Here is a 144,179-nt window from a genome sequence, read left to right on the forward strand (position 1 = left end):
ACAGAGTTACCAACCTGCCTGATCAGTTCCCTGTGCTTTGCGTTTCATAATGTAGTATTTAAAATATGTGATTTAGAGCTGCTTTTGAGTGACCATTCCTCACTATGTAATTATGAAGGTACACTATGTTTTGGACCAGGCCCTTTTTATAATTGATTGTTTACTACACAATGTGCCATCATATAATAGACATTATCTGATTTTAGGGCAGTGCCTCTTTTATCTCCAGCTCTCAGAGAAGTTTGTTTAAAGTACAGTGTGAAAATTTGATCTAAAAATATAATGCTGCACTGTTCTCTTTTTTTAATTGCGCTTCCACGTTGTTACGTATTTCGCAAATCCTGTTCAGTTGTTGGGACGCATTCTGTCATCGGGCAGTGAAACAAGATTTAATCCCAAAGACAGACTTACCAGACTGAACAATAACAAAATCATTAGACAACATAAAAATGGTTGGAACACCTACAGTTTATGAATACATAAATATATGAATATATACATGTCCATTTCACCTCCTACTTCAAAACAGTTAATATTAGCATCATCAGTAGACATGTCAAGCAGTACTTGTTCTGGAATATGAATTCAATTATAAAAGCTCATCACATGAAGGTGAAAGGGAATAAGGGGCAGCCGATTTTAGATCTAGCCAGCTAGAAAATTGTCAACAAAGAGATTTTTTCTAGCGGAGGATCTAGGATCTAGCGCAGCCAACTGAAACTGTACATTTGCCAATATTGTTTCTTGTTTGATATGAATCTCTTGTTAATAGAACTGTTGAATTAAAAACATTATCACACAAGGAACAGCGTGATTAAACTTAATATTAGATTAGTTACAGTATGTCTCTTTGGGTTCATGGCTAAATCTCAGCCAGTAACAAATGGAACACAATTGCAACTGACTGGAATTTCATAGCAATCACTTATGAAGGCTGTAGCTACTAACTGGGTTGGGATGGCAACCACCTTGAATATCATAGCAACACCATAGCAACAAACTAGCAACCAACAGATTTAGCATATCAACGCTCCAGCAACCACCTGGGATAACATTGCATTTAGCTATCAAACAGTTTGAATATTATAGCAACCACCTACCAGCACCCCAACAACCAAAATGATTACGGGTTGCAAAACTCCAATAATCACCTGGGGTAGCATAGCAATCACCTAACAATATACACTAGCAGTCAGCTTGAATAATTATTAAACCCCCCATTGAATTTTGGGTCAAGCCTAGCAACTATCTAGCAACAACCCACCAATCAGATGGAATATCCAAAACACTTGTTGGTATTCATCTGTAGTATCACAGCAACCTGCAATGCCTGTGCAACCAGTTGGGTTTGCTAACAACTACCCGATGATCAGGTGAAAATTTTTAGAAATGACTTAGCAACACCTAAAACGGCTTAACAACTATTTAGCAACACTCTAGCTGCCAGTTGCTATGTTTTAACCTGTGAAAACACATTGTACTGGTAGTTACCATATTTTATTGTGTTTTTGGTGTTTCTAAGCCCGATTTTAGCTTTTTGTCTCTCTCCTTTTTATCGGCGTCACCAGACACAGTAACAGTAACTTCGCACTCCACTCACGGACCACGGCTCATTTACGCGCCCGCTGCCACATACATATATATTGTAAAGTTTATACATTCCGATAATGTAAATTGCTCTGTTCTGCTTAATTATATACGGTAATTCGTTATTAACGAATTACAGTATACCACCCCAATCATTGATCAGCAAGAGTCCTGGGTACGCTGGGCCATGTCTCGACTAACAATATTTTCAAGTTACGATGGGGTCAAGTCGAGGACTACCTGTAATAATAAATAAAATAATTATATGAATAAATAAATTAATGACTTTTGCCATCTATACATTTGTGCTCAACCCTCAGTAGTATAAAATATTTACTTTTATTGAGTTTTTCTTTCACAAGCATGAAAAGTACCTAGAAGACATTTCTTAGACACCACCCTCACATATTCGAGCTCTGGCTGCAGAAATTCCTCACTGGCCCTTTTTTTTTTGCTATAGCTGTGATTAGATAGATAGATAGATAGATAGATAGATAGATAGATAGATAGATAGATAGATAGATAGATAGATAGATAGATAGATAGATAGATAGATAGATAGATAGATAGATAGATAGATAGATAAATAGATAGATCGATAGATAGATCGATCAGACCAAGTGAAAAAAAAAAATCATGCACACTTGTGGATTGAACTGCATGAGTCGAAGTGAGAATTGTTTCAGAAATCAAAAGGTCGAGTCCAAAAATCAATACCACAGTACGAGTGAGGTTATACATATTAGTGAATCAAATACCATCTTAGTTAGTGCAGTGTTTACGCATTTCATTTCATATTTGTGAGTCGTTTATTGTTTATTTGTAGAACTTGTGTTATTTATTCGTTATTATATAAGTTGTGTTGAAAAATTATGCACATAATTTCAGATCAATAGTGCTCGAATGGCACTCTCAATGGGACATCAAAGGAGAGACGACTGAGTCGGAGCTAGCAGGACATTTTGTTCATATTCACATGAATTATACAGTCGAAGTACTGCAAAAAAAAAAAAAAAAAAAACAGCTACTGCCCACGGCGGCAAATTGATTAGTTGAATTTTTCAGTTGCAAGAGATTCATGCATGTGGTTAGAACAGTAGCTTTAAATATATTGTAAAAGAGCAACCAGATTTTACAACAATGTCCAGTTGGGCTTATTTAGCCACATATTTATAATGAACATGTAATGGATTTTGAAATAATTATAATTATGAATAATTAATACTGCTAGAGAAATTGCAAAATGGAAATCAGACGGGATTATGTATGAGAGTGGCTGAAATTGTTATCATGCTAGATAAAATTTTATGGTTGGAGAAGGGATTCTTGTCATGGTATATGTATAGGTCTTCTAAGATGGGTAAAGTGCGGGGGTGCGGCACTGTTAATCTGCCCCTGCAAAGGGCCTTAGCTGAATATACAGGACTTTATCATGAATCTATGGACATATGCTTTGTGAGTGTATGTGTGTGTGTGTGTGTGTGTGTGTGTGTGTGTGTATACAGTGGTACCTTGACCTACGAGTTTAATTCGTTCCATGGACTAGCTCATATCTCAATTTGCTCACACATCGAATCAATTTTCCCCATTGAAAATACTTAAAATGGCATTAATCCGTTCCAACCCTCAAAATGACACCCTGTTTTTATGTTTCATGTTTCTTCTTTGCTTATCTTAATTTTCGTCACAGTCTTCGCTTTCTTGCTTCGCTTCGCCATCTAGCAGCGGCGTCTAGAGCTTGTACCTCAATTTTTTGCTCGTATACCAAAGCAAAAAAAACACCCAGTGACCGCTCGTACCTCGTAAAACTCGTACATTAATGCACTCGTAGGTCAAGGTACCACTGTATATATATATATATATATATATATATATATATATATATATATATATATATATATATATATATATATATATATATATTATCAAAACAATTTGTGAATGAATTTTGCCTTCTGTAAATTTGTGCTCAACCCTCCGTAGTATAAAATATTTACTTTTCCTATCATGGGTTTGACTTTCACAAGCATAAAAAGTCCTCTACACTTATCTGAGACATCAGACTTAAATTTTTTTAGCTCTGAGCTCCAGCTGCAGAAATCCCTAACTGGCCCTTGAGCTGCTGAAATTCAGTGCTTGAATTTCTTATAGGAAAAGGCAAGGCAGAAATGCCACTGACTTCTCATTAGATATTATGAATAGACGTATGTCACGAGGTTGTCTTCCATTCTTTGTGTCCTCAGGTTCTAATAAATTATATTAGCAGGAATGAGTTAGTACACTTGTACTAGGGCTCAGTAAAGAAAGTACATGGGCTCTCTGAAAGTATATAAGGTTAGTCTCAATAAAGGAGAAATATTTTATACTACAGAGGGTTGAGGTCTTGGTTTGGGGATAATATTAGCTAGCTATCAGCTGCTTTGTGATTGAATGGGCCCAGGTAGATCCCTTACATATAAGTCTTCTTGAGTGTAAACCAAAACACACCTTGATTGCCATGAAACATTTTGCTGAAAAGTATCTCACCTTTACAGAGAACTTGAAAACCCAATTGTTAGCCACTTATCATTCACTTGAGAAGGAGTGCAGTGTACATGCCCTTCTCATTGCCCCAGGATTTGATTCCACACATTGTGTGACCAAAGGAAAAGTGTGTGTGAGAGTGTGTACAGTTTTTCTTTTCTTTTTAATATTTTGTTTGAGTTCAGGTACTAAATTTAGATGAGGTGTGGGGTTGGGGTTGAGGTCAGGACTGTGCAGGAGACTCGAGTTTGTTTACTTTGGAGCTAAGAAGCCCAAACGTGTTCCAACCTGTTCCTGTATACAATGTGACCTTCATAAAGACAGTCGAGGGAAATTGTGATTGTACAAAATACAAAGACAATCTGTTGCAACCATTGTGGCAACAATTTGGGGAATAGTGTGATAGTCAGGTGTCGACATACTTTTTTTGTCCATGTAGCATGATTATCACTAGACCATTATTCTGCTCTAATTTGAGAGTAGACAAAATCTACAATCAAATATTTGTAGGTGCTGATAATATATCCCAATACCTTACATTACAATAACGGAATTAAACTTAAACAATAGACTATATACTATAACTTAAACTAAATTACAGCTCATTTAAAAATTATTTTCGTAAGTGCAGTTGGACTTTGAACTGGAAAGTCTTAAGCTGAATTCCCAACACCACCAAGCTGCCACAGTTCAGTTTTTATTTTTTGCTGCAAAAATCCCGACATGTGTACACATGCATAAAAGAAGATTTTGGGGGTTAAGGTTAAGGTTAACCCCAACACTAACCCTTTGCAGCAGAGCCACATGATGACCATAGAGCACTATATAATGGCCTTATCAGTGTCTATCTTTCACTTTGAAACTTACTTGATGAATTTGTCAGAGTTCGAGAAGACTGGTTCTGATCCAAAGTTCAGATAAAAGGGTTAAATACAAAACACAACATTATATTTCATAATATAAGTTAATAAGCAATTGGATTCTTTTGGCAAAATATGTCTAGTGTGCGCCTGCATTAGGTTTGCATTTTCAATTGATTAAAATATTAACCATTATAAAAATACATTTATGTTAGAAAATATGTTTTTTCTTTATTGTCATTATATGAGTACAGTGAGATATCATATGGAGTACGTTTAGTGATAAATGAAAAAAAGCATTCAATAGAAATACAAATATTTAAGTATACGAAACAAAAATAAATGACAAATGTATAAAATATAAATAGAACATGCTACGACCGCATCCCTATTAAACTTATTAATGACACTGTGTTTGCTAACTGTTCCATTAGGTAAAAAGCTTTCCACAGAGGTCCACAAAGGGCATCTGGGTGAGACCAATTCTGAACTTTAGGTATGCACTCTCCTGAGAAATAAGTACTGTACAAGTTTTTTCAAGAACGCCCTCGGAGACAGCTCATGCATGTGGCCCATGAAGCGTAAAAACCTCCTCAAAGAATCTTGTCTAGTTACTCTAATTTCATATCTGTACTATATCAACATGCCAAAAATTGATTGAACCTTTGACTGTTGTGCACAGATCCCTTGGGACATTGTGGAAGATAAGTGTTGCCTTCATTAGCTTATCCAAATCCAGATCACCTGGAGTCTGCAATAACTCTGTGCTACTCCATTATCAGTCTGGCTTGTGACAGCTGATAATTAAAAACATGTTACACTTGTAAAAGCCTTGTGACAAAGTCTATCTGCAAAGGAAAAGTGTCACCCCCCTGCAACAAACATGTGGCATGTTGCTGAATCCTATTCAGGGGGATTGAAGAGGAAAAGGGTCCTCTGGGAAGTCCACCAGGCTGAAGAGACTTTCTGAAAAATGACAGTGCCCCATCATTGTTGTTTCTAAAGGCATCTGCGTCAACCATACAAAACCAATATTTTGCATTAATGATAACCATTAGGACAATGGAGAAAGTTGCAGGGTCCTAAATTACATGCTTGTCGTCTATTGTGCCTGCACTGTTGAAGAAGCACCATGTCTCTTCAGTGTCAGGGACAATATCCTCTACTCTCTTTATTAGGAGCTGGATTGTATTCCCTAAGAAGCTCTTCCGAATTGGCAAAGTGGCAACACTGGGTACAGTTTCAGCCACTGCAGAAACAGCAGCCCTGTATCTTAGAGCAGTTTGAGAGTCTGAGGAAAAATAATATAGCGCAGAATCCAACACATAATGTTTAATAATGCAAACAGTAGACTACATTCAATAATAATGTTTATATACCAGGTGTTTAACTACACTACCACTTCCACAAATGCCTGGTATCTCACTTGCAAAGTATCGATCAGGAGACCTTGCAAAACATTAGACATTAGACGCAGTACGGCAACATTAAAGGAGCTGTGGGAATATCTGGCGAGTACTGATTACTCTCTGCATGTGTCAACAGTCTCTTAAATTTCTTGAATTTCTTAAATTCTAAATGTCTTGGCTGCAAGGTGAGGTGGCTAAATATAAGACACCCCAAAAAAAAAAAAAAAACCCATAAAATCTTAAATACATCACCCCAAACCTTTTGGTAAAATATGTTTTGGTCAAATCCAATATTCCAGATTAACTCTAAAAGGTATAATTCTATTCTGAAAAAACAAACACACGACCAAAAGAACACCATGGCCAGTGTGCAAAATGGTAGTTCTGGCATCATGCTTTAAGGTTGTTTGCTTCAGCTTGAACTGGGGTTTTTTGCAATGCAGAAGAAATCATTAGGAGCTACAACTATCCGTTGATTTTGTTGTGGACAATAAGGTATCTATGAATTTATTACAGTCAGTTCATGATGAAAAGAAGGTCCCTGGTGGTCTAATGGTTAGGATGCAGCGCTCTCACTGCTACGGCCCGGGTTCGATCCCCGGTCAGGGAACCAACCCCAGCCACTTTTAGTGCCGGTCCCATGCCCGGATAAATGGGGAGGGTTGCGTTAGGAAGGGCATCCAGCGTAAAAACATGTGCCACATCAAACATGCGGATGATCTGCTGTGGCGACCCCTAATAGGAGAAGCCGAAAGAAAGTTCATGATGAAAAGAAAATTCCACATTTCAACAGGATAGTGACCCAAACTAGACATCAACAAAAGGAATAATTTAACCAAAAGAGAATTAATATATTAAATAAAGATGTTGGATGACCTTGCCAGAGCGCAGACTGAAATCCAACTAAAAGTCTTTAGGGCTGACCCGAAGGCAGACTGTGCAATGCAATTTGATGTATCAAGAATGTTTCTGCAGGAAAGAGTGGAAATTTATTGAAAGTCATGGTGTGCCACACTGATAGACTCTAAGATGGAGTAGATGTAATAAAATGTAAAGGTGCTTCAACACTTGTGTGTTGCAGATGTATGCAGCTAGGTTATTATACGTTTATTTTTTTCTTTCCCTCTTGGAAATTTTTTGATTCTTTTCTACTTCATTGTAAATTTCACATTAAAGATGTGAAAAAGTTCTGACATTTTTTGTCTTGGTTTTATTTTTTATACAGGACAAAAATCTGCCATTTTAAAAAGCGTATATAAATTTTTTTTATTCATTGTCTATACATAAAGAAGGACCACAATATGGTTTGGTTCCTCCAAACATTCAGACAGATTCTGACAGACGTTCCTCCAAACGTTCATCTGGAGATGTGTAATTATAAGATTCGGGGTATCATCCTCTCTAAGAGGACATCAAACTTGTTTTGTCTGATCTTAAATAGCCCTGAAATTGGTTGTCATGGCTCCGTAGCTTTTAGATGAGATAGAACTCGACATAGGTTTGTCGACACAATAGATTCTCTTGCCCTCTGGGCTTTAGCTCGTTGTCTCCAAAGGATAACCAAAGCTAAACAGTTTTCTGGTGAAACGTTCAGAAAGTGCTAGCTCTGGAATTGATCTGTGCTTTCAAACGTCATGATAAAGTAGCACTGTTTCAACTTGGTGGTTCAATTCTTAAAGAAAGTAGCACTTATGATTGTATAGCATGCCTACCTTTGTATTGAGTGAAGCACAAATGCTGCTCATCTGAAGGCAAGCCAGAGGCAACTGTAGCAAAGCAAAAGTGAACCATAAGAAAGAAACCTTGAGAGGAACATGTTCTTCTGCAGTTTGATCATAACACACAGCATTACATGCTTAATAATACGGTCAATAGTAATCCTGGGGTAAAGATAAGACTTTTTGTTTTACATCAAGAGTTTTTAGTTTAAATCAATGATATTATGTACATATCACCAGGTAGACAGTACAGATCAGATATGACAGGAGCCTAGAGTGGCTTATAATGATGTATATGTATATAGTTTTGTGCAAGTGGGGTCTTTTACAACAGTATAACTGAAAGAGAGCATCAGAAGGTAACACATGAATGTGGGCACCCTCAGTAAACCAAATGGGTTGGGGAGGGGTGACACTTTAACCACTGATGTCCAAACAAAATGGTTCCTGCATCAGCAGTTGCTACATGAAACGATTCTTATTGACTTTGGAGCACAGGTTCCAAAACCTGGTCCTGGAATACCTTTAGTCCTGTTTATAGATTTGTATGAATATTTTTTCCCCTCAGACATCAATTTCAAATCAAGAAGGCCAGTGGATTGGTTGTAACATTGCAAGTCACAAAGTAACTCATACACGACATTTTAATAATTCTGGATACAAATAAAACACTCGTCTGTGGAAATTTGTAGCTTGACTAGAATTTTATTTTAATAAATTGTAATTATATAAGAAAGATTGTCCATCATATTAATATACCATGTTATGTAAGGGCTATACACAAATTGTATGAATCAGTTCATTTACAATGTATTTTTCAAAGGAAACTATGTTTTATACAATAATACTTAATAATCTTCATAATTGCACACTTGTGCATGACAATTACAGAAGATAAACAAGTCTCTGATCTGAAACCAACCCTTCTGGCACCAACAACCATACCAGAAGGGTCACTCATCCGAAAATCAGTTTGACCTAAATATTAACTGAAAGCTTTTGACCTGTAGCTGCATGTTTTCATGCATTCTGCAGCTGCCACATGATTGACTGATTGGATAAATGCATAAATAAACAAGATTATAAGTGCTATTATTAAAATGACTGATAAGTGTATGACTTATATGGTGAAACATATGATCCTTGTATACAATTTCTGCTATACTGTTAAAGTTATTTTTTTTAGTGAGTCACCTTTAGCAGTCTTCCTAATCACAGGCAACTACACCAGTGATGATAACAGTACACCATTTCTGTACTTGAATAGAAATGCAAGCCCCCTGCTTTAATATAATTCCAGTAAAATGTCATAATCATTAACAATAAAATTACAGAGTACATGGTTTTTACTGTAAAATATGTATCTACTAATTTATGCAAATCAGTGTTCCATTCCATTGTTCTGTGGCCTTGTGACAGTTTGTCATTTAATGCACTTCTTGTGCACAGACTCCATCTTTGTGTCAGTTTGCGGTAAATGAAAAAGTCACTGATGTGTGAAACATTTAACATAAAAACCTTATTATGTTAAATGTTCCTTAAACAGTGTTTTCGAGTTACTTATATACAAGCAATATATTGCAAACTATCCAAACCTTAATTTCTGACTGACTGTCACTAAGACCACCTACAACTAGCCGAAACCTTTTCATTCAAATAATAGAATGACCTTGATATTTATATTTTCATGTTTTTGCAACGCAGTTTGTGTAACATTACATTTGATGGAAGCTGCAGCAAGAAATATTTTTAGTAGCAATATGCAATGATTATTTTTTATTATTTGTGTGTCTAAATGAGTCAGTTTAGTCAATTGGATAAAGATTAACCAATACATGTTGTCTACCTTAAACATATTTAAGTAAAATGCACCCATATAGCAGCCCAAATGCTCTACATTAATTCTCACCCTCAAAACCATAGTCTTATTATCAATATATGACCTAATTTATTAAACCAAATGTTTTTCTAGAGGACACTAGACACCTTGAGAATAAATATCTCAAAGTTGTTTCCTATACTGTGAACACATGACTATTTGTGATCATTAGTAGTTTGCTATACAACACTAAACACAACTGCAGTCACCCTGGAACTTTCATACAGAGCAAGACTCCCCACTGAGTCAGTGATGGATCTGACAGACAGGAAAATATATTTGTAACTAGTGTTCCATTTTACCCCTCATAAGTGCCAGGTGCAGCATTTTAACACCTTTATAACCTATAAAAAATGTCTTGTGGAACTGACTTACCCCAAGATTGACTGAAAGGGTGTCTTATATGGCTGTCATTTAAAACCCTGGGAGGATTGATTTACAATAGCGTTACACAATAACTTTGTTCTTTGTTATTTACATTTACATTTACATTTGCGGCATTTAGCAGACGCCCTTGTCCAGAGCGACGTACAAAAGTGCTTTGAGTCTCTAGCAATGAATAAATCTACACTGGTACGCTAGATTACAAACTTAATATAAATATAGCTCTTGAATTCTACAAAGCAAACTTGAAAGTGCTAATTTAAATGTTTCAGGAAGAGGTAGGTCTTCAACCGTCGCTTGAAGATAGCTAGGGACTCCGCTGTACGGACATCTAAGGAAAGTTCTTTCCACCACCTCAGTGCCAGAACAGAGAAGTATACTTACCTCTCATTCTGAGAGAACGTGGTACTGTACCAGTCGAGCAGTGCTGGAGGATCTCAGACAGTGCGCAGGTGCAGTGCGAGGTGTGATGAGGTCTCTAAGGTAAGATGGTGCTGGTCCATTTTTGGCCTTGTAGGCAAGCATCAGTGTTTTTAATCTGATACGTGCAGCTACTGGAAGCCAGTAAAGGGAGCATGTCAGGGGTGGTGTGGGAGAACTTGGGCAGATTGAACACAAGTCAGTGCAGCTGAGTTTTGGATCATTTGCAGTGGATGCAGTGATGTTATTAATATGGATAGGAACTTCTGTTTTCTTCTCAGTCAAAGAGGAAGTCATTTTTACATTTTGATACACAGTAAAATTGGACACACACCCTACAGGGGGTAGCACAGTTTTGTAATATTAGATATCCTAGAGCAGCCCACTTCAGTATTGTTCATGAGAATGAAACAGTCCTTGTGGAATAGTAGGACATTGCTTCTCGGGTGTGATAATATCTGTTGACCGAATTCTTTATAGACAGAATAGCACCCAAATAACTGCTATGTTGCTAAATTAGAACTACAAGCCATGCACTAGACATGTTCTGCAAAGTAACTTTGGTAGAGCTCTGTGATGTCAGTAGGCATATTCACAAATTTTAAATACCATTAGGTAGCTTTCCAAGGTTCAGCTACACGTTCTGGTTACTAGAATGTTCAGGGAAAAAAACATACTACCTTTTGCCATGGTGATCAGCAATTCAGTGACTATGTCTATTCCAAATAAATATCCTCTATACAATGGGCGATCCCAGAGTGGATTCTTGGAGAGCATGATGGATGGATAGTGGTTAAGCACTTTCACAAGCTCTGCCATGAGCTTAGGGTTCCCATTGAACAGGGATTTTATTAGAGGGTTCTATTTTAAGATCATTCCTTGAACTACCATGATATGCCTACCCTCTGTACCAAAAAGCAAAACCCATGGCTAAGATAGCATAGTTTTGGGGGCCACACTACCTTGTTTGTTTGTGACAAAGACCACGTAGGAGGAGTTTCCCAAGTAGTGGCAACTAGTACCAATAAAAAACAGCAGGACCCAAAATCTTAATTTTTAAGTACAAGTTACCCGTCAAAAAATTTACTTAAATGAAAATGTAAAAAGAAGCGAATTTAAAATATAAATATAAGTTACATTTCAGAATTCAGACAGTGAGCGCATGCATTTCTGCAGTAACAAATCTAAACACTTTGATTGGACACTGCATTCTTAACAAAAGTGTGTGATTGGTTATGCAGTAATGCTGAAATCTAATCGAAATTTAACAGGTCTACTCCAAAATATAACACTTTTTGTTAATATCATATGACACTTAAATCATGACACTGGTACTAGAGCTAGCTTCATTTCGCCCCAATGTTGTTGACATTGCTAATGTTGGTTAGCACCAGGGCTGGAAACTTGGGGCAAAATTGTCAGTTCACACTTACTTTTGACACTGATGCAACGTAACTGTACAGTAGTTATATAAATTAAATAAGTGTTATTAACTGACCTTTACATGCTCGCACAGGTCCGATGTCGAGTTTTTATAAGCTGCCAGTTCAGTCACCTCGGGCAAACACAGCTTACACTGCATAATAAAGCTGTTGCCTTTCTTGCATTTGAAGTCAAAGTGGTTGCTTAAATATGGCCAGGGGTTTGTTTCATAAGAATTCAATGGCATTTTGCTTTCAGCTGGGTCTGCATCAATGGTGTCTGTCTTGTCCGTCTCTATCTTTCTTTCTTGTGAGTTTAGCGTTTGTTCTCCACCCATCAGTCAATCAGTGCAGTAGTTTTTTTTCCCCGTTACATACATTTTATTTGATTTACAATGTAGTTAAGTACAATTCTTCAAATAAAAAATACTTATGTAAAAGCAAAATTACAGATTTTAAAAACTACTTTAAAAAGTATAAGCACACAAAAAAACCCAACAACTACTCACTTACAGTTTCAAGAGTAAATGTAATTCGTTACCGTCCACCTCTGAGTGTGTGGTATTGTGTAGCATGGGCAGAATCAGTGAAGGAAATGTGAATGTATATGGAAGTCCAAAAAGTCAGTGGTTTGGCTGCAATAAGAAGAACCACACACACAGAGCACATTTATATTTTCCGCATTTGGCAGACGTCCTTATTCAAAAAAAACCTTACAAATTATATATTATATACCTTATAATCAATAAATACAGTACATCCTGTTTATTAGGACAGACTAAGAATACCACCAGAAATATATTTTTTAATTATGAAAGAAGTGCTAATTTGAGTATTACTGAAAAAGGTTGGTCTTTAGACATTGTTTATTGTCTATTTCAACACCAGTGGGAAAATTAATTCCACAACCTATGTGCCAGAACAAAAAAAAGTCTCAACATGTCCTCTTTGTACTTAGAGATGGTGGTACCAGTTGAGCAGTTGTTGAGGATAGGAGGGTGTGTGGTACAGTGTGGGGTGAGATAAGTGCTATAAAGTAGAGGGGTCAGTTTTTGGCTTTGCAGCTGGCAGGCAGGTATATAGGAAACCAGTGGAGAGAATGCAGCAACAGCTTGGTGTGGGAGAACTTCGGAAGGTTAAACACAAGTCGTGCATTGCATTTTGTATCACTTGCAGTGTTTCAATGTCCTTCAGGGACAGACAAATTGCAAGTTGCAGTAGTCCAGCCTTGAGGTGACAAGGAACTGAACAAGCACCTGAGTGACCTGTGTTGGTGGAAATTGACAAATTCTGCTGATGGTGCACAGGAAAAAATAACAAAAGCATATTAGCAATGGGAGAAGAAAATGACTATTGAGTGACAGTTGTCCATGGTTGCCTCAAGGTTGCATGCAGTGACCGAAGCTGAGATGACAATGATGATGGCATAGAGCTGTCGGTGCCTGGCTGAATTCCTTCTAACTCTTATGCCACCTATGGGTACCAATGTTACTTTTATGGAGGAGTGCTGCCTTCTTTGTAAGGCATGGTGAATTCTTCTAGCCTTATGCCACCATATTGATCTCTTCCTGACTGTCATCATGTTGCCAGAATACATTCTGACAGGTTGATGGATCCTTTCCCATTTATTTGTTGAGAAAACCTTGTGCCTCCAGGGAGTTGAAGCTTGTGCAACTCTCATTAAAATACGAATGCATCCCTGTCCAAGGGCTGCGCCACTCATAGTGGTGCTATGGCCATTAGACAATGAGGCAACAGGGTGGCTCGGATCACAGCATCAACAGGTCACCCCCTGGTTGGCTATGAATGGCCTAGCTCCCACCTTTCCTGGAAATTAAAGCTTGTTCTCAGCAGACTTTTACCTGTACATGTGTGTTAATGGAATCCAGTAGCTTAACAAGCTCTGAGTGTGCAGTATAATGAAGGGAAACCAACTCGACCAGGCCAGTGGTGAATATTACAGGTAACACCTCGGCCAGACAGCTGAGGTGTGTCAGTCAGTCATTGGGCGATATGTAAAAAGCCTCAGAACACCAAGGGACACACAGAATTTGATGATAAATCAATGGTACTCCTATAACAGTTAGTAGACATAAGTCTTGCATCTAGAATTGTAGTCACAAGCTGTTATGCAGAAAGTACTAAGGAAATCCAGAATGGGGTCCTGATGGCCTATAAATTCCAATTAGTGACACTGACTGTGTAGATGAATTTCATGTGGCTAAATCCCATATGTTAGTAGAAAGAATAACGTTATTTTTATTTTTATTGTGCAAATAGCATTCAAAAGCAAATGTTCATTTTGCAAATGCTGCAGCAAGAATCAATATAATTTTCAACAAATTTCAGGAGCAGGAGAAAAAATTGAATATAGAAAGAATCCATTTCCAAAAGGATTAAAAAAAATTGGTTTGAAATATTGCTGTTAAAATATAAGAATTGTCTTTATAAGCAAAGAAATGTATTAAAAAACATAATAATATTGGATCTATTCTGGTTACAGGTAGCCAAATTTTATGTTTGCGGTATATCTGATTTTCTCAGAAGCCTTTCTTGAGAAAAAATGCATTAAATGCATTCAGATGTTTTTTAATGAACACAAGTTTGACTGCATTTATTTATTTGTTTATCTCTTCTCACTTTACCGCTTCATTCTGGTCATGGCAGATCAATTCCCATGATGCTCTTGAAAGATAGACACATTGGTTTGACCCTCGCAGCAAACAATGGATTTGGATTTTTGATCCAACTTCTTGTCAATGTGGCATAGCAGTACTTCTGCAAGGTTGGTTTCAGCTCGACAGGAAGTCAATGGCTCAATGAAGCCCTGGTATCTTCATTTGGGCACCTTCAACTGCACTCAGCTTTTGTATACAGTCAGTGTCACTAAGCTGAATTGCAGCATGTGCCCCATTTCTCCCTGATTCAGAATTTATTTAGAATATTGATATTGATATTTTTATATTTACTATATATATATATATATATATATATATATATATATATATATATATATATATATATATATAAATGGTGCAGTGCTAGAAAAAGCACTCCCTTTCAAATTCAAATTCGGTGTTAATAAAGGTACACTGAGGGATAACATGCCCTAGTTTTCCAGCGTTGTTTGATTTTTCAAGAAAAAATGTGCATATACTGTAAGAACACATAACAACCAGCAGAAGCCACAACCGAAGCAGTGACTGTCTTATGTGCTTGTATTTTACTTTAAAGCTCTCTCTCATCTTGTAATGGGAATTTTTGTGGTCTTGTGCTAGTCTGGCTAACCGCCAGCATCACTCATCACTCCTGTGTCCACTATTGCTTTCTTCTCCCTCCAGCCCTCTGGAGAAATATGACATCTTATTCTGTGTAACTGCACTGAAATCTCAGTTGATGTTACTTCTCTTTCAATCTCGACATCCCTTTTTGCTTATTATCTACATTATTAAACACCATACATAAATGCTTTGTCCAATCCTATATAGGTTTTCATACATAATATTCCTAAATGCCAGTTCCTTTGTTCCAGTGAAATCATTGACTGCATTTGGTTTAGTAGTAGTGAATGAGGGTGAACCTTCCATTAAGGTAGTATTGAAGATTTTTTCAGGTTTTTAGCAGTTTCCTTCTCCTTCCATCTCTGGCCATTTGTTGTAAATCCAAGTGTAAACTTACATTTTATTTGCACACGTGTTCATTGATGAAGTTAATACTTGGACCAGTTCCATTCCTGAGTCTATCTGCAATGCAAATTAAAATGTTAAGTTTGGCCTTGGGAAATATGTAATATACTGTATATATAGTTCTGGGAAGTTGGGAGCAGGAGTATGTGCAGAGGAGAGAGAGAACAACCAGGGAATAGCCCAGTACTGCAGGCCAGAGTAAATTAAAATACAGTGCAAATTAAAAATGCAATAATATAATCGCATATAGGAATAAAATAGCAATAAAAGGATTGAAACGGGTTTTCTGCTTTTTAAGCACATGCCGTCTTTTTTTTTGTCTTTTTGAATTAAATGGGAAAATCAACTTAAGTCATATTTAAACTACAAAGTCCAAAAAAAAAATTGGACATAAATTGAGATGTTTTTGTTTTGGCCATTTAGCCTAAATTACATTTTTTTCAAATTGAGTTACAATATATAGAACAGAGACAAACAGACGGTCAGTCAGACAGACAGATAGAAAAAAGATAGATAGATAGATAGATAGATAGATAGATAGATAGATAGATAGATAGATAGATAGATAGATAAAATAATTTAGAAAATCTGATTATTTCCTTATAGTGTTTCTTGAGCACAGTCCTCATTTGCTGGATGTTATATCAGCATCTCGAATCCCTTGAAATATCCCGAAATGTAATTCTGCATAATTTTTTTTTCCTTGTAATTATGTAAGTACTCTAATCATCACTGCAGGATTGTTAGTATTTCACTCATTGTTATATTTGTCATGTTGGGATTCAGACAGAAGCTGATTAAATGAAATGATTCATTTCCTCTGCGTTTTTTTCTTTAAAACAGAATAAAAAGATGTAAATTTATAATTTCAGGAATTGCAAGCTGGAAGGCTGTTTAGGTGCTTGGTTTTCTTAATTTAATTTATTGGTTAGTAGTGAAGTTTAACTAATGTGCGTATATGAAATCAGACTCCACAATAAAGAAATAAAATTGAAGCCCAGGTCCCAGGTTATTGACCTTGTGAATAGCAATTAATAGCTTTAGACTTAACTTGAACATCTGACCTGTGGTAAAAAAAACCTTGAAATAGTAAATACAGCTCCAGTTTGCAGCGAGAGTATATAATATGATTGCGGTCCAAAAATACCCTGACCGAGTGTGTGTTGAAGTGGACCCTAGAGCTTGCGGCCAGCCTTTTTTCCCCCAACAGCAGCACTTGATAAGAAGCTATCCCTCAGCCAGGCTATAGCAGCAACAAAATTTATTTTTTTTCATTTTCTCTCTTTTTTGACTCTTGAGCCTACAGTGCAAAGTCCTTGCATCATTGTGTCTTCTTATTTTTACTTATTTACTTTCCTTTTTCAGAAGCTTGCACTGCCTCTCGGTGTGTACACAATACCTCTTTGAATCAGATTCGGGTCTACCCATCTGCACTTTCCTGACAATCGTGAATTTTGACTGAACTTTGGACTTGTTTTTTTTTTTGCCATGCTTCTTTATAAATCTAACTTTTGTTGTGATTATATTATAAGCAACGTCAAAGTAACACCTGTTATTAGATGTTGTTTAACACAACCACTAGAAGACAAAGACAGTCACTGTGAGCAACTGTAAGCAGTATTGTTATAGATACAATAAAATCCATAAGGTGCTATTTTAAATGATCCTTTCTGTGCACTGCCCTGTTGCAGTATTCCTACTAATGTGCCTTTATCGACTTGCCCTTGTCATTTCCCCATGGGGGAAATTTCTATTAGTTATCCATATTAGTGTATTAGAATCAGTCGTGCGCTTTGCATTTTATACCTTTGCCTTCAGTAGTGTCCTACCTGAGTCAATCCATCTCTTAATACATCATTATGATGGCATGGCTATAAAAGCCATCAATATTATACAGAAATTAGTATAACAGAGCACTGCATCACAGACAGGCATCTTATGTAGTGTGAATGAATGGCATTACTAAATCAAGAAACCCAATGAACACAATTCCCAATTAACACAAGTCTCCTTTCACTGCAGCCACAGCTGCCCTACCCGTCATCTCTAACCGAAACATCAATGTTAACCTCATAAAACGATTTCGGGTTCTCCGTGCATTTTTGTGCATTTTTACTGTGCATCATGGTTTTCCTGGGGATTTAAACTTAAGGCAAATTGCGTGTTTTTTCTGCAAATACTACAGTAAAGAAAAGGCAAAATTTTAAATGGATCATGTACTATTATTGTGAACTATTTTGTCCAACCTTTCCTCATAATGTGCAGCTTTTCTTAAAAAGTCCACCTTTTAAATGTCCTTGTAAGTATATCTGCTACCAAATAACATTTTTTTCCTCTGTAAGCCAATGTCGAATGAAAAAATCAGCCTTTAAATCCACACAAATATATTTGACTAGTGCGCCATCAGATCGTCCAATCAAAGGATGTGAAAATGTGTTTAGATGCTTTCGAGGGGGCTTTGGAGCAAGCAAGTTGCAACCTGATTGGTTATAGCAAAAGCTTCAAGCAACATTGCCCTTACAGCAATTCTCTTTTACACTGGCAATGCATGGCTGACTGGATGGTCAAGTCAAGTCAAGTTTATTTCTACAGCGCTTTTCACAACGGACATTGTCTCAAAGCAGCTTTACAGAAGAGTTATGGTGAACGATGTGTATTTATCCCTGATGAGCAGCCATGGTGACTGTGGCAAGGAAAAACTCCCTTAGATGTCTTCTTAGGTAGAACATCAAACCAAAATTTACACTGGCTGTTGAATGAAGAAAAAAAAAGACTACTGGGTATAATTGTATACATACTCATGGACAAAAAAATATTAAAATGTAAGTCAGGGATTCTGAGTCTGAGTTTAGGCCTGCGGAGAAGCCTTGCTGGACCAGATGGCCCACCACTAAATGTTATCATACGATTAGCTCAAGCAGTGGCAAGGAGTCAACATACAGTAAATGTAGATTTTAGAAGTTGAACTTTAAAAAGGCTTACAGCAATAAACAAAAAAGCTCTCTGTAAATATGAGCCTGAGCACTGAATGCGAATATAAAATGATGTTCACAAGCCTAGTACTGGTTAGATTCCAAATTTCAAAGTTACTGAAAAACGTATTTGTATCCCAATCATTGTTTTAAAACTAATTTCCTTGGTGATGGTGTTTAAATAATATAACACTTAGACTCTGTATTTGATTAGGTAGGTGTAGGTGTTAAACATTTTTTAGCTGTGGGGGGAAAGTTAACAAGGGAATAGTGATTCAACTCAATTCAATTAAATTCAATTCACAATGGACATTGTCCCAAAGCTGCTTTACAAAACAGATTACGACCAAATTTTAAATTCTTCATCATAAGTGAAGATTTAATGTCCTGCTTTGCAGAGAGAATATATTAGCTGGACCGACATCTCAGGGTGCACACATTTTTGACCTTTGTGATTTGGCTGACAAGCACAGAGTATTTATCCAACCTTGAACAAGTCTGTGGGGCAACATACACAGATTGTTTTGCCAACCAGATACAGAAAATCTCTCAGTTTTATAGGTGCATCTGTAGTGGGATTACTCTATCTTACCCCAACAAGGGCCTTGATGACATGCAGGTTGAGCCTAATGATATTGGTCTGTCAGTAGAGGAGTTAAGTGACTCATTTCATTATTGACTTCGGTCCAAGCACTTACACATGCAAGCTCAGCAAGTGTCTAGCTTAAACCTGTGGTTTTAGACTGTCCATTTAGGTCTATTGTCCACATGAACAAGCATTCACTGACCTTGGTTTTAAACACCCTGGGTGTCAAAGCTAATGAAGGGAAAGGGGTTCTGAGTTCCACAGAAGCTGAAATGTTGGAAAAAACTGAGCAAAAATAAATTATAGTGGCTTATACATAATATCTTGAATCCACTTGCAAAACTTCTTGACAAGATGAGAGTGTGAATAAAGGCCATGGTGACTGGCACTCAAACAAGTTTATTAGTATGTGCCATGTAATAGAGATACAAGTGCAGATACACTTGGTATGTGGTATGTGCTTTTGAACATCCCATTCCACATTTATTCCCTATTTGCTGTTATTATTAACCTTCACTCTTCTGCAAAGATGTTCCAATAGATTTTTGGGTGTAAATATGGAGATTTGTGCGGTAAAGTAAAGTTAGATACTGATGTAGGGTGAGGAAGCCCGGGGTTCAGTTCCATTTCATCCCAAGGGTTTTCATTAGGGTTGAGTTCAGAGCTTTATTACAGGTCCCTCAAGATTTTCCTTTTCGATTCATCAAACCATATCTTTGTGGAGTGGCTTTGTGCAGAGGCATTGCCATGCTGGGACGGGTTTGGGTCTCGTAGTTCAAGTTAAGGGAAATTTACTGCTACCACATCCAGAGACATTCTATTCAATTGTGTTTGGGTCAAATGTGAGACAAACTGAAGTGCGAGGTGAAGTTTTATGTGCTCATTAACAATGAATGTAATCGGTTGCAAAGTACATAACTTGACATGGTTAGGTGAGGTGCGGTAGCTGATGGAAAATGTAGTCATGTGACATAAACCTGATAGCATGAAAGGGAGAGGAATTGTTTGTGTTTAAAATCTGTTGGCATGATTTATAAAAGTGGGTGTTTGCTCACAGCTTCTGTTATCAGTATCCTTTCAATTCAGTGTTTCTATCTATATATTTCCAAGCCAGCCTGAACTCTAACAAATTCAGCAATGTGTTTTTTTTCCATTTGGCATGACTTTGCTTCCAGTTAGGCCTAGTGTTGAGCACAATCTGCATCTCATTGGATGACTTGCAGCGAATGTCCATGAAGTAGTGCACCCGTGGCGCAATAAATTGAAACAGAACACTCTTCTGAGCCACGGAAAAAAAAAATAAAGATGCTGGCTTCTAAAGTGACACAACTGATTTAGCCAATTGTGTGTCAAATGGGGAAATGGCAATTTACACTCAGTAGCTAATTATGGAATTTTTCCTGTATAGAAACAAATTATGCTAAAATGATTATAAAGCCTAAGACAAACACAAACTAGGACTTGTGTTTGAGACAGGTTCATGGCACACATCCTGGCTCATTGCTATGAGTGAGCGCTACTCAAAGCCTGTGCCAGGCACTTCATCTTTAGAGGAAGTAACAAAGAGAGCTGAATTAGAGGAAGTCATCTTCAGCTGCAGGAAAATTTTGTAAATGTCATTCCCATAACCTTAGACCTGGGGTGCAACTCTTTGTACAAAGCAATATAAAAAAAATCATGAAAGAAAAACAGAAATAAAATAGCACATTTTTCTATATATAGTATGTTTTTAAATACTTCATACCGTTAAAAAATTAAAAAGTTCATTTTAACTTTTACAGTTTATTCCTCTAATGTCTGCTAAATGCCGTAAATGTAAATGTTATGTATATTAGGGATGGTAAGATTTACCGATTTGTGGTGCATCGGCATTAAAGTTAACGATGTGATGCATCGATTTAAGTGTGCATCGGATAAAAGTTAGCATTTGTATCACACTGCATCGTTTTTAGCATCTTTGCATTTGTAAAAACATATTTATTATTTATATATGATTCTTACTAGATGCGCTATACTTTTATTACCGTATTTTTCGGACTATACGCCGCTACTTTTTTCCCACGTTTTGAAACTTCCATGTTTTATTTAATCATTTTTCTTAAGTCGGAAGGCACTTACGTAAATTCATGATTTGCTGTCTGTGAACCAAAAAAACTATCTGTACCATATTGAATTGCATAGCATCAATTTTTACCATTGCATTGAATCGCATTGTGTTGAATCAAATCGAAATTGGATCGCGCTGCACCATAATACTGGTGAATTGTATCACATCACGTCGGTAGCTGCTTCATATGTATCCTTATTGGATCGAGATGCAAAGTGAATTGTATTCAGTTATGGAGATGCACATCCCTAATGTATATAATTGAAGTGGCATGTTCATGATATTGCCCATGTTGGTGCCTGTAGCTCTCTGTAGAACAGCGATCTTAACATCATATAACCTTGAACAAGAGCACAGTATATTCAGGTACAGTGCAAATGCAGATAAACTGAAATCCTTAGTCATTTTTTTGTCATTCGCTGAGAGGGAAACCCATATTTAGACACTTTTGTTTTTATTATTTAATATACTTCCATAAAGTCCCTTTTGACTCTGTACTTGTAAATATAAGTGAAACTGTGTGCATTTACAAGCATAAAAAAAAAAATGTTTGGAAAAAATATATATATTCAGACACCGCAAATGACCATCATTAGTATTTTGTTGCAAAGCCGGTGTGGGGAATTACACCTTTGGGACGTCTATGGTAATTTGCGTTTTTGCAGCATTATAGCTCATGGCTGATTTCTCTTGGCAAATCATTAAAAAATTATGAGCGTCATTTTTTGGCTATCATGCACCACAGATGTACGGTAGGCTATCTTATGAAGCTAACAACAAGCGAGGCAGAAGGCAACAAGAACTTTGGCTAACGTGGATGAGACAGAGGGAGTCAGCGATGTAAACATGACTGAGAACAGAGACATTTCTGATCACATGATCATCATCATCTTTTCTCTGCTTGTGTTCTATATGGTGGATGTTCAGCCTGGATATATTCATTAGGTAGCAAAATTTGAAATTCGTTTTTTATAAATATATTCATATAATGTGAGGTACAGTTACCAGCATGACACCAAAATAGGTAGTAGTAATGACTGCTTTTTACAGAAGTACATGTCAGAGCCCAAATTTCTTTGTTTTAACTTGGATGAAAAAGTGGTCAGTGCCTAAGTATCTGTGCTTCTACTTGAGTGAAAAATGCAAGGTGGAAGCTCAGTGGTTAAGACATTAGACTTTGAATCAGAAGGTCACAAGTTTAAATCCCACCACCTGTACACTAATGCTGGGCCCATTAGCAAGGCCCTTAAGGCCCCCGGCTCAGTTGTAAGTCGCTCTGGATAAGAGCTTCTGCCAAATGCTGTAAGGTTGTGTGTACTTTTGCCATTTCTGGATGCAATTCTCACATGCACAGTCTCTCTCTTTCTACTAAGTATTTGTTCAAATTTATTCGAACAAATACAATCTTTAGCAATAAATGTAATGTGTACAAATGCTATTTGATGAGATAAATGTAATTGCACAGGTTATGAACCTCCTTTTGAAATGTTTATGTGCTTCCCAGAGAACATGTGAACATGTTTCTCTATTATCTTTCCTTCAATGACATACAATACCACAGCACCGTCTGCAGTCCCATGTCATAATGCTCCCACCTCTGTACCTAACCGTGAATGTGGTGTTCTTTGGATCATACACAGACACTTCTTTCTGCAAACAAGACAAGCTAAATGATTACCAACAAGTTGTCTTTGATGTTAGAAAGCTCTTTCAATCTTTACTGTGATTGCTAATTCTTCCATGAATCCATTTCATGAAAGGCTTTGCAACCTTACAAAGCAATTGCAAAAGTAATAATTGACATCTGGTGCATTTTGCGCAAGATCTTATTTTTATATACAACGTAATTTTTTTTTTTACTTTTACATATATGCATTTCACCTATCACACCCTTTAGACACACTTTGTGACTTTGCTCTTGGTAGACTAGATCTGCTACATTACTTCTGTTGATTAGTGTGTTCAAGGACTGCTTGGTTAAGTATAATCACACATAGAAATATAAAAAAAACATGTATATAACCAAGTATGGAGACTTGTGTACTGCTGCTGCTTCTAGGTTACCGGAGTGTGTCCTATGTGTGTGGGCCTAATGGTTTAACCAGGCACTAAACTACCTTTATATGTGTGCAGCTAGGCCTAGTGAATAACAAAGTATATTTGTGCCTGCACTGGGGAGCACAAAACGGTTACGACTGGGGCTAAAATCCAATGTGTGCCTGTCTGCAACCTCTAGGTTCTAGATTGTGTTTTTTTGAAAGACGGACAAAGTTGCAATAAGTCTTTGTGCCGCATCTATCTATCTATCTATCTATCTATCTATCTATCTATCTATCTATCTATCTATCTATCTATCTGTCTGTCTGTCTGTCTGTCTGTCTGTCTGTCTGTCTGTCTGTCTGTCTGTCTGTCTGTTGTTCTATTGTTCTATTGTTCTATAGTTCTATTGTTCCGTTCTGTATATTTGAACTCAAATTTAAAAAAAAACTATTTTTTTGTTTATATATTGTTTGCTTATTTGTTTGTTTGTTTCTACAGATACCGAATGTGGTTGTGCAATAATTAAATGAATGACTAGAATGCCAGATTTTTGTTCATTTATTCATTCATTTTGCACATGTTGTGCGTGTTTAATCTCCGATATGCCTTTAGTTAATTTGGTAGGCATGTATTGCACATTTTGGGAAAAATTAAGTGGTGTTATTGCAATCTTATGGTCCTTTTCAATTATCGTGGCCAGGGGTGCAACTGCACATTGCTGAGGGTTTTGCAAGATCGTGGTTGGCAAAAAAAGAGGGTTAAATACAAGAATAAATACACTATATGCAGTGGTTCCCCCATGTACGGTGCCCATATACCCTATTGTTGCACCTTTGATCATGACTTATTGATGTTTGGTGCATGTGACTTCATGGTCTGCCTGCTGCTGTTGCATGAATGTAATAAGTGACGAAAGTGGCTCTGCATTGGAGTGGATGTTATGTCCTGTTCTTTTTTTTAAGTGAATACATATCATTTTGTTAATAATAATGAGGGGATTTTATCCTTAAAATGAATTGTAGTTTCTGTGTAAAGTGTATTTTAATATGCTCAAAATTTCCATGATTAATATGCACCGGCACTTGAAATCAAAGCCTATGATACCGAAAACATGTTAGGAATTCATTTATTTTTTGGGTATTGATAATAGGTCTTATGTAGTGTTTGTATGCTTCTAAAATCCAGATGTCTGCTTCTCTTTAAGTAGAGGTGGGAGTTTAGGAGTGGCTGCACTGAGAGTAAGTGCAGTGTGCAGTGTAGGTTTCTGGACTTAGGCCAGAGCCACTAATTCCCACCCCTTAGAAAGCTGTAAAAGGTTGCAAGAAAATTGATTCTGAGAGCGGATGTGTGTGTAGGAACCTGAAAGCCTCGGTGTCAGATGTTGCACCAATTAATGTGGGAGTAGTGAAGTAAGAAGAATGTGTTTATGTTGTTTGTACAGGAAACTGTCAAAATGCAGTTCAGGAGCAGGTGTAGAAATTCCGGCACGGAGGTGAAACTGGAAATATGCTAAGTTAGTTTTAATTGTTAGTTGACTATTGTTTTCTGGAGTTAAAATATTCGGCTATGAAAGTGAACAGGGCCTTGAAATTAATTATGGAGGTACAGAATGGAAAAGAGGCACAAACAGGACAAAGTATGACCAGAGTTATAGCTTTTGAGGTAGAGTTAGCTGTACCCCTCCTTATGAAATGTAATGCCTCTTCCAATTGACAAAAGGGGGTATTTTTATGTCAAGTGAATAGGATTTGGGGCAGAAGGTGCTGAGTTCAGAGCTAAGAGATGATTTCTAAGGCTAGCAAAACAAAAGTGGGCTCTGCTGTTGCAAGGTTGTGGCTTGAGAACATTTGGGGGAATTATGGAGCAGTTCTTGTCCGGGGGGTGATGGGGGTGAGCTGGGTGGAGGAGTGATCAAGGAAGTGGATGAATTGTTGACTTGTCTGATGGGTCTGAGGTTGGTGTTGCTGATGAAGTGTTTGTTGTTGGAGTGCTGTGCTTCTGCCTAGACTTAGCCCGGGTGCTGGGCAAATCAAGCCAATGTTTGGTGGATAGAGTGAAGGTCTGCTTCATCTGTTAGAGCATTTGCAGTCTATTAAGCAGGGACTATACCAGAGCTGGATTCCTAAAGAGGTGAGACATTGTGAATGTGTGTGTTGTTCACTTAGTTTATATTCTTGTGTCACTCTCATAGGTCACTTCTATTAAAATGTACAAGCAACTCCTGTATGATTGAAAAGAAAAACAGTATAGACTGTTATTTCAAAGAAAAGCAAACCTTTTTTTATCATGAATAACACAGGATACGTCACAGGTGATTCAACCACAGTTGTCATATTCTATTAATTATTTCTTTATTTCTTTATTTACATTTTTCAACAGGCTGAAATATCACAAGTCAGTCTGAAGTTTGTCATTGTGTGACTCAAGGACAACACAAGTCTGAGTCTCTAACTCCAGTCCCTGTCTCTGGCCTCTGGAGTGGAGTGATATGTAGGTATATTTGTTATGTTTTTGTACATTAACAAATGTAGATGAGCTTTGGCCCAGGATATGGTTTTGCGAATAAATTTTTTAAGGGAGATTTATTTGGGTTGAAAATCTAAAAATCCGTTTAAACAAAGTCGTATCAGGAAACGTGTCACAATTGTAACAGTGTATGAATTCATAACGAACCTTAAAGCTGTGAAATTGGAATGATTATGAGCATGTGCTATTTGATGAGATTTTTTTTTTTGTAATACACAATAATTCATCTGCTGGTTGAAACTGGGTGAGCCTTTGATACTGAGGTTTAAATCAACAGCACTTTAACATTGAAAGAGCTGAAATAGGGGTAATGGTTTGAGATGTGCATATGTTTGTGTGCTCGTGTGTTTATACAGTCATTCTGGATAAGTGGTCCTCTCTGAGGAACAACAGCCCACTGTGGACTTGTAATCTGAACAAGTGACCATCTGCTCAGCCCATTCATTCTTCCCTGACTCAGCCTTTACCAGACAAAAAAACCTACATAGTCCCTCAGAAACATACCCTTGATAGATCTGCAGTGCAGTGTGTCAGAGATTTTTAAAAGAAAGGAAGATGTTTCAGTTGCAGATTTTAGACATCAGTAATTAGGCTAAGGCACAGTTTTGTTGGATTCCCAAAGGTTTTTACATTTGAATTATAATCAATTCATAAAATAATGTATACATTACAGCCAAATCTGATGGCAAACACTACACTGAAGTCTTAGCAGAGACAAATCCAAATACTCCTGTCATGCTGTGGTGAGCATTTCACAACAAGGCCTCCAGTGGTGTCCAACCAGAATTAATCAATCTCTTAATACCATCATGACACCACGGCTATAAAACCCATCAATGTTATAGAGAAACGCTGTATAACAGAGCGCTGCATCACAGACAGGTATCTCATGCAGTAAGAAAGGATAATGAACACAATTCAACATCTCCTTTCACTGCAGCCACAGCTGTGCTGCCCACATACATCATCTCTAGCAGAAGCATTCATATTAACCTCATAAAATGACCCTGAAGTTCACAAAAAAGCTTAACAAATGTTTTAAACTGTTTTGGCCGACCTTTCTGATGATGTCTATTTCTTTCTTTAAAAGCCAGTCTTGTAGATGTTTGTGTATATGCGACCATGTCAATTTCTTTTTTTTTGTCAGCCAGAGGAGAATTAAATTGTGGAATAAAAACAAAACAGTTATTAAATCCACTTAAATATATTTGAGTTTGCGCATTTTGCAGCAGATGCGGGTTGCAAGTCTGATTAGTGCTCTTTCTGACCATCCAATTAAAATAATGTGAAAATGATGACGTGATTGGACGCCTCCTAGCAGGCCATGGAGTGACCAAATCGCAGTCTGATTGGTTAAAGCAACAGCTTCAAGCAGCTTAGGGTTTATAATTAAAAAAAGCCAGCAGTGCTGTCAGTGCTGGCGTTACGCCAATATGTAATGTTCAGTTCAATTCAATTCATTTTTATTTGTATAGCGCTTTTTAACAGTTATAAAGAATAGATATAAAGAATGTATCATTTTGTTCCATATAATTGTAAGTTTGTCCCTGATAAAAGAGCCAGCGGGGAATGTGGCAAGGAAAAACTCCCTGAGATGGGATGAGAAAGAAACCTCAAGAGGAACCAGACTCAAAAGGGAATGTTGTGTAATCTGATGGCTGAAATCTAATTGGATAGAAACTCCAATGTTAACTTTAACTTAGTCAGAGATGGCAAAAATACACACATCCTTCACTCAAGTAGTGCAGATACTCATGTTTTGAAAGACTCTGGTAAAAGTTGAAGTACTGACTACAATTTTTCACTCAGGTAACAAGGAAATAATAGACCAGTGGTAGATTGAAAAGGCTGCACAATGACAAAAAATAGGTTGAAGGGCTGAAAACGGCGCGCAATTAGAAGAAAATATATTGATCATGTCACCAAATAGATTTAAACAAGCCTGGTTTGAAAATGGAAGAAGGAGAAAGTACAGATATTTAAGTAAAAAATGTGTGATATATATTCATGGACAAAATATATCAAATGTAAGCCAGTGATTCTAAATGTAGGCCAGCAGAGAAGGCCTTGCTGTTATTTATGTGAGAGTACATGCAATGCAAGTGTAGAGTTAGAACGTTAATTATAATTTAAACAGGCAAACAATCCAAAGTTGCATGTAAGAATCAGAAATGTGGACCAGGTTAAGGTCGGGTGATCAGCAAACAACAATAAGAGGATAAAACCAAAAATGAGAGAAAAAAAAAGAAAACCATAAACCATTAAATATGGACCAAACACTGTTCGATAATTAACTGAATGAGTCAAGACGGGTGGAGACATTACAAGCACCAAAACGAATACATACACACGTGGTTCTGAAAACAGAGAGTCGGAAGTCCGCTAGCGCTAGCATGTCGTGTTGGCACAAGTGTGGATAATCACTGACAGCCTCGAAAAGTTTCAAATGGTATCATATTGCTACAAGTACTCCAAAAATATTTGATAAATTCAACAAATTCTATAATATATAATATAATATAATAAAATAATTATTTGAGCTATTGATGCTTTTACTAATTCACTTTTCCACAGACTTTACCAGACCATGTCAATATATTGATGCTCATACATTTTTTCTCCACAGCACTCAAGTTTATATATTTTATTAGAGTTGCTGCAACCAACTATAATCATGGAGAAGACATCCAAAGTAACATTGAGTTCTGTCTATGTGGAGATGGAGGGGCCTATAGAATATTTACACAATTAAATGCATGTTGAATGAAAAAATCTGATCCCTAATTGAAATATTGAATAATGAGAAGTAGCATATATTATTACATTATTATATATTTAACATTATAATGATTATTATTATGATAATGATGATGATTAATATTACCAAAAGGTGTAAAAAGTTTAATATGAGCAAAGAATAATAGATGAATAATGAACATAAATAAAACATTTATTAAAAATGTAAATGAAACCATCTATCAATAAATGTATTTCAATATTATGTACTATAAATACATATATATATATATATATATATATTTAAATCAACACTTATGATAATATTAATTAACATAAGCTCAAAACACAAAATTCTGAAAACTTCCATTCTGTTTTTTTTTTTGGAGCAAAATTCAGGCCCATGCCCCTGATTTGGAAAAATACTGTCTGTCATCTGTGTGAGCTAATTAATTAGCTAGTAAAAGCTGCTCTGCCAGCAGCCAGAACACACCCGCTGATCATGTGTCGTGCAACAAGTGGTATGATTCGGAATTAGCAGCTTGTGCTATAGTTACAGCGTACCAGATGACAGTTTTTGTTTTGTTATTGGGAATTTTCTTCTTTATTTAGTTTATTGAGCAGGAGAAGTAAAAATCCTTTACTTGAATATCAGCAGTCTACCTAATGGTAATACTGTGAATAAATGTCTAATATTCTGTGTGGGTAATCTGCTCCTCCCGGGTGTCCAATTTGCCCAAGCAGTTTGTCCACTCTTGCATGTTATCTGCTAGCTTGCTGAGCACAAATGTATAGTTCGGCTACTACTTAGTGTGCTACTTTGTTTTTTTGCTGACTTGTATTTTAAAACACACACAAATTTCATTCCCCATTGTAATAGTTGATAGATAAAGCATTAGCACATTGACACAATACCACCAAAATAAGGCTAAAGTTTGAAAAATAAAAACCCGAAAACAATGCTAGATGAATGACGGAAGTAATACCAGAATAAAAAGTGTTTTAGATTTAATTTGTGTCGAATCTGAAATGTTGTACATAATGTAATTAAATACAAATGAAATAAATAAATATACCCAAGATATACATAGACAATTAAGTAAACAAATTACTCAACATACCGTGGGATCAGGAGATAGAACTTGCTCTCAATGATTTCTTCATTCTCATTTTCACATGCACATTGTGACATTTTATATTGTTTCGATTTTGTTTGCTTGATTTTTCCTTCCAAAAAAATAAAAAATAAAGATTAATTTTATTTCAGAGAATTGATCTCAGTCTTTTTCATTTCACTTCTGTTTCATAATGTCACATTTATTTCATAATGAGACTTCCATTTTTTTTTTTTTATGAGACTCATTGTCATATTTTTATTTCATGAGCTTTCCATTTTGTAATGGGACTTTTATTTCAAGATGACACTTTTATTTTAAAATGCACAGCCAGGCGAGACCCATAGATGGGAGATAATAGGAGTGATGGGAGTGAAGGCTAATCAGTCTGGTGTAATCCCACAGATGATCTATTGAAGCCCATATTGTTGCAAAAGTTAATGCTGAATGCCAGAACTCACAGTGCATCACAGAATGGTCAAAGAGCCCATACTGACCCTTGTATACCATAGAAAGTAACTTTCTTTCGGCTACTCCCATTAGGGGGCGCCACAGCGGATCATCCGTATTCGTGATCCGCATGTTTGATTTGGCACATTTTTTTACGCTGGATGCCCTTCCTAATGCAACCCTCCCCAATTTATCCAGGCTTGGGACCGGCACTAAGAGTGCACTGGCTTGTGCAACCCTAATGGCTGGGTCTTGTATACCATGGAAAGTACTCATAAAAAAACGTGAGCATCAGACTGGGACCATGGAGCAGTAGAAGGTGGTAGTCTGGTCTGATCAATCAGGTTGTCATGGGGCATGTTTACTGCTTACCTGGTAAAGAGATTATGCTAGGGTTAACTATGGTAAGAAGGCAAGCCAGGGGAGACCTGGTGATGCTCTGGGCAATGCTTTGATGGGATAACTTGGGATCGTTGGGATGTTACCTTGACATGTACCACCTGCATAAACATTAAGACCAAGTACACCCCTTCATAATACCAGTATCCCCTAACGACTGTGGCTTCTTTTAGCGGCATAATACACTGGCACACTGCAGAAAATGTTCAGGAATTGTTTTAGGAAAACAATGCAAGATGCTGACTTGGCCTCCAAATTCCCCAGATCTCAATTTGATCAAGCATTTGTCTGATGTGCTGGACAAACTCGACTTCCAATCTCCTACTGTCATTTCATCGAGGTCTCACCTCACAACCTACAGGATCTTCTGCTATTGTTTTGGTGCTATCAGAGGTCTAGATGATTCAGAGCTGTTTTTGTAGGGTTAGGGTTAGAACCTTCACAATAGTTTTATGGCTGATAGGAATATTCCATAATATCAGACTTTTCTTTCATAACTTCATAATTTTAGTATTATTTCATTTTCACTTTGATTCCATGAGGTGCATTGATTTATTATTTATTTATTTCACTGACACTTCTATTTTATTGCAATATATTTAATTTAAAATTTCACACTGACTGCTCACACATTACTGCCAATTCAGCATCCCCAAATACCAAACACTGACAAGGCATAAATGACATATTATAACATTATGACATTATGACCAGTGAAGTGAATAACACTGGTTATCTCTTCACCATTGCACCTGTTAGCAGGTGTGATATATTAGGCAGTAGTTTGATGTGTTAGAAGCAGAAAAAAATGGGGAAGCACAAGGTTTTGAGCGAGTTTGACAGAGACCAAATTGTGATGGATGGAAGACTGGGTCGGAGCATCTCCAAAAGTAGTAGTCAGTATCTTGTAAAAGTGGTGCAAGGAAGGAACAGTGGTGAGCCGGTGACAGTGTCATGGGCGGCCGAGGGGTCTGATCCAGCAGATTAGCAACTGTAGCTTAAATTGCTGAAGAAGCTAATGCTGTTAATGCTTGATGGTTCAGAACTGTTTTGGCAGCAACACTAGGTCATAATGATATGTCTTATCAGTGGCTATAGAGTTATGCTTGGTTAGTGTATATTCTGCATTCTTATTCAATTTTAAGTTCTTGGCTTCTTGACTATGTGGCTAAGAAGACATTTTTGTACCTTTTTCCGACAGACTGTCTGACCTTCATTCCTTTGCCTCACTTGCAAACACTCCAGTTGCGGCCAAAGTCCTCCATATGAACTCTCTGGTGCTGACTAATGACTTTAACAACACTGTGTCTAATTTAAGAAAGCTACATGCACCAACACTGCTCAAAATGTTTATGTGCCTGAACCAATAAACAATTTGGGGCCCTAATATAAAGCATGCATGTGCTATATGGAGTATACAATACATGTAACAAAGAGTGAAGCCACAGTACTCATGTTACAGATGAAAGCCTAGCTAGCTACTATTAAAGGAAAGGCTTCTGGATGCACTTTAATGCCTCTGACAGCTTGTCTTCTCTTCTTTACTCCAGCATCCACAAACACAGGAAATAAATCATTGAAACCTATCACAAGTATGGAGTGTGAGTGCTAATGTCCATATAGAGGCTTGCTATGCAGTATGTGTGTGTTTGACCTTTTATAGAACATATGTGACCTTTTATAGAAAAAGGGTCTGTGTTATAAGCACATTCACAAAATAATGTGAAACCTTTTAGGAAGTGTCCTCCTACAGTGTGTGTAATATATCTGTTTCTTGTAGGTGTAGGATTGAATGCTCTTCATACACTGGTGGTGCATGTGCATTCTAAACTTTTATGAACCACCTTTCCAATACAACGTCAGGTACTCGTGAAGCCAATAAGCCATACAAATGGATGATTTAATGCCCTTAAGCGAAAGCGGGACTTAAATTTGCATCTCTAATACTGATATTACACTAGGGGGTGTCAAACATGTGGACTGGGACCGGCCTAGGGCAAGAAAGAAATTTATGATCCACGTTCCAAAATAAAACTTGAAATCTTGTCGGCTATAATTGAATTGAAAGGCCAGAAAAAAAGAGATATTCCTTGTTATTCAACCAGGGAGCAAAAGAGAACAATACACCAGGGCCATAAATTCAGCTACAGAAAATGTGCCAAATAGATATATAATTCGACATTCTGACCTTCTCCACCTCTCTCAGGGACCTTAGGTCAGCTAATCAGTCTCACCTGTCACTTCTTCAGTGGTTAAGGTCTTGGCTTAAGGGGAAAGAAGATTGGGCCTTTACTGCTACTGCCCCTAGGCTTTGGATCTAATTGTCACTCAACCTGGGACTGGCTGATCTGTTTGACCCTTTTGCCCTGTTAAGTTTGATCTTTTACCGTCCCTTCTTGATAGTTATTATTAATATTTTTATTATTATTATTGTATAAACTCAAAAGTCACACTGTTTCTGTATCCCTATGGGTGCTGCTGTATATGTATATTCTATTTTCGGGTTTTTATAACCCCATTTCTACCAGTAGTGTAAAATCTCTTATTTTATTTCACTGAAATAAAATGTTTATTAGATTGTAAATTCCATTTTATTCCTCTATTATATTTTTATTTATTACATTTTTAAGTTTTATCCTTAAAAAAATAAAATAAAATAAAAATTATGTCACGGGACAGTCATTAAAAACATTTCACTGCATTTGTACTTCAATTAGATTTTATTGTATTTTTTATTTTATTCAGTTTTTTTTAGCTTTTACAATCTCAGTAATGTTATATGTTATATATACTTGCACATTATATGAACTATGGATTGTATAGGTTCCCTGGTGATCTAGTGGTTACGATGCGGTGCTCTCACTGCTGCGGCCCGGGTTTGATTCCCGGTCAGGGAACCAACCAGCCATTATGGTTGCACAAGCCAGTGCACTGCCGGCCCCAAGCCCGGATAAATGGGTAGGGGGTTAGGAAGGGCATCCAGCGTAAAACATGTGCCAGTTGGAATATGCGGATCATGAATATGGATGATCCGCTGTGGCGACCCCTAATGGGAGAAGCCGAAAGAAAGTTATATGAATTAAGGATTGTGGACCATGAGAATCATATGTACTTTGGTGTGTGGTTATGCCACAAGATTTCCGTTAGCAACGTGAAATACTGATGTAGGTTAGGTGAGGTGAGAAGGCCTGGGGTGCAGTCAGTGTTCCAATTTATCCCAAAGCTGTTCAATAGGATTGAGGTCAGAGCTGTATAGCAGGTAACTCAATATCTTCCACTGCAACACTTGTAATCCATATTTATGTGTGTGTATATACAATGAATTTTATTTGTGACATGGCTGCTAGTTCCAAATACTTAAGCCAGCACTTCTGGTACCAGCATCCATTCGACGATCAAAGTCACAAATCATGAGAGCCCATCACTTTATTCTGATATTTGATGTGAACATTAACTTAGCTTTTGAGCCGATATTGGCCGATATTAATATTAGTAAAACCTATAGTGGCTTACAAATTTTTTCTAGATTTTCTAAAACATGACATGACATTTTCTTTACTGTTTCCATCCATCTTGCCCATTCTTCCCTGCAGTTTTTCACACTCGTCCTTTCAGATACCTTTTCCTTCTCATTACTTAATCTGCAAATCCAGAATGTTCACCCACAATCTAAAATAAAAATGTAAATAATCTTGTTTCTGTGATGATAAAGCCCAGAAAATACTCAGATGCACATATGGTTGTATTACTTTGTACTGGTTTATACCTCGGATCCCTGAAATTGTGGATTTAAGAGACAGGCTGACCACCAAGCAGCTAAAACCTTTACTGGATATACATTCTGAGGAGTCCTTATTACCCATATGCTAAACATTCAACATTGTTTTGCGTAAGATGGTCATTTTTATTCGGCTCCCGTTCCCATATAATGATTTGCATCTTAGTAAGTGTGAACAGTAGAGGACATGAGAACAATTCTTTCTTGCTGTGAGGATTGGGACTTTCGCTGGAACGGCTTATCAGTCCTATGGCATAGAAGAGAAGAACTCAAGGTTTTTTTCAGATTGATATCGCTATAGATCAAACCTTGTTTTCGACTTTATAATTCATTACACCAGAGAAGGTGTGGTGGCTGGTGTGCAGCCTGACTTGAAAGTGATTCAAAGTGTTTTGCTTGGCAATTTTTTTTCAAAGAATCAGGTTTCTCTTTGTGTGTTTTTTCATCTAATGATGGATAGAATGATTGAATGATTCATTCGTTTGTTCGTTCTTTAATTCATTCATTCATTCATTCATTCATTTATTTTTGTTTTTCATCTTTTTTCAGCTATTTTATCCAGCTCAGGGTCATGACTCAGGAGCCTATCATGGAAAAAATAGGAATGAGGAAGGAATAAACCCTGAATAGAATGGATGAATGCATATACTCCATATATTCTTTTACACCAAGAGACAAATCATCTACAGCCAAAGTTGAGATTTAATCAACTGTAGAGTTTTACTGCATTTATTTTCTGTTTAGACTAATTTTTATTTTTATTTTTATAGAATGTTATCGCATAGGTAAATAAAACTTCACCTGTCAGTGCCTTAACCTGTCAATCTTGCTAAAGTGCCCATAAAAAATGGATTCTGCGGGTATTATTTTTTGTGGCCATGTAGATAATTTTCTTATCAGACCTAGTAATGTACATTAAATTAAACTTCACTGCAACCCAGATGAGGATGGGTTCCCTTCTGAGCCGGTTTGCTCTCAAGGTTTCTTCCTCTTTCCATCTTAAGGAGTTTTACTTTACCACAGTTTCCACTGGCTCGTTTAGGCACAAACTTTAAATGATAAGGAACAAACAAAAATTCCTAAATGGTCTGCAAATTTTTCTTACATATAAATATCAAATAAAGGCATAGTATGCTGGAAAACATGAAGCAGTAATGCTTTACATGTTTTGATGATTGCAGCAAGCTTATTTTGGCTGGAGAAAAGAAATAGCATTTGTCTATACCACCTACTGGCAGGTTTATTGGGAGAAAACTAGAGAACCTAAAGGTTATCTACTGAGAACATGTAGAAGAGTGCACAGTCAGGATGAAATTGGAAAGCCTGGTGATGTAGCACTACCCACTGTGCCACCGTGCTGTTCGTTTCCTGTTTGTTTATTTATTTATTTACCTTTTTTGCTATGTTTGGGACATACCATAGCATAAATGATTAGATTCACCCTTATTTGCATTAATCAATTGATGGGGTAAACCATAAAACAGTGCAGGGTACAAAAGTTAAAAGCTTGAGATGTAGCTGGGTTCACAGTGGTGCTTTTTAGGGGAATACTGCTATCTTGATATATGTGGACTAAAAACAGAAAGTACCTGCGAAGGCACTGTTCGATGATCGATCTATATAATATCTCAGGTTGCACATTAATCAGATACGACAAGATAGTAATTGAATACATGTTCAGTAATATGGACATGCAGAGACTTATCTTACTCAAAGTTCCAATAATCCCATAATCATAATGTGCTTTGATTGCATCTCCTTCAGACTCCCTCCATCATACCTCATCACTCATGCCTTGGTGCCTGCAGTAATTTCTTTTTACATGCACACATATGCGCACACACACGCGCGCACACACACACACGCACACACACACACACACTCCTTGTGCACTGATGACTTTTTTAGATGATACTGATTGTATCTCCTCAGCTGTGCAATTCTTTTTGCCCTCTTCTACTTTATTTTTTAGCTGAAATTAACTCTTGCTGATCAAATGTGCAAAAAAGAAACTACGTTTACAATTATGCCTTGAATACTGCTATAAGTACAGTTAAAAATACTGATACGTATCTTTTGCAGATCAAATGTATTTTGCTGCTGCATGATAAATTAATATCCATTAATTTTAATTTTAAATTTTTTTTTTTTAAGGTTATCAACCTGAACCAGACCTCACCATATAACACACCACATCATGGTGGTGCAGCCTGCTATCTCACTCCTATTGGCTGTGCTGGCGTGCAGCGGGCCGGCTTGGTCGTCCCCGCCGCTACTGCTCCGCCCCCGGGAGCGAGAGAGGGACTCGGGCGGGGCTTCGGGAGGAGTCAACATTGCCGTGGTCCACTCGGGCTCCTCCCACCTCCCGGAGACGAGTGTAGGGGTAGGGGGCACCTTGGCGGCAGGTGCAGGTACAGCAGCAGGAACAGGAGTGGGCACAGGCTGGCCAGGGCAGGTGGGTGAGAGTGTGATGACACCATGGGGCCCAGCAAATGTCATCTGGCTGGCAGTAAACGAGAGCAGCCCAGGAAGCCTCTTGCTACAGCTGTGCGAGCTGCTGGCCAGCACACCACTGCAAGGCCTAGTGTTCGAACAAGAAAAGCCGCCACCGCCTGAGCGTGCCCCGCTGGCACCTGTGCTTGAGTTTGTCTCAGCACAAACTGGTGTGCCCATCATGGCTGTGGGAGGTGGAGCTGGGCTGGGCAGAGAGACACAGGTAAGATTTTAGCATGCACATGCACCTATTTCTGTAGCAAAACAGAGATTTTTTATGATACATCATGAAACATTATATTTTGAGTTTAAATTTGATTTGATGGAGATTTTATTTGATTTTAGGAAGATGAATACAGATTTCATTGAAAATAATTACATCCTTTTCATTTCATGTTCAAGACATGTAGAATAATAGAATATTATACTTTGTTATTATATATGTTTCTCTGAAGTGTTTCCTGGTTTCATGGAACTGCTCACATTGTCAGCTATAGACAATTAGAAGAATAATAGCATGCATTTAACAACAACAACAAAAAAGCATATAACAAATGCACCCTTGTTCTTAGTTAAAGAATTTAATTAAAAACCTAGCTAAAAGCACCACACTAAGGAATAAAACCTGTCAGCAGAGGAGCAGAGCAGCCTGCTTAGACAGGCTTGCCTGAGGGATAGCACATGTGACCTTACCACAGCATGCATTCAAACAATTAGCTTTTAGGTCTTTTAAAGGTGTGTCACTTACCAAAGCCCACACTGTCCCCTGACAATTTCATGATCTGTCGCAAACGATTTCTTGAGACCAAGAAAACATTGAATGTTCTCACAAAGCTGATCACTATTAGGTGCAGAACAAACATGTACAGTACAGTATCACTGGCTGTGGTGAAAATATGTTAAGCACAGACTTGCAAGGTTCAGAACATAGTCTAGATGACTGCAGTAAAAAAAATTCAACATTCATATTAGTGCACAAGTTCTTCTTCATTTGGCTTTTCCCATTAGGGGTCGCCATAGTGGATCATCTGTCTCCATACCCCTCTGTCCTCTACATCTGCCTCTTTCAAACCAACTACTTGCATGTCTTCCGTCACCACATACATAAACCTCCTCCTTGGTCTTCCTCTTTTCCTCTTTCCTGGTGGCTCCATCCTCAGCATTCTCCTACCGATATACCCCATGTCCCTGCTCTGCACATGTCCAATCCATCTCAATCTCGCTTCCTTCACCTTCTTTCCAAAACGTCCTACATGAGCTGTCCCTCCAATAAAATTTATTTCTAATCCTGTCCATCCTCGTCACTCCCAATGAAAACCTCAACATCTTCAGCTCTGCCACCTCCAGCTCCACCTCCTGTCTCAATGCCATTGTCTCTAAACCATGCAACATTGCATATCTCACCACAGTCCTATTAACTTTCCCCTTTCATGCTCACAGATACTCTTCTATCACAAATCACTCCTGCTATCACTCTTCTCCACCCACTCCACCCTGCCTGCACACTTTTCTTCAGTTCTCTAACACACTCTCCATTACTTTGCACTGTTGATCCCATGTACCTAAACACCTTTTCTCCCTGCAACTGCACTCCATGGATAGTCCTGTCTGACCTAGTTCGTCAACCTGTCCATCACCACTGCAAACAGGAAAGGGCTCAGAGCCGATCCTTGATGCAGTCCAACCTTTACCTTGAACCAGTCTGTCGTTCCTACTGTACACTTCACTCTTGTCACACTGTCACCATACATGTCCTGCTGATACACCTGACTTCCTCGTACAATACCAAAACTTTTCTTTCGGCACCCTGTCATACGCTTTCTCTAAATCCACAAACACACAATGCAACTCTTTCTGACCTTCCCTATACTTCTCATTAACATTCTCAAAGCAAATAATGCGTCTGTGGTGCTCTTCCTCGGCATGAAACAATACTGTTGCTTACAGATGGTGACCTCTTCTCTCAGCCTGGCTTCCACTACTCTTTCCCATAACTTCATGGTGTGACTGATCAACTTTATTCCCCTGTAGTTACTGCAGGTCTGCACATCTCCCTTATTCTTAAAGATCGGTACCAGCACACTCCTTCTCCATTACTCAAGCATCCTCTCACCTTCCAAAATTTATTTATTCATATTTTTTTTTATAAAATGGTCAAACAGAAATACACTCTGAATTAATTAATAAAGGTAGTGCCGTTAAAATTAATGCGTTCGTTTTGACAGCCCTAATATATATAAACACCATATATACATCATTTACAATACATTACATTTACAATATATGCATCAGTGGATGTGAAGTGTTCCAGTGCTTCCTACGTATGCTAATAGGCTTAGTTTCTTAATGTTATTGTGGTGATGAAATATGATGAATCATTTGTACATTATACTGAGCCGTACATAGACATACTTTGCCAGTAAACTCTGATCTGCCATGTATCTCAAACTTGTTCTCCATTGTGGAGCATGAGCTAGTTTAGAAGATCTCCTGAATAAATCTTGTATAATTCATCTTTTGATCTAGTGCCAGTTTGTCTGTTTGCTACAGGCTCTTTCTACTTTTTCATATATCATTCTCCATATATTTATGATTTCAGTCAAACTGAGACATGACATAAAATTAAAATTCTATTGAGCTGTTTCTTTTATCTTTTCTTAGTATTCAATGCATTTTAATGCAACCTTCATGCATTTTCCAATACACCAGCCATTAACCACAATTTATGCTTTAATAAGCAGTCTAGAGCACTCTGTTGTGAATTGGCAGATGTGGAGGTTACTCAAGCTTGAACAGGGCATCTCTCTTGAGGTTTAGTCTTACTCTTTACAAAACCGCCAAATGAAGCATGGAGGAGGGTGTTTGATAGGATTAATTAGGGCAACAATTAATTACATGATGCAGTTAAATACTTGTGTGGCTATAATCCTACCACATTAAAGCAGCATGATACTAGAACAGAAGTTATGGGCAGGAAGCCTGTTTAAGTCACACTATTGCACTTTCAAAATGAGATACATCACAGGTTTTGCCTCAAATTCATACATATTAAATCATATATTTATCTTTATGATATCTTGAATACGGTGATCACATTTTTACAATCACAATATACCGTAAGTTCAGGCTGCACTGCTACAGATACACATCTACCGTATTTTTTGGACTATAAGCCGCTACTTTTTTCCCACGTTTTGAACCCCGCAGCTTAAACAACGAAGCGGCTAATTTATGAATTTTTCCTGGGTTTTTCCCGGTTTCACAAACTTCAAGCCAAAAAACTGAACCCCATAACATTAGACCAATGAAATTTCCGAACGGAAACGAAAAAACGCACCTCATCTGTGTTCTGAGCTGCACGGCATCGGGAGAAAAAACTTCCATCGGGTGATTTTTAAACGCATGACGATGCCAAAAGATAAACTCCCGAGAGAAATAGTTGTGAAAGAAAGGAGGAAGACAGTGAACAATGACTTTCTTGGTCGGCTACTGTTTAGATACAAGCCGTTGTAACGTGTCTTTGTTAAAGCCTGTGTAAAGTACATTAGTGTAGTAGTGCGGCTTATAGACAGGTGCGGCTTATTTATGTTAAAAATAAAAATATTTGTCAAAATCAGCGGCTTATATATGGGTGTGCTTTATAGTCCGGAAATTACGGTAGTTGTTTCATCCTAAGTAACAGCTTGATCCTGATTGGGGTTGTAGTAGGTCTGGAGCCTGTTCTACAGAACATAGGATGCAGTATTGATTATTGTTATTACTATTGGTGATTATTATTCTTGTTCAGAACACATATTTTTCTATTGATTGACTTTGGGTACATTTATCTGAGGGCTTTAGTGTATGAATAGATTGTTTTTTCTCCTTTTCAACTGCTGTCTGGCTCGCAACATGCTGTTTACCATCTGCGACACAGTACAGCAACACTCAGTTAGTGTAGAACAAAGCCTTCTAAGACACACATACAGGAATAAAGAGTCTATAGGAATTAGACAAGAAAACATGATACGAAGCATGTGAAGCAAGGTGCAAACTACAGAGGGTTCAAATAAGACGTTGAAAATAAGAAGACAGAGGTAAGGGAACGCACACTGGAACGAGAACGAGTGAGATAAATGAGCAGAGTACACGCACAAGGCTTAGCTTGATCAGGATATTTAAGAAAACAGGAAGAAAAACAGAATCTAAGGGATTTTTTTTACCAAAACAAAAGGCAAGAATTTTATAGCTAAGACATGATTAAACATTTGTCTTTAGAAAATATTGAGAAACAAAACACTTTTTCGAAACCTTGAAAGAAAATAGAACAAAATGTACTATAAAGGTCTCTGTGTTTTTCAGGTCTTTTGAACAGCATTTTATTAATATTCCTGTAGGATTTTCCAGAACTGTATTTATTTATAAGTAGTGTAGAATGAATAATATAGTAGTGGAGAATTAATATTTTAAGTATTATAATTTTAATATTTTAAATGAGAGAAACACTTATTTATTTAAACACACATTTATTATCATTTTTATAGACCCAGTAGAGATATACATCTTTTTACAAGTCCTCTAGTCCTTATAAAATTTCTATTGTTTATACAGAAATATGCTTTTATTTCCAGAGCTCAGGAAAGCAATATTTAGGTTGTCTTTTGGGGCAAACCACTGACAAAAAAGGCACATCTCTATTTAGTTTAATACCATTTATTCCATGACCTGGTATGGATCTGGTAGGTTTTGTAGATAAAATCTCTCAATTGCTGAATGAATCTATATGTGTGAATCAGAAATCCGTATAATGCAAAAAAAACTTTTTACTTCCTGTATATACTGTAAAAAAAAAATAAGCATGTGGGGTTTGGGGTGAAAAGAAACGCAAAGCAAACAGAAAGGTTCTGTGATAATATAGAAAGTTACAGTAGGCAACTAGAGCGATAAAGTTAATCAAGACAAACTTTGATGTTGACTGAAAAAACTGTCTGAAAGAAAGAACGAAAGAAAGAAAGAACGAAAGAAAGAACGAAAGAAAGAAATGATGTATGTATCAATGGATCGATGGATCGATAGATAGAATGTGAAAGGGAGAAAAGTAGGGCTTGATGCCTGTACACATGCAGGTGTGTGAGTTATACAATTTCAAGCCAGACTCTGAACTTTCCATCAATATAAGTACTCCTATTCACTTACATTGATGGAATGTTCAGAGCCTCGCTTGAAATTGTGGGATTCTTTTGATCGTCTGCTACGGGAAAACTGTAAAACTTATCAGTTTGAAAAATTGGGCTGTGATCGGTCTGAACACTATGAAGGATGCTGTGGAATTTGGTAGAAGTAACCATTTTGTTCTGTACCAGAAAACTGCAATTTGTGTAAGTTAGAAACCTGAGTTTCCAGGTTGAATGTCTAGACTGATAGCTCTAGGAAAAATAGTGTTCAAAATTGAAGAAGAACAGAGAAGACTAATAATAAGTTCAAATAAAAAGGCAATATGTTTGCTTCTGACAAACAAAAATGATTCACTTATTACTTAAATTATGAAGTGTGTAATAGATAAGATAATTTGAATATTCAAAGTCACAGTTGATCTGTTATTACACCAATTAATTAATATTTTTTTTATAATTGCTTTACTCATTTCTAAACATTTGCTTTAATGTTCTTTAACTGCTGTGCCATTTCTGGAACATCTGCAGGATAACGATCTTTTCAGAGCTCACATTGAAAGACTTTAACAACAGCAGTAAGTAAATATGGCAGATAATTGCGATCATGACGAGAAGCTTAACTCCACCAGTAGGAATAATACAAGCGCCGTTCTGCATTTTCAGAGCACCCAGCGATGATGTATGCATTTTCCATTAGCAAGTGTCAAGTGAAGCGCTGCAGTTTGTCACTGTTATACGTACAGCTCATTGCCAGCATTATAAATCTCCTTTATGGTGGAATGGCCGAATTCCCAAGCAGTGAAATGAAATGGAAGCCAGTGTAGGGGAATCATTCAAGGTCGCCTAATGTCAACTGACTCTCAAGCTTTTGTGTAGGAGTTTTTTTTAAAGGACACATTGTGAGAAACAGCAGGGTGGGAAACCTTAAAAGTACTGTAAGTCAATCAAATAAAGAATATCGGAAGAGTATGAGGTTGAGGTATGAAAAAACTTACCAACATGGCAGCTTTAACAATCAGCATCCTCTGTATTTCTCAGAAATACATAATTAATTCTAATTCTTAAGTAATACTGGGGAGATGTAATACTGGATTTCCATTTAAATGTCATGCATGTACAGGAATACAATTGTAACGCGATTTCTTTTACCAGACAAAATATATCTCATACTTACTGTATATCAATGATTTGCACACGAGTACACAAATATCATCCAAGCATTCGCAGTGCCTATGGTGCGAGACAATTACGAGATTAAATGTACCGGCGACTAAACGTTTGAATAAATTCTTGTTCTGCTCAGGCTAGACCCTCTGTAGAACATAATCTCTGTAATTTGAATATGATTGTCTCAGTGAAAGAAGTATAAGTAGCTTGCTAGTGATTCAGGGTATTCAAAACAAAAGGAGGTCGCTACCCCATTGGAAAGAAATAATCATCATGCACATCTTCCTTACAAACTGAGGTTCCAGAGGCAAACAAGGGGCTTTTGCTCCAACTTGTAAGGCAAGATGCTTTCACATACATAATCTCTGTAATCTGCATATAATTAAAAAAACAGTTGGTAGTTTAGTAAAGTTAGGCCCATATGTTTTAAAAGACAGATTCTCAGCATTATTTAACTTTATCTAAAGACGAAACAGGTATTTGGATGTAAGAGTTCTAACAAACATTATTTTTTTCATGTGAACACAGGAGAGTGGCTCAGTCTACCTGCAGTTCGCATGTTCCACTGCACTACAGCTCGAGGTCGTCTTTGAAGTACTGGAGGAGTTCGACTGGACATCGTTCTCAGTAGTCACCACTCGCCAACATGGTTACGAGGACTTCCTGGACATGGTGGAGGGTATCACCGATGGCTCGTTTATTGGCTGGGAGAGAAAGAGCTCGGTGATGCTTAACCTTACAGATGATCCTGGAGGGGCAAGAACTCGCAGGCTGCTAAAAGAGAATGAGGCTCAGGTCAGAAAAAGGAGGAGTTCCTCCTGTACTTTAGGTTTCAAGTAGAAAATGGGTCAAGGTTTCATTTGCTTCTTGGACTAGTCTTGCTCTTTATTTTAATACATACCTATATTCAGTTCAGTCTGGTTTTTCTAGTGACACAATTATAAACTGCAACGGAATAATATTATTTCACATTCTTTCTAATTGTTTTACAATTCCCCATGCCATGATCCCAAATCATTATGATTTTTTTACCCATATGCATTTTTTTACTTTCTATAAACTGTTATTTGTATCCTGTTATTCAGCTTTCTCTGTATTATCAGCTCTTGCTGTATCTTCAATCATTTCTTTGTTTCTATTTTCCTTCCAGTTCCTTCTTCTGTATTTGATTCATTGGTTTTGTAAAATCTCAAATTGCTCATTCAAGTACTGACACGCAAATGATAGGAAAGCGAAAACACCACTGTCGCACCAAATGAAATGGACAAAAACTATTCAGTATAGTGTGAATTATTTTGCACATTGGTTTTTAATTGGATAATTTGTTCCTTGAGAGTTGATAACCGAATTAACTCTATCAGATAATTTTTAGAACACCTTAAAGATCATGCTTGTACAGGAAATTATCTAGGCTGATAACAACCAAGCTATCTGTGGTACTCAACTCTGTGATGGGTTACAAGCAAATTGGATGTAGCCGTATTCTTTCAACTCATGCCTTTGTAGTAGAGTAGGTGGTCTCATTAATCTAAATATGTGCCGCCCAGGTTTTAAATGCAGACACTTTGCTGATGCTCTAATGGTGACTCATGATATTGTATTGAATGTCAAGTGTGCTACCAATATATTACCAATTTTATTGCTAGCACTGGAGAAATCACTGTAATTGACACTTTGCTTCTAGCAGTGTGGAATCTATGTCAGGATATGGGATGAATAACTAATAACATTATACACAGCATTAAGTGTGCCCTGGCAGAACTTTGGCATGACAATCTAGTTCCCTTTCTGGAATTCTAGCTGCGACAACAACGCTTTGGGAACGCTTCTGCATTGTCCATGCTCTGAATCACATGTGCAATCCACCCAACAGAGAGGCGCCGGCGCGGTGACGTCACGACCAGGAAGCAATAAAACGCGCATGTGGTGGAGCCGAGAAAAATAAGAAAGAAAATAAGAAAAAATATTTAATGGAAAAGAAAAGCAAGCATGACTTCCGGCTGTGTATAGCTTGCTTGGGAGAGGAGCATGCTAAGTTGGTTCTTGAGGGAGTCGACTGCTCGCATTGCAGAGGCATTTCCATTCAGACCCTCCACTCCCAGAGAGTGATCTTCGAGCAAGGCACTTACCCTTGCAGCTCTGGCCCCGCTGTTGCTGAGGCAAAGCAGCATCAGATGTCATGGGGCTCACAGGCAGATCTGACAGAGGGCTTAGAGACGGGCTTGTCTCTTTCTTCCGCCTCACCTGCCAGATCTAGCGCTTTTCTTTGTGTTCTGTTGGGCCCTCCTCGCTTCTACGGGGTGTGTCCCACTCTAGTGGGACCCGAGCAGGCTCTGGTCTTGGAACAAGAGGTAATTACTCTTTTAAGGTAGGAGGCTATTGAGGTGATCCCTCCTTTAGACAGAGAGTTCAGGTTCTACAGCTGGTACTTCGTGGTTCCCAAAAAGGATGGGGGGTTGCATCCTATTTTAGATCTGCACTCCTTTCCTCTCTTACTGAGGCTCAGGTTCAGGATGCTTACTCTCAAGCAGGTCATGTCTCAAATCCGGTCTGAGGACTGGTTTGTCACGCTAGATCTAAAGGACGCTTACTTCCACATATCCATCCTTCCCTCCCTCAGGAAGTTCCTGAGGTTTGCTTTTGGGGGCAAAGCTGACCAATACCGGGTTCCTTCCGTTTGGCCTTGTGCTCTCACCCCACACCTTCACAAAGTGTATGAATGCGGCTCTGACTTGGACGCCCGCATTCTGAACTATATCATATTATTAGATATTAGATTGATCAGAGCTTCTGGCAATCCGGCATTGAGATGTCGTTCACGCCTGCATTATGGAGCTGTGGTTAAGACTAAATGCCAAGAAGAGTGTGCACATCGCAACAACAACAACATCGGTGGTCTCCTATATCAAGGCTGCCATGGCAGATCCTCCTCTGGACCCATGGAAGACTGCTTGTGATACTAGTGCTATTCTGACCCCAGGTTGGACTCTTTTGTTTGTGGTGGATTTCCTTAAGGGCACTTAATCTAAGCTTATTCCTGATGCAAAATGTCTTTTTATAATCTAGCAATCATTTTCAGCAAAATTGTTGAATGCCTAGACTTGTAAGAGGCTTTAATGAATTCCAGCACAAAGGTGGGAGTGGAGCCAGACTCTAGTGGAATGATGATGGATGGCTTCTCTTTGACGTTTCATTGGCTTATCACTCCTCCTTCTTGTTGAATCACCCAACTTCTTGAATCAGTGGATTTACATAAATTGGCAGCTTCCCAATCTTCAGATTAACTGTTTGTCTGCTTCAGAAGAAAAAACAGGTTCTTACTTGTCTAAGCAGTAGATGGTTTACTGAATAGTGGACATCACCAATGTGCCCTAAAGACGGACTGGAAACCCAGTTCTCATCAGGACATTCCTCTCAAATATACTTTTAAAACTAATGACTGCATATTAAACTGCAGTATTAGAAGGAATATTACCACCGACATATAAATATCTAACAGTTCTTTGTATCAATATTTCCTTTTTTTTCTCTTTTGAGTAAAACTGTGGCCTTTATGTAATGGTTCTTTGGGAGACGCAATAGTGAGGCTGGCATGTGTAATGTTACTGATCAGCGTCACATTAAATGACAGTTTTCATTTGACACATAGGTGACTGACTCAATTCCATAGGGGCTGCCACACACCAGCAGCCATTCTCCGCATTCACTGACTTGAGTGATTAATTCTCCCCAGTGTCAAAGAAGTGGGACTTTGGAGACCCTAATCAGTGTCTGATTTAAACTGCATGTCATCGTGTCTCCTGCACAGACAGAAAAAAAAAACAGGCAAAGTAGTGAAAGTATAAATGGCAAGAAACTGTGTGTGATAGGAGTGTGGGAGTTAAAAAAAGGTTTTAACTACAGTTGTTTTTATTTAGCATTTTGCAGATAAATTTGCATTGCCGTAATAATTCAAATGCTATGCCTTTGAATGCAACACAGCCCTCTGTTTTTGGTTTCAGTCTTTGTTATTTTTCTTACTGAATAAGTATTGGTGCTTCTTATAACCCAAATTCCAAAACATTGTGATGCTGTGCAAGATGTAAAAAACAAAATGCAATGTTTGCAAATCTTATAAACCCATATTTTTGCCTGAATGGAAGCGTTTTTGCTCTAAAACTTGTATATACCATTCAGCATTGATGGTGCCTTTCCAGATGTGCAAGCTGTCCATTACATAGGCGCTAATGCACCCACATGCATGCCCCATCACTGATGCTAGCTTTTGAACTGAGCACTGATTACTAGCTGGATGGTCCCCCTCCTCATTAGTACAGATTCAGATTTATTCAGATTCTCAGAATCTTTTGATGATCTTATGTACTGCAGATGATCAAATATTAAAATTCTTTGCAATTTTATGTTGAGGAACATTATTCGAAAATTGTTCCACAATTTGTAGACAAGTTTTTCACAGATTGGTGAACCTCTGCCCATCTTTATGTCTCAGAGACTCTGCCTTTCTCACAAAAGATACTCTTTTTATGCAATGCAAAAAAGCATCATAGCATAAAACAATTTAAAGAGAGGGACAAAGTTACAATAATTGCTAAACAGAATCCGTACTTTTTTATGTCATGTGACTATTGTGTAATATTGTTTAAACACTTGGCAAAAGACAACACTGGGTCAAAGATTTGTTTGTAGAGGGATAAATTACATCATTTTTTTGTGTTTAGGCTCTTAGAGACTTGATTTGGTAAGATCATGGTACAACTTTTGTTAGTTGATATTTAAGCTAGATTTCATGGGTGGCTTCAGATGTATTGAATTTGCTGTACCTGTGTACATTTCACTTAACTTTGAGGTTGCCATTCTTGTCGTGGGGTATGACTTTTGCAGTAGTATTTACTGTTGACGCCCCACTTAATTACTTGCCTTTGAACCATAGAACAAAAAAAATCAATAAATAGAGGCAGATTGATTAATCATTTCTACCTGCTGATAGTAATATGATTTAAGTGTAAAATATAATAAAATATTTTAGTCATCAATAGTAATTATAGACTAATTATTGCAATGCAAGCAATGCAAGCAAATGAAATGAAGAAATCTCTATTAGTTCATAATGGCGTTCTCATGGTTGAGATCTACAGTCAATACTATATCCATAACAGCTTAATAATAACAGCTAAAAATGTTTTGTCTTTTTGGACCATATTCCAATGTTGGTGATTTTAAACAAATTAAGTGCAAAAACTAGGAACACTATACGCAGTTGAAGTTTTTGGGCTTACTTACACGCTCTTTCTGATTTTCTAGACAACTCATTCATATTATTAAACCTACCCATGTGCAATTCATGCGTCTGAGGTTGCCAAATATCTCTCTTAGAACTAGGGGGATATAAATACATTACTTGTCTAAGAAAAATCTATAGTCTAATAATCTAAACTATTGCAAATATATTATAGATAATTGCTGTGAGCAGGATGCGGAAAGGATCCCAGTCAGGGTAATTGCATCAATTTGCAATCACTGCCACCATTTTATTTAATGTTCACCCACATTAATTGGCTGCTAGGCTATAAAATCGCACTTATTACAGCACATCCTATTTTTTCTCCAACGCTTTAATAACTACTTCTTATAAGCTACTTTTACAGGGCTAAAAAACTATATCTGCTTTTAAGAGATGATGACAGAATGAACAAGTAATGAGAACATTTTGATTAACCATAGAGGATATAGAGAAAGTGCTGGTAACACTGGACAAGGAAGGAGAATTCAACTCAGATGGGTTGCAAGCCCATCACAGGGCACCATTGAAACACACACATTAATACCTAGGGACAATTATGCCTAGTGAATTTGCTGACATGCACTTTTTTTGGACAAAGGGAGAAAACTGGAGAACCAAGAGCAAACCCAACACAGAAAGAATATGTAACATTCTATACAGACAGTCACCCAGGACTGAACACAGGATCTGTGGGCCAGTATTTTATGCACTGCAGGTGCTGTGCAGGAAAACATTAATTTTTTCTTACACTAATACAGTATACTATATATAATTACACTATACTAATCTATACAAAATAATCCATTATGACCAAGAAAAAACATGCAATTAGAATTGTTTTGCCAAGTCACAAATCTAAACTGTTGCAATAGATGCAGTATGGAGTTTGTTGTGCTGAAAAATGAAAGGCCTTCCTGAAAAAGACACATTTTTTCTCTAAAACCTGTATATACCTTTCAGCATTGATGGAGCTTTTCCAGATGTGCAAGCTGCCCCCTTCCATTGACCATCAGAAATGCAGGCTTTTGAACAGAGCAATGACGAGAAGTCGGATGGTCCCTCTCCTCCTTATTCCGGAGGTCATAGCAATCATGGTTTCCAAAAAAAAAGAATTTCAAATTTGTAGTATCATCTTTCAGACCCTTGACTACTAAGCCTCACCAAATTAAGGCTCATTTAGGTGTATGATGTTTGATCTTGAGATGTCTTGATAGTCCCGTTGCTTATGATTGTGTGAAATTTTGTTTTTATTTTGGAAATGATCATTATAACATTTATGCCACATTGCATAAAGATCATCATCATCAGCATCATCATCATCATCATCAACATAATCATCATTAAATTTTTTTGAGGGAAACTTTAATACAAACACAATCTTCCAGTTCCAGTTGTAGATCCACCAGCCACAAGCCTGGCACTTCTGTTATTGGCTAAAATGTGAGACGTTAAACATGTTCCTGCCCTTTTTTACTGTGAGTTTCACTTGATTTGTCATATTGTGTGGTTTCCTTGGCAACAGAGGCCTTTTTCCTTTTATATAAAAGGGGTGACTGTGTCAGATCAAGGATTCTATTGGCAGAAACTGGTTCCTTCACTTTGGAGTGTGGAGTGGTAACCACTGAGCCAAGTCATCTCTTTCCACTTATCCATGACAATTCATCACATTTCATAGTGTTTCTTTTTTTTGCAGTACTGCACCAACGATTCTGACCGGTCCGTTTCCTGTTAAAACAGAGCTTAACACAATAGCTAATGTATACTCTAAAGCAGTGGCATGCTTTAACTCCTTAGTTTCTTCCTCACCCTGGTAGTCTGAGCATAACCCCAATCGCTGGGCCTTCCAAGATCGTGGCCCCAATATTGATCTCAGTGTTCCTCAAAAAACCTGCCCTTTGTCGTATTCTGAGGCCAAGTCATGAAGAACTCTAGGGTTGACCTTCTGAGATGCTGAGGAGATGGAGTCTAAGGCATGTATTCCTCAGGACCCAGGGGAGAAGGGGTATTATTAAGAAGACTTGAATGTTTGACTGGAATATGTATTTCTGGACAAATCTTTTTTCAAGTGTACAATATACAGGGATATACAGCTAGGTTCACAACGTTTGTAGCAATGTGTAAGTGGTAAATAATTTCTTCTTATGTATATGTGAAGCCTACAAATTTAGATGTTTCACATTAAGTTTGAAAGTCTGTACATTTGAATTTCATTTTTGGTAAATCTGATACCTTCATTTCAAATTTAATTTCATAAGTAATGAGGTTGACTTCAACAGATTGGTTCTTTCTATGTGCAGGTGTGTGGACTGGAGAAAGCTGGAAGCCTAGAATTTTAAACTAAATCTAGAACTTGTTATATATGCAAACACTGAGGCTTTTGGTGTTTCTGAGTAAGAAAACCCCTTTTAGCAAGTGTTCTTTTATCTGAGAATGTCAGTTCAGGATAAGACTTTAGCAGGAAGAGTCCTTCAGCAACTACATACATTAAAGGCAAAAGGTACATACATATAAAGGAAATACATAGAAGGGTTGCAGTGCATTGGAACCTTTCTGGAAGGTGAATACATCTGTGCATTTAGAGGTGCAATACCAGTGGAAAAATATCAGAGCATCAGATATAGTCTGATTAGTCATCCTCATTATTTATGTTTTTTTACTAATGGATTAGCACATGTTTTAGGTGCACCATGAGTCTAACTGTATAAACCTAAATGCTTTTGCCCCTACAGTGAGTGGTCTGGTGGCTCTTTTATTCTGGGTGCTCATTTTGCTGGCATGCTTTGTGTCTGCTTATCCATATACATGGAATAATTACTGCAAATCCATACAGATCGAAGCAGTGCTGTTTTAAGGCTCTACCCCAAATGTAACAATTATTTCCTGTTTTTATTTTTTTTTAGGAAAACCAATGCAGAGAATTAGACATTTTGAAAATCACTATACAATAAGTAGGTTCATTTCTTACATTCACGACGCATTACTTATCACGCTGTTTTTTCTCTTTCCATAAATAGGTCCGGCTCCTGTACTGCTCACATGAAGAAGCGGAGCAGATTTTCAAGGCAGCATGGCTCTCAGGCCAGGCTACCCCATCACACATGTGGTTTGCTGTGGGCCCAGCCCTTTCCGGACTTGGAGTGGAAGGCCTGCCTAAGGCGTTGTTTACTGTGCGGCCTCAGGGATGGCGAGATGAGCCACGCCGTCGCATTGCTAAAGGAGTTTCTGTTCTAACGCACGGGGCCATGGCACTAAGAAGGGAGTATGGTGGAGCTAGGGGGACAGGCTTTGCCGGAAACTGCATGACTGATGGAAACCAGACACAAAGGATACCTGACAGAATAAGGTAAAAATAGCATGGGATCACAAATCCAATCACAAATCAAATATCATATATTGTAGTTTGTCCTGTTGTAATGTCTGCTGACTTTTACATTTAATCCTAACATTAGATGACGAGTTCCACAGTTCTGGTAGTGTGCTCGGGTTGTGTTTTTCTGACACTTACTTCTGCTTCTTGATCATTTTAATGAGAATATTAAGCCATAGCAAGCAATTCCAGAATTACAATTTAAAGTGCAAGGAAAAGTTTCTAGAATTTAGGATTTTTTTTTCCTTTATACTTGTTCACTGATTAACATTACCTCAGCTAAATATAAAATAAACAAAATATTAAGGTCTGACATAATATTGGCTTCTGAAACAATACAGAAATTGATATAAAACCTGTTTAAAATTAAATTAATCAATAAGTTGAGTACTACTATTGTGAGTAGCATTTAGGGAAAAATATATAAGGAATTTTAAAACATTATAATAAGCGTTTTTTGCTACTCTCTCTATCACACCTGTACACTACGCATCCCTAAACTTTACATTTTTTACTTGTTTACTTGTTTGCTTATCTTAATTTTCGTCACAATCTTCGCTTTCTAGCTTCGCTTCGCCATCTAGCAGCGGTGTCTCGAGGTCGTACCTCGATTTTTTGCTCGCGTAACAAAGCAAAAAAATTGACCGAAAATCGTACCTCGGAAAACTCGTACATTAATGCACTCGTAGGTCAAGGTACCACTGTATTTAATTAACGAGGATACTTATAACCGTGTTTTGCAATAATAACTAATAATTGCTTGATATTTGTCAGACAATACTTTAAAGTGGCCAGAAAAGCAGAATTGTTTTGGGGTTTTTTTGTTTATGTTTTTTTCTTCTTCGTTTTTTAGTGTTATTGACACCATGGCTAAAAAGAAGCAAAAATATCTGGATATATTAATTTTATTTATTTTGATGTATTTTATTTTCTAAGAAAACATTTATTCATATCTGATATTCACTCTAGAACCATATATGTCTACATGAGCTCTACAGTATTAGTGTCGGTTGCAGTAATCACTAGTTTGCAGCAAATGTGATTTTTTTGTGTATTTTTGGCTGTGCATCTTCCTGCACATTATTATTTTTTCTAACCGCTGCTTGCTTGTGAAAATTTCTTTTTTGTATTTTATTCATTTGGAAGAGAGGGAATTTGTATGAATTTGTGGCTCTGTGACAGGCAATTCTCAGAAGTGTTTAATCAACTTGGAGTTCCTCGGTAATGGAATATGTTGCTTCCTCAGGCTGAGGGAGAATTTTTTTTTACACTGTTTGCTCTTAAACTCTTTACTGTTTATCATATTTAGCTGGTTTACTTAGCTCCTGTCAAGTGTGTTGATGTGGCAGAGGTGTAGTGTGTATTCAATGTTTTTGGTTATATGTAAATTAGAAAGTTGATTAGTTGATTAGAAAATTGACTTCCTTTTTTAAAAAATGTAATATGAAATCAAATGACTTCCTGACTTCCTTTTTCAAAAGATTTTAATATAAAATCAAATCATAGACCAGGAGCAATTTCTTAGGGAATACGAAACACACCAGTTGGTGAGGAAAGTAATATATTACAAGGATATATTAGGCATGTGAAAAAGTTAGGTGTCAAAGTTGATATATTGGAAGCTGAAATGGGCATAAGGATACGAGCAACTTAGACATGGTTAGATAACTGGACCAGAGAATCTATAAAATTGCCAATCTTGCATGGTGGATATATAGTATTTAGTACCTAACAAAAGTTGTCTAAGGAAGAACAATATTGTTGCAACATTGCTGCAGCCCAAGACATCTGGGGGGCTACTCTGATTCCCATCCACCATCACAAATGCCTTCAATGAGCATTCCTTCAGAAATGGACTATGAAGCAATGAAACTTCTGATGCTTCTCATTTTCTATTACATTATGTGGATAGCCAAGTGTGTCTGTGTTACCTGTGGAAGAGATGACAGCAGGATGCACTATGAGAAGAAGCCACCTGGCAAGCAATTTACGTTTTAAACTGACGAACCACAAATAAATCTGTGTGTAAACCATCCTTGTCAGTGTGTCACCGGAAAATTCTGATCTGACTGAAGTAAGGATTTGGAAAGGCTCCTCTATTTGCACTGTTTTACATGAAAACCAGGCCTCAGCTGGGTTTGAGAAGCAAGGAACTTGTTTTCATGCAGACAAAATTATAATTTGCAGCACCATAAAATAGTGAACGTAAAGGCTTCATTTGCTTCATTTGACACCAAACAGTGCATGGAACACATTGTCTAAATAGAAAGTATTAGGGTATTCTAATAAGTGGTAATATCCCACAGTGCCAGTCTCACCTCCATTTTGGTCTTAAGTAGAGTGAGTTTGCAACTGTATAAGTCAATTTTGGGATCTACCTATCTATGACGAAAATGGGGGCTCAGATACTGTTTGGGGTAAATCTAGGGTTTTAAAACACCCCATTTATTCAGTTTAAATTTAAATGTATGGTATTTGGCAGATACCCTTATCCATAGTGACTTATATTTGTCTCAGAGTGAATTACATGTTATACAGCTGAGCAGCTATGGGTTTAGGGGCCTTGCTCAGGAGCCCCAGAGTGGCAGTTGGTGTGGCAAGGATTTCAACTCACAACCCTCAGCTGCAACATCCAATGCCTTAACCACTAAGCTACCACCTCTCCATTTAAGCCCACTGAATAGCCTGAACTAGTAATCCTGGACTTACACAAAAGTACATTTTATTTATTTGTATCAGGGAAGGAGTAATAAGTTTAAAACATACAGCTGTTCTGCAGCAACAGAAGTAAATTAACCCTTGTTAATTTGAAAATTTCTACAACTTTTGTTTATCAGGTAAAAATCCTTGGTCTGGATTAAAGCATTGGACCAGACTGTGTTACTGCAACTTTTTAAGGAATACTGCATGTACTATACTCAAGGAAGTAGTATATTGCTCTTATAATGGTGAGCTAAAAGCAATTATTATTTACATGTACATTTGCGGTATTTTGCAGATGCCCTTGTCCAGAGCGAGTCTCTTTCAATGAATAAATCTACACTGGTATGCAAGATTACAATTTAAGATGAATCAGCCTACAACTCTGTTGAGATTATTATTATTTCTTTAACAAAGCAAACTTGGGCTTTTTGGATCAATCGCAGTAGACAAATAGCGTTCAGACTGAACAAGCACCTTGGCAGCCTGTGTGGACAGAAAATTTTCGAATCCTTCGAATATTCAGTCAGTTTCTGAGGGAGGACATCATGTTCTGCTTCAGAATGTAACAGTACATGTTGGAATCCATGTTTCCCTCAATGAACCACAGCTCCCCAGTAGCAGCAGCACTCATGCAGCCCCAGACCATGATTCCACCACCACCATGCTTGACTGTAGGCAAGACAATTTCCTTGGTACACCTTACCAGGGTGTTGCCACACATGCTGGACACTATCTGAGCCAAATAGGTTTATCTTATCCAGAGGACCTGTTTCCTAAATTGTATGCTTTTAAACAGGTTCTCTTCAGCAAACTGTTTGCGGCCTTTCTTGTAAGAGAAGAGGCTTCATTCTGGGACGGCCATGCACTTGACATGACTTTCCACTTTTGCATCCTCTAAAGCAATGCTGGCAGCACTCATGCATCTTTTTTTGAAGACAGCTTCTGTAGCTGACACACAGCATGAGGACTCAACTTGACTATCGCAAGGTCTCTTCCAAGTGGAAACCGTCTTGGAAAATCTCTGTATGATTCTGACCACTGTACTGTAACTCAGGTTAAGGGTGTTACCGATCTTCTTATAGCCTTGTCCATCTTGTGGAGAGCAACAATTCTAATTCTCCAATCCTCAAAGTGAATACCAAAAAAAAGCAAAGCACCAAATTTTAACTGCTCTATTACAAGATATACAAATTTGAAAGGTCCTGCCAAGCAGACATAAACGTGATGTAGGATGTGTGTCTTTGCATGTTTACACGACAATCCGCTGTAATTACACGACAATCCGCTGTAATAACGTAGGGTGTACTCACTTTTGTTGGCAGCTATTTTAACAATTATGGCTGTATGTCAAATATTTTCAGAGGACAGGTTTCATTTCTATTGTATTGTCCCTTGAAAAGATACACTAAAATGGTTGTTGAAATGTGAGGGGTGTACTCACTTTTGTGAGATACTGTAAGTAAGCAGTGCATATACACTGTGGGGCCATAACACCCGGCTCATGGAAATGAATCCAGCATCATTAAAGCTTGAATAGAAAATTGAGCCTGATCTAATGGCCCAGTAAAATACATACCAGTTGATTTGAAGGAACTCTTAATAAGGGCACTATGGCACATTTGGCCTGGCAGTTTCAGTAGCTCATGGTTTACACCACCTACACTCCAATAATAACTATTTTATTTAATTTTTAACCGAGTTGTATTTTATCTGTCATCAGTTACAATATCTTACAATAGGATTATAGCGAACCATGTAGAAAAGCATTTCTCTGCTTTTTTTGTAGTCAATAATTGTCCGAAACAGTTTACATTTGCGCACTATTGGTGTTCATCTCATTCTGTTGATTTTGCTGAGAAGAAATGAGTGCTGCTAGTCCTACAGGTAGAGCGATGACAGGATGATGTCCACATTACTTTGTTCTCTGAGCAGCTCCCTGGTTTCAAGACCAGGAAAAAAATCTCTGCAGTATGGCACTTAGAGAACACTGCAGACCCAGGGTTTTCAAAACAAATCACGTTGCAGTTTTCCAGCTTGCATTTCTGCTTGGCTTTGGCTTTGCTCTGCTTACAGCCACAGCCACACACACACACACACACACACACACACACACACATATGCTCAGCTCACTGCTATGTGAACGTGAGAAAAAAGAGAAAGCCATGCCCCACCTGCTACAGAGAAAATCTGTTCTGATTGGTTATTTCAGCATCACATGTAATTACAACAATTTAATTCATTCATTCATTCATTCATTCATTCATTCATTTATTCATTCATTCTGCCCTTAATAAACTATTCAACTGTGTCACTGCACCATCTTCCAACCTGCACTAATGGTTCGGATTCCAAAGATATGTAAAATGCTAATTGAATGGTTTGGTTTTGCCAGTGGTTTGGTCATTTTACGCCAAGGTGTCCTACCTGAATCAATCCACATCTTAATACCATCATTATGACACAATGACTATAGAAACCATCAATATTATACAGAAATGCAGTGTTGAGCGCTGCATTGCAGACATGTATCTTATATATTGTGAATGAATGCCATTACTGAAGCAAAAAACCCAATAAAGACATTTTAACAAGTCTCCTTTCACTGCAGCCACAGCTGCATCATCTCTAGCAAAAGCATCAATATTAACCTCATTAAATGACCGTAACCGTTTTGTGCATTTTTGTACATTTTTTTTACTGGCATTATTGTTTTTCTGGAAATTTGAAATAAAGACAAATTGTCTGTTTTTGTGCAAATTCTACAGGAAAGAAAATGCAAATCACATCCGTGGTCAAAGGTCTGCCATAAGGCCTTCAGAGTCAGCACCATGTTGCTTGGAGTTGTTGCTTTAACCAATCAGACTGCAATTTGACCACTCCGAAGCCCTCTAGCAGGCGTCTAATCCTATCAGCATTTTCACTTCGTTTAATTGGATGGTCAGAAAGCGCACTAATCACAGTTCGCAAAATGCCTCTAAAAGAATTTAGGCCAGCAGAGAAGGCCTTGCTGGCCCTGATGGCCCACCACTGGTTTTTGCATGTGCCCTATGAGCGCAAATGTTTTCTCTCATGGCCTTTTTCTCTGTTTCTGTCTCTTTTTCACTTCTCTACCTATCACTGTTTTGTATTCCTAGTCCTACCATGTCCATCTGTCTGTTTTTTTATATTCTTGTTTTTTCATTCAGTGCCATCTGCCTTCCTCTCATCCTCGCTGCTGCATGATATTTATCTTATATATTTTTCTTTCTACTCCGTTTCTCTTTGTGTCTCATGCATGTGCTGTCTCTTTTTTCTTTCTTGGCCTCCCCCATGGACTTTTCTCTTATCAGATTTGAATTGTGTCTCCTCCCTTCATTTCTCTTTTGCTCACATCTCTGCCTCACAGGCAACACTAAAAGGGGCACACGCTCGTTGTCACTTTGCATGCAAATAAGATAATTGGTTACAGTGAGAGAATGCACTGGGAAATATCACATACTGTCACCAGCCAAGTGCTGCTCCCCCTGGCTGTCTCAGATGTGTCATCATGCATGCAAATGCACTCTGATTTCCCCTAAAAGTGAAGCATGTTTTACAAAACGGCAACCAACTAGCACCGTCAGATGCATCACCAACCTCCCCAAGCTCCCCATCAACCATGTAACTGTTCCAGGTCAAGCACTATTCAGTTCAATTCAATTCAATTTTATTTGTATAGCGCTTTCACACAATGGACATTCTCTCAAAGCAGTTTTACAGCGATAGAGTGGCTAGAAAATGTATATGTTTGTTTCTTTTAATTGTAAGTTTATACCTCATGAGCAAACCAGTGGCTGTGGCAAAAGGAAAAACTCCCTGAGATGGCATGTGGAAGAAACCTTGCGAGGAACCAGACTCAAAAGGGAACCAATCTTCATCTGGCACTGAATGTACATTTATTACAGTTCCATCACCGTTTCCTTGTGTAGATGTTAACAGCTGAACTAGTTATGAGTGACCTGAAAAAAATCTTGTAAATAGATAAGTATAAAGGTGGATTGCTCTTGAATGTTGTTAATCTTTAAAAATATTATTATTTCATTTTTTTTTTTTTTTTTTTTTGCAAAACCATCCTTTGTGGGATTTTAGCATTTGTGGCATCATGGGACCTTTATTTATTTGCAACTATTCTTATTTGCACCAAATTCATAAAATATGCTGAAAGAAATTCATCCAATTTTTGTATTCAGCCTGTATATATTGGGACAAAATAGCATGTCTCTGTCTAACATTACAACTCTGGGTTTTTTTTCAAAATAAGAAAAATGTCACCAATGTCACCCAGTCGAGGATGGGTTGCATTTTGAGTCTGGTTTCTCTTAAGGTTTTCATTTCATTGTCCCTGGTTTGCTCATTAGAGATTAAATTATAGGGACTAATGTATGAATTTTAATATTGATTCTTAATCTTGTCATATAATACGGCAAACACAGAGAACATAAGCAAATGCGGAAAACATTTTATATTGAATAATTAATATATAAAACCATACAAACACTGATAAAATGAAACCAAAGAACCAAACAATGGACAACAGCAATGTCATTTTTCATTATTTTTATCATTATATTTGCATTTTTCATCATGTCATTACATATACATTATACATTAATGTATATATAATAAATATTATATTATTATATATAATAATATATCATACATTAATCTCAACTTGATCACACATTTCTATCTGTTATGAAATGTACCTTAAATTAATATTTTTCCAGTTTTTAATACTTCAATCAACATGTGCATGGACAAATATAGATGCTTTATGCAAATGTATGTTAATTATTAGTGAAACTGATCTCAACATACAGCATGAAGCCAAAATATACACGTAAGTGTTTTAACGTTATTATGGTGTTTTAAATTATGTTAATCATCAGGACACCAAACTGAACTTTTTCTTCGTTTGCACCTGGACGGTTTAAATTGCCGGTTGTGTGCATCATGGTTCTTGACTTGAGACCAAACAAAAGTTTAGTGATGAAAAATAGATTTTGGTGCAGTTGATTAATTTTTGTATATCGGAGTAAAGAAAGGCAGTCGTGAATAAATGTGTGTTGCCTAAAAGGTTTTAATTTTACCTCAGTTATCTTTATTTATGTATATTTATTATAAAAATGGTCAAACCGCAACAGGTGCTGCCATAATCGTGCATTAATAAAAGTAGTGGTGTAAAAATTAACGAATGCGTTAACGTATAATTAACGTGTTATTTGACAGCCCAAATATATGTTCCACTCTGAACCAAAAGCCCTGTACCCAAACATTTTGCTAATACTGATATACTGTATATATATATATATATATATATATATATATATATATATATATATATATATATATGTGTGTGTGTGTATATACAGATGCCAATTACCATAATTGTAAATTAGATGCTCAAATAAATGTTGGCTATAGTACATTAGGGTGCATTGGCTTGTGGAAAACATATTTCTTGTCCATAATCCTGAAAAACTACCTCTTTTAAGTTTAAGTATCCCAACTGCTGTTAAAACTGCCATACAAATAACATGAAATTGAATTGAATCAAATGAACGTAGCATTCAAGACTAAGATTTCAATCCCGAACTATCAAATTAGGTATGATTCTTGTTTTAACGCTCCATTAGCCACACGCGGCTGTCAACAGTATGCAAGCGTGAACAGGTGCTTTCTCTTTCACTCGCTACTTCGGCTCCAATCAAAGGCTTGATAGCCTCAGGCTGCAGAAATAATGGTAGTGTGCAGTTTTTGCACACACTGATGCTATAGCTTCATTTCCAGTGGAGAATGTTTTGTGTACCCACCAGCGTACACTGTGATAGTGCTGAAAATGCACTAAGCCCTTATACAAATGTAAAAACAAGATAACTAAGTAGAGTGCTAAAAGTATTAAGAGTATACACAGTGGTATTGAAGAAACACTGAGACTCTGAGGCACTATTTTTTTTTCCTTGTCTCAGTCTCTTACACAACAGTATGTTAATGGAGAAGCTGCTGATCTCTAAATCTCCCAAACCAATGCTGCTTCATTAGAAACATTTAAGCTCTTTAAGGGTTTCTGATGGATGAACAGCCATTGTTGCCCTCTGCTACTTCACCTTTGTGTTTTCTGCCCCTCTGTCATCAATCTCTGCTCTCGGCTATTTCCCACACTGTCGCTTTGTCACTTTTGTTTTGCGTTAGCCATGCCCATGTTTAGCTCAGCTGAATGTGGTACCTCTCTACTCATCTCACGATCCACCAAAAACTACATATACCTTTATTTTTCTTTAGCATATAAGAAGCCTGCCAGTGTCTCTTTTCCCATATCCGCATAAATATGCAAACACCCACATCATAGTCACGGAGAAAGCCTTCCATCCATCCATCCTTTATTTTCAACTGATCGCTATTTGTCTCCAAAGCCACTTTGCACTCGTTTTTTTTTCCCCCCAGCATCATAGCTATGCGTCCTGATTCTTGTTCACACGTTCCTCAAGTATGTTAGCGGAACACATGTAATGTCACTGGTTGTGTCGCTATGACAACATGGCAGGGGGTGATAGCGAGTCAGAGAGGAAAAGATGGGAAGAGAGATTGAAAAAGAGACACTTCACATGTTTTTTCCCCTATTTGAACTGCATTAGAATAAGAGAGGAATATAAGCGTATACTGTGATTGAGGTGAAAATTGTACAATTCTTAAACACAAATATGTGTGGGTATGTGTTTGTGTGTGTAGGGTGTGTTTTAAAGAGAGATGTGGATTACAGGGAAATGTGTGAGACATGTAACATTTAAACAATAGAATTTTTTCTATATGTTGACAATAAACAATTGGTGTTGCAGCTCCTGAACTGGCCTTCAAAACATCACCTTCTCTTTACTCCTCGTTCAGACAGTATACAAAATATGAACAGAACAGACGCCATCAGAATCTATATAATGCCGTTCCTTGAAGTAAAAAAATTAATCCGAGTGTGAAATCGCATTAAAATTGGACCAGACATCAATAATACAGTCGGGTAGAATAAAAGTAAGAACGACGTCACAAAATGAATATTAAATAAACCTACGACAAATTGTTGTTAATGAAGACGGCTCACATTTGTGATTGGGAGAGGAGGAGCATTTAATATTTTTTTCCCTTTTTTTATTCATAAGGATCCCAAGTTGCTCATTCTCTGCATTTCAGCACAGCTTAAAGTCTTGTTGTCATAGCGACTCAGTGAGAAAAATCTCCGAAGTATCCTAAGAGCTCCAACCAGTGGAATACTGAAAAATGAGGCAGCGGTGATGATGAATTATAACCTTTGTGTAATAAACATGAATTTTAACTCATTTTCTAAACCATTACATATATCTGTATTTAGGACTGAGATGGATTGGTGAGTATGAAATTATAGTGGGGTAATTAATTTGTACAAACTGAAGTGTTTGACATCTAAGTTGCCTAGTATTACTATTACAAAATATACGTGGTTTGGTTTAAAAGAATAATGTTATAAATGGCGAATATTGGTGGAGATGGCTTGAATAATGTGTGTGGAAAAATAACAATTCCGCCATTTATTATACAAAATAACACTTTTTAAAGGAAAGTGTGGGATGATAAATGGCGGAGTTGTGATTTTTAATCTTAGAACCAGAAAGAATTGCATCAGGTGGGAGAATATGAATGTGAACGCTGCCACTTTTGGTGTTTAGTAAATAGAAAAAAAAAACTTGCCTCTGGTACCATGTGTTGCAATGTTAAATCCTTTCTAATACAATCTTTATGAAATGATCTAGTCATATTTAAAAAAAATAAACAACCAAAAGACACCCGTTAGCTACATTATTATCTCTAAATCCTCTCCTTATAACTTTACTTTTGGTGTTAAGGCAAACTTCAGCTCTAGCCATTGGGTAATTTTATTAGCGCTCCATTCGGTAATAGCCACAGAGGGAAGCATCATGCTACTGAGAACATGTTGAGTGCAGTTGCAGGTTGGCATGCTGTTAAAAGCTTGGAATAAATTTCACGCCGATTGAGATGGTGCACTTATTCCAATCATTAGCCCTGTTTCATAGCATTTCAACCTGCAACACGAATTTCATTATAAGCAGTCTATTGCTGTAATTAAGCATTTTTGACAACTTTCTTTTGAAGATGTATTCACCTAGATAGCTAGACTTCCCGGTTTCCACTCTCAACTCGTCACGACTAAACTAGATTTTTAGATTTAGATGAATTATCATCATTCATGTGCTACACAGACAATTACTTTTTAAGTCTATTAAACAGTTATATATACTAAAGTCTAGTCATAAAATATGCAGATATGCATTTGTTTGTATCAAACTTGTCAATTTTTATATGTGTAATTTTCTAGGGTTACTTGTCAAATTATTAATTTGTTTGTTCATTCATTCATTCATTCATTCATTCATTCATTCATTTCAATCAAAATAATCTTGATTCATCTCTTGGTGCCTTAATTTGTTCACTAATTCACACTGTCATATACATTGAGTGCCAAGTCTCTCCTGTTCACATTTCTTGTGATATTTTATATAAAAAGACCCTGAAGCTTTCAGTGCAAAACACACACACACACACACACACACACACACCCACACACCCACATGCACACACACACGCACACAATAACCCATTTGGAAAGAGAAATAATAGAACTCATATCTCTCACTCTCTTTATCTCTGTCAGCTCACGCTCTCCTCTCAGTTCTCCTCTTTCCCACTTTTCAATTCTTTATCGCTCTCCTCTGTAATTTCTTTCTTTGCTCACTCTATCATTCACCCTCTCTTTCTGCACTCCTCTCTCTTTTGTTCCTCTTTCAGGTACTTCAGTAACATCACTCTGTCGGGACGAGACTACTCCTTTAATGATGATGGCTATTTAGCCAATCCACTGGTGGATGTAATCTCCTACACTGCAGGTCGTGGCTGGGAGGAGGTGAGGCCAAGCCTTGATGATGCATCATTCCTTCATTCATACAGTCACTCAGTTATTTATTCATCTTTTACATTCATTCTTTTAGTCAGTTGTTTAGTCAAAATAATGTTATTTAGTATATCAGTGTAACATTTGGCCTGCATCCAAGCTAAATGGGAAACAGCAGCATTAACATGCCAGGGCTAGCCAGCAATTTATATTCACATTGGCATGAAAACAGAACCCCAAGACTCAAGTATCCAAAAGGATTTTTATAGAGTACATTTATTGATTGTCAAAATTAAAGTCTGTCAAAATTCCTATCACGTCCTTAATGGATGATTTCCACATTTAACAGGATTATCAATAATAGGCTGAAGAAAAATGCCTTAATATTATATGAGTAACATTCGATCGTATGTAGGTGGGCTGGTGGGAGAATGGCGTGCTGCGTCTGCGATACCCGCCCTGGTCACGTTACGGCCCGTTCCTCAAACCGCTCGATGACAGTCAACACCTGCGGGTAGTCACTTTGGAGGAGAGGCCCTTTGTCATTGTGGAGCCAGCTGACCCTGGAACTGGCTCGTGCATCCGGGACTCTGTGCCGTGCCGTCTACCCCTTAACACCAGGTCAGAGGCTCGTTTCATTTCTCTCTTCTGTTTATAAAAAATGTGACCCACTTTATATATTTATTTTCTAAAAGTAAGAACAATGATAAAAAGGTTGACAGGACAGTAGTAAATTCAAGGCAAATGTCTTTGTTATAACTTTAACTAATGCTACTCTACACTACAGACCTTAATGTCATGGGAAATTAAGGAGTTTCATGAAATAATATGCATCTCACATGCCCACACACACACACACACACACACACACACACACACACACACACACACACAGAATAATGGGGGGTTTCCCAGTACTCTTTAACACTGAAGTCTCTTTAGTGACTGATGAAATTACTTTAGATTTATTAAGCCATATATCTTGATCCACTCGTACTAGACAGTAGTAAAAATGTGTTTTTCTAACATGAATTTTTTTTTAAACAAACCAATATTAGTATCATTCAGATTACAATTGTGCATTAAAAAATGTGACCATGTATATAACTATTTAATTTATCAATCACAGTTTGCTAAAGAGATTTGCAGATGTTATAGATATATGCATTTTCTACCCATATAAACCATATCTTCATAGAGTGCACAAAAACATTGTCATGTTTGACTAAGGTTGGGTTTTCCCAACATCCTGATTTTCAAAAACATCCTATATTATAGTGTGAGGTTTGGGGAAAACCACATATTGCTGGAAATCAGGTGTCCCAATTTCTTCGTCCATATACAGTTATTTCTGTTTCATCTGTGATTAGATTTTTAACAATTTGTCTAATAAACATAGAGACTTCAATTGTGGATACACACACACATTTTATTGCCAACAGTTTAAAATCTCACTCATGCAGAAAGTTATATATTCAATTCAGTTCAGTTCGATTTAGTTAATTAATTCAATTTACTTCAATAAAATTGTATTTGAATAGCACTTTGAACAATAAACATTGTCACAGTGTCATAAAATGTCCATTAAATATATTTCACCATTAGTTTCATATAATTCCATTATCACATAGAGAGATGTCTTACTACTACAGTATTATAAATAAAGACATTAAAGAGAAGTAGAAGTTACAACACAGGAATCAGAGTAAATTTATTCTCCTTTTCCTATTATATACACTATACAAGGCAGTATCAACAATTTTCGAGACTAATGGTGCTAACTGGTGCAATTCTGTATGTGATTTCATCACATTCAGCATAAAATTAATCATATATGTCACAGTGATGTTTGACATGACATACGTTTGACATATGGTGATGCTGCAATAAGCCGTTCGTGGTGTTTTGATTGGCACGCACACTTAAAGAGCTGAAGAACATCACTGGAAGATAAGAAGGGTTCGGGAAGACCTTGAACGAGCTCAACCCCCCAAAAATGTCGAAACCATTCGGCAATATGTGCATGATGATCGACTGAGAGCAATCCACATGATCTCACTTCCGTACCCACCTAACTCACCAGATATGGCTCCAAAGATGAAGATCCAGCTCAAACCTTGCTGTTATGACACTATTGTGGAGATCCAGCACAAATCGCAGAAGGTGCTTGACACGCTTTGAAAAGTAGACTTCCAGGACACATTCCAAGAAGTGGCAGGAACGCTGGGTGCTGTATTGCTGTGCAAGGGGACTATTTTAAAGGTGATCATGTGTAAACAAAGATAAATAAAGTACTTTCCTGTAAACAGAGCTAGTCTTAAAAGTTTTTGATACCACTATGTGTGGGGGTCCGAGAAACTGGAAGTCATTTACTTAACAGTACTTTTCTGAAGATCAAAATTCATGTTAGCTAAGTGATTTGTTTCTTATAACATTTTCTCTTTCTTATCCTCGAATCTCTCTTGGTCTTTAGGGGTACATTTATTTGAATAAAGTTATAGGGACACATTATGTAGAAAACTGTCCCTTCTGTTGAATGTCCATTGTAGAAAGCGCTATACTAGGAAAGTTGATTGAATGTAACGGAAATTGTTTCCCCTCTAAAGCTCATTAAAATAACCGTCACATTTCAAACAAAGCAGTCAGTAACATTTACTTCAGAAAAGGTGCTGTTTGTTAGGTAATCTGCTTATTAATGTTGGTGAGATATTTTCTTCTCTGGTACAATAATGTTATTTAATAATGTTACGGTATTCAGCAGACGCGCTTATCCAGAGCGACTAACAGCTGAAGAGTTGAGGGTTAAGAGCCTTGCTCAAGAACCCAGGAGTGGCAGCTTGTTGGATTTGTGATTTAAACTCACAACCTTCCAATCAGAATTCTCACATCTTATCCACTGATCGAACTTCCACATAGTTATTATGGATTTGGGCAGATGTCAATTTACTTTCCACTTACAGGTAAAAACAAATGCATGTGACAGCACGTCACACAGCGAGTGTGGATTCAAACCCAAATATAACGGAAAACTTATAATGGATGCTTCTTGAAAGCTTTTAGTGTGAATAGGCTTTTATTAGCCTTATTATGTTGAAGAGGGAATGATATGAATAGTGAACCTCTATGAAACTGGGTTGTAAGATATTAAACAAGACTTCATAAGGCTGAGCTTAAAGTCAGAAATATGTCTGTCTTTGTGCTAAGAGAGGCTTTCTGCAGGCAGTAGCGCACATGGATATTTTAAACATAAATTGGTTTGAAAAGTCCCTCTGCGCCTGTGAAATTTCACATTACTATTAAAATAATTGTAAGATCAGTGATCAAAGTTAGATTCATTTTTATAATTTTTTTACAGCAGCAAAGCAGGTATAATAAAAAAGTAAGCTAAGCTACTATACTGTTTTAAGGTCTATTTCCATAAAGTTTCCCAATGAATGTACATAAACCAAAGCACAAACCTACACAAACCTAAAAAAAATCCAAACTCAACCCATGAAGTGTGGAAGAACATTGTCAAGAGCAAGAGATTTCTTTTCTTTTTCTTGCTATTTCCTAATAACAATATATAACCCCAATTTCAAAGTTGGGACACTGTGTAAAATGTAAATAAAAAACAGATAAACCTATATTTTTTCACAAGATAAAATAGAAAATATAACAAATGTTAAAACTGAAAAAATGTAACATTTTACTGATAAAAATAAGGTAATTTTTTAATTTACTGGCTGCAAAATGTCAGTTGGTTTGGGGCAACAAAAGGCTTAAAAAGTAAGTGTTACCCAAAAGAAACAGCTGGAGGAACATTTTGCAACTAATTAGGTTAATTAGCAACAGGTCAGTAACATGACTAGGTATAAAAAAGTACCTTAGAGAGGCAGAGTCTCCATTAGAATTGAAGATTGGGATTGAGAGTTTCACCAACCTGCAGAAAACTGCATCTATAAATCATGGGTCAATTTCAGAATAATATTCCTTTACATAAAACTTTGAATAATTTGATTATTACATTTAATACCGTACATGATATCATCAAAATATTTTGAGAATCTGGTGAAATTTCTGTTTGCAAGAAACAAGAACGAAAATCAATATTGGATGTCCATGATCTTCTGGCCCTCAGGTGGCAATACATTAATATCAGGTATAATTCTGTAATGGAAATAACTGCATTGGCTCAGAAATACAGTACCTCCACAATCACTGTCTATAAACATAGTTCACCAATCCATCCACGAATGTAAGTTATATCTCTATCATGAAAAGAAGAAGCCATACGTGAACATGATACAGAAACGATACAATCCTCTCTGGGTCAAAATTAATTTAAAATGGACTGAGGCAAAGTGGATAGCAAATCAAAACGTTCAATTATTAAAGGAAACCAAGGATGCTGCATTCTCAGGACTAAAGAGGATAGGGATCACCCGGTTTGTTAGCAGAGCTCAGTATAAAAACCTGTATCTCTGATGTATGGGAGAGTGATTAATGATTAGTCATTAGTGCCTATAAAATGGGCAGCTTTCACATCTGGAAAGTCACCTTTGCTGAAAGGCACATATACTGTTTTTAGCTCAGTAAATGCATCCATCAAGTCTTTTTTCATTGAAGACATTATTTTTCTGCAAGACCATGTTAAACCACATATTGCATCTATTACAACAGCATGGCTTCGTAGTAAATGAGTCCAGGTGCTGACACCAATTGAAAACATTTGGCACATCGTGAAAGGAAAAATTTGACAAAAACAAGCCAGGACTGTGGAGGAAATAGAATCCTGTATCAGACACAAATAGGACAACATTTCTCTTCCAAAACTCCAGCAACTGGTCTCCTCAGTTCAAAATGAGGAATGAGATTTTGTTTTTTAAATGGTACATTTCCTCAGTTTAAACATTTAATATGTTTTCTATGTCCTATTTGAACAAAAATAGGTTTATGAGATTTGCCAATCATTGCATTTTGTTTTTATTTACATTTCACCCAGGGTGCCATTTTGGAATTCGGGTTGTATACTATTGTAAATGTTTTTGAAGGTCCATTTTAGAACAATTTGTTTATATACAGATGTGTACGTGCAAGAGAACATGCACAACCATATGATAATGCTCAAGGCTAAGCTAGGAGAGAAACACAAGCAAGGACAAAAACATCATGACCTGAGGAACAGACACGTGCGTCACAAGAGAACAAAGACACTTACGGAAATCACATTACACTGAATTGATCCTAAATGAACAAATCATGTATCGATGAACACATAATCCTAATAACATGTTAAAATGTGAATTATTTAAGAATGAATTGTCAAGGTGGCCTGCGCTGGCGCATTTTCTGCTTGTTGTTTAGGCTGTAATATTTTTATTTTTTTTACTTGGACAGAATTATAAATAAGACTTGGTAGTATTTATTATTAGCTAGATTGTTCTCTGAAAGAATCAGTAGGCTTTGAAAACAATAATTAATACAATTTAAAAAAGGAGGTAATTATAGGAATGAGTCCCCTGAGTCTGCTGATGACCCTGGAGCTGTAAAGTGACAGTGATTTCCTTTCACTGCTGTGATGTTTGTGCAGAGGGCAGAAATAAATACATTTCACATGCTGGAAAAGCAACATGAACAGATGGAAGCTGAATCATATATATATATATATATATATATATATATATATATATATATATATATATATATATATATATATATATATATATTTTTTTTTTATTTTTTTTATTGTATGCATTTATTGTGTGATATTGTGTTCACCTCATAATAAGTACTACAGAATTCTTAAACTATATATCCAAATATCTGTGGAAACCTGATCATAAGATTCAAATGCGTTTAAAAAAAAATCTCATATTACAATAACCTCCACTCTTCTGGGAAGATGTTCTCCAGATTCTGGAGGATTTGTGATCATTCAGACAAAAGGGTGTTAGTAAAGTGAAGTACTAATGTAGGCCTGGAGTGCAGTCAGCATTCTGATTCATCCCATAGGTGTTCAATAGGTTTGGTTTCAGGGCCCTATAGCAGGCCATTGAAGATTTTCACTCTATGTAAACCGTATCTTGCTTGTTCATTTGAAGGAAAATTGCATGCTGTAGCTTGCAAACACGTCCTATACACTTGTGTGCCAACTGTGTGGTAACAGTTTGTTGGTGAACCACACATGTCTGGAAACATCAGCCGATACTTTTGCCAAGTTAGAGTTTCATATTAATATTTTCATAGGCATCAATATTCACTTTGTATTAGTGTAGTAATCTGGTCCTGCTTAAGCCCTAGTTAAGTTTATTGCATGTAAGTAGTGCATAAATAGGTTATCTACCTACATCATGAACATCAGGCATGCTTTACATCACGAACTAGCAAAGAAAGCATCAAAAATGTTCTCACTGAAGAGTTTGTATTCCCTGTACTCAAGATGAAGACACACTCTTAAGTAAGAACATCTAGTACAGCACTGAGTTCCCTTTTTTCATTTTCTCTGCTATTATGATTTTAGATACATTATACAGTTTGACAAATGAATACGTTTGTTTGGAATCAGATTTAATTTCCTTTGCTATTTGTGGTGAGTTAAAATTTGTCACTTGTAAATAAGATTTTCAACATTTTAGTAAATTTGTTACAAATTTCTATTTCAGGAAGATCATGCAGAAATAAACAAATATTTATGTCATTTTCATTATTTAATTAATTCATGTTGATTCATTTGGGTTTATGAAATATATGGCTTTAGAAATCCCTTCTACACTTTTGTATGTATATATAAAACCAAAAAATATTTCATATGAAAAACGGACAATGTATGAGAGGCCATTAGCCTTGCAGCCTGTGCGCATGGAAGTGATTCATTTCTTTGTGATGTCGGAAAACAAATACGTGCGGTCTTGTCGCTTTTTTGATATTGATGTTTGTATGCAAGATGCCTCCTGCTTTCCTGTTCTCAGTCTGCCTTCATTATTCACTTCTTCTACCCACAGTGCTTAGGCATGAGATGTAGCTTCAGGATGTACCTTCAATGATATCAGCAATTTAGGTTTATTGTGCTGAACATGGTTCTGGACTCTATGCTGGAATTATTCTCTTTGTTTCACAACTTCCTTCTGTCATATCTTTTTTTTTTTTTTTTTGACTTCACTTTGAACAAAGCTTCTGTCACATTTTTTTTTTCTTCAATTACAGCGTGGTGTTGGAAGGCATACATTCCATGAAGCATTGCTGCAAAGGTTTCTGCATTGATATCCTCAAGCGACTGGCCAAAATTGTAGGTTTCACATATGATCTCTACCTGGTGACTAATGGAAGGCATGGGAAGAACATAGATGGAGAATGGAACGGGATGGTTGGGGAGGTGAGAGGCCTTTATATACTCATCTTTCTTCATGCTGTTTATATCATTTGTTCATAAGACTTACTTTTAATATAATGGTACAAAATTGAATGAATTGATTCTAATGCTGTTTTAATTTGCAAGGCTGAAGGATTGAACTTGGATTATTCCAAAGTATTTCGGAGCATAAAAAACTCTGCACAGATAGTAACTTGAGCACTGATTCATGCTTCTGTACTGCTCTTCTTTTTTTTCTCATCAAAATGATTATTATTGCAAAAATTTGTAGAAGTAGTATGTGTCTACCAGTGGTGGACGAAGTACACAAACAATGTATTCTGGTTTAATTTGAGATTTACGCTGTTAAATATTACTCTAGAAAAAAAAGCTCTCAAAACTTTCACTTGAGTTAAACTACAGAAGTATGTGCCCTACTTATGTATCTACTTAAGTATCCAGAGTACTATGATTTATTATGGCTGTAATGTTCCTATTATTTTGCTTAATCACCTCAGTTTATGTGAAAAGAGTCGAGTGTTACTCTTAACACAACAGTCTATTAATAAAAAGATTTTAATGAGTCAAACACTGATTGATATATATTAAAATGATCATGAGCCCAATAACTTCTAATCAACGTCTTAAAGCAAATAAGACCATGGGTGTTGTGCCGAGTCAGGAGTTTCTTTCATCATATATTTCTCTCAAAATTTCCTTCTTGCTGTTGCTGAACGTTATGTTCGCGCTAAGTAGATACGCCAAACAGCAATCAAAACGAGTTCAAAACAGAGCGCACGCTCAACCCTGATTGGTGGCTTGCTGCCTGATTGTCCAGTCAAGTTTTTATCTGCTCATAAATAAAAGGGAACGACTGATTTCACAAAATGTAGTTGAGTTAAAAGTAAGATATTTGACTTTGAAATGTAGTGAAGTTCAAGTAAAAGTCTCCCTGAATGAAAATACTTCATTAAAGTACAGATATGTGAAAAAACTACTTTAATACACTAACGAATTACATTAATTTTGTTACTCTCTACCACTGGTTTCCAAAGTATATTACTATCTGTTCAAACATATAATAAGGCAGTGGTCCCCAACCTTTTTTGTGCCACGGACCGGCCTTTAAGAAGTGGCGGATAAATACAACAAAATAAAATGATACGACCGCCATGAAAACTGGTATTTACTAAATATAATAATAAACATGAATCCACTGTGTTGTTTTTTTGTTCATTTTGCTAGCTTGGGGGTTTCAATTTAACGGTAATGTATTATGTGTAATGTATTAGCCCCTTTAAGAAGGTAGCGGATGGAGTTAAGACAGGTGACCGAAGCAAACATCTTCACATGCTTAAAGAGTGAGTCATAGACAGATGTGGTGGAGAGAATTTTCTAGAATAAAACATCGTTCAGAATCAGATAATAAATAAAACAAAAATAATGTAAGTTATGTATTCTTTTTGTGCTACCTGGAACCTATTGACCCAGGGGTTGGATACCACTGTAATAAGGTTCACATTGCTTCACCAGAATAATGTAATAAAATCTGTAGTAAAAGTCACATAACATAATATACAACAGTGCAACAATACTTCATCAGCTAGTTTTAAAGTAGTAAAAGGAGAACACAAATAATAAACAGTTGCACTTTTTAGTGCAAAAATCTATACATTAATAGTTAATGCACATCGCATAGCCACAGGAGTAAAATCATTATTTTTATTAGATATCTTGCCTATGTAAAGAATCGTATTTTTACTGTTTTGCCGTTCAGCATTGCTCTGAAACATTTTTCCAAAGCATAAGTCCTTAAACATTTGATAAGCAGAGATGATATTCTCTGCACTGATATTCTCTGAGTGCTTTCAGAGTCTGGATTCGTGACTTTTTGCAGACCTCCTTGGTGGTGATAAGTGGTGAGGACATTGCTGGAGAGTCCAGCAGCTTGATTAGCAGTTTAATGTTTCCCAGATTATCCGTAGAAGTGGTTCTGCTGGGAAGGCATGTTAGGATGAGTCATGCAGCGAGGTGATTTTATTGTAAGTGGAAGTGCTTTGTAGGCATCTCTAGACTAAGAAGCCGTCTTTGGCAATAAACCTGGTCCCCACGTTTAAATAAATAACTCCTTTAGGATGGTCTAAATCCTTTATCCAAGGTCACTTTGCTTTGTGGTATGCCGCCGGATTGCAAAATCACTATATTTAGGTACATTAACAGTTGAAAGCTGTAAGCTTTCTTTGCTACTTTTTTAAAATGAACAAGTCAACGTGTACTTATATGTTGCAGATGTTCCATTTCTAAGACTTAGATTTTCATAACTGTTGTGGTGGTTGTATTATTTACCAGGTGGTGTCCAAACGAGCAGACATGGCAATCGGCTCACTAACTATCAATGAAGAGAGGTCAGAAGTTGTTGAATTCTCGGTTCCCTTTGTGGAGACTGGCATCAGCGTTATGGTCTCTCGGAGCAACGGCACCGTCTCTCCATCTGCTTTCCTGGGTGAGTCATTGTGATTTTGGGTTTTGTTCTAGTGCCTTCTCAACCACAGAGCTAAATACACATTTAATTTTCCTTAGAATTTTTCCAAATTCTCTATATTCCCATTCTGTTTATTGTGTCTGCTCAGGGTTCAGATGCTATGATAATGATGGAAAATTCTGAGCTCAAATCCGACTGTCACAGGCAGCATGTTGGACTCTAATCTGCACTGCTTAGATTGTAGGTTTCATCCTTGTTAGTTGCTTTAAAGAAAAAGCTGAACTACTTTAAGATTAAATTTTTATTCCCTAATGTGTATCTTTTTCTTTTTCACATGATTTTTCTTAGTTGCTATTTCGCATAAAGGTGGAAAAATTTATGATATAATGTATTTTGGTTTAATCTTTCGGCCATTTTAGCAGAGCTTTGTATATTTTTATACCCACCAAACATATTTCTGATACACAGGCATTACCTCTCAATAACCTTTCTCTTTATCTCCCTGTGTTTGCAATATATCGTATAATTGAAACTGAACTAGGTATAATAATAACTCTATGGAAATTCACAGTATGTGCTCTGTCCTGAGATTGTGAGCAATAATGGAACATTGGTTTTTATCTCCCAAATAACTACTTTTTTTTATAATTGGAAGAGGTCATTAGCGTTTCAGCAGAGTTTCAAATGTGTAGGGCTGTGAATAAAGACTATAATTTTTTACATTTTATTGAATGGTAAATATAAATGGTGGTGCTTTGCCCTTTTGGCTTTCTACAGACAAATCGCCACTGAATGTCTTACAGAAATGCGGCATAAGACTGAAAGATTCTGACAATGAATCACTAAAACATTACTGGAAATCCAAACAAACTAAAAGAGACAGTGATAAATTGGTGTGAACCAAGTGGAGTGAAAAAGGCTGTTTTCTCATGAGACATCGGAGCAATAAAATGTCAATAACCCTAGGTCCAATCCAGTGTCAAACTAAAACGAGCAATGTCTAACTGATCAGTTCATCAATGTGTAAGCATCAAATTCTGAGATTCTTCACACAAAACTGGACCGTATACTCCTCCTTGTGCACAAAGACAATGGAGCTTGACCAGTCATTGTGAGACTTCTCAATTACCCACATATGGAGAAAGAGCCTAGGGCTCATTGCAAAACCACCTGTTTTATGTTCAGGCAATCAGTACTGGCAGGTGCTCACGATCACTCCTTGAGGAAACTCAATGTCATGCTCTATGAGATTACTGTGACCAGCTTAAGGGGAAAACACATAGGAAGTCTCCCCCTGCAACTTTGATCTTTGCGAAAGGAAAAGGTGGTTTCCACACATGAGTGGATTTAGTCTCACTTTTTAGATTCACCTCTGGTACCTTTCGGGGGGGGAAATCGCTGTGACCAAAACCATGTGGATTTTTCATTATTTTTTTTGGGAGATTTAGGTGGCTTATCTGCAATGCTTTGCCTCTATCTGGTTACCTTATCTAATTGTCAATGCCCCGACTCGAAGAAACCCTTTTGATCTCAAAGTGAAAACTTGTGCAGCCAAGTTCTCCTATTTATACAGCCAGGGCTGACATTCTTCAAGCTATAGCACAGCATTTGATGAAGTCATTCCACTAATCATTCCATTATCCATTTGAGGATGGTAAGAGCTTGTACAATTTGACATAATTTCTAATCATTCGTTAAAATCTGTGAAGTGTGCAAAAAATGAAAAAAGTACCCTGAATGGACAGAAAATCTTTCAGTACATTGAGCATGGAGATCACTCCGAAGAGTTCCTTTACAACACAAAGTTTACAGATTCTTCTCATGTGGCACTAATCCCTCGTTTTCCACTGCATAATCCACTAAGTGAGCTCAGGGTGGCTCAGGTTTTCATCCCATTACACTACATACCAATACCTCCCACTAGCACACTAGTCCCTAAAATTTAGGCAATTACTTCCAAAATTAAGTGGATGTTTGAGGCACGGACGAACCACCATCCATATTTTATGCTTGTTATGTCGCCAGAATTGAATGATGGCACCAGAAGTTATTAATGAATATCCCCATGCACATACATCATCTTCATCTTTTTTTTGGTTCCTCAGTCAGCAGCCACCTGTGACAGGCATTGTAAAGGTGCTAGCCAAAAACAAATGGTTGGATGCCCTTGCTGAGGTTAGGGTCAGAGATGACCTTGCTCGTTATAGCTTTGTTTGCTAGCCTACGTCTGTAGTGCGTGGAAATAGCCAGGAAAGATTCACCATTGGTGGACAAGCAATAGGTGGATGGACTGGAAACAGCACACAGTAAGAAGAAAAAAATATTGATCATGTCATCAAATAAATTAAAACTAAAGTAATGAGTCTGGTTTAGAATACCAGAAAAATCTACTTAAGTACAGTAACAAAGTAACTTCATTACTTCCTATCTTTGGTTAGTGTCTTGAAACACCACTATTTCTCATGAGCTTGACTTTCTGTATTATAACCTTCTATAAACTATGTTAACAGTCAAAACTTGGCTTGCATGTAATCTTTACAGGGAATTCAACTGATAGTAACTTACTAGGGCCCACAATTTTAAGTACAGTAATGCTCCACTTTACCGTGGTTCGAATCTCGTGCCCCCCGGTTTATCGTGGAATTGCGTTTGCCACATAATTAATTTGTTTGGCTGATTTTCCAAAAAAGACCAAAAGACTTATAGGGAATTGTTTTTTTTGGAGTTTTATGTTGAAATAATATTAATGTATTAAGATGTTAATACAGTATAGTACTTTATACATAAAATAGCATTTTTGGGGTAGTCCGTTTCCGTTTTTTTGTTTATCATGGGAATGAAACCACCACGATAAATGGGGCATTACTGAAAAAAGGAACCTACACAACATCAACAAATATATTATATTGTTTTTATAGCCATGTGTGTTTTTTCCCCAATCTGTTACCACAAAGTTGGAGACACACAACAGATCCATAAAGGTATGGTTTACATTGATTGCAGTGGAAGATCTTGAGTGTCCTGCTATAGAGCACTGACCTCAACCCTACTGAACACTTTTGGGATGCATTGCAATGCTTATAGCACCCCAGGCCTCCTCGCCCATAACCACACTACATATAGTGCATATATCTCTCCCTTTATTGTGGCTACAGTAGAAAGTCACCACACACTAATAAAGACCACATGTTTTAGATTAAATGCATGATGTGCTTGAGGGAGAAAAATCTTTACAAGTCGTTTCCTGTACATATATCTAAACTCATGATCTAATAAATATACAGGTGACAAAAGAAAAACCTAAATGAATGAGGGCAGATGACTCCAGGCTGGTGTAAGACATGATGCAATTAATCAGTGAACATGGTACCATGCTTTGTTCCACTTTAGAAAATGCTGAGCAAGTCAAGTTGACCTTTATTCTGCATCAAGATGTTCACTTTGGGCACGGATGGCAGGAGATTCAGTCGCAAAGATTGCTCAACTGGCTTGAGTTTCAATAGGAACAGTGGCTAAAATCTCATCTACATTTAGATTGACAAAAAAGATCACCTTGCTCAGGTGACAGCTCACATTCAAGAGTTCACTGGTTCAAAAAAAAGCCTAGTCATTGGTCTACATTTACACTGATCTGCATTTGGCAGACACCTTTTTCCAGAGTGACTTACAATTATATTGTTTATATGGCTAATCAAATTCAGTGTTAAGGGTCTTCTCGGGGGCACAGGAGCAGAAGCTTGGTGGTGCTACGATATGAAAGGACAAATAATTTACTATTTCCATACATAGGAAAAGTAATTTTTGGCATTCTCTTTTGTCAAAATGAATTGGCCATAGCATTGGGTACCAACAAGAGAACTACAGTATATAGGCATATCCTTTACACTCAGGGTGCTTGGGACAGGTTATGCAGTGACAACATGGTTTGCTGGCATGGTTTGCATCTACTTGGTGAGGGTGGCTGCAAATTGATTCAATTAAACCAAGTTATTCTGAAAATGATGTAAAGTTTTTTAATGCCTTTCACAGACGCTAGACCTCAACCCAATGAAATACCTATTGGAGATTTTGGACATATTAGAAAGTGCTCTCTAGACAACCATTACACCTCCTGGAGGAATGAACTTCCAGTGCAGGTCCATGGCATTTATAGCATCTTAAGCACTCTGTCAGCTCTTGGTGGCATTCTTTTAGCTTCTAGTGGCATTTAGCCGGCCTTTGGTGCCTGTATTACACAATTAATCCTGAGTTTTGATTTCTGTGTCAAATGTTTATCTGTATCTTTTGAACAATGAGTATCTTGCCTTTATGTGATGATGTTTTTTCATGTGAATCATATTTTTTTTTTTCTGGCTCCCCACCCTTGTTGTTTTATTTGTTACCCCCAACACCTCCCCAACCCCACCTGTATACTTTCCTTTTTGTTTACAATCAGAGCCTTACAGTCCTGCAGTATGGGTGATGATGTTCGTCATGTGCCTGTCTGTGGTGGCCGTAACCGTTTTTATCTTTGAGTTTTTCAGCCCTGTTGGATACAACCGAAGTCTACAAAGTGGAAAGAGTAAGTGAAATTATTAAAAAGGATTTTTTTTCCCTCCGGCACATCTAGAAATGAAATCAGCAGTGCATAACTTTGGTTATTACCAGACTAAAATATGCAGTAATTTTTTATAATAATCTGAATCAGCAGAGCATGTCTGATTCTGCGTTCATACTGTACAGTCTTTTGCCTGCATTTCCTCCTGCCATCTCTAAGTTGTTCTAATGTTTGTTATTTCTCTCTCAGTGGCAGGAGGATCTAAGTTTACCATAGGAAAATCCGTGTGGCTGCTGTGGGCTCTGGTCTTTAATAACTCAGTTCCTGTAGAAAACCCGAGAGGAACCACAAGTAAGATCATGGTGCTGGTTTGGGCTTTCTTCGCTGTTATCTTTTTGGCAAGCTACACTGCTAACCTGGCTGCCTTCATGATCCAAGAGGAGTACATAGACACAGTGTCTGGCCTCAGTGACAAAAAGGTAATTCAATTATACTTATAGTGTTTTTATTTTATATATTTATATTTTTTCAGCAGGATTTTACAATTATGTATCATTTTGATTATGTTCAAGAACATGTTTTTTTTTTTTTGCTGATTGATTTTTATTAGTATTTGTAAGAAAAATTATATTTATATTTACATTTAAATGAATGGCATTTAGCAGATTTAAGATACCATCATTCTAAATTCTGTTGAGACGAATTATAGCACACTTTTAATATATATACAAAGACAAGCAGAGAAAAAAGTGTCAGATTAAGTGTTTCAGGAAGAGGGAAGTCTTTACCCATCATATGCACAGTAGAAAAAAATATACTTCCAAGCTCAATGCTTTCAGGCTTGGACAGCCACCTGTGTCAATGGAAACTGGTCTTGCTGACTGGCAGACCACAGGAAGTGAAGACAACTCCATGTAGTCTATGGCAACTCTGAACATTGACATCCCACAGGGATGAATGCTTAACCCATTGTTCTCCAATTTCATGCACAACTGTGTCGCTCAATGGTCACCTGAAGTTTTTGAAGAGGTCATCCTGAAGTAATAACACTACTGTCCTAAGCCTCAACGTACAGAAAACAGATCAGAATGCTATTAAAGTGATGGTGTAACAAAAACTTAGATATAATTGGTGATTTTTAGAAGGTTAAAGAGGAAGCGCATGCTTCTTAACACTTTTATATTGCCGTTGTGAATAGATTCACAGTGAAACTTGCTGCGTCTGCTCAATAACATCCTCACAAACTTCTGCCACAGTACTACTGAGAATCTACTGAGTTTTGGCAGATGCACTGCTACCAATCGTAAAGCCCTGCAGAGAGTATTAAAGGCAGCTGAGTGAATGGAAGGTGGCAAACACATTACTAACTTTAGTTTTATGGGACATTTACCACTTTATTCTCAGTTGCTCTGTTTCTGACGGCACATAATAAATTATCCTCTGCTGCACTTTTAACTATACTGTACATTCTCAGTTATTCTTTGCGGCTCTCTTAGTAGATATTGTCTCTAAGCACAATCCAATAGTATATTTAATTTGTGCTATTTGCCTTTATTTAATTAATTACCTAGTTTTCTTTAAAAAAAAAAACAATTAAAAAATATATATATTTTATGATTCATTTTTTTTATTTTATTTTATTTTTCCTGCTATACATGTGTCTTTTGAGTAGATTTTTTAGGTCTCACCACAAGCATGTTAATTTACAATAACCTCCAGCCTACTGTGCACATGAAAAATAAAAATGACTTTGACTTTGACTTTAATATTTATGCATTTTTTATTCCATTCCTTTCCTGGTGGGGGTTGTTGTGGCAACAGTCTGAGAAGGTCATCCCAGACCGGCCATAGATTCTGTCATCTCCAACATATTGTCTTCCAACCCAACCATTCAATATAATCTCTCCAGCAGGTCCTGGGTCTGACTCTATATCATCATTCGTTTGAATGTTTCTTTAGCAGGGCATCCTTACCCAAAACCGCCTTAACCGTATTCTACTATTTCATAGGAGAAGACCCTTTACTCCAAGCCTTTCTAGATCTGCCAGTCTTCTTACTCTAAGACAGAAATTATACCCAGAACCCTGGCAACAGTAATTTTGGCCTTATTCTTCTTCACTACCCTCAGTTCTCACACTCCAGCAAAAATGTTCCCTGGATATTTTAAATATTTATCTAGGACAAGGTCTATCCCATCACCTATAGAGAACATTCTACTGTCTTCCTGGAAAGAATCATGCCCTTAAAAATAGAGATGTTGGTTTTCATCCTGGCTGCTTGACTCACAGCAGCAAAACATTCATATTGGACGTCTAACGTCAGTTGATGCCAAGAGAGCAACCTCACCTGGAAATATACTGGACCCTTTTCGAACACTGACTGTGCCTTTTCTTTCTGGTTCTGAGAAACAACATACTGGAATGGAGACAAATGTTCATACAAATATATAATCACAGCAGTGGTGCATACACTTTTAGTGCCTTTCACAATGTCAAGGCACACCATCATAGGTCATCTCTAAATTCACAAAACACATGTGGACTGGTCTGGAATACTCCACATCTCAAAGCATTAATTGAAAGCATTGCATGAGTAAAACACTGGTCCAGTATTCCATAGACGTGGAGCATGCATTGCTCCATCTCCTAGATAGAGTCTTAAGATCCCTGGCATATTACTTTCCAAGTGAGGTTGAAGTGTACGAAGTGGTATCAAAAGGTTTGTAAAACTTATTTTGTCTATGTTTACACACTGTCACTGTCAAAATAGTCCCCTTGTCAGCAATACAGTGTTCCTTCCAGCTCTGGAATGGTGTCAAAGGACACTTTCACCTTTGAGCTGGATCTTTATCTTCGGGAAGAAGGTGAGGTACGCATGAGCCAAATCTGGCAAGTAGGGTGGGTGCGGAAGTAAGATCATGTTGTTTCCGGCAAGAAAATCGGTGACAAGCACAGCTCCTAATGTACACAGGACGATGTCTTTTGGCACCCTGACATATAAAGGTTGGTGCTCCCTGTGACTATGCGTGCTGCCCTCTGTTGGCATGTTACAAAACTAGTCTTGAAACTTTTTGATACCGCCTCGTAATTTCCATACATTTTGAACTCTGTGAACTCTATGTGTATTCCATATCTCCAGCTGAATTTCATTCCCCGGCATCCTGCATCTATTTATAAATTCTTTTGATAAATAGAAATATAATTGAATCAAAACAGTATTTTAAATAACAAATTAAATACTCAGTTGGACTATCCTGTTGTATTGTGGGAAATTAAAACCTTTTATATATCTGTTCAGATTTTCCCACCTTTTTTTTGCCTGTAGTTCCAGCAACCCACCGAGCAGTACCCTCCTCTTCGCTTTGGCACAGTCCCAAATGGCAGCACGGAGGAGAATATTCGCAGCAACTACCCTAACATGCATCAGTTTATGGTGCGCAACAACCAGAGAGGAGTTGAGGAGGCCATAGACAACCTCAAGACTGGGTGAGCAGATGATATCTCTTGACAAAGAACTGGAGCTAATAAACTCTTCATAGTATAAGCATTGACTTTCATACTGAGCTACAGGATTTGTTCATAGTGGTTAATTCTGTGGAGCCTTAAGTAATACTGTATAAATTGGGCAGATTTATAGGATATGGATGCAAAAGCTGTGTTAATATGTTGCAGACCAAAATAAAAAAAAAAAGACGATATCAATTGTCTTATAGTACAGCTCCCGAAACCATCAAGCTGACTAATGGTGTACTGGAAAATTTAGATTTCCGTTAATGTAGCATGAAAGGCAGATGTGGGTTACAACGTGGATCACAGCATAGGCATTAATTATTTTGTCGGCTGTCGAATTCTGTCTATCTCCGTGTGGGTGTGAAAGCACACCCTTTGTGTGAAGCCACTGGAAGCACCATAATTGCACTGAAATTACTACTTTTTTCTAAAACACAAGTTCCCAAAAACGATGCTTTTTGTTTTGTTTTTTGTTTGAAATGCCGTTTCAAACAAGCATGAACGATCATTCTTCTGTAGTAGTTACATTGGTATTTCAACAGTGCACATTTTTCAGTTAACAAAAGTTATGTAAGGAATCTCATTTCAGGAAATAGCTACTTTTAATATAAATATGTTGTATTGATTTTATATATATATATATATATATATATATATATATATATATATATATATATATATATATATATGAAATTTGTTCTTTTCATTTATAAACTCAAAGGTCCCAATTTGAAGCCCCTCGTATATAGGTCCATTTTCAACAATCGGTTTTCAGTGACTTTTGTTTTTTTTTATATTAAATATTGTGATCCTCACTAATTCTCTCTCTCTCTCTCTCTCTCTCTCTCTCCTTAACAATTAATCATTTTCTCCTCCCTCATTCTATGGCACTTTCTACTTCTTTACACTTACAGCAAACTGGATGCTTTTATCTACGACGCGGCTGTGTTAAACTACATGGCACGGAAAGATGAGGGTTGTAAAGTGATGACAATTGGTTCAGGAAAGGTGTTTGCCACTACAGGATATGGCATCGCTCTGCACAAGAACTCACGCTGGAAGCGACCTCTAGACCTTGCTTTGCTGCAACTGGTGGGAGATGGTGAGAAGATGAGATAAATGTATTTAATGTTAATGTAAAAGAAAATTGTAATATCTATTGCCATAAAAAGTCATAAGAATATGGTGAACAAATTGGTTCACAATGGATTCCAGTTAGTGATGTAGGATGTTATCCCAGTATACTGTGATAAAGAATCTAAAACACCAGTGTTATGGTATTCCAGGTAAAGGCAATGCCAGGGGAAAGGAGTATTTTAGGTGGCTCATTCTTTTTTTACACTTTAGAGCAAAAAAATCGGTGAAAATCTGACACATCAGGTATTTTGATTTTCAGGAAGCTGAAATGGTAATGGTTGGAGACTGAGTTCTCATTTTACAACATAAGGCAGGATCAAGGTCAGAATAATAAAAGGCAGTAGTCGGGTGAATCAGTCAATCAGAGGAGTCACTTCGGTGGGATGAATTAACTAGCAAGCTGGCTAGCTTTCCTGCTTTGCAAATAAATATATCACAAAGCTGATTATTCACACGATTAGGATATTAAAGAAAGTATTAACTGTATAATATATAAAACTGATAATTCACTGTCAAATCAGACATTGAGCACCATTAAATAACCATTATGGCATGATTCTCATTTCATAACACCTCTGTGAAGATTTGACTGTGAGATTAGCAGTTGAATCAGGATCCTCCTATCAAAGCATTGAATCTTCGCCTATTTGGGGTCACCCCAATATATATATATATATATATATATATATATATATATATATATATATATATATATATATATATATATATATTGGTTCATAATGGTGATGTGAGCCTCCAAAAAGCCATTTTTCCAGTTTTTATTAAAGTCTTTTGATGAGTATTTTGATTAAAAAAAGTTGGACTAAGTTAAAGGTTTTCACATGAAAATTAGGAGAGTCTCAAACATAATTAAAATAATAATAAGTAGCCAAAGGGTTATGCCAGTAAAGACTATTTAAACAATGCAAATATGACCCTTTTCAATAAATGTAATAAATGTGTATCCCATTGCATGTTCAACTGGCTAATATTATATTTCTGCTTTTGATAAATTGCCAAACTTACCAGGGGCTAATTTACTCGAGTATATCATTTATTATTATTATTATTATTTTTTTTTTTTTGTTGATTTGCTAAAATGTAATTTAATGTTATGAAAATACATTCCGAGCTATAGAAAGAATAGTTCTTCTAACAAATATTCTGCAAATGCTCTCGTCTTCTGTGCTCTTTATGGTGACTTTTTTTCTGCAATGAAGAATTATTGGATATTACCAGGCATCACTCTGGAGCTTTAATCTTGAAAACACTGCCTGTCTTACAATACTGTAGGAACCAACCTACTTTAGATGTTTATCAAAGCTGTTATTATCTTCGTCCATACAATGTTGTCTGCCATATGGGCTTCCTTTTCTTTCCTGTTTTTTCCCTATTACTCTATTTTTCATCCTTCAAGTCAATTATAATGTAAACCAGACAGCTAGTATTTTCACCTCTTCTAAAGAATATATGACTTGGATTTTAAAAGTTTTGAACCTTATTCCTTTACTTTCTTTCTTTCTTGTTTACATGTATTTTTCAGATGCCTATGTTGCCCAGGCCTGGTTATTTTCTCATCTAATTTAATGTTTTTGTTTGTGTGTTTGCTGTTTTTTCCAGATGAAGTTGACATGCTGGAGCGCCTTTGGCTCTCTGGAATTTGTCATAATGATAAAATTGAAGTGATGAGTTCCAAACTGGACATAGATAACATGGCAGGAGTGTTCTACATGCTACTGGTTGCAATGGGTTTAAGCCTTTTGGTCTTTGCCTGGGAACACCTGGTATACTGGAAGCTCCGCCATTGCTTGGGTCGTTCAAAAGGACTGGACTTCCTGCTGGCTTTTAGTCGGGTTAGTAAATTAAAACTTTACATTATTATAAAGAAAAAGGTTATATAAAGATAGAAACTATTCAAATAAAAAATCCCACATACTCTTTTTGATAAATACATTTTCTACACTTTATACATTTTATTAGATTTTATATGTTCTATTGATGCATTTTTTCAAAGCTTTTGGATTGGTATGTGTCAAGAAGGCAAAATGTAGCCTTTTCTTTAATATATCTTTCCAGGGAATGTACAGCTGCTGCAATTTTGAAGATGAAACAACCACTGTAGGTAACCAAACGGCACTTCCACAATACCATCCCATCTCCACCATGCCTCCGCCTGCTCCGCCTCACATGGTCAGTGCAAATGTTACCAACTCTTCCATCGCAATGGCACAACAGCAACAGCAGCAAAAGCTTCACCAGCAACAGCAACAGCCAGTGTACAATTCCCTTCTTCCTGGATCTCTACCAACAGCTGGGCATTCAGGCATGGCTCTTGGGCCTTCGAACAGCCCGATACTTGGGGCACCTATGCCATGCTCCACATTTTTACCTCGTCACGATCGACGACTAGCTGTGGTGGATAGGTGGGCACGTCCAAAAGCAGGTCCTGAAAAGACAAGTGCCATTAACAGTGGAATCACAGATGTTGCACAATTCTCACAGGTCCTGCTTCCACAGTGGGCTGCAGTGAGTGGAGGAGAGGGAGGTCTGGATGAATATAAAAGATACTATGGCCCAATTGATCCAGAGGGATTGGGGGTCTCTGGAGACCCACAAAGTGTAGTTTCCCAAACTCCAAAAACCACACATCAAACTAAGCCTTTGGGGAACCCACGGTTGCCACAAAAAAAACAACCCTCTGGACATTTACCCATAAGCCCAGCTTTGCCTCATGCATCTCCACCACAGCAGTCTATCTGGAGGAGAAGCAGTGTTACGAAAAGAAAAGGCTCTGGGGGACCCCTATATGAAAACATCCTTCCTTTAGGACGGAGAGGTGGGGGCAGGTATGGAGGGAGGGATGGAGCAGGAGGAGAGGTCGTCGTCCTCCTCCTTTGCCTCTTCCTATGCCTCTTCCCTTCTCTTCTCCTAACCAAATTCCTCTTTCACCCTCACCTACTGTGCACTACATTTCCACCTCCTCTAGCACATCCAGCTCCTCCTCCACATCCTCTTCTGTATCAGTCTCACGATCTAATTCCCCTTCCTACTCCACTTCTTCGTACTCATCACAAAGTTTCAAATACAGGGCAGGTGAAAGAGAGGCCTATGATGAGTTTGACACAGATGAGCTTACAGAGGAGTCAAGCCTTCTTTTGGGTAGGAGAAAAAGTCGTTCACACATGTCATCTCGGTCCCTGCCCTGCAGTCCACCTCCTCCTATACCACCACGTAAACCTTGCACACAGAAGCCACAAATGAGGGACAGTGCCGCTAGCCAGCTGGCACAACTCCAGGAGTGGTGGGCTTCATGGGGGGAAAAAGAGAGAGCTAGAAGAACAGGTGGTGGGAGAGGTAAGGAAAAAGAAGAGAAACGGTATTATAAAGAGAGAGAAAGGGAGAGAAGGAGGAGAAAGAAGAGTCGAAAGAAAAAGAAGAGGGGAGAGCGTGAAAGAGAGCGAGAGCACAAAAGACATAAAGTAAAAAAGAAAAAAAAAAAGGACGGGAAAACCAGGAAAAGGGAGAAGGAAAAGCGGCCAGGTCAAGAAGAAGGTGAACTTGATGGTAAAGAGGTATTTGAAAAGGGGATGGAACAGAATCTGCCGACCTACCCTGAACTCAGGCGTAGCTCTTTCCAAAAGAAGAGTGAAAGCTCTATACGGAGTTATGACTGGGACATAAAAAGAGAGGGAGGGAGGCGAGAGAGTGATAATCAAGAAGGTGGTGATGAAGAAGGGGCTAGGAGAAAAGAAAAGCACCACAGGAACCCTCAGTCCTATCACCATTCAAGGCCAAAGTCTAACAGTAAGCGCTATCCCACTTCAAGTAAAAGCTCAACATCAGTTAAATTTTGGGGGAATACACATTCTGAAACTCCATCTTCTTTTCTTCCTCTTTTTCCTCTTAACTATAAAAGAACACAGTCTTTTGGGTCTGAAAGAGAGGAACATGCAAAAGGAGGTGAAATTCGTCCCCTTTTAGGTAAGAACGGAAGAGGTAAGACCTACTCCAGAGAAGGCTTGTCATTTCATGAATGGGATTCAGAAGAGGAGGATGGGGAAGAATCAGAAGAGCGAGACAGAAATGAGGAACGAAGAAGAAGAAGACGAGAGAGCAGAGTAATAGAATCCGAATCTGAAAGGGAAAGGGACAAAACTGTTGAGATCTATACAGATGATGAGGGCTCTTCAGGTGAATTTGGCAAGTTTGAGAGATACTGGGAAGGGCATGAAGGAAGGGCCGTTGGAGGCATTGGAGGTGGAGGCTGGTTTTTTGGCACCTATCCTTCTAGGGAGAGAGCGGGCAGTATAAACAGTAGAGACAACCTTTTTATAGGAGGTAGAGAAAGTAGCTGTGGCTTTGGGGGAGGCTCAAGATGGGGGTCTGGAGGTTTAGGATCAAATCAATGGCCACCAACACCTTTGACTCCTCCACCACCTCGGAGATATTGGTCTGTGGACAAATTACCTGTAAAAACTGAAAAGAAGTCTAAGAGGAGATCCCAGGAGAAAAGTGAATGCCATACTGCCTGTTCCTGCCAGTCACCCCACCACTACAAGTGGAACCGAGTGACCTCTCGTAGTCAAGAGGACCTGCTGCCTCACTGCCAAAGTTTCAGCAACATCAACCGGCCAAAACGGCAGTCCTCCAAACCAGACCAAGCTCAAGGCCAAGTCAAGTCTGGAAGTCAATCAAACCTCAGTGTTCATAGATCACAGCATTCTGAGAGGTCAAGAGAGATATCATCTCCTCAGACTCTACCACCATCTTTGCCAGCCCCAATGGTCCCAGCTCTTCCTGCACCTCCATCATCCTCCCACCCAGTTCACGTTCCTCTACCTACCTCCTCCTCCTCTGTTTCATCGCCATCAGCCATTTCCTCAACAACTGGTGCCCTGCAGCCCTCCTCGATATCCTCCTCCAGTGCCAAGCTCCAGTACCAGAGACTGTGTTCAGTGCCCCAGCCACAAAGGTACCAATCACCACATCTTCCGTTCAAAACCAAGAGTTTGTGCTCACGTCGGGACTCTGCCCACTTCTCCAGTGTGGAGAGTGAGGTCTGAGGCATAGAGTCAAAAAAGAGACATCAGCAAACAGTCTGAGCCAATTTGTTTTTTGTTGGTTTTATAACGGTGAGATGGGTCCCTTTATTTCTTGCACAAGTCTTTGCTGTGCTATTGAAAGAAAGGTGGATCTAGGTATATCACATGTGGCGTTTCTTTTTATACTGCATAAGAATGGTACTACCTTTCTGAGAAACCTCTCTCTGTTCAAGAGGATTTATCTAAATGTGATTGGCTGTGCTTTTCTCAGTTTTATGGGGCACTTGGGTAGAATGGTTGAATATTCTGAACGGAATGTGGTGTTTGACCGTTGTGGTGCTTGTGGACTCAGGTGTGACCCTTGGATCTCAAGGGGAGATTCAGAGGCAGAATCCTTTTAATAACCCCCCACAGTGTTATTCTCACCCTTTGTTTATGCTTTGAATTATGGCATTGTCCTTGCATTTGTATTTCAAGAGATGCATTCATTACAAAAAAGGTAGCAGCTTTGTGTCCCTCTTTGGTCTCCCCCTACCTCTGCAGACTCGTTTTAGCATTCTGGTTCACCTTGTAAACATTTTTATTTTCTTAACAGGGTAAGACAACTTCTACTGATCAGTGTATGACTCCTTGAAACCCACTGAAAAAACTCGAGTTGAGCTACTGCACAGTCATATTTAGATCTTATTTGTTTCCCTTAAGCAATACATAATTCTCATCGATATATGTGTCTACTTTGTGGTTAAGACTTTGAGAAACATAAGCACTGTGCAATATTATAGTGAGGGCACACACAGCATTTCAACTACCTATAAAGCGGCAGCCCATCCCCTCACAACTGAATGTACATGTTGCCATGACAACACAGTGTGCTGCAACCAAGTAACTAAGGTCGTAGCTTCTTCTTTTTTTCTTTTTTTCTTCAAGGTAATAATCCAATTTAAGTGTTTTGGGTTAACTTGTTTTAAGTGCAAAAACAAATAGCTAGCCATATGGAGCGCTGTACCATCAACCACATTATATGTTAGATTTAGAACTTGCCATTATTCAGATCGCGAAAAAGCAAGAGAGCACTGTTTACAGTTAAGCACTGTGTTTTTACATGTTTTTTCTAACTGCTCTGCTTTGTCACTTTACTAGCTGTTGTGATCCATACTTAAGTAGGTCATGCAGATTACAGCAAATGTGAATAATAACAACCAGACACCAGAAATTTTTCGGGCACTTTAAAAAGAAAAAGTAAAAAAAAAAAAATCTAATATTCATGGAAGATCTGGAAAAATGTTTCATTTATATTTTGCTTTTAGCTTTGTGATTGTTATAATTGACCATTAATACTGATAAGGGCATCTGCACGTTGGTACCAGGACTGAGTCAAATATGAACTCAAATATATGTTTGTAGCAATTCCAGAACTTTTCCATAATCATAAAGTTCTACAATTCCACTTTTTTTATTTGACTTTTCCCCCAGTTCAAGTATTTTAAAAAGCATTCTTTTACATGTAACCCCCCGCCTTGAAAAAAAAAAAAATACTAATAATTTTTACGCATAATTGACTCAGTCCTAATCACAGACCAACGGGGTTATTTAGCTTTTTTTTTGTGTGCTTGTGACTGCATCTGAGCCATACTAAGCTTATCTATTGTATGCCGAGCTTTTAAAAAAAAGTACTAATTGGATTACAATGTTGACGAGCTGAACAATGTCAAGATACTGTGCGCTAAACCTTCAATGACTGTGATGTACAGATCAAGAGCACAGTAAAATGTATTTTAAATCCTCAAAAGCCAGAATCAGTGACCCATTACTTGAATGTCACACATTTTCTCGACAACTCATATGCATTGTTTATCTTGACACTAAACTTGGACACCTGTCAGCTTATATGTACATCATTTGATTCCGATTTTGACTGTTGTGCAATACTTGTCTAGATTTCTTTATATATAGATGTACCTCATATATATGTGTTTGTGAAGTTTAGATAGCAATAGAGAAATATGTGTTCAGCATAACAGTCTAGCTGAAAACAAAAATATAAGTTTCACTCATGTATTTGACCAGATTAAATGATAAAGATGTGCTCTATATACACAATATATATATATATATATATATATATATATATATATATATATATATATATATATATATATATATATAAAACCCATATATATATATAACTCATAGAAAAATATTTCAATTGTATTTTTGTTCCATCTTATATTCACAGAAACTCTGTATATTTAGTTATTATGGATTATGCTTTGTATCACGAGTTAAGGATTATGTGAACGATTTTAAGTTACTAATTAATCTGACCACTAATTAATCTTAAAAATGGCCTTTTTCTCTATTTGTCTCTTGTGTTGATAGTGTCTACTTTTATACTGTTGTGAGTAAGTCTCTATATAAATTGCAGCATATATATATATATATATATATATATATATATATATATATATATATATATATATATATATATAGAAGATATATGTTTATTCTATACATTTATTCTCTATAAATTTTGTCTTTTGTCTTTGTCTGTCCTCTTTTGTCTTACACTCACTGATATCAGAGACCAGTGTCCTACTGTGTTGCACAGCTGGCCATTGACCACTATGTGAAAACGTTACAACTGATACCGTGTGTGTGTGTGTGTGTGTGTGTGTGTGTGTGTGTGTGTGTGTGTGCATGTGTGCGTGTGTGCCCAGACGACCATGTCACTGTAGTTCGGTTGTGATGGTGGGATAGAATATTTTTGGAATAATAAAAAGGTTGAACTGGCTTTTTAAGGAGCATGTATGTTTGAGCCACAAGCTTTGCATTATGCAGTATGTCTCACAGGAAGGTGGCTTAGAAGTATATGCTGATTTAGATACAAATCTGTGATTGTGTGTGTGTGTGTGTGTGTGTGTGTGTCTGTGTGTGTGTGTCTGTGTATCTGTGTGTCTGTGTGCGTCCCAAGATACAGTGAATATACTAAACATATATATGCACACACACCGAACACACCCACATCCACATCCACACACACACACACACACACACACACACACACACACACACACACACACACACACACACACACAATGCTGCTCTGTATTTCTGTATGATGTAGCTGAGCAGAGCCACTTTTGTTAAATGCCACTCTGTGCCAGGACAGCTGTGCCCCATGCTACTATGTTGGATTTCTTGTGCCATTTTCCCCTCTCTCTGGGGAAGTCACAAAGATGTGATGCGCTGGGCCACTTAATCTTGGAAGAATATTCTATGCTGTGCTGCAAACAGTGAAAGAATAAAAGATTTTAATACAATGCAATGACTGTCATTTCTGTTTGTATTATTGTGTGTGTGTCTCAGATGAGAGAGAAGAAAAAACATGTATAAACATTCTCATTTATTATGCCAGCACAAGGACAGAACACTCTGGTCAACTCCATACTCCATGGCTCAACCAACTACACAACCTGGAGTGGAATGTACAATAAAGAATATATTGAACCATTTGGAAAATTGGTCAATAAAAAAAGTGAAAAGGGCAAACCGCTCAAAAAATAAAAGGTCTTGTGGCTCAGATGAAATATACAATGCGATTCTGAAACATCAAGATATTGTCCTGAGGACATTATATCACCCCAATTTTAAAATAGGTGGCAACCCAAATGATTACAGGGATATTACAGTAAGCAGCAACTTCTGTATATTATTCTGTAGTATAATAATACTACATAGTAAACGTCCTCCAAAAACATAACCAGAGGTCGAACGAACGTGGCTTTTACCGATAGCTAGGATGAATTTTACTTGCTGATTAATCGATCGATTTTTATAATTGGATACTGGATAAAAAAACATCAAAGCATAACACTTCATGTTAAACAGTACTGTACTTTATAAAAAAAACAGTAATGACTCATGTAAACATGTTAAATGAAATAAATATGAATAAATTAATTATATGAAAAAATAATAAGGTAAATGAAAGATGCATTCAAACTTAAACAAAAAGTAACATTTCAAATAAATAAAAACATTTACATTCGAAATTAAGTACAAAAACATTTTAAATAAACAGCATTTGGCATCAGTGATTCGCCTCTAGAGGCCACTCTAGTTCTTTATTATGCAACCCGGAAAAACTATACGTATGGATTTTTGCCGATAGTTCCAGCAATAAACTAAAGGTGGCGATAATTCACACAATTAGATTGAATTCATGCCCAAGCAGAAATCAACTGGGTATATTTACACTCTACATATATATTTGTGCATGAAAACACCAAAAAGCTTTGTCTTAAAAAAAGATTTTGATGCAATTTTATGATACTCATCAGAGAGGAAGAGAAGGAAAGATATGAGACATCATGAAGGACATGCATAAAGAGAACATCGGCTGTGTTAAATCATTGACTAGACATGGGGAGTTCATCCCAGTTGCAGCCTGAGCCCAATTTAGGCTGAACTGGCAATAATCCTTTAGGAAACATCTGGCACTGGATTGACCCTCAGGCAGCGAGATGAAATGTCTGCTATATTCATACAACCATTTGCTGGTTGTGAAAGCTCTAAACATGAAAAAATGCTTCTAAACATCGAAAAATCCAGCACTATCATATTTCAAAAGAGAACACAACTTCATGAAAAGCATCATATATTTACATTTTAAACCCATTAAGTGACAATCTCTGAATCTATCAAATTTGACAAACATGGAAATCTCTATTTAACACGTGGCTGAAAATATTTGCTAGCAGCATGACACTAATTTTATTCCATGGCAGCAAAATCTGGGGTCCCAAACATCATTTTACATACAGAGCCTTTCAAAAGTGTGGAAATACATAGTCTTTTATGGTTTTGTGCATGTTCCTTTTTTATATGCAACAAACTAAAACAAACAACAAGAAATTGGACATTGAATGACCTTTAAGAATGTTCTGTGGACAGATGAGTCCAAAATGGATATTTGTGGCTCTATTAAGAACATATGTAAGATAGGGCACAGTTCCCTGGTGGTCTAGTGGTTAGGATGTGGCGCTCTCACCGCTGCGGCCTGGGTTTGATTGAAGCCATTAGGGTTGCACAAGCCACTGCACTCTTAGTGCAGGTCCCAAGCCCGGATGAATGGGGAGGGTTGCGTTAGGAAGGGCATCCAGCGTAAAAACATGTGCCAAATCGAACATGCGGATCATGAATACGGATGATCCGCTGTGGCGACCCCTAATGGGAGAAGCCGAAAGAAAGTTTAATGTAAGATGGAGAACTGCTTCACACCTATATTCAAACATGGAGGTCAAAGCCTAATGTTTTGGAGTAGGGAAAATTAGAAACGTATTCCAGGTGAAAGGAAAGCTGATCCAACATGGCTACTATTCCATACTCCACCATGCAATTCCATCTGGACTGCGGCTAACTGGAACCAAATTCACCTTACAAGACGATGACCCGAAGCATATGTCCAAAAGATCAAACAGCTGACTGGATTGTTATCTTTCATAGAATGTCCGGCCCAGTCACCGCACCTAAATCCTATTGAACTGCTCTGGGATGAACTGGATTTTAAAGTAGTGAAGAACACCTTTGGCAAGTGTTAAAAGAGGCATAGAAATGTATTTCAGCTTGAATGTTCAGGAAAACAAATGATCCAGATGCCCAGAGTGTGTAAAGGTGTGATTTATGCTAAGGTTAAATTACCCAGTTTGTTCCATATGAACAAAAGGAACATTCATGTGTAACTCAAAAACCATAAAAGTGTTGGTGGTTCCAAAGTGTTTGACAGGCACCGTCAATCTGGTCTCTAAAGTCTACAACCGTTCAGGACGGAAGACACGCTGTATTCAGCGGAGGGAGAAAGACTTGACATTTCATTAAAATACAGTATGAATCAATTCAAACTGCTGCTTTCATTTATCGTTTCCATCACTTTCCCATAGTTCTCTCCTTCGCCATTTGGTTGCAGTGACCTCTTTCCAGCCCATATATGTTTTTCTTCTTTTTTATTGTTCATACAATGTGTTTTAAACAATATTCTAAATGTGTACTTATCTGTTCTTTGGAACAATACAGTCATGGCAAGAAAGCCTATTTGAATTTGGATTTTTATTTAAATTTGAGAGACAGATTTGTTGATTCATTTCCAACACAGACCACCACTTGAATGTGTATGGCACGACTGGGATTTTGGAACTGCTGTCACTGCTGACACAAACAAAAAATACAAACACCCTGCAATTTTCCCGAAACTGTCTAATAATGAAGAGGACAGCTTGCACAAATATGTACTTACTTCCACTCTGCATACATTTCTAATCATAATGGTATAAAATGAGCCTGATGACAGCATGATTACTCTCTTGTTGAACACCCAGTTCTTCCTTTTGCTCTCATTTCTTTCCACATTGTAATCCTGTAATCCTGATAGCATGTTTAATATTGCAGACTATTAAAATATACCGATTAATTGTGTCTACCAAAATCACTAGGGCCTAGAGTATACATTTGTATTCATTCTATCAGCTTGAAGAAAGTTTGAAAATCTATAAAGTCTAGATCCATGACTGACCATGTTTAATCAAATGGACCATTTGAACTTTGTATCACAAAGCTGGGCCACATTTGTGTTCCTGTCCCAGGATAATAATAGCACTGGAAATGAACTGAGATCCACAAAAACATAATTTACCTTGATGTGATTTCAGAATTTCAGAAGAATGGGGGTTCCTCTAGTATCAAAGGGGAAAACAAGCCAATATGAATGCCCATGGTTTTCCCTGGTGGTCTAGTGGTTAGGATGCGGCGCTCTCACCGCTGCGGCCCGGGTTCGATCCCTGGTCAGGAACCAACCCCAGCCACTCTTAGTGCCGGTCCCAAGCCTGGATAAATGGTGAGGGTTGCATTAAGAAGGGCATCCAGCGTAAAAACATGCAAAATCAAACATGCGGAGGATCTGCTGTGGCGACCCCTACTGGGAGAAGCCGAAAGAAAGTAGGTATTAATGCCCATGGTTTTAGAATAGAGTAGTTCAGAACTCGGGTGTCCACATACTTTTGCCATGTAGTGTATTAATATTATTGCTTACAGTAAAAACTTATTAAACTTTGAAGGATTTCTTTATTTTGCAAACTGCTTACATCAGCTGTCTTTTAAATGGTCAAAATTGTGCATATACAGAGCTGTCAACAATCCAGGCCAATATTCTTTTGACCACTAGAGGCCTCTTGGGGGTAAAAAAAAATACTCTATATTGCCTTAAAATGTCATTGATGTGCGTTAAATGAAAAAGCAGTGGTGGAAATACACTAGGTAAAATTTTAGTCTAGTAAAAGTGCTCCCTGTGAATTTTTACTTGAATAAAAGTACAAAAGTATTTGCCTTCAAATGTACTTAAGTATCCAAAGTACTATGATTTATTATGGCTATAATGTCCTGTATATATATATATATATATATATATATATATATATATATATATATATATATATATACCATTCACACACTCGTGCTGAAACATGAAAAAGAGCCAGACACCTTTTATCGTTTGATTGAATTGAATAAAGTGTTAAAAAATGATCCTAATGACATCATTTTTGATGTAGCCTCTTTTTTAAAAAAGAAATCGGCTCGTATCCATGATGACCTTCTTCTTCTTCCGGCTGCTCCCATTAGGTGTCGCCACAGCGGATCATCCGTCTCCATACCACCCTGTCCTCTACATCTGCCTCTCTCACACAACTACCTGCATGTCTTCCCTCACCACATCCATGAACCTTCTCCTTGGCCTTCCTCTTTTCCTCCTTCCTGGTGGCTTTATCCTCAGCATTCTCCTACCAGTATAACTCATGTCTCTTCTCTGCACATGTCCAAACCATCTCAATCTCTCCTCCCTCACCTTGTCACCAAAACGTCCTACATGCGCTGTCCCTCTTATAAACTCATTTCTAATCTTGTCCATCCTCATCACTCCCAACGAAAACCTTAACATCTTCGTATCCATGATGACCAATGGATCAATTTCATTCAATTTTATTCTATTCAATTTTATTTGCATAGTGTGTTCAGCAATGGACATTGTCTCAAAACAGTTTAAGAGAAATAAATGGTATACAAATATAAATTTCAGCACCGAGAATGAATCACTGTAAAAGTATATATCTAATGAACAGACCAGTGTTGACAGAACCTGAGATGGTATGAGGAGGAAACCTTGAGTGAAACCAGACTCAAGAGGAACCCATTCTCACCAGGGTGACACTGAATGTCCATTTATTGTAGCTTTATCCTCGTTGAGGTTAACAACTGTTCACTGATGGATACTTAAATGCAAAACTGTTCATGACAAATACAGCCCTAAGCCATTGCAGCAGTTTTTATTCATTTATACTGTTTATATTGATTACAGGCCTGCTAGAGTGCTTGCATTATTATTATTAGTATGTGCTTGTGCATTATAGATAATGGCATTAAACAAAAGGCTGCTGAGTTTGCATCTTTTCTTTTTTTCTCCCCACACACACATTCATTTAATGCACACTGTTCTTTTGTGAACAGCACAGCCAGTATGAATCTCCCATGAAGCCTGTATGTACCCTGCTGGTACAACTAACTCATTTAAATACACTGTGTTTTAATGAGAGCAACAATTAACATTCATTAGACAACAAGCTCATAATATGTCATTTTGGCTCCCTCTTGGATGCAGTGAGTCTGGGAGTAAATGGCAGTTTAAACATCATGGCAAACAGTAAAACATATGAGAAGGGACTGAGACTTAACAGGGGGGGGTCAGTGTTTTAAAGAGAATAAATGAAATATATATATTATACTATATAGATTCATCACACACAGACTGATATATTCCAAGTGTTTATTTCTTTTCATTTTGATGATTATGGCTTACAGCTAATGAAAACCCAAAATTCAATATCTCAAAAATTTATACTTCATAAGACCAATTAAAAAGACATTCTTAGTTAATTGTTTTCTTTCTGGAAAGTATGTTAATTTACTGTATATGAACTCAATACTTGATAGAGGCTCATTTTGCTTTCATTACTGCCTCAATACGGCGTGGCATGGAGGTGATCAGTCTGTGGCACTGCTGAGGTGGGATGGAAGCCCAGGTTTCTTTGACAGTGGCCTTCAGCTCATCTGCATTTCTGGTCTCTTGTTTCTCATTTTCCTCTCGACAATAACCACATAGATTCTCTATGGGGTTCAGGTCTGGTGAGTTTGCTGGCCAGTCAAGCACACCAACACCATGGTCATTTAACCAACCTTTGGTGCTTTTGGCAGTGTGGGAAAATGAAATCAGCATCTCCATAAAGCTGGTCAGCAGAAGGAAGCATGAAGTGCTCTAAAACTTCCTGGTAGATGGCTGTGCTGATCTTGGACCTGATAAAACACAGTGGACCAACACCAGCAGATCACACGACTCCCCAAACCACCACTGACTGTGCAAACTTTACACTGGACCTCAAGCAATTAGGATTCTGATCCTCTTCTCTCTTCTTCCAGACTCTGGGACCTTGATTTCCAAATGAAATGCTAAATTTTCTTTCCTTTCATCTGAAAAGACGACTTTGGCACATTAAGCCACAGTTCTGTCCATTTTGTTCTTTTTCCCAGGTGAGACACCTCTGACGTTGTCTCTGGTTCAGGAGTGGATTGACACAAGGAATGAGTCAGCTGTAGCTTATGGATACGTCTGTGTGTGGAGGCTCTTGAAACACTGACTCCTGCTGCAGTCCACTCTTTGTGAATCTCCCCAAATTTTCGAATGAGCTTCGTGTCACCTTTTTCTACCAGATATTTTTCTTCCATTCAACTTTCTATGAATGTGCTTGGATACAGCACTCTGTGAACAGCAGCTTCTTTAGCGATGATCTTTTGTGTCTTCCCATTCATGTGCAGGGTGTCAATGATCATCTTCTGAACAACAGTCAAGTCAGCAGTCTTCCCCCATGATTGTGTAGCCTGAACCAGACTGAGGCACCATTTAAAAGCTCAGGAAACTTTAGCAGGTGTTTTAGATTTAATGAGCTGATTAGAGTGAGACACCACGAGTCTCCAATATTCAACTTTTTCACAATATTTAAATTTTCTGAGATACTGAATTTTGGGTTTTCATTAGCTATAAGCCATAATCATCAAAATGAAAAGAACTAAACACTTGAAATATATCAGTCTGTGTGTGATGAATCTATATAATATACAAGTTCAACTTTGATATTCTAATGTTTTGAGATGCACCTGTGTGTATAATATATATATATATATATATATATATATATATATATATATATATATATATATACACACACACACTGGTCCATTATGACATTATAACATTATGAGCAGTGAAGTGAATAACACTGATTATCTCTTCATCATGGCACCTATTAATGGGTGGGATTTATTATGCAGAAAGTGATGTCAAAGTTGATGTGTTAAAAGCAGGGTAAAAAAAAAAACATTATAATAATTTCCTGCTTCTAACAACTTTAAGGACTTTAAGGACAAAATGTTAAATACTAATAATACATACTGACTGGTTTTCTGGGTTCTTGGAGAAAGAATATGCTTGCCTTCAGTGTTCCTGGTTGGTAGCTGTCACATGATTTGAGAAAGATGGTGGTTGGTGATTGAATAATCAGAAATCTGTTGCACTTTAGCGGCTTTTGCTGTAAGGATTTGCTCGACAACAGCATTCCTGTGCAGTCAATGATAGAGGACGACTAAGACGATGGGCAGATGGAAAGCTCTTATTGGGAGAGAGAAAAAAAAAGAATGCAATTTGCTGAATTGTAATGAAAAGCAGAAAGAACAGATATCTTATGATGGACGTATACTGTCCTATCGTTCTTTAATTATATTGTGGACTATATAGTGTATTCTAGTGCCATCTACTGGACAATGCATTTAGTACAAAATAATTGCAATGTGTAGCCAGTTTGCAAACATCATTACAAATTATTTTGATCACTCAGTCCACAATTAAAGTTTTGTATAATAACATAGAACCGACTTAGTTTAATATTAGTTAGCAGTTAGGAGCTAGTGAGGGGAGAAATGTGTTTTTGCTGGACACATCTGTCTTTCAGTAGATACAGTATCTCACAAAAGTGAGTTCACCCCTCACATTACAGCAACCATTGCAATATATCTATTCTTATTGTTTTTCTGTGTAATGTCTCTCCAAATCTTTGGAGGACTGTTAGCTTCTTTTATAACTTCATCCAGAGACTGAGGAATAACAGCTTCATATTACTGAAACAGTTTTACAGACAAAGATGTCCAGGGTCTGTGATGGATCTCTGGATTTTTTTTTATATTAAATGTTGGATAGTGTCGCTGAGAACTGGTCACGTAACCACTATTACCACCAGAGGGCACCCTCATTAACATAGAAAACATTTATACAAATTCTATCTTTGTTTCTTCGTCTGTCCCACTTTATTTCCTGTTTGTGTACATCTGCTTTGTTCCAATACTTAGTTGTGTTTATAATTTGCTGTTTTCTTTCTCTATCATTTTTTTTATATTGTATTTGGTCCATGATCATGATCTTTGTAAAACCCTGTCTTGTAGTTATCTCAGACCTTCCAGTTTTTACTTTTCCTGTCCATTATTAAAGACTTCTACTGAAACATTGTGTCTGACTTTCTGGATCTGTGACAGCAAGTTTCTTTACCACGATTGCTACTGCTTCAATTGGAACTTTTCAGGAACATTTCTGAATGAATATACAGTGGGTACGGAAAGTATTCAGACCCCCTTAAATTTTCACTCTTTGCTATATTGCAGCCATTTGCTAAAATCATTTAAGTTCATTTCTTTTCCTCGTTAATGTACACAGCACCCTATATTAACAGAAAAACAGAATTGTTGACATTTTTGCACATTTCTTAAAAAAGAAAAACTGAAATATCACATGGCCCTAAGTATTCAGACCCTTTGCTGTAACACTCATTTAACTCAGGTGCTATTCAAGTAAAATCGCAGAGCGGGTCAGCGGATGCTAAGACACAGAGTGCACAGAGGTCACCAACTTTCTACAGTCAATAGCTACAAACTTCCTGTGGCCTTCAGATTAGCTGAAGAACAGTGTGCAGAAAGCTTCATGAAACGGGTTTCCATAGTTGAGCAGCAGCATCCAAGCCTTACCTCGCCAAGTGCAATGCAAAGCATCGGCTGCAGTGGTGTCCAGAGTGTTCTGTGGAGGGACGAATCATGCTAAAAATAACTCATTTTTGTCTAAATACCTGGCAACAAAAGTGACTACACTCTAAATGAACAGGTCATAACTGTGCTCAAAGTGTCAATATTTTGTCTGAATGCTGTTGTAACCATTGTTATCCAGCACTGCCTTAATCCTTCTGTGCATTGAATGCTCTGGAGCTGCACAGGTTGTTGCTGGGATTATTTTCCACTCCTCATTAACGACATCACGGAGCTGCTGGATGTTAGACGCATGGCGCTTCACCGCCTTCCGCTTGAGGATGCCCAATAAGTGCTCAATAGAGTTCAAGTCTGGACACATACTTGGCCACTCAATCACCTTCAGCTTCCTCAGCAAGGCAGCGGTCACTTTGGGAGTGTTTTTGGGTTTATGTTTGAAAACTGCATCATGTTCTGCACCAGAATGTTAAAGCACATGTTGGAATTCATGTCTCCCCTCAATGAACCACAGCTCCCCAGTACCAGCAGCACTCATGCAACCCCAAGACCATGGTGCCACCACCACCATGCTTGACTGTAGGGTTTCTTGTAAGCCAGCTGCAGAAGAGCACAGCTCAAGGACTCAACTTCTTTGATCGACCCTTGCGAAGCCTGTTTTGAATAAAAGATGGAAGATCTCTGTATGACCCTGGTCACTGTACTGTAACTCCGTTTCAGGGTGTTAACGATCTTCGTATAGACTCAGCATCTTTGAGGATTTAAGAATTTGAATTGTTGCTTTCAACAGAGTTATAGGCCATGAGGCGCCAAATTGAACATGAACAGTGGTCAATATGAGAGAATTTATGATCCTGTCAAGCAGACTAAAACATTAACATAAATAGGACATGTGGCCTTGCACGGTTACATGACATACAGCTGTTATCACTTAGAATGTACTTTTGTTGCCAGGTATTTAGACAATAATGGCTGAATGCTGAGTTAATTATTACTATATACATTTATGATTGAAACTTTGAATCAACAGAAATTTCAGTTTTGTCCTGTTTTCCCTGTACCATAATCAAACTAGGACTTTATCAGAGATGTAGGTAACCAGCATTCAGTAGTAGAACTGTGGATCTAGCTGCATGGTTTCTGCAGGTTTTACAAAGTAAAATTTAAGACTTTTTAAGAACAATAAGAATTACATTTAAGACCTATCACACATAAAAAAACACAAATATACTGTTAGGTCTTGGTTAGGGCCAGCTGCTTAATAATTTTTTTGCAAAAAACTTGCACTTCACCATAGCTGAAATATAAAATCTGTTTTACGTCCGTGGTCTGATCCGAGAGAGATTTGCAACTATAACAGAAAGCTGATTGGCTGTTGCATGTTGATCTCATTTGTAGTCGTAATACAGCGAATAATTTTTGGACTACCGAAAAAGAACTTTATTTAAATAAACATAGCGTTAGGTAGCGTTAAATGGACACCAGGAAATTAAGATCTGTTTAAAATTTTTATTTTAAGAGTTTAAATTTTAAAACTGTATTTTTTGCTTTTTACCAGACTTTTTAAGACCCTGTGGAAACCTGTATCTGTAGATTTAAATCTTTAAATGATCTTTCACTGGCCGAGTTTTTACTAAAATATAAACAGATGTGTTATTTATAATACTTGTACAAAGTACATGCGAGTGCACAAAAATTTAAGCTTTTACAAGAATGAGACCATGTTCTCTTTATTTACCTTAGCAAAAAAAAGCATATAGTATGGACAATTCAAAACCACTGAACTGTAGAAATCCTAAAACTGCTATTTCTGGCCACTGGAGCCATAAACACAGACACGTCATTAAAACAAACAAGTTTGTCTCTTAAAATGAGGTAAAGGACACTGGGCCAGGGAGCAGCATCCCTAAAAGACAAGACCTAATACGGGAAACATTATTCGGATGTGTGTGTGTGTGTGTTGAAGTCCATGAATCCAAATAACTTAGAGGTGAAGCTGTTTGGGTGGAGTAGAGCTACTGAGCATCTCAACTGCCTCTGGTCCTGTTTGAGGTGCTACTATTTCAACTTAAAAAAAACAAAAAAACAAAAAAAAAAAAAACAGTTGTAAGAATCAATGCAAAAAGAAAAAAAAAAAGGAGGGGTGTAATAAGGAAAGGATACAGCTTACATTTCACGTGTAATGCAAAAAAAAAAAAAAACTTTATACCGCCCATTAAGAATACAAATAGTAAAAGGAGTCTTAGAAAATAATTTACAGTCTTTTAGCTTGAAGGCTAACATCATGTGAGTATGGGACAAGTCAAATTCATGCATCCCTTTGGACTCGGGTGCTCAGGTTGTTTTCAGCTCTTCTTTTGGCCTTTAGAAAAAGAAAAAGTATCATCACACCACCACAAAGAAATAAGAAAATAGAACTATATTTATATAAAGATTCTGAAGGAAAATCTAATCTACTGCTGTTCCAATGTCGATGACTTCTAACAGTGTGTTATCATTTTAACTTCAACACATCAGACCACACACTACAAGCCAATCGTTTCAATTATTCACTTAATCACTTTCTATCCAATCTGCACTGCATTCAGAAACATTTCAATGTAAAGGTCATCTGACAGAGTGAAACAGCAGCTTCATGCCTGGCACAAAGAGAACGGCTCGCTAGAGTCTTGTTATTGAACGAGCAGAAACAAAACATACCACTCTGATGTAATCAAGCTATAACCAAACTCACCCTTTTGTATCCATTTTCTCTTCTGGGGTTTTCTCCTCCTCCTTCACGTCTACAGGGGGATATGAAACGGTTCATTAACACGTTCATAATTACATACAACCCTTATTCATCTGTAGTAAATGGTGCATGCGGGTCAGAGTTGTGGTGGTTCTAAAGTGTAGTACAGAAACACTGGAAGATTGGTGGGAGAAATTTAGGTACACTGATCCAGCTGCTGGAATGCTTTCTGGTCAGTGGAAGCAATGCCACGTGGACACACAAACCATGACAGCAAACAAAGCTTAGAATTAAACAGTTGTGATGAAAAATTTCTGTATGAAAAAAATAAATTTAAATAGTCAATACACTTTTTAGACAACCATGAACTGTACGAACTATACTGTGGGTTGATCGCTTAAGTTTAAGCTTTAAACATTATAGCAAATGTCCTGCAATTAGTATCTAAATGCAAAATAAAGTGCTGCTGCAAACAGACAATTTGAGCCCTAGTTGAAAAAGCAAAATGTTACATGTCCACATGGCATCAGAGCAGAAATCATAAAACCTGATCAAGAAGTTTGAGTCAAATTATTAAAAAAAACGCCAGCAATTTCTTCAACCCTGCCTCAAGTTTTTGGGGCAACAGTTTGGAAAAGACCCACATGTGTAGAACACTTCAGGTCTAAACTATGCTTTCCGTAAAGCTGACAGTGTTCGTGGTGCTCACCTTTCTTCTCTTCTCCATCTTTTTCCTCCTCGGTCTTCACTCTCTTGGCCTTCTTGTAGTTGGCTGCGTTTCTGCGGCCGCCTTGTCCTTCATCCTCGGAATCGGAGAACTCTTCGTCGCAGGCTATCCGTTTATCGTGGGCACGGACTGGCAAACACACGCATTTGAATATGGTTTTAAATAAAATACTGGCCGTATCGCTCAATGTGGTGAACACCGCTTTGTAAAATTAGTCCTCGGAAGAGAAACAGTTTGCAATGCACAATTCCAACAGTTTGCCCCTGCAAGCTCACTGCAGCAGCTTTGTTTACTGCAGTGCATGCCTTCTCCCAGACCACAGGAAACATTTATCAAACTCAGCTTGAGGCTTTTAGGCTTGTTTGTTAACACAAGATAATGAAAATAATCCTGCTGTTTGTCGTTTCCCCTCTTTTCCTCCACGATTCTGCAGAAATAACTAGGTCTCCCAAACTCACTCACATGAGGACTAGGCATTGAGTTCGTATCCATTAAGCATTAAATATTGATACGTTTTAATTGCTCCCCGGATGTGCTGGGTGTCAGATCAAGTAATATATGATACATACAGATGTGCATTAAAAACCCGAGTTTGCAATAATTCGGTCTGATTTAATTATACACCATAAAAAAAAGACCACTGCACAAATATGACTAGAGCAAAATAATTGCTTTATATTTATATGAAAATGGTCATTTTATTCAGACAAAAAAAAAAAAAAAAAAACAGGAGCATACTTGACAATATTGTGTGTAACCAGGCATGTTATATTTGGAGGAGATCCAAGTGGCGAGCAAGTAATTAATAGAATACTCACTGGGGATGCGTTTGTCTGGGTCATCCTCCTCGTCCCCGCTGTCCTCCTGCACAGCGTCCTCTGGGATCGCCTGCATCTGCACGCCGGGAGCGTGGGGCAACATGCGCAGATTCTCAAAAAGACGCTGCCTAAAACAGAAAATAAGCAAAATTTAAAGAAAAAAAAAAAAATACAAAAAGTCCAAAAAACAAAACAAAAAAAAAGTTAAAAATCAACAAGATCAACACACTCACTTGATCTTTTCTAGGTAGTCGTTTGTGTTCTGGTTGGTCATGTTGGAGGGACTGATGTGGAGCTTGAAGTCAGGCCCGAAATACTCAAAGTAATCGTTATATGGAAGCTCTGAAATCGCAAGAGCAAAATAATGACTATGGAGAACTGTACAAAATAATTACAGCACAACATTTATCCAATTTACTGACTGAACTGTGCATCTATTCACAGTGCAGAACTGATGAATACTTTAACCATTACTGCATGTTTTGTTCTGGCTACTTCAGAACATAGACAAAAGGTTGAAATCCCACTAAGACATTAGACAGGAGCCAAGTTCAACTAAACTAAATTATGAAATCTAATTAGAGAATTTTGATCAGATTTATAATCAGGGAATGGTTGGGGAACAATCAAACCAGTTAAAATTTGTAATATGACACTAGATTTTGGAGTGTGCTTGGGGAGATTTGTGCTCATTTAGCCACAAGGGTGTTAGTAAAATCAAGTGATGTAAGGTGAGGAGAACTGGGGTGCAGTCAGGATTCCAACTCATTCCAAAGGTGTTCAATAGGGATGAGGTCAGATCTCTATAGCAGCCCAATCAAGATCTTAATCTCCAAATCATGTAAACCTTATTGTAATGGAGCTTGCTATGTGCACAGGGGCATTGTACTAAAACAGGTCTGTGTCTCAAAGTTCAAGTGAAGAAAAAAACCTTCTATACAAAAAAATATGGCACATGCTTGGAAATGCCAGATCTCCCAATACGTTTTGTACTTAGTGCATTTTCTATATAATATTTTGAAAAACATATTCCTCATCTAGTATGTTCGTATTTTAATCACCACAGCCTTTCTTCATCAAGTGAGTTTTGTATTGGACAGCTCTTGCCTGAAAAAGTCTTAAATATAAAAAAACTTAATACATTTATTAGATCCCAGAGGGAAGACACCTCTACATTCAAGATGCAGAGTTAAAAGGCATAACAAAATCTACCAACTATCAGCACAGCCTAGGCCTATAGCGGTGCCCCATCCATTTGTGTTGTAAAATGTATTTCTCCCTGACATTCACCATTTTGCTTATAGCAAAATTACATTATGAACTAAACAATTGAAGCTTATATTACTGTTAGTGAAATCATAAATTATATATCTCATCGTTTGTAAAACAAAACTGCTAAATCTCAAATCAAGTGCAAAGACATAAAATATCAAAAAGAAAACTTGCCATTAGGAATAGTGCTGTCCAGGGCAACAGCTGTCTCGTAGGTCCAGCAACGAGCCACGTTCCTGATGGTGTAGCCTCCGCCACCCAGCATGAGCAAGGGCAGATTAAAACTCTTCATGTACTCGACACACTTCGCATGACCTGGGGAGCACACAGGCTCACTGTTAGCACACAAAAACACTTAAGGATACACAGACCTTTAACATGCGGATAAGTTCCAAGGCTGACCTTTGATGGTGAGGTTGAAGCACCCCAGCCTGTCCCCCGACAGAGAGTCGGCACCACACTGTAGCACTACAGCGCTCGGCTGGTACATCTCCATCACTTTGGCCATGATCTGAAAACATCACACATCTAATTGGTTACGCAAGATCAAAGTCCGAACGCCATTACATAAGCCCACGTTAATGACTTACGGGTTTGAATATGGCTTCGTAAGACTCGTCATCAATCCCATCCCTGAGTGGGTAGTTCACAGCATAATATTTGCCCTTTCCAGCACCGATATCCTGCAAGAAACTGGACGTTAGACAAACTGATGCCAAAAAGTGCATATTCTTGAGGAAAAAATATATATATATATATATATATATAAACAAACGAGGAAACAACTGCAAGCAAATGTTCCTAACCGGCAAGAAATTAATAGAATTAGTGTATAAATTCATTGCGATCTCCTACTTACTTTTTCTAAATTTAAAAACAATATAAAGCCATTGTGATAGCTGGAGCCCTGATACTACTGTAATGAACCAAAGACCAAAGACACCACTGCTTGCCAAAAGTTAATACTATAAAAAAAAAATAATTCTGGTTATCAAAAGAAAAGCACACAACTGGCTATTTAATTGGAAAAAATGGAAAGGAACACATCCTGCTGCCACTACATCAATAGTTATGTGTTGTGGGTTTTTTTTAATTGTTCATTTTCTGTTTTAAGGGTATGTACAATGTCTACCATACACCACCTTATAAATCAGCTGTTACTACAAAACCAGTACTATATTAGAATGAATGCTTTAGTCTAAACCTGTTATTTGCCACACAGCCGGCACTGCTGCACGTAAAATGACTGATCTGAGAGTTTAGCAACGTGTTGGTACGATACCAAGAGCATAATAGGGGAATAAACAACAAAGTCCAACACCTATAAAAAAAATTTAGCTTACTCTGAGGTCACCAGTGCCAGGAAAGTACTCTCCATACTTATGGAAAGACACGGTCATGACACGGTCCGTGGTGTAGAAGGCCTCCTCTACTCCATCACCATGATGGATGTCGATGTCAATGTACAGAACTCTTTGATGGTACCTGATAACATAATTCCAAAGACACCAAGACTTATCAGTTCAAATGGCTGGTCTAAAAAAATTAAGTTTGTTAATGGGATAAAAACTATAAGGACTAAACATCCTAATGACTTTACGTTCCATTATTCAATCAGCTGCGAGTTCCAGAGTAGATAATTTCTAACATACATTTACAGAAAACAGTTAAATACAAACACGCACCAAATGTCTTTACTGAACAAAAAGTCATAACTAGGTCTTGGTTTCTGAGATGAAGTGTACAACACTGATGATAAACCTCTGAGAACGTTTTAATTAATGCCTACTATACCTACTATCAACATCTTCACAATTTAACTACAAACACTTATGTTCCAATGAAATCATCCTGCCACGTTAAGTAATATTTCTGCTTTTGGTAAGTGGCTTCTGCCAAATGTCAAACGGAAATAGAAATGACCATCTAGTAAAGCGGCAAATATTTGATTTTTAATACTAATAAGCTGCATGTCATAACGATTCCAGCCTTCATCAGGCTTGAGGTGAAAACCCTGAGCAGAAGACGCACTTGAGCAGTTCCAGGATGGCCAGCACGATGTCATTGACGTAGCAGAAACCAGATGCCTCCGACTTCTTGGCATGATGAAGGCCGCCTGCCCAGTTAATGGCGATGTCTGTCTGCTGCTTGTTTAGTTTTACGGCACCGGCTGGACACAGAAGCACAGTCTTTAATCATCTGTATTGGGTTTGCCATCTAGGAATTCTGCGAAAAATAGAGACACCCAACCTGTCTAGACACGAGCACTTACCCACAGAGCCGCCAGTTGAAAGCTGACAGAACTCAAACAGGCCGTCAAACACGGGACAGTCTTCACCCACATTAACTGAGGGAGAAACATAAAAATGAGCACATTAGCAGCGAAATGTACAATGAAAAGTGAGCAATTCACATTGATATCCCTAAGAGAGATCTCTGGGCAATTTTTTAAACATTCTATTAAATAACTTTTCTCTTTACAATAAAATCATTTCACACTAGTAAATGGCATACAAGACCAACAATTAGTCACAGGTAGCATCATCAAAAAGCAGACACGTTTGTTCATGGCTTACTCCCCAGCACCTCATTAACCATCGCTCCAGTTTCAAACTAAGACATAAGAGAAAACTGCAGGGGGGTTAATCATGGTCTGATTAGTCCTTGTTTTCACAGTAATCACTGAAGCCGAGCAGCACTATGGTGGTGTAAAAGATCATTACACCTGAGCACTACTACTGAATTTATTTCTGTAGAATTGGTTACACAATTTATACAGAGCCTGTCAAAAGGTGGGTAAAAACCTAGTCCTAATTATTAATAATGCTAATTATTTTTGAGACAGATATCAATGTATGCAACAAACTGAGATGTAAAGATTTACTTTGACCAAACAAATAAATAAATGTACAGATGTTGAGCTTAAACTTTACTAAATAAATTCTCCTTCCGCATAAATAACAGCGCTAGACGATGAGATTTCTTTTTGACCTTGAGAGCCAGTTTATCCCAGAGCAGTTCAATAGGATTTAGATGCAGCAGCTGGGCAGGTCATTCCATGATAGAGATCACTCCAGTCAACTGTTCGCTCTCTAAACAACTCTTACAGATCTTGGACGTATGCTTCAGGTCATCATCTTGTTGCACGGCGAAGTTTGTTTCAATTAGCTGCAGTCCAGGTGGAATTGCATGTTGTTGAAGTATGGAATGGTAGCCATTTGGTTCAGTATACCTTTCCCCCAGAATAGTCTCTAACCTTCCCTGCTCCACAACAACACCAACCATTAGGTTTTCACCTCCATGTATGACTGTGGGTGTAAGGGCAGGATCTCCTATTAGAGAATAAACATCAAGACTCCTCTGTCCACAGAAGTTTCTTCCAGTCAAGGTCAATCAAATTCCTTTGTTTCTGCCTTTAACCAAGGTTGTTGCAGATAAACAAAAGGAACATGCACGTGTCTCAAGAACCATAAAAACTAAACGTCTATATTTAGGTTTGGCACTGTAAACGTGTAAAGGAATTCCTTCATTTGCCTGTGTTGCTCAGAAATATTAAATACAATAAGTATTACTGCCTTGGAGATCAAATAAATAACAAACTTACACACTTCACTGTAAATCTGAGCCCATGCTAATTCTACCAGCACCATTCCACATGAGTCAAAAGGTTTGCCTCTGTTATCTGTACCATCAAACTGTGGTCAGAGTGGGTGCATATCTGCAGTTGATGGAACAAACTGCATATATGAAGAAATCTATTGTTAGGTAAATCTATTGTTGATAGATCCACTGGCTGTTGAGATTTATACAAATGAAATGTGTTGAAGCAAATGTATTGAGGATTGATAGGCAGATTTCGAAGTTAATTTCATGAACATAAAAGCTTTTTCTGAGAGTTTAATCACTGCTTTCCAAGGACAAGTTCTTCAATAAGACGAGATAGACAGCAGTCTCATCTCTGAACTTAAACATTGATGGGGATACTAGCATACGGGTATGCCACTAACGTTAGCATTAATATCCAGCTGTGTCCTGGGGGCACCTCTGTAAAAACAATTATGGCTATAACTTCCACCAAAAGTAATAGTAGTTAATTTGACTTTTTTTTTCGTGTCAGAAACAATAAAATGTTGCCCAATTTTTTTTCTTGCCTTCATAAATTCAAAATTAAGGCATCACAACACACACTTGGATCAAATTTGCTTTTCAATTGTGGAGGGAAAAAACAAAAACAAATGCAATGCACATAGACCATAAACATTTACAGCAACCAAATTATACATCCATAATGGAAAAAAAAGCCGTTCTTTGTTAATGCTTGAGGTCAGGGGATTTATGATTCATTCTCGACTTGAGGTCGTTAAACTGAACTTTTTGGGTGGGTGTGTGTTTGTATGGGATTTGTACTTTCATAATTCGGTGGTTTAAAAATACTTTGAGAATGTGTGCACCGTTTCCAAAGCATCCAGGCTAGAAAGTGCACTCACATCTCTGCATTTGCTTGCTGTACTCGGACATGTTGTCTGGGCGGATGGAGCGGAGGAACTTGATGTAGTCGTCGCTGTGATATTTGGTCATCTCTTCAGCGTTGGCTTTATGAGGCCTCTGTTGAACGAGAAATACAAACACACACAGCATTGACTAAGTTTTTTTGTTTCACGCGCAGTGGATCTCAATATGGAGGAGTTACCAATAAATGATCTTACGTAGATCTCCATCTTCCTATAGAGCCCATAGTTGAGGAGGAGGTTGTGGGTCATGCGGATGCGGTGAGGCTTCATGGGATGACCCTGGCCATAGTAATAATTCCCAACATCACCTGAAAGGATGGTTTGAATTGAGTGTTTACAAGAAATATGAAGAATAGTGAAAAAATTGCAAATAATGTATAAGTGTTGTTTTACTTTGTAATGTTTGAAAATGTGGAGGGAAATTTGCACTGAAGGAAACCTGCACATCCCGGATTATTACCGCGTAATTGTTCTGCCTAGATGCCTAATTCAATACATCCTCAAAATTCTGAAAAACTTGTACAAACATGTAACATTTATTCATTAATTAAAACCTGAACACTGCATGGCAAATATTCTTACAGAAACTCAGTCACCTGTAAGAAAACTTCCTGGGTTTTGAAGCTAAACTTGCCACCTATTCTCTCGCGCAGGCGTGTTAGCATGCTAGTCACGACCTAGCGCTTAGCCTTTTCAAAATAAAAAATCCAAAATTTTTGGAAATAACGTTAGAAATACTCTTTTGACCGTGTTCAAAACTAAAACCTGACGCCGCAAATGCATTCGACGTCGTTAATGGTGCGGAGTGTGAATCTTGCTTGTTAGCTTTGCTAGCTAACGTGAAGCGCATCATGCTAACCGGCTAAAACCGAGCTAACAATCAAGCCAGAACAGGAAACCGATTTGTCCAAAGTCTAGCAAAATGGAAAAAGGGGGGAAAGAAAGCTCATTTTAATCGCTGTGGACGTGGAAATAGGATTCCGAGTCACCGTGCCCGGTTTCTTACCGTCATAATAATAGCAAACTTTCTTCTTTGTTCCTTGGGAAGTCAGCGCCATTTTAGCTCCAGTTACAGTCTGAGGCTGAAGCCTGCCGCTCGCTTCAACTACAACCTGACTCCGACCCTCTTGCACCAATCATCGTTCAGCTTTTCGTCCTTATGGGCGGGACATCGTGCCGCTAAGCCAATCAGCTCCTTACACTGCTCCCTTAGGTTTCCTTACACTTCTGCCACTTTTAGTTCAAAACTCTCTGGTGCTATGGGGAATGTTCTCCAGTTTAACTAGTTTAAAAATACTATTATTGTCCAAATCATCATCTATCGTATGTTATTTAAAAAAAATATTCTGCAATATAATTATATATGATATAATTTGCTTTCTTTTGATTGCCATTGTCCAAAACAATGGGGCACAAATGGGTGCCCAATTTGCCCAGAAACAAATGAGGATGTGGTTTTCTAGTTCTAATGCAATTTTTTTGTAATGAATCAAATATAAAAGGTGTGCTTTTATAGCAAATAATAGTCAATAATTTCAATTTATAAATGCACGATGCATCTGATCATACTGTATTTTAACAATTTCACTGCTTATAGTTACATGTAATGATGTTTAACTCCATTAGACAACTTGCTATCACTTATAACAGCAATGTCTTTCCATCCTCAGCCTCTCATATCTAATGAAGCCAGTAAGACAAATAAATTTATATCCAAACATAAACGCAATGTGTCCTGTCCAAGAGTTTGCCATGGTGGGAAATGTGCTGATCGCTACAAAGAGCTTACACTGGAGACTCCTTCAATAAATGTTAACTAGACCCCCCTTTACAGTGAACTGCACTGTCACATTAAAGCATCAACACACAAGAAAGATTGCTGAAATCCTAAATATTAGCATGGTGTGAGCCAGGTAAATGTAATACAAGTCGTATCAGCATTCAGCACAACAGCAGGACTGCGTGTGTGATATTGTGATATTGCTTTTATATAAACAGGTCAATTAATGAGAAAAGAAAGTCACATCAGGATAAAGTGTTGGGTAGATGTGATATACACTGTAGTGTAGAAACATGTTTTAATGTAATGAAATATCTGGAATTTAAATGTATTGAACATAGACAAGAGAAATGGGGCAACAAGTGACACACACAAGCACACACAAACACACGCACACACACACACACACACGCACACATTTACATACACATCTGCATTACCGAAATATGGTCCAACAAATGTAAACTATTAAATTCAATTTTCCCATGTATTTAATTGTATATTATCATTTTAATTCGTGCCTATTTAATCAATTACTTAATTTAATCAATATAATAAGAAAGCATATTGCATTGAGTTTATTTATTCTATTTTATTTTTATATATTTTTATTTTAAATTGTTTAAAATTTTTTAAATCTTGATGTTTGAAATGATAAGCAATTTTGCTTTGCATTTCTTCACCCTAACTGTACCCAAATTGAACCGAACCGTGACTTAAAAACCGTAATACGCACTGAACCGTGAATTTTGTGTACCGTTACACACCTAATATACAATATTTCACAAAAGTGAGTGCACCCCTCACATTTCAGCAACCATTTTAATGTATCTTCTGAAGGGACAATACTATAGAAATTCAACTTAGATATATTTGCCAGTAGTCAATGTGCAGCTTGTATAGTAGTACAGATTTACTGTCCTCTAAAAATAATTTAACATACAGCCTGTCCAAATAACTGGCAACAAAAGTCAGTACACCCTAAGTGAACATGTCAAAACTGTGTCTAAAGTGTCAGTTCTTCTTGGCGGTGTGTTTAGGGTTGTTATTATGTTGGAAAACTCCCGTTCTGCCCAGTTTCTGAAGGAGGGGCATCATGTTCTGCTTCCGAATGTCACAGTACATGTTAAAATCCATGTTTCCCTCAATGAACTGCAGCTTCCCGTACCAGCAGCACTTATGCAGCCCCAGACCATGATGCTACCACCACCATGCTGTAGGCAAGACACAATTTTCTTGGTGCTCCTCACCAGTGCATCACCACATATGCTGGACACCAACTGAGTTTATCTTAGTCTCATCAGACCACAGTACATGGTTCTAGTAATTCATGCTCTTATTTTATTTCTATAGTATTGTTCCTTGAGGAGATATGCTTAAAATGTTTGCTAAAATGTGAGGGGTGCACTCAATTAGGACAAACACTGCCAAATATTATCAACACATGAATGAAATACTTGATTAATTAAAGTTATACCGACATGTTTTTCACACCCTACAAAAACAAGTATATGTGTTACTGTATTAAAAACCTTTGATTCAGGTACCAGTGAAGTGACATTTCACCTATCAGTAACTAGAAGATCATTGAATATACTGACCAGTTCATTCTTAGTCTTTACATGGCTCTAAAACCAGACCAGAGTTGTTCAAACAAGTTGTATTTATGAAGCTAGTACGTTGCTCGAGAAAGGGAGATGGGAAATGAGCCAGAAATTAGTTGGTAGATTTGGTAAAAAAATACAGTAGAAGGTGATGCATTAACAGAAAATCAGTGTCTAGTGTATATACAGTGTAAAGCTTTAGGTCTTCCTTTGAAACAGCTCATTACCAGGGTTAATGCAGCAAAACATGAGTATATATTGAGCAATATAAATAACTGTAATTTAAATATTGTTAAATACTGCAAATATCCATTTCTTTCTTCTATCTGGTCAGTGAACTGTAGCTGTGTCTAACTGTAGCTATGTTATAATGTTATTATGGACCTTTAAGGAAGTAGAGGCCGAGTTTTGACATTGGACCTCCTGGATTGTTAAAGGCTCTGGCATGGAGAAGCTGGTGTTGGATCTGTGATGATCGCAAATGTTGAGCTATTTTATGAGTTGCTCAGTAGCTCCTAGTTTCGTAACCACAAATTACTGTATAAGACTGTAGAAAGAACATTACTCATAATCTTACACTCCAGTACTCATGTTAGTTCTCTCTCTCCAGTGTTCTGTATTGCTTAAAGACTATGATCACACTCTTGATGTCACCCAAATGAGGATGGGGTCCCCTTTTGAGTCTGGTTCCTCTCATGGTTTTCTTCCTCATAACATCTAAGGGAGTTTTTTCTTGCCACAGTCACCATGGCTGCTCATCAGCGATAAATACACACCGTTCACCTTAACTGTTGATTTCTGTAAAGCTGCTTTGAGACAATGTCTGTTGTGAAAAGAACATATAGAAATAAACTTGATTTGAAACTTGACTTGTAGCTATATCAAACACAATAAATAGGAATAAGTAAGGAATAATGCATGCGTGTACAAGGGAAATGCAGCAAAATAAGTTTGAAAAGCAGTTATATGTTTTTGGTTTATTTTGATTTTATATTTTGGTAGACACCCTTATCCAACAGTAACTTATAATTATCTGTACAGCTGATGGTTGAGTGCCTTTCTTAAGGGTCTAACAATAGAAGGTGCTGGGATTTGATCTGAGCAAAAACCATTGGGCTTTAACCACTGAGCTACCACTTCCTATAATACATGTACATTGTTGACAGCTGACCATGTTTATTTCTCTTTTACTGCCAAAGTGAGGTACACCTACATACCAAGCACACAAACTATGCAACTGTGCTACAAATACATACAACCCTAATTCCAAAAAGTATGGGATGCTATGCAAAACAAAAACATCTGGGAACTTAGAAGAAATGTTGCTGAAGTGTTGGAAGAGGAAAGTTGTCCCATATGTGTCCAATTCAGGATTCTAGCTGCTGAACAGTTCTGGGTGTTCTTTGTTGTATTTTTTGTTTCATATTGCAAGAAGGTTTTTAAATGGTGAACTCTTCTAATACTCTTAGAAGACAAAAGTCATGCTATTGTAATAGATACAGTAAGCAGTTAGAATTGTCCTGCTCAAATATGCATTGTTTTTCTAAAAGACTTTTCTGGGTGGAAGCATTTGTTGCTCTAAAACCTGTATTTACCATTCAGCATTGACAGAGCCTTTACAAATGTGCAAGTTTCATATTCCAGAGGCATTAATGCACTCCCATACTCCCAGAAATGCAGTTTTTTAAACTGAGGACGATAACATGCCAGATGGTCCCTCTCCTCTTTAGTCTGGAGGACATGGTGTCCATGGTTTCCAAAAAAGAAAATACATTTTGATTCGTTTAACCACAGAACAGTTTTCCACTTTGCCTCAGTACATTGTTAATGAGCTTTGGCCCAGAGAGCACAGTGGCATTTCTGGATCATGTTCACACATGCCTTCTTCTTTGTGACATTTAACCTGCATTTGTGGCTCACATAGTAGATTCTTTGAAATTTTTGATGATATTATGCACTGTAAATGATTCAACTGTTTTATGTTGAGAAACATTATTCCAAAATTGTTGTAGAAAAACAATTTGTCTTTCACAGATTAGTGAAGCTCTGCCCACCTTTACTTCTGAAAGACTCTGTCTCTCTAAAATACACTGTTTATACCCAATCATCTTCCTGACCTGTTGTCAATTATCTTCATTAGTTCCTAGAACTGTTTCATTTGAATAACAATTACTTTTTCCAGACTTTTGTTAGATGCAGCCATAATATTCTAAATTAAAAAATACATTCTTAAAATGGTACATTTCCTCAACATGATTAAACTTTCATATGTGTTGATGTTTATTTTGTGAATGAAATATAGGTTTATGAGATTTACAAATCATTGCATTCTGTTTTATTTACATTTTCACAGTGTCCCTACTTTTTGGAATTGTAAAATACTGAAACACTAGATTATGCAATCATTACTGGGTTTCAGTGAGTCAAGGTAAAACAGATGTTTTGGAGTATGTTTAGCATATAAAGTGTCATAATCCTTCATATCCCTCATACTCATAGATTATGAGGTATATCCCTCATTTAAATTCTATTTAGTGGATGTTTTATTCCATAGTTTCCTATTAACAAACAGTGTTAAAAGTGGTGTTTAGTCTTCATAAGACAGAAATCATAATAAAAAAACAAAAAAACTGCACAAACTGCTGTTTGCACATTTCTGTTGAACCAAATGTTTACATGTATAGTATTTATTTTTTATTTGTATATGGACAATCCTTTCCCTACAACCTTCTGTACCGTACCTGTGGGTGCTACTGTGTTACAGTTTTTTCTTGTCTCATGTTGTTTCTTATATAAATAAAAAAAAAAAAAAAAAAAACATTACAAACAGATTCATAAAAACCTCTATTTTGAGTTATAGCTGTATTTACTGTAAAAAACAACAACAACAACAACAAAAAATGTTGTAAAAAAATAAAGAATACAAACATTCTATGGTAAAAAGTAACATAAGATCAATAAAAAAAAAAATTACACATACCAAATAAATATCACATTTAATAACCTTGTGCTTCAGAACATCTGATCAAACACTATCTTCACTTGTGCTTGTTAATATTATAAACAGCAGCTACGGTAATTCCTCTTCTCCGCTCCTCTTTCTCTACCCATCTTGAGGCATCCTGGGGTTGGACCAGCTCCGGGTGTGTTCCACCTCATGAAGATTATGAACTTTCAAAGAACACGATGCTGACCCTGCAAACATCTTGAACCATCTAGAGACGCACCAGCGCCATTTGTATCCCACTTCATGTCAAGTTTTTACTTTGGACTTCTTTGAACATTTAAAGGCTCTGGCATGGTGCAGTTGGTGTTGGATCTATGATGATCTCGGATGTTGAGCTATTTTACGAGTTGCTCAGGAGCTTCTGGTTCCACAATGTCAACTGACTGTATAAGGCTGTAGAAAGAATATCACTCATAATCACACACTCCGATTATATCACCCAAATGAGGATGGGTTCCCCTTTTAAGTCTGGTTCCTCTCAAGGTTTCTTCCTCATACTATCTAAGGTAGTTTTTCTTTGCCACAGTCGCTCCTAGTTTGCTCATCAGGGATAAATACACATAATTAACTCATATTCAGTTTTTTTGTTCTATAATTCTTACGTTCTGTAAAGCTGCTTTGAGACAATGTCCATTGTGGAAAGTGCTATAGAAATAAACTTGAAACTTGCACATGACAGCATTGCAATGCAGCAATCAGACACATGATGGCGCTCAAAGCTCACATAATTCTGATTGGGAAAAACTCGAAAGTATTTGATGCTTAAGCAGTGAACAGAATACTAAATAGTTGTTTGATATAGATTAATTTCTAGTCTGGCTGCAGCGAGACACATCTCAAATTGACACGAACTCATCGAATAATAATAATAATAATAATAATAATAATAATTTTTTTTTTAAAATGCTCGTTACATGACATTTAAATAAATGCCTGTCATGGTTTTAGGTAAGAATCTAATCGCTGAAATACGAGCGATTTCTAGAAATGGTCTAGAAATGATAACTGGTTCAGTGTGACATTTGGAGTAACACCTGACTTTTGTCTTGTTCCATTGCAAATCATATTCCCAGTGTGCACATGTTTATATACAGATATATAGGCAGGAACACGTAACTAGGAATTGCTGAGGATTTCAGGGCGGAAAAGGAAGCCACTTTAGCTCACCGAATTGTTTATCTATAGGATTGAATTTGGTGCTTTAGTGTGAGAGAAATTCGACTAAGCAACACAATCCTTGCTCGATCCACACAATTGATTTTCTTCAGGTTCGGATTTCGATTGTCGTGCGTTCTTTAGTAATTCCCCCCATCTTTCATTGCCATTTCTTCACATTATATTTTGAAGATGTATGACACTAATCATGCTATAGATTTCAACACCCATCATTGAACACCTCCTTGTTTTATCAACATTGTTCCTATTATCACATTTAATTGAATGATTCGATGGCAATCTAATGATAGCTGTTGAGATAACTACGCCTATTCTTTTCATATAAAAAGCTTTGTAATGATTAATGGTTAGTTATATTGATCAAAAGCGACGTGAAAACCCCTTCTGATAGAAAGTGTCCGTGTGAACGAGGCATTCGAATAAAGTTTTATTATTGTTCAAATTTTTCAAAATGATCTAATGTTCTGGGTTCGACACTGCAAACTCATTTCCCACTTAAACCTTAACTGGTTTTATCAAAACTGGTTTTCGAAACCACGTATGATCACGTCACTGAAACGTGTGAATGACTTGTCCTCTTCTCATGAATGAAGTCCAGGCCTCATATTCTCGAGCTTTTTATTTTCAGGCCCACTGATACCAAGAACGACAAACACGAATCACTCTTCATTAGGTAACCAACATTTATTTTTACCATTATCAACTTTACAATAAAACCAGTAACATCTTTTGAACATTAGCAAAATAAAGAAACAAAATTGGTCAAATTTATTTACAGAGACAAAAAAAAGCAGATCAAGGCTCACATTGAACACATAACATCTTTGCTTGGTTTTTTTTTTTACTTTAAATGTGAACATAGCAAGCTCAACTGTGTGTAGGTGTGTGTGCGTGTGTGTGTTTTTTTTTTTAGCCAAGATGGAAATTAAAATGCAATTTCAAACAAACAAGACAAAGCCTTTTGAATATTTAAAATGGTTCTCTATACACCACAAAATACTTAAATTTGGGTTAAAATATAGGAATGTAGAAAGTTGGCGAGTCTTTTCAATTTTTTTTGTTTTTCATTTCCGTTTTTTTTTTTTTAACAGTCATTATGTGGTGATGTTCATCTTGCACTTGATTTTTTTTTATATTATTAGCATCTCTGGTGATGATGGGATTGAAAGATGCCCCCTCTTCGTTTCATTTTCTCGGCGTCGACGTCTCCGATCGATTGCGGCCTAAATTCAAGAGTCCCGGATCTTTGAGCCATTAATAGGGAAGTGAACTAGTGATTCTAGTCTGTCGTTTCTCATTAATCTTGAAGAAAGTGGCACGAGGAGTCTCTCTTTTTTTCTCACATACATGTGTATATATACATATACATATATCCATGTATATATACATATGTATACATATACACATATATATATAAATATATATATAGATTTTTTTTTCTTGAAAAACAGTTCACAACAGTTCCTTACGGCGTACAATCACTCCTTCTGTTCGGATGCTGCAGGTGTCGAGTTGGTCTCCTCTGTTGGTTTTGTGGGCTCAGCTGAAGGGGTGGCGGCCTCTTCCTTGGGGGCAGCAACCTCCTCGGTTTTAGGAGGAGCCTCCTCGGCCTTGGGGGTCTCGGCACTTGCACCAGCAGCGGCGTCGCTCTCCTCCGGCTTGTCCTCTTCCTCCTTTTTCTCCTCGGTGGCTCCGTTTTCAGCTGGCTTCTCCTCTTTCTTCTCTTCCTCCTTCACAGCCTCCTCCTTCACCTCGGTGCTTGGCTTCTTGCTCTTTTTCAGCGACAGCCCCTTGAACTTGAACGAATTCTTCAGCGAGAACTTCTTCTTCTTCTTCTTAGGGGTCTCCTTGGCCGCCTCGCCCTCGGGTTTGGCGCCTTCGCCCTCGGTGGCAGGCGCCGGTTCGATGGCGTCTCCCGCCCCGGCTTCGGGCTCCTTTGCGGCTTCGGCTGAGCCGTTAGTGGTGGCTCCGGAGTCGCCTTCGGCTTTGACGTCGCCGTTCGTCTTGACGTGCCCGTTCTCCTGGAATGAATCAAGATTCAAGGGGGGATTAAGTTCGATTCGATGAATTTCACACCAATTCCACTTTTCCTTCCATTTTACATCTTTACCCTTTTCCGATCGTTCGATCCCTACCTCGCAGTCGCATCTTCTTTTTGATTTTTTTTATCACCGATCTGTAAATTGTCGTCGAACACAAAGCCCCCACCCCCCACCCCCCGGCGCTGCAGGTGACGCCTTGCAATATTGACACTCACCGCGCGGGGGCGCTCACGACCTACCAAGGAGCGGAGCCCGAGACGCGTCTCTAGACGGCTGCTTCGAAACAAAAGACTGCAAAATCGATCGACGGGAATCACGGTTTCTCAATCGTCGACGACTATTACAATTTTTAGGAAGAAAATAATATATGTATATTTGTTTTAATTGTGGGGGAAACATTGTTCTAATCAGACCAAATGATTTCTAATGACAGGTGATCATAACGGTACATAGTATCCAAAACGACAAATCATTTCAAATAATAATAATAATAATAATAATTAAAAAAAGCGATAGATTGCAATTTTTGCACAGATCAACAAAACAAACAAACAAAAACACGCAATAATATTCCGCATTAGAATAAATAAATTGGTATTGTATTATAATAATAATAATTTTAACGTCGGATTAAGTCAGAGGCGCTTCTGAGATGTGTGTGTGTGTGTATATAAGAGGGATGTAGTGTGTGTGTGTGTGTGTGAGATGTTAAGATGTGGGTGTGTCGCGGTAACGGTGCCCACCTGTCCGTTAGTCTTCGCCCCGGCGGCGTCCGGTGATGCAGCACCGGCGGCTTTGCCCTCAGCGGTCACTCCTCCTTTAGACGCCTGTGATCCCATGATTTAGTTTTTGTTTTTATTTTTTTGTTGAAATACAAAAATTGTGAAGTAAATCCAAATCAACAGGCTGTTCAGTCAAGAATCCAAAAATCGATGCAAGAATTGTAAAAAAAAAAAAAAAAAAAAAAAGACAAAAAAATCTTTTTTATTATTATTCTGTAGTGTACAGGAGGACCTTCTCAGCTCCTGGTCTTCCGTCGCTACTACTAAACCGATACTAGTTGAACGGCGCTTGAAGATAACCCCAAGCCCCACCTATGGGCGGGGCCGTGCAATTTCAACCAATCCGAAAACAGATCCCGCCTCTTATCAGCAGCTCGACCTGACTCCGCCCATATTTTCAGAATTAGGGAAAGTTTTTTTTTTTCTTGATGGACCTGTTGAAACTGAAACTAATTACTAGAAATGATTTCTTCTTCTTCTTCTTCTTCTTCTTCTTCTTCTTCTTCTTCTTGAAAAAGTCTTTAAGAAGCAAACATAAAAAAAGAAAAAATTCCTGCAATATCCTGGTGTGCATTAACTACAAATGGGATATTATTCAATTTATTGACATTTGATAGTCACAAAAGAAATCAATTATATATATATCAAATCAAATCAAATTTTATTTGTCACATACACATACATACAGGGTACGACATGCAGTGAAATGCTTTTTACGACAATCCGGCATGAGGGAATAGGATGGAGAGAAAAATAATACAAAGAAAAAGAAGACTGATAAATAAAGTATAAAAACTATATAAAATAAATATAAATAAAGATATAAAGATATGAAAGAAAGGGATGTATATACAAACAAAAAATAAATATATATATATATATATATATATATATATATTATAACGGACCTGTTTATACTCTGAGATGATATTTGCAGAGATGGTACACAACTGAGAACTCTGTGTAAATGTGCATGCAAGCCAATTACTTGCAACAATCACTTTTACTATGCAAAGCATACCTGAGCATTATATATTATTATATATTATATATTATTAGCATTATATATTCACATGCTGTGTGCAATGAGGTTTAGTACATATAACTTCTAACATCCTTCAAACCACAATCCAAATTCACACATTGAAAGACTTGCTCTCTCTCTCTCTCTCTCACTCTCTCTCTCTCTCCATCTCTCTCTCTCTCTCTCTCTCTCTCTCTCTCTCTCTCTCTCTCTCTCTCTCTCTCTCTCTCTCTCTCTCTCTCTTTCTCTCTCTCTCTCTCTCTCTCTCTCTGTATAAGCACAAACAAATTATCTTGAATGTCTTTTACATTATAACGTTATATAACCTACCTAAGCATTATATATTATATATTATATATTCACTGGCTGTGTGTATAGAGGTTATGTATATATATATATATAATTTCTATGTAAAACCATCAACCCATTATCTAAATTCACAAAATAGGAAGCTTACTTTCTTAGTATATATGTAGAAAGACAGAGGAAAACCAAATAATATAGTAAAATAGTCTTTTAGATTAAAACATTATATTACATACCCGAGGATTATATATATATATATATATATTGAAATTTGAAAGTTGAAAAACACAGAGGACAAACAAATAATCTCGAATGTCTTTTAGATTACAACATTATATAACATACCTGAACGTTTTATATTTTAACTCAGTGGTTCGCAATGTGGGACCTGAGAACCTCTGGGGTCTCTGAAGGATCACCATAACGTCCATGATTTTGAGACTAAAGTTGTTACAGTAGTGAAAATCGCAACTTAACGATTGAATTATATTTACTATTTGAACTATATTGAACAGCTTTAATTCTAAACTCTGTGTTATTCTTGACACTTTTTGATTCAACGCCAAGAAAGGAAACGTGGACCGAATCTCCAGACCTCTGTGTCACCCCACAGCCTCCTTAGCCTTCTTATGTGACATAAAGTCTCTACTGTCTGTGGAGGATTGAGAAATGCAAGGCATGCATTGCTTATAAAGACCTTTCTTCCACCTCTTTCTCATAATGGGGGGAGTAAAAATGCTCGTTTTGTGTCAGAGAAATGAAAGAATGCAATTTTTGTGTCATATATTAGAAAAGGCTATTCTTTTTTTTTTTTTTGGTGTCTACACAGAGCTGGGGGTGGAAGAGTTAAAGGGTGTAGTCTTCAGTACCCGGATCTTTATTTTTTTTTGATGACGGGTTAGGGCAGATCATCTCATTCTGTATGCTGTTTTGCTGACTCCCCATGTCCTCCTCCTTTTCCAAATCATCTGGTGTGAAAGGCCCTCATTGTCATGTGATGAGGCAAAAGCAGGGACTGGCCACAGAGGAGCCTGCATTTCACACTCTTTTTTTTTTGTTTTTTTTGTAACAGAGATGCATCTGTATTGTGTCGTTCTTTAATGTCCCTGGTGAACTGCCTTATCACAGGGGAGATAAGTGCACCAGACATGAGAGGGCTGACCTGAGGCATGAATGTGAATGGCTGTGTTGATGGGCCTATGACAGAATGGGCGAAATGGATGGAGTAGCTGAAAAGTGTTATCACACACCCTTGGCCCATCAAGAATGTTTGGATCATGGCAGGGGGTGAGACAGAAGGGTGGAGGTGCAGGATGGACGTTTTAAGACGAAACTTGTTCAAAGGGATCCTCTGTGGAGGGAAAGAAATCAAGCATGTAATATTAGTTTGACCATGTCCGATTGCATCTTTCGTTTTTTTTTTCTCCTTCTTGTAAATGTCACTCCAAAAACCTAAGGGTATTTTTGGGCTGGTTGTTTATTTATTTATTTATTTTTATTCGTTTTTTTTCACCTCAAATGTCATCTTTTTGAGATTTTGAGCAACTTGGGGACCACAGCTTTTCCTACACACACACACACACACACACACACACACACACACACTTAGAGAGGGAGTAGATTTTGAAGTATCCTAGTATGAATTGTGTCAGAGGAAGTATAGTAAGAAAAACAATTTTTCTGTGTGTGTGTGTGTGTGTGTGTGTGAAGTCAGATCTTACTTAACAGGGAACTTTTCAACCTTAAACTCTTAAACTTTGCGTAAGGGAAGTGCCAATTTTTCTCCTTTGCTCAAGATCGTGTCGATTGGCCCAAATTTAATGAAGCGTGTGAGTTCAGGACAAACAAAAGGCCAAGTCAGTGACTCCACTCACTTTTTTCTGATATCTAAGATTTATTAAACTCTTTACAGCATCTCACATGTTTGCCCTCATCTCTCACTACAACCCTGAGGCAGTGAACCGGTTTCAGCGATGTTCAACGTGGGGCATCTTATCTCTCGCTTTTTTTTCCTCCCCACGAGCGTCAATGGTTCTTTTTGTTTGCCTGCCCAGATTTCATGCCTGAACACAGAGTGAGATTTATATCCTGAAAAGGACCTATTGTTCTCTCTTCAGAAAGCCAACTGATGAGCATCACAAGCTGGGGTGAGGGGAGGCTCAGGGGAAAGGGAGCTGGAGAGAGTGAGAAAGATGAGTGGGAGAAAACATTGGCAATACATTGATGGATATATGGATGAATGGTTGCACCACTTAAACATGATTGCACCACTTAAACTTAAACATGTCGAATGGTCAAAATACTAAAAATTATCAGCAGTTGCATCAAATGACATTATTTAAAACGAGACTTGTTTAAACTTACACCATGACTAGAGTTGATCATTAGGCATATGTAGAACTTCTCTCATGGGGTATATCTGTTGTTACCTTACAGAAATACAGTGTCTCTAACACAATATAGAAATGGCTACATTGCCCAAAATTGACCATAAATCCAACATTATTCTGTTGCGCAGATTTTTGTTTGTAGGTGATTTTTCTTTTTTTTTTATCTCCCACACACGTGTAATTACCATGAAGGGAAATTTCATCATGCTTCCTCATACTGAGGAAAGGACCAAGATTTTTTTTTTTTTTTTGGAAACAGCTTGAAACAGTAAACAACTATCACCAAGCTTCCAAGATAAATGTTTCCAATAAACATTTAAACATTTTCAATTTACAAACCATGCACTCCAAAGAGGATAAAGGCTAAGTAAGAAGAACACCATAATTATAATGTGGGATTTCTTTCTTTCTTTAATTTCTCCTTTTATAGAAAAACATTTTCTTTATTATTCCAGATCAAGGCTTCCAAAGTTTCCAACCTTAGCATGAGTTCCAACAACATGAGCATATGGCATAGAGGACTATGAGACAGATGTTCAAGATAGCCAGAGAACAAAAACACAGGATCCTGACTTTCACTTTGAACATTAGTGCTGATCTGTTGCGAGGTCAAGATGTCAAAGGCCAGGTACCTTTGCTATTCCTCCAGCATGTTCATTGGGATTCCAACTGCCATGCATTGGGGGTGAAAGCGTTCTGACCCGCTCGTTGCTCCCCTGCTCTGTTTCTGAAAAAATATCCATTTTTCTCAGGTACACTTTCAAGGAAGTACTATGCTCTTAAGCACTCCAAGCACTAGTTTTTTTTAGCTAGCATGCCCATTTTCTTCTAATCAGCCAGTGTTTTTCCGTGCATTACTACAGTACAATAATGACCTTTGCTTTGGAATTCACCTGCAATCCCCAGCGGAGCTTGGCATGACAACGTCACCTATAAATGCTTAAACAAGAGCTGCTTCTGTTTACCAGTAACCTAAGACCCGTGGCAGGGTTGTGAGGTGTTTTCTTTTTCGCAGTAAAAGGATTTTTACTGGAAATCCCGAAACTGTTTGCTCACATCATTAAAGCTTGTCATTGACTTTTGCTTTCACTTTGTCACTCACTCGTTCTGCTGCATTTCAAGGGGGAAATCCCATTAGGAATGTCAAAGCAATTGAAGCAGCAATGCCATTAAACCATTACTATAAAGATAGGGAAATGAGTGTCTATTTGTCAAAGTTACGGAAATTCCCTCTTTTCACCAAATATTTGAATGTGGGAAGAACAAAATTACTATTGACATTGCTTTAGACAAAAATGAGGTCCAGAAGCCATCAAAGCAACTTTTGCTATGCTATTATTTTTAATTTTTTATATTTGAGTTGGTTACAGATAAGGGTATTCCCCATTGACGTGCTATTGTCTAACCACACTACAATCACACACTCAAAATAAAAAACTGACCTGAAACTAGCTAAAAAAACTATAAAAGGTCACGATGGTGTGCGTGCATTTCTTCCCAATGAATCCATAATCCCTATTCCGTATTTCCCCGATGTACATTATGTTTTATAAACAAAATAAAATTATGTTAATATAAACAAATAAAGTTTGCGGACACTATAAGATTTCTTTGTGCTTTATGTACTATGCTGTATTTACTAAAAATAGTGCACACCCAGTAATAGTGTAAAGATATATTTTTTATCCACGAGGTACAATGAAAATCTCTGCCTCGAAGGTACAAACAGTAGTGTGTTGTACTGAAATTATGCTCTTCTATGACTATCTTCATTAATTTACACCAATGAGTTTACTACTGCAAAATACATTATGTACACTAGCCAAAGGTTTGTGGACACCTGACCATAAGATTCTTATTTGACTATATGTATTCCCAACTGACATTATAATAACCTTCACACTTCTGGGACGGTGTTTTAAGTTTAGCCACAGGGGTGGTAGTAAAGTTAGGGTGAGGAGGCCTGGGCTGCAGTCTGCATTCTAATACAGCGTTCTGTAGGCTTGAGGTCAAACCTCTATAGCAGGCCAATCAAGTCTTCATAGACCATCTCTTAATGTAGTTCCCTTAAGGGCCTTGTCATCCTGGAACAAGTTTGGTTTTCTTCAAATGAAGGAAATGCTAACGTATCCGAAAGAACTCCTGTAGGATTGTGTGTTTCTGATTTTGTGGTAACAATTACAATCAGGGAGGAAACATGTATGGCTGGAAATGTCCGGCATCACAATACACTATAGTGTATCTAAGAATATAAATGGTTTTGTATATTATAGACACACTTTTTGCACTTACACATTGCCCTTGCTTTTCCACAGTCAATCTGGTTTATGCATGGCTCCTGCATGCGTGAAGCTGCCAGCTTTGATGTGAATGAGGTGCAGTAGCTGTCGGGATCTTCACTCTCTTCAGTTATGATGATAACAGCACAACATGATTCGCATACATTTTATACACCCGATGACTTCGATTGTACGGATTGTATGGTTAAGTCTCTGGGGTTCTGATCTGAAGTCAAGCTGGATTTTTTTGGGCCCTTGTACAAGGCCCTTACTTCTCTCTGCTCTAGTGGCATGGTATCATGGCTAACCCCAGCTTTCTAACATTGCCAGGATATGCAAAGAAAAAATTTCACTATGCTGTAATGTACAAGTGACAAGTAAATAGCACCTTTACCCTCTATGAGAATGACCCTAGTCTTTTTTTTATCAATTTAAAGTGTCTCATTGCCCCAATGGGCCTCTATTAGCACTTGTCTCATGTTAATCACTATGTGCATTACACATACTAGAAATCCTATGAAAGCAATAGCAATCCAATGGAACTTTACCTTATATTTGTGAAGCAACAACATTTTTAAACTGAAGGTTTAATCATAGGGTTAATCATTTTGGTAATTTAATCATAGTATTATACCATAATGTAGAATATAAAGTGTCAAAAATGGATTGTGTGTATCCCTACGGACGAATCATCATCAGGAATCAAATACGCCTAAGTAATTGAGCTGTTTGCCTGGCAACAAAACAAAAGTTGCAGATTTATTTCATTTCTGGATTCCATGCCTAACCTTTACTCTCCTGACCACTAACAAGCCACTCAATGGCCCTCATGCCATCTCTTCGCTAAACACTGTGCAGCCTGTTACCCAGCGATCTCACAAATCATAAAAATGGTTTGTTGACTACAATGAAGAGAGAGCAGCATTGTGAATTTGATTACGATGGCCACTCGGGCTGTCTGGCGATTGCGAAGAGATATTTATTTTCTCCATTCTTTTTCAAATCATGTGAGAAGTTCACACAAATGTAGCCAGTTCTTCATGCGTATGGTGAAGAGAGGAAATAATGTAAACCACTGCCAACCAAAGAGAACAATCCAACATATTGCGCAATGAACTGATCAACATTTTGGTACTTTCTTTCAGTATTCTCAGTAACCGCTCTATCTACGTTATTTATTTATTTCCCTTCCTGCTCTTTAGCTAGTATGGCATTTGGAAGAGAAGATGTGGTTAACATGCTCACATGTATGAAAGAATGAAAAGAGAAGCGATTATTTTTACCACCAGCGTGGGCAGCACAGCTTCTTCACATGCATACACACAGGCAGAAATACAGGCGCGCACACACTCGCTCGCCGCCACACGAGGAACCGAGAACCATCTTAGGAAAGACATTCTCATCTAGAAATGAAATGGCAAACATCTTACCCTGATAAAGCTACATTCTGTATCTCAACACTGCAGGTTAATGAACTTCTGCTATCTAGTGTGTAGGCACAATAAATCATGCCTGAGCCAAGAAAGGTTATTATATTATGTCTTGTCCTAGTTTTTTTCCCCAAAAGAACAGGTAATGTAAGAACAATGGTGAGGGCGAAAAGATTAACAAAATCCTGGTACCATAGTAACTGGACACAATAGTAAAAGTGTATTGATTACCAAACAGAATGCAAAATGCTGTTATAGGAAGATAATTGCCAGCAGCCGGGTGTGTATTTTTATGTGAGTTTCTCTTACCAAGCTGAAGTATTTATTTCCAGTCACCGAATGTCCCAATTTCTTTTATTCCCCATTGTCTACACCACAGAAATGTGCCAAAGTGTTGCTTTATTTAATTCATTGTATAACTTTTTTTTTTTCCCAATCCATTTATATTGTGGCTGTTTCGTGTCCTTAAAACCAGTTCAATTATTTGATCTGTTACATTACAGCACTACAAATAATTGTTCCCTGATTCGATTGGCTATTTTGTGTTTAGTGTAAAGTTACAGTTTTACTATGAACTATTACAAAGCACTGGCAGTGCAGTGTCCTTCCAAAATAGACATCGATTTACATTGGCGCTCCAACACTGCGCATTAGTGCTTACTAGGAATAATAACATTTTGCTGCCAGAATATTAATGTGAAGCTGAGAATTAGAAGAAAGTCAATGTTTCTGTTTGAGCTGCTGGTAAAACAACCATTTTTTTGTTCATGATTGGATTTCACAGCTATAGAAATACATGTCAGATACTTGTACATACACTATATTGCAAAAAGTATTGGGTCACCTGACCTTTCCTGCTACATGTGGTTCTAGTGTTACCAAAAAGCCGAAGGCACACCGTTGTAAAGTACGTCTTTAGATGCGCTATAATAAAACTTTGCATTCACTTGAACTTGGAAACCCAAACCTGTTCCAGCATGGCAATGCCCCTGTGCACAAAACGAGCTTCTTGAAGATCTAGCGCTGCCTGCACCCCTGACTTTACTAACACCCTTGTGGCTGAATAAACACAATTTTCCATAAGCACTCTCCAAAATCTAGTGGAACATCTTCTTGGAAGTGTGGACAATATTTTAACAGAAAATGGGGTCCAAATGTGAAATGAGACGCTCAAAAAGCACTTATGAATCTCACGGCAAGGTGTCCCCAATTTCTTTCTTAGATAGTATATTCAATTCTTGTCAGTGCAATAGTTAAATTCAAGGGCATTAGACATCTGTACCTTTATTTCATGAAGCCCATGCTAAGAGTTCATAACACAGTATACTGTTGTATCTATGAAGTAAAACTTTACTTTGCTCCTAGTAGATAGAAAAATATACCTTTATAGTATCACTGGGTGTGCATTAGCCTTAGTGAGTCTTAGATGAAGTATCATAGTACATAAAGATATATAGAGAGAAAGAGAGGTAGATAGAGAGGTAGACAGAGAGAAATGGAAGGGAGTGGACAATAATGCTGATAAATGGGATGATGGGACACTGACCCACTAATGCTGTAGCTGCACTGCCACTGGGCCTGTTTTGCCCTAGTGAACTGTTCCTCCTGCTTTTTCTAATGCACTCACACACGCACACACACATACACACACCGTTTTATGGCTATAGTGATGCAACACACTGATGCTAGTTGTATCTACATGTTCATTCTTTGCAATATTCATATCTGTATTTCGATGTAAACCCAAATTGAGCATATGTACAGAAAAAAATATTTTTTGTGCAGTTTTTCTGCCATCTGCCATGAAACCCAATTTCCTAACATATAAACAAACATCTGTGATTGAGTTATTCAAACTAATGCAGCACTGACCAGGCAGTGACTAAGGATGAATCAATGCATTTGCCTTAATAATTATTTTCCCCCATAAGCTTTACATTGTAATGCTTTCTGTGTCTATTTACACCCCATAGAACCCCAGACCCAATGCATTCCTCTATTCTCAACCAGATGCACAGTGAGTGTATCTGGGAAAGCATAATTCTAAAATAAATAATTGTTCAATTCATGTTCCTATCTACATTTGTATTCATTTGGAACACATTATCTGTTCATTTCTTGCGTATAATAACACTCTGTTGCTCTGATTATGATGCGGACAGCCAGTGCAGACGGAGACGTCTGGCAGAAACAAACAACAACAGCAGCACAGTGGTGCGATACAGCTCATCACGAACAGCTCTTAGTCTGTATGCAGATTACGCACTGTCCACAAAGAGCACAAAGTGACAAAATGGAGGGGCGCCGCTGAGACAACAATGCCATGCAAACGATGGAGCTGGACTCCTGGTGTGATAGAGAGAAACTATGCCAGAGCAAACAAGCCATGGGTTTCCTGGGGAGAAAGATAAGCTCGCCTTTTAGTCGACAGAGTCTAAATCTAATTAATAGTGAATGGACGGAGCTCTAACCTTTCCGTTCACGAGCGATTGTGTGAGTGTGTGTGGAAGAACTCGTCTGCAGAGTAAGGGGAGGGCTGAAGGCGTATCTCTCACCAAGAGAAAAAGCAATGGAACCTTTTTAGCCTGCCTTGATCAATACATCTAAGCGATCCTATCACACAGTCTTCGCTTCTTTCTACCTCTCTTTTTTTTTACTTTCAGTCATGAGAATGGCTTTTCTACTAGCACAGCCTCTCTCTGTCCCCACCCCCCCTTCTGATATGCAGAATTCCACAGCAGAGTTATTCAGCCCCGTGGTGAGCACCACTACTGATCACTCTCATTATATGCTTCTTTTGGGCCGCTTTAAGAACCTCAGCCGAGTGGCAGAGGGGCGGGAATGGGCCATTATCCCCTCTTTTGTGGAGGTGAACACTCCGTCACCTAGCCCCGCCATACCCTCCACCCCCCCTCCAAATGTGAACCGCAGCCAAACTAGGTCATCCAAAAATCTGCTCGTAGTCCCTCGTAGCAAATCCGGGAATGTGATTTTTTCCCACTTTTTTTAATTTTACCAGATCTGCCACACTTCACCATGTATTTGCATAGGTGGCAAGTATGCGTATGTTGTGATTGAAAAAGCTGTCATCACATCCATATGCTTCCTTTTTTCTTGGCTAACTTTTAATACTAAGTGAACAGGAAGTAGCTGGTTCCGAAAGAAGCAGAGCTGCAGGAGACTGTCACAACACGACTCTATTTTTATCACAATCGTCCCATTGACATCTTTTTGGGGGAGGCAAACACGTCTTCAAAGTGACCGAATATCGATACAGCCTCGATAAATCTAATCTGGAAATAGGGGTGTGAGAAGAAACGCCACTGGCTCATTAGAGACGCTTAGACAATGTGTCATGACATAACTCAATTGAATTACTTGAGCGCATCTGTTGATGTCAACTTGACCCTTTTTTCACATGTTGCAGTTAACCGCTTAATTGTAATGGCAGCTTAGTAAAGCATATAGATCTAGCAGTTCCATGACAGTGAGAATGTGTATCTGGAACAATAGTACACATTGTATAACAGTCATTAAAACTCGTTCTAAGGGATGTGGCGGTGGTGGTGGTGGTGAGGGGGTTACAATTCAGCATGCAGGGTCTTTAGCTGGCCTTAAACAAGCCAGGCTTTGTGAAGCTGCCAGCTTTGATGTGAATGAGGTGCAGTTGCTGTCGGGATCTTCACTCTCTTCAGTTATGATGATAACAGCACAACATGATTCGCATACATTTTATACACCCGATGACTTGTATGGTCTTTGGGGTTCTGATCCGAAGCCCAGGGAAGGCAAGCTGGATTTTTTTGGTCCCTTGTATAAGGCCCTTACTTCTCTGTTCTCTAGTGGCACGGTATCATGGCTAACCCCAGCTTCCTAACATTGCCAGGATATGCAAAGAAAGAATTTCACTATGCTGTAATGTGCATGTGACAAGTAAATAGCACCTTTACCCTCTATTAAAATTATCCTAGTCTTTTTTAGAAATTCAAAGTGTCTCATTGGGGAGGTGGTAGTTTGGTGTTTACAGCATTAGACTTTGGATCTGAAGGTCATGAGTTAAAATCTTATCCAAACCAAGGTGCCACTTCTGGGGCCCTGATCAAGGCCCTTAACCCCCTAGCTGCTCAGTTGTATGAATTAAATAAAATGTAAGTCGCTCTGAATAATTGTCGTCCGCCAAATGCCAGTAAATGTCTCACCATTTTTTCTCTGACCCTTCTTATCAATGTAGCCTTTCCATCCATAGAAATACTTAATGTTTTTCCAACATTCTATGTAAGAAACTGTTTTGCATGGAAATCCAAAATGAGCAATTTCTAAACCACTCAAACCAACTCATCTGGATCCAAAAACAATTCCTACAGTCAATGAAAAAAACAAAAAAAGATTCTTTCTCATCCTAATGCACCATTGTGTTTTATGCACCATATGAGTTTTATACTTAAAGACCTGTAGCACTGATTGTGCTGAAAGGCGCGTATTCAAAATAGCAACGAACCGAATTTGCAGCAAGGAAAATGAGACCACACACATTTACATATCTCGTCATCTCTTTTTTTCCTTCTTCTTCCTGCTCTGGATTGGTGTTTACAGAACTAATAGAGCTGTACAAGCCTGCAGAGTCTGTATCAAGACTTATGTGTCCTAAACATGCCATAATTACATCGCCAGAGTCTCGGAATTTCTGGAATTCCTCAACAATGATGAGAATGAGCAGAAGTACGCGAGTGGACACAGCCCGAGGCAGGAATGCCGGGGTGGGCAATACTATTCAGTTCATTCAAACTGAAACCGTCCTTCACATGCTAGTAGAGTAATATTGCAAAATCAATCTTATGAGCATCCGTCTTGAGTGGAATTGAAAAAGAAATACCTGCAATCACTTAAACCACTCCAGTTAAGATCCCTGAAAGATTAACCCACCCTAGCTAGACCCCCCCCCCCTTGTATGTAACAGAGAGATGCAAGGCCTTTTGTCAGACTCCCTAATTAGTCACGATCTCCTGCTCCCAGTGTGGCTACTACAAACTCATCTATCAGCCCAACCCTCCCTACTCTCAGTTTCTCTCTTTCTTGCTTTTCCTTTTATTAAATAAATAAAATTTTTTGCTTCTTCCATAAAAAAAAAAAAATCAACCCATTGTTTCTGGTTAATTTTTTTCTCTCTAACCCCCCATACCTCACACCCCTAACTTCTTCATCATCTTTCACATCTAACCCTTAAGCATGTCACCCTTCCCCCCTCCATTTGGTGCCAGTTGGTGTCGAGTGTGTACTCCAAAAAAAAAAAAAGCAAGGGATCTAGCATCAGAGAGAGAGAGAGAGAGAGAGAGAGAGAGAGAGAGAGAGAGAGAGAGAGTATGTGTATAGAATGCCAATTCAAATGTGTGCAGCATGCGAGAAGGCAGTAGGACATTGTGTAGTGATAGAGTAGTGCGTTAGTGATGGCAATCTTGGGACCTGGCCAGGCTGTGGTCAATATGTGCAATGCTGAGTCAATAATACTAGTCTCTGTGTTTTGGGTGAACAATGGGAAGGGTGTTTTTGTGGTGGGGAATGGGGGAGGGGATGAGTAATGACCCAACAGCTGGGACAGTCTCACATACACACACACACACACACACACACACACACACACACACACACACACACACATATTCACCCACACCTATAATTTAAGCTACAACCAAAATTGTATTTGTGTATGATATGTGGGAAAGCATGTGCAGTGTTACTGGGTTGCAAAATTTCTATAGAAAATAAAACATACACAGAAAAAATTCTTAAATTAAACCCACAATTGTCCCCATGGAGTCCCTTCTTTCTTTATTAAAAGAGAAATCACACTTAGGATAATTGCATGTTTTGATTCTCCGAAAAATCTGTTTTTAATATTAGAAAAAAAATATAAAAAATTCACCCCCTGTGACATTGTTTCCCAAACCCACAGCTCTGGCTATGACATAAAAGACATGTACAATATAAATATAATATAATATAAATATAATATAATGATAAATGAAATTCATTGTAGCTGAGCCCTAAGATGAACAAAACCATATTTTGTTTTCATAAGATTCAATATAAAACATTGTAATTGTTTCTGGGGAATTGAAGTGGTTCAACCCTTTCCTTTTTTTTGATACAAAAGTTTTATAATTCTGCTTTACAAGGTCATACACATGAACATTAACCAAAAATGAACAAATTAGTCTCCTCAATAAAGATGTCATGGTACTAATCGGGATCGAATTTTTGCTCAGTTGTGGCGATTAAGGTTTTTTTTTCAAACAAAAGCATCCCAAACCTTTCTAAATTCCCCCACAACCTAAATCACAATAGAGGAAACCCAAACTGGGCTGCACCCTTTCAATCAGGTATTGTGAATGCTTTGTTCATTCAGAATTCGGCCAATCAGAATCGGCCATGTCTGTAAATGCTGAGCAACCGGGGGAGGAATGACAAGCCGATGACCCTGTGTTCTCGTGAGGGGTCAAGTCTGATTCATGTTACTACTCACTATGCAACTTTGCCAAATCTCATTATTTGGGGCATACTGTTCATACCAGAGGGAAGGAAAATAAGACAAAACATAGAAATAAATAAAAATACTTTTTAAAGGAAATGGAAGTAGAAGTGAATTTCTACTTGGATGAAAGAATGAAACAATGCAATCTATTTTGTGTAGTGAGAAAATAGTAAAATACCAGAAATAAAAAAAATAATCTTGTTAACACATTTATAGATAGTAAGAACATGTATCATTCATTTGTAGGAATTATTTTGACAACGATTGTTTTTTGGCCTAAAAAAAAAAAAATGTATATTAAATGCAAAGATAGACTGAATTTTTTGGGGATTTTTGACTTTTATTGTAGAAATGCTTCTTCAGGACAACGCAATGCAAACCAACAAATAAAGCAAATAAATTACCTTAAAAATATCAAAGAAATTTGTAGAAAAAAAGGATGTTGAAGCTTCACCTTCAACCCATCTTCAACCTATAAATTCCAACATTTACTCTTTCTCTCTGTCTCCTCCAGAGTTTTGCCCCACCACTTCCCCACTTTTACCATTCACTCAAAGCAATTTGGTTTTTGCCTTCTAGCTCAACCCCCTATGTTTGGGGGGCTCAGCTCAAACTTTTGCCTTGCTGTGTTTCAGTTCACAGCTCTACAGAGTGTCATTAATAATTAATTCAGTTTTACCTCTTCTACCCCCCTAAATCTCATACCTCTTTCACCATTGCTATCATTGTAGCATCTAGACATTTCTCCATATTTGTACACGCCAATTAAATGCAAATGAATTGTATCCCTTCCAAAATATTCTCTGTGCTCAGGAATAAATCATGTGAAATTCCATTTTATGTCTTTATCCTCAGTAAGTGGCTTGATAATCTGCTAATGAATTGAATTTAGATCCAGAGCAAGAGGTTACTCCAGTGTTAGGATTGATACACAGAAGGACAGATTACTTTGCCACTAGAGAAACAAGTTTGTTTTTTTCCACCCGTGGAGCTTCTGGAGTAAAGAAAGTGCCATGATCACAGTCATAAAAGTAATTTTTAAGTTCAGCATGGATTTTACAACAACGGTGCGGTTGTGCTTTTAATCAGCAGGCCATAATGCAAGCACTCAGTTGTCCATGTTGTAAATTGCTGTTTTTTTTTTGATAGCAAGTCCTGACCTATTTTCCTCTGAGCTCTTTGTGAGATGTGAACAGAGATGATGTATTGTTTTAAATGGAAGATTTCCCAAATTTAACATACTCACTCTTACACTTCAAGCATAGCCACCAGGGGATTTCCAGTAAGCCTGGTGTTTACATAGTAGCCAGGTGGGGCGCTGCAAGTGAAACCAAAAGGAGCAAAAGCTTAGTTTCAAACCTCTAAGGGATTTTAGCTCTAAAACATTGAATTCAATATCTCTGAAGTTCAAATGCACAATGTTAGCATCATTAGAGGATAATGTTTATCAATATTACACAAATCATATTACCTGGGGGGAGGTGGCAGCTCATTTTGATATGGGGAAAGTGGTAAATCAGTGGTTTTGAGTTGCTGGTTGGAATGTCTGGGGTTCAACCCTAGTATCGCCAAGTTACCTCTCTTGGGCCCTTCAGCAAGACCCCCTAACCTTCTGTGCTGCAGGAGTGCTGTGTCATGGCTGCATTAAAATCATGTAACGCGTACTTTACCATGGATTATGCCTTTCTGCAATTGGTCTTAATGTTCACATATTCTATTGACAAATGTGCTGCACTATTTGCATGTGGTGGAAAATCTAAATATATAAAACTAAAATGTAATTTTTTACTAATAACAGGGGCAGAATACAACAACTGAATGAAAGAAGAATGGACACATTTTCTGAATTCACACCGTGTGTCTCTTGGCTATAAGCAAAGATTAGACTTCAGTGCATTTCAGGCCAGCTTTCAGGCCTGATAGGCCAAAAAAGAGAGGGTGAATAAGAAACCGAGTGGTAGGGAGTGAAGGAGAGAGAAAAAAGTTGGAGATGACAGATCACTCAGAACCACACTCAGCCGTGCCAGTATTCATAAATCATAAATGGACCTCAGACATGCCGCCATCTTAAACACTAATGATCATCCCAGTTGTCTGTGTCCTCTTCTCTCCCACTCAGTGCTGCACGGATGCACAGTTTAAAACGACTTTGTTTTCTTTCCTTATCTCTTCTCGATACAGGTCTATAAATCTGTTTTATTTGAGCAAGCTTTGCAAAGAGTAATAAACATAATGGTAAAGGATGCTGTCATGGCTTCATACATCAACCAAGGCCAAGGAGGAAGTTATGAACAGTGTGGGTTTTTTTGTTGCAACAGGCTGACAGGTTTAGTCTATTCAATTCCTACCCTAGGCTTCCACTCATCTTTGGAGATTCCCCAGATATTCCGAAGCAACTGTGATATATTATTATGTCCATTGTGACAAACCTGACACAATTCTACAACTAGAGCAGCCTTCCAGCCTCTACAATTGACCACTTGAACATGGCCTGTTAAGACTCCATGTCCTTTTGTCCCTCATTGACGCTATGGTCAAGATACTACCAAGAAGGGTCTCCTGGGTTTACCTGTAAATCTACCTAATACCCTATGCAACAAATTCAAAGCACGGTGGTTATCAGTTGACAAGCATTGCCTCCCTCTTTACCTGAGATTTTCAAACATATGACCTCAAGTTTAAAGATCGTATCATCGTAACCCCAGACAAACCACTGATTTCTAGGCAAAGGTGCTCTGGAACTAAATACACTTACTAGCAACCTTGTATTGTAATTGCACACTGTTATGTAGCTCGCACAGATGTTTAATAACATTTTACCATTTGGATACAGAATGCCATTTTCCCTTCTCACGCATCTTCAAGTATCTCTGAAGTTTTGCTTTCCCAAAGAACAAAAGGGAGATAGCTTGCAACCTGCTACCTGCTGGATCTCACCCTGTGAACATCCCCAGACCAGCCTGAGGCCTGTTCCGTTTGCAAATTCCAAGGTAGGAGACCCCTAATCCTTTTTTTTTTTTTTAAGATTGCTGCATAGGTTAATTTAAGACATTGCAGGTCATGAGCCCACAAAATGAGTCTAATTGGGATTTGTGGGAGTCCTGGTCACCAGATGGTTAGCTTCAGACACCATCCCTCAGGACTAGCTTAAATGGTGGGTCCCAGGGATCAGAGCAATTTATATGAGGACTCTTAAGGATTACTCTGTGGCTGTCCTTTGTCATTCAAATTGTTAAAGTTTGGGTTAATCTGGAGGCAAAAGTTGGTGATCCATCCTAATGTTTCTGGGATTACATCAATTTTTACTTCAAGAAATTCTCAATCCACAAAGAGGTGAACAGTATCTTCATGTCTTTTCAGGATCATTCATATTATATGCTTCCAGTCCATATTGATCTATGCATTGTTGCTCATCTCTTTCTGTAACAATATACAATATTTAGACAATGTCATTGAGATTTTGTAAGGAATACAGAGTTATAAATACAACAAAATACAAATTGACTGACTCAACTAAACACAATGTTTTTATCATTATATATTGCACATTATTCACCCCAGATACCTACATATCTGTATACGTCTGAACAGCTGAGTCACTGCCTATCTTCAAGCGATAGGTGAAGACCTACCTCTTCCTGAAACACTTAAACTAGCACCTTTTTCCTGTTTGTGTTTTTGCTCATATTATATGTGTGCTATAATTCATCTCAAAATAGTTTTAGGCTGATAGTATCTTTAGTTTATAATCATCAGGGATCCACCAGCCACACCTTCACTAGAACCACACATTCTTCCTAGCAGCTCCCCATCCTACCGTTTATTCTGGTGAACATCTCAGGACCTTAATGACTACCATTTGTATGGATTTCTCTTGTTGTGGATTTACCCTGTGGATGTGCTACTCTGTGAACTACTCTGTGGATTTATCTCATAAACTACTCTTTGTTGGTGTTTATTCTGTGTTCCAGTGTTTACAGCTAGTTGGGTTTATCTGCTTTCCCGTATTTCATTAAAGCACCTCCGTTCTGTCAACCTTCGGCTTCCGCTTGTTCTTCCAGCCTAACAATAATCTAGCAAACCAGTGTTGATTTATTCATTGATAGAGACTCGAAGCACTTTTGTACGTCACTCTGGATAAGGGCTAATGCTAAATGCTGTAAATGTAAATGTATATGTTGATGTGCCTCTTAGGAGGACTAATACATTGCACTTGCAATTTAGACTTACTAATCCTATCGGATCAAGCTGAAGCCACAGCAATGGCTGTAATTGGTGCTTTACTGCCATCACACACACCAAAGACCAGCATCTCACTGTGTGTGAAATCAATTGATGACATCTAAGCATCTAAGATGTCGATTATATGAACCTCAGCTGTATTGAAGTGTTACAGGTAAATTCTTTTCACAATCCCAGTTGTAAAATGTATACCTTTGTGGTTTGCGCATGTGATATCATATGTACACTTGTACATGTCCATTAACTGGTTTGGATTTTTTTTTAAAGCTTTTAATGCAGAATAAAGGTGATTGGACATTAACAGTCTCACAGCTTTCTAGAGTAATTGCAGGAGTTTAGTTTGAAGCATATTGCGCCGAATAAGCACGATTACAATGCACTACATGCACGACTGTCAAGACTACAATACTATTTTATTTGTGTCCATGCTTCCTCTATTACAAAATGAATAACCTACCTAAAATTGTCAAAGTTCATTGAAGGAATTGGCTGCACATTAAGAATACAACACCAGCATACAAATGTATATCGCATAAGTTTGGAATTTAGCCTACAATAATATGCGGGGTGAATAATGTGCAATATAGGATGATGAACACATGTTTTTCGCAAGCTTTGTATCATTGTCGAATCATATGTCACGCCATTATATGATAATATGTCTAATGTCACATCTTTTATACCTTCTTTATTGTCTCCTTGCTCTCTTTCTACAAAGATGTCGATGCTGCCAACATAAGGCAGTGAGATTGAAGAGAGCTGAATTCTGGTCCTAGCTTTCTACCAGCTGCTTGTATTACACAGAAGTAAAAGAGAATTTATAATCAAGAGGAGCACGAGGAAGAAGCAACAAGGGGATGGGAGGAGGGGCAGGGAAGATGTGGAGGAGAAAACGCTGACCTAATTCTGTACATATAACGACGACTCTATTGTGTTAGACATCTTTTTTCCCTTCCTCTCTCTCTTTTATAAACTTAACACCTGAAAATACACATCTCTTGGAGAGATTTGGTTGGTCTTCCTTCTGAAACTCATCCTATCAGGTTTCAAGAATCATTGCTGTTTTTGCTGTCCTACATGCTGCATCAAAGCTCTTCTCTGACACACACAAACACACACACACACACACACACACACACACACACACACACACACACACACACACACGCACACACAGACACACACACAAGCAAACTGTGCATAATAAACTAGGCCATACATCTGAGTTGAAAACATGCTATGCCAAATTCCTTCTAAAAAAAGACATGCTGTAACCCCTCCAAAGCTGGAGAAACATTACACATAAAAGCCTATTCACCAATGAAACAAGCCTTTCCAAACAGCTACCATTTTTTTATTCTGTATAATAAGAGGTCCTAAATGCTGACCATCCATGTTGTATCAGGCAGAGCCAAGGAAAGGTCTTCAGTAACTGAAAGAAAATAAGAGCCAAAAAAAACGAGCTGCAAAAACAATTCTTCTTCATTGCTTCTTTTTTTCAGAACAGAAAAGCTAAACCTTCTAGTACATAAAGCAGTTCTCTTGAATAACGTTTCCACCAAAAATTCTGTATCTTCCAGTATAAATGATATTCCCATATTTTGAGACTCAGCACAAATGGTCTATGATGGATTTTGGCTTTTGCTTTGGCACACGATTGACATGTTGGATTTCGACTCGGTTTGGCTTTGACATATTTTTTAGATGGTGGATGTTGTGTTTGGCGATACCCAATGGACTCTGGCTTGGATGGAGTTTTCCAAATCAAATGCCAACCAGCAGCGTTTCTCCATCTTAGCAGTTCAGACAACTGACAGACAAAAATCAAGCCAATTTTAAAACCAAACTTTTCCCTTTAAGGAAAAGACTTTATACTCCGGCAATGTGGTTAACCTTTACATAACACAAAAAGTCCAGAGACCAAATGCTTTCCGTTGTGATGGTTGCTGTTAAACACAGCAAGCATTAAACCTGAGGAAAATAGGACACATCACTAGCAATAGACGGTTGTAAACTCCGGGCAAAAATGATGCTGACACAGCACTGACCAACATAATAAATACACTCTGCACTGTTTATCTCATTATGATTGCTGCACTGTTCAGCAGATACAGCTGGCCCTGGATTAGTCCCAACTAACTGTAACAAACATTTTTGAGCAGCTGAGGTTCTCCACAAGTACCAGCTGTCATGACTTTCACAAAGGTACTGTAAAAGTACTGTATACTGGTTCTATTAAACACAGACAAAATGTATAATTGTGAATTTATAACAATGTGTGTGGAATATCTATCTATCTATCTATCTATCTATCTATCTATCTATCTATCTATCTATCTATCTATCTATCTATCTATCTGCCACTTTCGGGCCCTTGAACAAGGCCCTTAACATTCTTTGCTCCAGTTTCATGGTTGACATCGAAATCTGATCCCAGCTTCCTAACAAGCTGGCACATAAGAAGAAAGAATTTCACTGTACTGTAATCTATATGTGACAAGAAAAAGCCTCTTTCTCTCTTTTCATCTATCTATATTTAAGTAATCCCCCAGTTACTCAAGATCGACTCAAGATTTTTCTTTATAACGACAACAAAAGTGGTACAAAAATTTCACGAGCCATTTTAAGTTAGCACGCTGCCAGCATGTACGTATCTTCAGCCTTGTGAGATGCCTGACTTGCCAGCGGCCAACAGAATTCAGTTGTCTCTGTGTTTTTGGTGTTTCAAAGGCGAATTTTAGCTTGTGTCGCTCTTGTTTTTATCGGCATCGCCCTCCACTCGTGAACCGGTGCTCGTGCATGCGCCCATTGCCACATGCATATAAACTGTAAAGTTTATAAATAGTCTAAATTGCTCTGTTTTGCTAAATTATGTACTGTATTTTGTTAAATTAGTAACATTATTACTACCCCATACTGATAAGCAATCATTAAGACTTCTGGGTAGGCTAGGCCATGTCTCGACTTACGATATTTTCAAGTTACGATGGGGTCTCCATCGCAAATTGGGGACTACCTGTATAAGAAAACTCACTTCATGAAATGAATTGTGCTTGCAATGATATTATCATAATGCAAAATAGTGTGGCCAGTCACAAGTTGTTTATTCTGAATAAAGTCTGGTTATTGTTACTAGTAATCCCAAGTTTTGTTGCACCGGTTTGAATACTCTCGTGTTTTTTGTGTTTCGTACATCTCAGGCATCCCAGTGTTTGTTTGGAGTCTGTGCCATGCTGCAGATTTGAAATCGATCATGAGTGATTTTCCAATTATGCCCACAGATGCCTGCATATGTGTTTGTTTATGTGCCTGTTGGGTTTATGTTGAACTTCTGATCCTATATGATTAAGATGAAGCCTCATAATGGCTGTAGTTGGTGCTTTATTGCTTTACTTTACACACACACACACACACACACACACACACACACACACACACACACACACACACACACACACACACATCTCACTGTGTATGGATTCAATTCATGACTTACAAGGCTAGTAAAGTTCATTTCAGTTTTTTACTTGCTTAAAAACATCTGTATAGTAATTAAACTCTATGAACCTTAGCTAGACTTGAAGCGTTAGAGGTACTTCATATTCACAATCCCAGTTGTACAATGCATACCCTTATAGTACAAGGAGCATCTGATATCATGTGTAAATTTTCCTTAATGCTTGCTATGTGACTGGCTCACTGCATTTCTTTAGATACACACTTTCATACTTTGGGTTGGAGTTTAGTTTGAGGCATTGTGTGCAGAATAATCATAATTACAATACGTTTGTAGTCAGTCGAACGGCCTCCTTCTGTAAAGTTAAAGCGTCGTTTGCTATGTGTCGAGACATCCAAATAGACACACTGATTAGATCCTCCAGACTTGAAGACCACATTGAAAAAAAAAAATGCAATTAAGTCCTGATTTGTTCGGAGTTATTGACTCTGCTATCTTTTTTTTTTTGCTTTTAGATATACAGTATCCACTATTGTTGATGCTATGCTATTTTATGTATACAGTACTGTACTGTATTAACATTTTACTTCATTTTATAATGAATAATTATATTTTTATTAAATCCTTATTTCAACATAAAACTCCAAGAAAACAATTCCCTTTAAGTTTTTTGGTCTATCGTGCTATCCGCGAAAGACTGGGAAAATCAGCGAAACAAATTACTTGGCAAATGCAATTCCGCGATAAACCGGGGACGGGAGATTCGAACCGCAGTAAAGCGGGGGTTTACTGTAATTCTATACATCGATGTAAGTCCAAGAAAGTGATGGTTTAATTACAGGCATAAACAGTGTGGATTGTGTTTGCTTTGGCACATGTTGTACATGATTCTGGACTATGGCTTGTACGTTAATGGTTTTCCAAAATCGAAATGCAGAAAGCAATGATTTTCCATCTTGCCATCTCCTTTAAGCAGATCCGTAGAAATGTCTCTGCACGTCAAGCTGATTTTAACATGAGAATTATCCCTTTAAGGAAAATACTATAAAAAAGAACCATTGACAATGTGGTTAGTCTTGGCATTACACGTAGATTTCTGAAACGTCAGTCCACCAGAAACTATTTCTGTACAGCAGAAACCAATATGGCACTAATCAGCTAAATTTGGTCAAAAATTTGGATTCAGACTGAAATTGAATTAGGTTTGATGTGAGTGTGACATTAGTCTGTGCCTCAGATATATCAAAATAATAGCAATAAAATCTCTTAAACCAAAGACAAACTAATTTTGCAGCACAAAGATAAACTAACAAATTACATTTTAGTGAGGTCATGTCAGGATAAAAAAACCAAACCATCTCATAAAAGATTCATTGGGGATTTCAAAGTGATTACGAAGAGCATGTGATATTGTTCGTACACTTTTCTGGCCACAGGCTTCAGAATCCTAAAGCTGTCAATGTAACTGGTTTACTGAACTTCCTTGGATACACATGTCCATAAACTGGTTTGGAGTTTTCTTTAAAGCTTTTAGTGCAGAATAAAGGTGATTAGACATTTACAAACAGTCTTACAGCCTTCTAGAGTAAAAGCAGGATGTCGGCTGCTATGTTATTGATGATATCTAACAACACAATAGCGAAAGTCTGAGATTACATACTGTTTGACTTAGACGAAACTAGGTCATTTCAGTAATCTGAACAGACTGGCCAGAAAATCACATTAGGCAGCTGCAACGTTCCTCCTAATTTACTGATTTCATTTGCTCAATTCTCTGTTTACAATTACTGCGATCTGCTGATGTCCTAGTCAACTGGATCAGCATAGCAAACTCGGTTTACACTAAATTGTTGATACAAAAATATATAGGTCTATAAATAGCATTTTTAGCTTAGTTTCTGTTTCTGACTAACAATAGATACAGCAATTTGAGGTGTATATGCTTCATTGCACCGTAATGCATACGAGGGCTTATTTACATGAGAGGAACTGCTAGGTACAAATGTGTGTGGGTGTTTATTAAATCATCCTCTAGATAAATAATACCTAATGTCTTTGCAACAGTTACTAAATCGGCTGTTCACATGCATACAAGTGATGAATTATTATGCAGGAAAGAGGGATTTGGCAATGTTTTTCTCC

General features: G+C 37.6%; 3 protein-coding genes across 3 annotated transcripts; 1 reads left to right on the plus strand and 2 right to left on the minus strand.

The window, feature by feature from the left end:
* Nucleotides 1–26,025: 26,025 nt before the first annotated feature.
* Nucleotides 26,026–89,842, plus strand: grin2da (glutamate receptor, ionotropic, N-methyl D-aspartate 2D, a). The gene is given in 15 exon segments (XM_046844398.1): nt 26,026–26,082; nt 36,751–37,312; nt 43,938–44,204; nt 51,705–52,033; nt 63,611–63,725; nt 64,129–64,334; nt 70,899–71,067; nt 73,393–73,546; nt 77,961–78,086; nt 78,312–78,541; nt 81,387–81,547; nt 82,486–82,673; nt 84,329–84,561; nt 84,785–85,577; nt 85,580–89,842. Coding segments are annotated over 14 exon segments (5,682 nt in total). The 5' UTR covers nt 26,026–26,082; nt 36,751–36,793; the 3' UTR covers nt 87,772–89,842.
* An 11,802-nt stretch (nt 89,843–101,644) lies between these two features.
* Nucleotides 101,645–111,130, minus strand: hdac1 (histone deacetylase 1). Its single transcript, XM_046844315.1, has 14 exons — nt 110,996–111,130; nt 110,185–110,297; nt 109,966–110,083; nt 107,751–107,825; nt 107,510–107,648; nt 106,822–106,963; nt 106,069–106,161; nt 105,881–105,989; nt 105,653–105,793; nt 104,440–104,548; nt 104,207–104,334; nt 103,371–103,517; nt 102,665–102,713; nt 101,645–102,292 (listed from the first exon to the last, which is right to left on the minus strand). Exons 1-14 carry the CDS (start codon nt 111,045–111,047, stop codon nt 102,265–102,267), a joined length of 1,443 nt encoding a protein of 480 aa, XP_046700271.1. The 5' UTR covers nt 111,048–111,130; the 3' UTR covers nt 101,645–102,264.
* Nucleotides 111,131–118,221: 7,091 nt separating this feature from the next.
* marcksl1b (MARCKS-like 1b) lies at nt 118,222–120,650 on the minus strand. The gene is made up of 2 exons (XM_046843646.1): nt 120,342–120,650; nt 118,222–119,577 (listed from the first exon to the last, which is right to left on the minus strand). The coding sequence occupies exons 1-2, from the start codon at nt 120,435–120,437 to the stop codon at nt 119,035–119,037; spliced, it is 639 nt and encodes a 212-aa protein (XP_046699602.1). The 5' UTR covers nt 120,438–120,650; the 3' UTR covers nt 118,222–119,034.
* Nucleotides 120,651–144,179: the final 23,529 nt, after the last annotated feature.

Source organism: Silurus meridionalis, chromosome 29, assembly GCF_014805685.1.
Source record: "Silurus meridionalis isolate SWU-2019-XX chromosome 29, ASM1480568v1, whole genome shotgun sequence".
Lineage (NCBI taxonomy): Eukaryota > Metazoa > Chordata > Actinopteri > Siluriformes > Siluridae > Silurus > Silurus meridionalis.

What these genes read in the sequence shown, in the direction of transcription:
- hdac1 (XM_046844315.1), bottom strand. Translation starts at nt 111,047, where the DNA reads ATGGCGCTGACTTCCCAAGGAACAAAGAAGAAAGTTTGCTATTATTAT. An exon ending in TTCAACTGGCGGCTCTGTGG is followed by an intron (nt 107,649 to 107,750) that starts GTAAGTGCTCGT and finishes TTCTGTGTCCAG; the next exon opens with CCGGTGCCGTAAAACTAAAC. An exon ending in AGATGGAGAAGAGAAGAAAG is followed by an intron (nt 102,714 to 103,370) that starts GTGAGCACCACG and finishes ATCCCCCTGTAG; the next exon opens with ACGTGAAGGAGGAGGAGAAA.
- marcksl1b (XM_046843646.1), bottom strand. Translation starts at nt 120,437, where the DNA reads ATGGGATCACAGGCGTCTAAAGGAGGAGTGACCGCTGAGGGCAAAGCC. An exon ending in GGGCGAAGACTAACGGACAG is followed by an intron (nt 119,578 to 120,341) that starts GTGGGCACCGTT and finishes GATTCATTCCAG; the next exon opens with GAGAACGGGCACGTCAAGAC.